The 138,447-nt window shown below is 48.1% G+C and overlaps 10 protein-coding genes across 13 annotated transcripts; all 10 read right to left on the bottom strand.

Annotated features, from left to right (window-relative positions):
• Nucleotides 1-15,894: 15,894 nt before the first annotated feature.
• LOC125158518 (keratin, type I cuticular Ha3-I) lies at nt 15,895-20,519 on the bottom strand. Its single transcript, XM_047845727.1, has 7 exons — nt 20,172-20,519; nt 18,894-18,976; nt 18,190-18,346; nt 16,789-16,950; nt 16,569-16,694; nt 16,224-16,444; nt 15,895-16,012 (listed from the first exon to the last, which is right to left on the bottom strand). The coding sequence occupies exons 1-7, from the start codon at nt 20,517-20,519 to the stop codon at nt 15,895-15,897; spliced, it is 1,215 nt and encodes a 404-aa protein (XP_047701683.1).
• An 11,132-nt stretch (nt 20,520-31,651) lies between these two features.
• Nucleotides 31,652-37,767, bottom strand: LOC125158514 (keratin, type I cuticular Ha3-II). Its single transcript, XM_047845719.1, has 7 exons — nt 37,417-37,767; nt 35,364-35,446; nt 34,241-34,397; nt 33,102-33,263; nt 32,882-33,007; nt 32,539-32,759; nt 31,652-31,778 (listed from the first exon to the last, which is right to left on the bottom strand). The coding sequence occupies exons 1-7, from the start codon at nt 37,762-37,764 to the stop codon at nt 31,652-31,654; spliced, it is 1,224 nt and encodes a 407-aa protein (XP_047701675.1). The 5' UTR covers nt 37,765-37,767.
• Nucleotides 37,768-44,954: 7,187 nt separating this feature from the next.
• On the bottom strand, nt 44,955-48,416 carry LOC125158513 (keratin, type I cuticular Ha4). The gene is made up of 7 exons (XM_047845718.1): nt 47,965-48,416; nt 47,780-47,862; nt 47,107-47,263; nt 46,069-46,230; nt 45,849-45,974; nt 45,504-45,724; nt 44,955-45,039 (listed from the first exon to the last, which is right to left on the bottom strand). The coding sequence occupies exons 1-7, from the start codon at nt 48,388-48,390 to the stop codon at nt 44,955-44,957; spliced, it is 1,260 nt and encodes a 419-aa protein (XP_047701674.1). The 5' UTR covers nt 48,391-48,416.
• Nucleotides 48,417-57,782: 9,366 nt separating this feature from the next.
• LOC125158616 (keratin, type I cuticular Ha1) lies at nt 57,783-61,198 on the bottom strand. The gene is made up of 7 exons (XM_047845914.1): nt 60,848-61,198; nt 60,558-60,640; nt 60,052-60,208; nt 59,125-59,286; nt 58,905-59,030; nt 58,560-58,780; nt 57,783-57,915 (listed from the first exon to the last, which is right to left on the bottom strand). Exons 1-7 carry the CDS (start codon nt 61,193-61,195, stop codon nt 57,783-57,785), a joined length of 1,230 nt encoding a protein of 409 aa, XP_047701870.1. The 5' UTR covers nt 61,196-61,198.
• A 7,504-nt stretch (nt 61,199-68,702) lies between these two features.
• On the bottom strand, nt 68,703-74,032 carry LOC125158615 (keratin, type I cuticular Ha8-like). The gene is made up of 7 exons (XM_047845913.1): nt 73,604-74,032; nt 72,028-72,110; nt 70,895-71,051; nt 70,385-70,546; nt 70,170-70,295; nt 69,591-69,811; nt 68,703-68,844 (listed from the first exon to the last, which is right to left on the bottom strand). Exons 1-7 carry the CDS (start codon nt 74,030-74,032, stop codon nt 68,703-68,705), a joined length of 1,320 nt encoding a protein of 439 aa, XP_047701869.1.
• An 8,272-nt stretch (nt 74,033-82,304) lies between these two features.
• LOC125158614 (keratin, type I cuticular Ha8-like) lies at nt 82,305-85,946 on the bottom strand. The gene is made up of 7 exons (XM_047845912.1): nt 85,455-85,946; nt 85,180-85,262; nt 84,232-84,388; nt 83,681-83,842; nt 83,466-83,591; nt 82,804-83,024; nt 82,305-82,383 (listed from the first exon to the last, which is right to left on the bottom strand). The coding sequence occupies exons 1-7, from the start codon at nt 85,944-85,946 to the stop codon at nt 82,305-82,307; spliced, it is 1,320 nt and encodes a 439-aa protein (XP_047701868.1).
• A 10,127-nt stretch (nt 85,947-96,073) lies between these two features.
• Nucleotides 96,074-99,920, bottom strand: KRT38 (keratin 38). Its single transcript, XM_047845749.1, has 7 exons — nt 99,429-99,920; nt 99,154-99,236; nt 98,215-98,371; nt 97,660-97,821; nt 97,445-97,570; nt 96,776-96,996; nt 96,074-96,206 (listed from the first exon to the last, which is right to left on the bottom strand). Exons 1-7 carry the CDS (start codon nt 99,918-99,920, stop codon nt 96,074-96,076), a joined length of 1,374 nt encoding a protein of 457 aa, XP_047701705.1.
• Nucleotides 99,921-112,242: 12,322 nt separating this feature from the next.
• KRT32 (keratin 32) lies at nt 112,243-118,721 on the bottom strand. Its single transcript, XM_047845748.1, has 7 exons — nt 118,254-118,721; nt 117,494-117,576; nt 117,159-117,315; nt 115,711-115,872; nt 115,504-115,629; nt 114,569-114,789; nt 112,243-112,372 (listed from the first exon to the last, which is right to left on the bottom strand). The coding sequence occupies exons 1-7, from the start codon at nt 118,719-118,721 to the stop codon at nt 112,243-112,245; spliced, it is 1,347 nt and encodes a 448-aa protein (XP_047701704.1).
• A 5,466-nt stretch (nt 118,722-124,187) lies between these two features.
• KRT35 (keratin 35) lies at nt 124,188-130,121 on the bottom strand. Of its 4 annotated transcripts, none has more exons than XM_047845747.1 (9): nt 130,038-130,121; nt 128,911-128,984; nt 127,658-128,438; nt 126,715-126,797; nt 126,363-126,519; nt 126,067-126,228; nt 125,629-125,754; nt 124,981-125,201; nt 124,188-124,691 (listed from the first exon to the last, which is right to left on the bottom strand). In XM_047845747.1, the coding sequence occupies exons 3-9, from the start codon at nt 128,126-128,128 to the stop codon at nt 124,544-124,546; spliced, it is 1,368 nt and encodes a 455-aa protein (XP_047701703.1). In that variant the 5' UTR covers nt 128,129-128,438; nt 128,911-128,984; nt 130,038-130,121; the 3' UTR covers nt 124,188-124,543. The 4 variants fall into 4 exon arrangements, with proteins under 4 accessions (XP_047701703.1, XP_047701701.1, XP_047701700.1 ...); XM_047845745.1 differs by having other exon boundaries at nt 127,658-128,571; nt 130,038-130,056; XM_047845744.1 differs by lacking the exon at nt 130,038-130,121 and adding an exon at nt 129,661-129,747 and having other exon boundaries at nt 127,658-128,571.
• Nucleotides 130,122-134,342: 4,221 nt separating this feature from the next.
• Nucleotides 134,343-138,210, bottom strand: KRT36 (keratin 36). The gene is made up of 7 exons (XM_047845742.1): nt 137,637-138,210; nt 136,852-136,934; nt 136,429-136,585; nt 135,734-135,895; nt 135,496-135,621; nt 135,097-135,317; nt 134,343-134,710 (listed from the first exon to the last, which is right to left on the bottom strand). Exons 1-7 carry the CDS (start codon nt 138,093-138,095, stop codon nt 134,515-134,517), a joined length of 1,404 nt encoding a protein of 467 aa, XP_047701698.1. The 5' UTR covers nt 138,096-138,210; the 3' UTR covers nt 134,343-134,514.
• Between the last annotated feature and the right edge of the window lie 237 nt (nt 138,211-138,447).

Raw genomic sequence — 138,447 nt, 5'->3', positions numbered from 1 at the left:
CCAGGAGCAGGCAGCAAGGCCTGAGAAGTCCGTGGGCCACACGGGGAGAAGCAGTTCCCCTAGTAGGAGGGCATTTGGTAGAGGCCATAAGGCCTCCCCACAGGCAAAGATCCCAGTGTACCCCAGAGAATAGCCATGTTTGCTGGCATTGGAGCAAAGATGCCAGGGTGCAGTGAAACCTGTTGACAGTTGTGTGTTGTGATTTACCATAATCCCTGAACCTCTGTTGCCATGTGATTGCATGAACTTTTTCTGGGGCAAGCTAGCACCTAGCCATTGCTCCTAGACCCTCCTCCAGAGGGTCAGAGCAGGTCCAAGCTGCAGGGCCCTCAAAAGTGAGGAGTTTGGAAACACAGCCCCATGATAAAATTCAGGAGGTAGGTGCCACCCAGCAGGCTGACGGCTTGAACGTGGACAGTGTAGAAGTGGGGAATGGACAGAAGCTGGAGACAAAGGAAGAGTACTTGATTGCTGGTTGGTGAGAGTGCAGTGTTCCTGTGCCAGAGACTAGGAAACTAGGTGAAGCCATTTTCACCTTGCCCACACATGTACATAGATGCACATGCACATATAGATGCACACACATGTATGGAGCCAAGGAGGTTGGAGCCATTAGGCCAAGCCTCTTTCAACTGCAACAACCAAGCCCTAGATGACTACCACAAGTATCTCCACCTGCTTAGTGTACCAACTATAAAGTCCTTCACAGTTTGACTTCTAGGGGAAATGGGATATAATTTCATTTGGATTTCATTCTGTTCACTGGTCCATCTATCCAGCTTTTTTTTCTTTTCTTTTTTTATTCTTGGATACAGAAAGAGAAAAAAATTATTTTTATATTCCATTTTTATAAAAAAATTATTTTTTATCATATTTTTTACTGTTTTTGTAAATTTTTTATTCTATTTTACTTTCTTCACTTCATTTTATTCTATTTTATTGTATTCATTTGTTTAAAGTTTTGAACAGTTTCTTACTTCTTTTCTTTTCTTTTCTTTTCTTTCCCTTTTTTCTCTGCTCTATCAACCTTCTTTCAACAACCAGACCAAAACACACTTAGGACCTAGCTTCCTTTATTTGATTTTTTGTGTTGTTTTTAATTTTTTATTTTAATTTTTTATTTTATTAATTCTTTTTCTTCCTCCAAAATGACAAAATGAAGAAACTCACTCCAAAAGAAAGAACAGGAATAAATGACAGACAGGAAATTAATCAACACAGATATAAGCAAGATGTCTGAACTAGAATTTAGAATCATGATAATAAGAATACTAGCTGGGGTTGAAAAAAGCATAGAATCCCTTTCTACGGAGATAAAAGAAGTAAAATGTAGTCAGGACAAAATTAAAAATGTTATAACTGAGATGCCACTGTAGCAAGGATGGATGAAACAGAGCAGTGAATCCGTGATATAGAAGACAAAATTATAAAGAATAATGAGGCAAAAAAAAGAGGGAAACTAAGGCACAATAACATGATATAAGAATTAGAGGGGCGCCTATGTGGCTCAGTTGGTTAAGTGTCCAACTTTGGGTCAGGTCATGATCTCACCATTTGTGATTTTGAGCCCCACATCGGGCTCTGTGTTGATGGCTCAGAGCCTGGAGCCTGCTTTGGATTCTGTGTCTCCCTCTCTCTCTACCCCTACCCCTCTCAAGTTCTGGTCTCTCTCAGAAATAAATAAACATTAAAAAAAAAGAATTAGAGAACTCAATGACTCATTATAAAGAACTAACATCTTAATCATAGGAGTCCAGGAGATGAATAGAGAGATACAGGGGCAGAAGGTTTATGAGAGCAAATCATAGCAGAAAACTTTCCTAACCTGGGGAAAGACACAGACATAAAAATCCAAGAAGCACAGAGAACTCCCATTAGATTCAACAAAAACCAACTATCAACAAGGCATATAATAGCCAAATTCACAAAATACACAGACAAGGAAAGAATTATGAGAGCAGCAAGAGAAAAAAAAGTCCTTAATTTATAAGGGAAGACAGATCAGGTTTGCCACAGACCTGTCCACAGAAACATAGCAGGCCAGAAAGAGTGCTAGGATATATTCAGTGTGCTGAATCAAAAAAATATGCAGCCAAGAAATCTTTATCCAGCAGGGCTGTCATTCAAAATAGAAGAAGAGGTAAAAAATTTCCCAAACTAAAACTAAAGGAGTTCATGACCACTAAACCAGCCCTATAAGAAATTTTAAGGGGGACTTTCTGAGGGGAGAAAAGATGAAACAAAACAAAAAAGACCAAAAGCAACAAAGACTAGAAAGGACCAAAGAACACCACCAGAAACTCCAACTCTACAGGCAACATAATGGCAATAAATTCATATCTTTAAGTATTCACTCTAAATGTCAATGGACTAAATGCTCCAATCAAAAGACATAGGGTAACAGAATGGATAAGAAAACAAGATCCAACTATATGCTGTTTACAAGAGACCCATTTTAGACCTAAAGACACCTTCAGATTGAAAGTAAGGGGATGGAGAACCATCTATTATGCTAATGGCTGCCAAAAGAAAGCTTATATAAGACAATCTATATTTTAAAATAAAGAATGTAACAAGAGATGAAGAAGGGCATTATATCATAATTAAGGGGTCTATCCACCAAGTAGATCAACAATTGTAAACATTTATGCCCCCAACGTGGAAAACCCAAATATACAAATTAATTAATAACAAACATAAAGAAACTCATTGATAATAATACCGTAATAGTAGGGGACTTCAACACCCTAAACAGCACTAGTGTTTCAACACTAAACAGCAATGGACAGATCATCTAAGTAGAAAATCAACAAGGAAACAATGGCTTTGAATGACACACTGGACCAGATGGACTTAACAGATATATTCAGAACATTTCATCCTAAAGCAGCAGAATACACATTCTTCTCAAGTGCACATGGAACATTCTCCAAAATATATCACATACTATGACACAAATAAGCCCTCAACAAGTACAAAAAGATTGAGATCATACGATGGTATGATGGTCTGTGGTATTTTCAGACCACAACACTATGAAACTTGAAACCAACCACAAGAAAAAATTTGGAAAGAAAATGTATACTTGGAAATTAAAGAACATCCTACTAAAGAATGAATGGGTTAACCAAGAAATTAAAGAGTAAATTAAAAAGTACATGGAAGTAATGAAAATGATAACACCACAGCCCCAAACCTCTGGGATGCAGCAAGGTGGTCATAAGAAGGAAGTATATAGCAATCCAGGCCTTCCTAAAGAAGGAAGAAAGGTCTCAGATACACAACCTAACCTTACACCTTAAAGAACTGGAAAAATAACAGCAAATAAAACCCCAAACCAGCAGAAGTTGGGGAATAATAAAGATTAGAGCAGAAATCAATGCTATTGAAACGAAACAAAACAAAACAAAACAGTAAGAGTTCAATGAAACCAGGAGCTGATTCTTTGAAAGAATTAACAAAATTGATAAACCCCTAGCCAGTTTGATCAAAATAAAAAAGGTAAAGACCCAAATAAATAAAATCAAGAATGAAAGAGGAGATATCACAACCAACACTGCAGAAATACAAACAACAATAAGAGAATATTATGAGCAATTATATGCCAATAAATTGGGCAATCTGGAAGAAATGTACAAATTCCTTGAAACATATAAACTACCAAAACTGAAACAGGAAATAGAAAATTTACACAAACCCATAACCAGTAAAGATATTGAATTAGTAATCAAAAATCTCCCAAAAAACAAGAGTCCAGGGCCAGATGGCTTTCCAGGGAAATTCCCAAACATTTAGACAAAAGTTAACACCTATTCTTTTGAAGCTGTTCCAAAAAATAGAAATGGAAGGAAAACTTCCAGACTCATTCTATGAGGCTAGAATCACCTTGATTCCAAAACCAGACAAAGACCCCACTAAAAAGGAGAATTACAGACCAATTTCCCTGATGAACATGGATGCAAAAATTCTCAACAAGACACTAGCAAACTGGATCCAACAATACATTAAAAGAATTATTCACCACAAGCAAGTGGGATTTATACCTGGGATGCAGTCCTGGTTCAATGTCAACAAATCAATCAACATGATACATCACATCAATAAAAGGACAAGACCCACATGATCCTCTCAATACATGCAAAGAAAAGATTTGACAAAATACAGCATCCTTTCTTGATAAAAACACTCAAGAAATCAGGGATAAAAGAATCATACCTCAAGATCATAAAAGCCATATACAAAAGATCCACCACTAATATCATCCTCAATGGAGAAAAACAGAGCTTTCCCCCTAAGGCCAAGAACACGACAGGGAAGTCCACTCTCACCACTACTGTTCAACATAGTATTGGAAGCCCTAGCCTCAGCAATGGGACAATACAAAGAAATAAAAGTCTTCCAAATCGGCAAGGAGGAAGTCAATTTTCACTCTTCACAGACGACATGATACCCTATATGGAAAACCCAAAAGATTCCACCAAAAAAATCGCTAGAACTGATCCATGAATTCAGTAAAGTTGCAGGATATAAAATCAATGCACAGAAATCGGTTGCATTTCTATACACCAATAATGAAGCAGCAGAAAGAGAAATCAAGGAACTGATCCCATTTACAATTGCACCCAAAACCATAAAATACCTAAGAATAAACCCAACCAAAGAGGTGGAAAATCTATACACTGAAAACTATAGAAAGCTTATGAAATAAATTTAAGAAGACAGAAAAAAATGGAAAAATATTCCATGCTCCTGGATAGGAAGAACAAATATTGTTAAAATGTCAATACTACCCAAAGCAACCTACATATTCAATGCAATCCCTATCAAAATAACCAGCGTTCTTCACAGAGGTAGAACAAATGATCCTAAAATTTGTATGGAACCAGAAAATATCCCAAATAGCCAAATCAATCCTGAAAAAGAAAACCAAAGCTGGAGGCATCACAATTCTAGGCATCAAGCTGTATTACAAAGCTGTAACCATCAAGACAATATGGTACTGGCACAAAAACAGACACTCAGATCAATGGAACAGAATAGAGAACCCAGAAATGGACCCACAAACATATGGCCAACTAATCTTTGACAAACCAGAAAGAATACCCAAAGGAATAAAGACAGTCTCTTCAACAAATGGTGTTGGGAAAACTGGACAGTGACCTGCTGTCCAAGAATTAACCTGGGTCACTTTCTTACACCATACACAAAAATAAACTCAAAATGGATGAAAGACCTAAGTGTAAGACAGAAAGCCATCAAAATCCTTGAGGAGAAAGCAGGCAAAAGCCTCTTTGATGTCAGCCGCAGCAACTTCTTACTCAACATGTCTTCAGAGGCAAGGGAAACAAAAGCAAAAATGAACTACTGGGACCTCATCAAGATAAAAAGCTTCTGCACAGCAAAGGAAACAATCAGCAAAACTAAAACGCAACTGACAGAATGGGAGAAGATATTTGCAAATGACATATCAGATAAAGGGTTAGTATCCAAAATCTATAAAAAACTTACCAAACTCAACACCCCAAAAACAAATATTCCAGCGAAGAAACGGCAAAAGACATGAATAGACACTTCTCCAAAGAAGATATCCAGATGGCTAACAGACACATGAAAAAATGCTCAAAATCACTCATCATCAGAGAAATACAAATCAAAACCACCATAAGATACCACCTCACACCTGTCAGAATGACTAAAATTAACAACTCAGGCAATGACAGATGTTGGCGAGGATGCGGAGAAAGAGGAACTCTTTTGCACTGCTGGTGGGAATGCAAAGTGGTATAGCCACTCTGGAAAACAGTATGGAGGTTCCTCAAAAAATTAAAAATAGAACCACCCTATGGCCCAGCAATTGCACTACTAGGTATTTACCCAAAGGACACAGGTGTGCTGTTTCAAAGGGGCACATGCACCCCAATGTTTATAGCAATGCTATAGACAATAGCCAAAGTAAGGAAAGAGCCCAAATGTCCATTGACGGATGAATGGATAAAGAAGATGTGGTATATATATAAACAATGGAGTATTACTCAGCAATCAAAAAGAATAAAATCTTGCCATTTGCAACAACATAGATGGAACTAGAGGGTATTATGCTAAGTGAAATTGGCCAGAGAAAGACAAATATATGATTTCAGTCATATGTGGAATTTAAGATAGAAAACAGATGAACATAAGGGAAGGGAAGCAAAAATAACATAAAAACAGGGAGGGGGGCAGAACATAAGAGACTCTTAAATATAGAGAACAAACTGAGGGTTGATGGAGGGGTTGTGGGTGGGGGCATGGGCTAAATGGGCAAGGGACATTAAGGAGGACACTTATTGGAATAAACACTGGGTGTTATATGTAGGGGATGAATCCTGGATTCTACTCCTGAAATCATTGTTGCACTATATGCTAACTAACTTGGATAAATTAAAAAAAAAAAAAGAATAGAGAAACTATATTGTAAAAGCCTATGCTTCTCTACTGAGGGTGAAAAGAAGTTCTTTTTTTTTTCCTATTTGCTGTGTTAAAAAATCAAGTAAACATAACATGAAAGATGACATAAAGAATTTGGGCTTTCGGGGCGCCTGGGTGGCGCAGTCGGTTGAGCGTCCGACTTCAGCCAGGTCACGATCTCGTGGTCCGTGAGTTCGAGCCCCCCGTCAGGCTCTGGGCTGATGGCTCGGAGCCTGGAGCCTGTTTCCGATTCTGTGTCTCCCTCTCTCTCTGCCCCTTCCCCGTTCATGCTCTGTCTCTCTCTGTCCCAAAAATAAATAAACGTTGAAAAAAAAAATTTTTAAAAAAAAGAAAGAATTTGGGCTTTCAAGCCAGTCACATTCAGTCCCCTCTTCCTAGACACAAACACAATCATGAATTTAATAAATACACTCTACTAGCATTTTGTGCATATATAAATGTCTATACAAGTCCAAGATTTTTTTAAATATAAGCATAAACATTGACTAGTATTTTTATTCATTCATTCATTCATTCATTCATTCATTTTTACACAGAGTGTGTGTGTGTGTGTGTGTATGAGACCTGGGAAGGGACAGAGGGAGAGAGAGAGAATCTTAAGCAGGCTCCATGCTCAGCACAGAGCCCAACACGGGTTTGATCCCATGACCCTGGAATCATGACCCGAGCCAAATCAAGAGTTGGGTGCTCAAACGACTGAGCCACCTAGGCGCCCCTTGACTAGTGTTTTTAAATCAACTAATTTAATTGGATATGAGATTAGTATGAGTTTGAAAGAACCCGTTGATTCAACCAAGAGATCCACTTTTTCACCAGCTCTTCATTTATTGTCAGTCACAGCTTAATGAGAGAAAGAAAAAAAAAGATTCTTTAAACACACCCTGATTCTCTCAATTAAAATCTAAAACTTCTAGGATGTCTACCTTACTTTGTCACCTTTGAGCAGCTTTATGTCTAAACAAGAGATGCCCACACCCTCTGTAGAGAGAAGAGGCACAGGGTCAAGACCAAAGCATTCAAGTCTTGGCTTGGCCACTGATTAGCCCTGTGACATGGGCTTGATGGTCACCTTTGGGGTCTCCGCTTAAGCACCTCCCAAAAGAACTGGTCAAATTCTTGGCACGAAGTCCACCATTGTGTGGTTGAAACACTTTATCTCTTTACTTAATTTCTGTTTCGTGCTCAACTTAATTCAAAAGTCACACTCCATACCCCTGTTTTGTCACCATGAATTCCATGTCTAATCCTGTGAGTGTCATGGTTGTTTATATAGGGATGACACCCTGCCTTCAAAGCACATAGTGCCAGGGTTAGGAGAAAGGGAATTACTCCCTTCTCAGAAAATGGCAATCATGTGTCTCCATGCTTCCTGCTCTTCTCATAGTTACCCAAGGGCTTCTCCTCTCAATGAGCAAAAAGCACTTTTTGCTGTGTGGCATTGCTCAAGCAACCTCTCTGTGCTTCATTCTTTCATCTGCCCTAAATGAGTTATTAATTTCAGGCAGGCCAGGTATTATCTGTTGCATGTTGTCTCTTCCAGCACCTACACAAGCTCCTTCTACGGGGTAGCTGTCTGTGGGTAGCTCTGAGGGGACAAAGGAGTACTGAATGGCTCACTGGAGGAATTATCAAGAGGCCCAAGAAGCATCCTGGAAACACCCGGGAGGACATAACTGATTACGTGCTTCCTACATGTCTGCCATAAAAGGCACACAAGGATCACTTAAGAAATGTGAAAATTCTTTGACATTATTTAAACTGACTTGAGAGCCAATCTAGTAGGGACAGTGACCCGGATGGAGTCTGAGGACCAGGCTCCAGGCAGGCTGTGTGGTTGCCCCCAAGGCTGCCATGTGTAGTTGTAAGAGTGGTGTCAGGTGAAAGAGCACCCAGTGGTGGGATCATATAGAAGTGAAAGAGCAACGTCTATGCCATTTGCCAAACCAGCCCCCTGTGGGGTGTGTCCAGCCAGGAAGGAAACTTTCTCTAATTCACCAACAGCCCTTTTATCTTCCTGTTTGAAAACTCTGATTGCTATAATCCATGGAAATGTGAGTAGTTCACATGTCTTAACTACTTGCCTTCCTCCAAAAGCGCCATGTGCCACACACACACACACACAAACACATACACAGATGCACACACAGAGATGCACACACATGCACACACATGCAAATAAACACAGGCATATATGCACACATGCACAGATGCATATGCACATGCAAATACATGCACAGATGCACACATGCACACATACTCACACGTGTGCACGCACACACGTATGCATACAATATGCGTGCGCACACATACACGCATGCATATATGCACATACACATACACAAACACACACATCTGAATTCATTTAACTCTGATTCTCAGCCCTCAAGCTCAGATTCCTTGGCGTCTTGCTCACATCCAGCCAGTTTGCAACAGCCTTTGCCTTAAGGGAACTTGAAACCAGCTACCTAATCTGGGTGCCAACACACATGCACGCACACACACACACATACACACACACTTCAGTGTATCACTCTCCAAGCGTTAGCTCATCAGGGCCACCACTAACTTCATTTGTGCCACCATATGAAGCCACGCCATGTAGACACCAACATTTCCCTGCCACACTGAGCACATGTCTTAATTTCTTATAAATCTGTCTTTGCCCCAGAAGTTGTACATTTTCCCTGGTCTTCCTTAAATTTCTGATGCACGCTTGTCCCTATATGTGACAAAGTGAGAAACAAAGAGAATACTACCTGGAATGCCTGCATGGACTCCAATAAGAACCTGGCCAGGCCCGGGCCCACCTGCCTGGCACTGCTCTCTTAAAGGTGTCAGCACAAGTTTTGCGATAACAAGGGACAGGCCACATCACGATCCTATCTTCTTACCATTCTAGCAATTCTTGAAACTTTTGGCACTTCTCGCCTGATTTTCCTGTTTCGATGAGGAATGTGAGCAGTTGTTAGATATCAGTGATTCTTCTTTGAAGCAAAACAAAATGGAACAAAGCATTTGACTGTCACTGTCACCCACCACCCCCAGCTTTGAATGCTGTCTCACACTCAGCTGCCAAAGTGCTCACGGGTGTTTTCAGAATGCTTCTTGGGCCTCTTGATAATTCCTCCTGTGAGTGACTCAGCACTCCCTTGTCTCTGCAGAGCCACCCACGGAAAGCTACCTTTTAAAAGGAGCGTGTGCAGGTGCTGGAAGAGGTGGGGGTTACAATGTACATCCAGGAGGAGAAAGGGGACAGAGAAGCCTTGCAGGCCCACATCCCTTCTCCCACACCCCTCTCATCATTCCCCCCAAGGCCTCCTATCACATTCCATTCCCTGTGGGTCCTCCTGTCATGTCAGTCCCTGGGACCTGGCATTCCATGGGTCAACGAGGAAGATGAATACCTCGAATAACATAAGAGATTAATGCCCTTTCCAGAATGGAAAGTGGGTCCCGCTCTACCCCAGGGCCTTTTGGTGGAGCTCCCCAAGCTGGGAAAACAGGAGCCCAGGTTACATCTGTCAACAGCAGTAACAAAAGGACTATGTAGGACGCTGAGTGGGATGGTTCACTGGGAGCAGACAATCTCAAAATTAGACTCTGAGAACTTAAGAGTCAGTCTTCAAGGTTCAAGGTCAAGGGGTCAATGGCAATAATACTAAGGCTTATGTGTGAACGGTGCTGTGCCATTTACAAAGTGCTTCCACACACAGAGACCATCACAACCCGCATGAGGCTGGCGGCCCAGACGTTCTCTCAAAGGAAGAGTCTAGAAGTTGGAGGAGTTGAAAATTTGTCCAAAACCAGGACCCAAATATTCTGCCTCCAAAGCAACCCATAATTCTTCTACTGTAACTGTCATTCAGCAGGTCACACTGTCATTAGCAGGTGAGACCCATCGCCCAGCCCTGCAGAGGGTGGAGCTGGGCTAGGTGGCGGTCCCCAGGTTTTGATGCTCTTACTTCCTTGCCTTGGGAGTGCTGCTTTCTGGGAAAGCCTGGCTCTGAAACTGTTGACCTCAGCAAAGTTGGACTGGGAACCCATGGGAGGAGAAACTGATCTTAAACCTGGGAGAGTCCACCCAGAATTGACTAGAAGGTAACTCTTAGTAAGAGCTCTACTCTTTTTCTTTCTCTGCCTCTGTTGCTGCTGAAAGACAATTTAAAAAGAGAGAGTTCCAGACCCATTTATTTCTTTTGTATCCTAAGCAAGCAGCAGACACCCATTTTTAATAATGCGACTTTCTACATTACTTTAATTGAGACCCCTATTGTACCATGTTAATCATTTTTAAAGTTGATAAGACCATTATCTACTGATTCTTCTCTGCTGAAGTCAAGTAAAGAATGGGGTCTTCTACTAGAAAGGGGCAGAGGCTCTCAGAGGAGTCTGCTCCCCGGGGACAAGCACAGTAGCATGTGACCAGAGTCTTTCAGAGGCACTTCTGGCATTTCTCTGCACAGCAGCACTAACGCAGGGGAGAGGCTGGCCCAGAGACACCCAGGTGGGAAGGCTGAGCAAGTGTTGAGGGCCTGTCTCCTCAGCTGTCCTCAGGTATGCACACCCTGAATCAAGGTTTTTGGTATTTTCCCCTGGAACTCACTGCCACACCTAAGTACGTGGTCTCTGAGTTTGGGATAAAAGCTCTAGTCCCACTCTGGCTCTTGCCTTGCCCCATGATTTTCATAGACTGATGTTCTGATCTCTATAACAGTTCTCGTTCCTGATATCTCTTCATTCCAACCACTGATTTACAAAAGTGGGAGGGGCACCTGGGTGGCTCAGTCAGTTAAGCATCTGACTTCAGTTCAAGTCATGGTCTCACGGCTCATGAGTTTGAGGCCTGCATTCCTCTGCCATCAGCACAGAGCCCACTTTGGGTCCTCTGTCCCCTACTCTCTCTCTCTCTGCCCGTCCCCTGCTGGCTTTTCCACACTCTCTCAAAAAAAAAGACATTAAAAAAAATAGAAAAGTGGAAATCAGGGGTGCCTGGGTGTCCCGGTCAGTTGGATGTCCAACTCTTGATTTCAGCTCAGGTCATGATCTCACAATTTATGAGTTCAAGCCCCGAGTTGGGCTCTGTGCTGACTGACAGTGTGGAGCCTGCTTGGAATTCTCTGCCCCCCTCTGTCTCTGCCCCTGTTCCACTTGTGCTCTCTCTCTCTCTCTCTCAAAAACAAATAAATAAACATTAAAAAAATTTTTAAGTAGGAATCTTGTTGGAAAACAAGAGAATACTCTTGACCTGAGCTGGGCCTTGGTTCCCTCACTTGATTGTTGTTTGTGTTCTTTGCTAACATTGGTAAGTGGAGACACCACTGAATGTGGGATGGAAAGTGCACATCAGTGCACTGAATGTGGGATGGATGCAGTGCCAACTGCATACAAATAAAAATGGATGGAATTGGAGCTCCAGGGCTCACTGAAATACAGCATAAACCAGCCACAATCCTCCACCATCTGAAGCACACTGCCATTTCGGGCAACTGAGCAGGGAAGGCACACTCCAGGGTAGACAGAGCTCCTGCCCACCTCACAGGACAATAGAGTAGTCCCAGGATTCCGGAGTGTGGAGGAGGGGACAGAAAGTGGAAGGTGAATCCCAGGCACTCCCCGCCCATCCAGCCTAGCAGATCTGGCCACTTCTCATGGCCACTGGATCCTCTACCCTCTGCTGTGCTCTCGTATTTTCTACCTACATATTGTGTGTGTGTCTAAATATATAATAGGTTAGGGGCGCCTGGGTAGCTCAGTTGGTTAAGCATCCAACTCTTGGTTTCAGCTCAGGTCATGATCTCATGACTTGTAAGTTGGAGCCTTCCATCGGGCTCCACACTGACAGTGTGGAGCCTGCTTGGGATTCTCTCTCTCTCCCTCTCTCTCTGCCCCTCAGACTCATGCACACGTGCTATCTCTCTCTCTCTCTCTCTCAAAATAAATAAACTTTTTTAAAGCAATTCTAAATAAATATATGTAGAATAGATTAATATATTATTAGTTACGTATTTATATTAACTACATTATATGTAATGTATATTAATATGTAATGATATAATATATAATATGTATATATACATATATGCACACAGTTTATATATGTGGGTACATATACAGTGTGTATGCATGTATCTGGTATGTGCACATATGTATATAAGATAGATTTATAATACCTTAGTGCAATTTTCTCTTCAATTTTACCCCAGCTATTAGCTGGACTTCCCTTTTCTTCTCAGAGATATAGGCTTGGACCACCCCCAACACTTCCATGGCTTTTGAAAGTCTGAAGACCTCCCAAGAGTTTTTCTAATACTTAGGCACACTTTAAAAAAAAAATCTCCTTTGGAATCATAACATACAAACAAAAACCACAAGTCTCTTCAGCATCCAGCATGATGAATCTTCACCTGCTACTTTCTATGCACTGTGCAGTTTCTGCCTGGGACCCAAAAGCCTTCCTCGAGCACTACCTGAGATCACCTCTTCCTGTCTGCACTGCAAGGGCAGCCACTCTGTGACTCACAATAGCCCAGATTACTTCTACTAGGCACAGGCCCGTGTGCTTCTGTGTACTCACTCCACCCATCCTCAAGATCATCCTGTGAAAACACACTATTATTACTGCCCCCTTAAAGATGAGGAAACTGGGGAGCTTCGTGTTGATGTTATTTGCAAGGTCAAACTGCTATTAAAGAGCAGAGCAGGGATCCAGCCCACAAACTCTAGTTTCAGAGTCACTTTCTTCAACTTAATATTGTGGCCATTGGATCAACAGTTCAAACCAATGGAGTCAGTTGTACCAGAGAATAACCACTTGCCTCCACATAGCACTTTGCAGATGGTTTTGCACTTACTTTGAGTTCACATTTTCTAAATTGCATCTGGGAGTGCTGGGAGGAGGCATGAAGCTTGGAGAAGGGGAGGGACTTGCCCAAGGGCCAGAGCTGGTAAAGAGCAGAGTCAGATTTGAGTACAGTATGGACTAGGAACCATTACTGATTTCTCCTTGTCACAAAGGACAGGAAGAACCTGGGGCCAGAAGAGTCATGGGAGCTACAGTGAGTGGTGCCAAGCTCAAGTGAAGTCTCAGCTTTTCCATGCCTTTCAGGCCCTTTGGGGAAGACTGGGGTCTTGACTGCAGTCTTACTGAGGGGCAGAACAACTGCCTGGGACCCGCAGCCCCCGTAGGGAAAGGAGACAATTAGGGGGAAGAATGAAGCCCAGAGGCTCTCTGTGAATCTGGGACTCCAGTGGGGTGACTTATAGGCACTTGCTGTGTCCTGACAGCCCAGAACAACCTTGGGAGAGGGGGCCATGGTGCTTCAGACCCACGATTTCACACAAGGTGGATATCTTAGGTGAACTGATATGTCAAGAAAGGTATACGTGTGTAAATGTCAGGCTGTTCTCTCACTTCAAAAAGGAAGAGTCTTTTTGATGGAAACAAAATGGTCTTAGTTTCAACTCCTTAGTCACACATGAGGCATCCCAAAGAGTTTCCACCTACAACTTTAGGTGGGGTTGAAGTGACATCTCTGTCTATACAGAGCACAGGGGGTCTGGGAGGTTCAGGGCTCACTACTTGGTGGGTTTCACAATATTTCATCTTACACTCCTACCAGAAAAATGCTGAGCACACACCTATAATGTGTTTACTTATCCTTATATATTATTTTTATGGATTTTATCATATGTAAATATGCCACAAAATATTATGTGTGTTACAAAACTTACACTGTATGCTACTAATGAAAATTTTTTTCAAGTTTATTTATTTTGGGGGGGGATGAGGGACAGAGAGAGGAAGAGAGACAATCCCAAGCAGGCTCCGCACTGTCAGCACAGAGCCCAATGTGGGGCTCAATCTCATGAACCGTGAAATTATGACCTGAGCTGAAATCAAGAGTTGGATTGAGCCACCCAGGCCCCCCTTAACAAAAACTTTTAAAGGAATATGTAATCTGTGATAAAACTTTTGCAATTATATTTGTTGTGATTATTAAATGGGTATAACATTTGCCCTCCCCAAAATACCATGATTTAATAATATGAAAAATAATATTAACATTAATAATACTTTGGTGGGGCACCTGGGTGGCTCAGTCGGTTGGGTATCTGACTTTGGCTCACGTCATGATCTCACTGTTTGTGAGTTCGAGCCCCATGTCGGGCTCTGTGCTGATAGTTCAGAGCCTGGAGCCTGCTTTGGACTCTGGGTCTCCCTCTCTATCTGCCCTTCCCCACTTATGCTCTCTCTCTCAAAAATAAATAAACATTAAATAATAATAATAATAACAATACTTTGGTGAAAGGAATGTAATTAAATAAGTCTTTTTTTTTTTCAAGTAGGCTTCATGCCCTGTCATGGAGCCCAAAATGGGCTTAACCAACTGAGCCACCAAGTGCCTCTGAAAATAAGTCTTTTTATAACATTGTGGTTTGATAATCTATAATAAACTGACTTGATATTCTGAACCTAAGTACAATGTATTTCTGCATTTTTTATAGTTATTATAAATCCATAGGTACAAAAATCACCATAACTTGATTTGGATGGCTATAAAGAAAACCTCTCTAATACACAAAGATAGAAATCGAGAAGATAATTGTTGGCTGATTATATTTTCTCCAGTCTTTTTCTAGGTTCAGTATTTTCATGTTGCCAAGAGGTATGGGCTTCCTCTCGAGATTCACTTCCTCCTGATGATGTACCATTTCTGTGGAATTCCCTCTGAAGAGCTAGACAGAAAATGTTTGTAGATACCATCATGTGGATTCACCAGTTTTTCCCCATCACCTTCTGCCCATACCCGAAATTCACATCAATAGGTGGGTGATGTCTGGAGACTTTTCCTTTGAAGGAAGTCACATGACCCCTTCATCTGATGAGAGAAAACCAGTCACTTTTTATTGATACAAGACACCCAACTGGTAAATGAATGAACAAAAAAGGACAATTATTAGGTTTGTGCCAGAATAAGAGTTTATTAGGAAGTTAATAAGGGACCCGTACTGTAGCATCTCCAAAGAGCAAAAGAGTGACAAGGAAGATTTTTTTCCAATTATGTTCATTTTGTAGCCTGCCCATCAGCTCCATCATTCTTTCATGTAATTATTTTGAAATCACATTTAGGTAAGTATTTGTTCAAGCATAACTTGTTACACGAGTGCGTCGTCGTGATAATAGATATTGCACGATTCTGTTGTAGATTTCTCTATGTGCTCAGAAGACGGAACGAACTGGTACAGATTTTGCCATCTAAAGGATCAAGCCAGGCAATTCAGTAGAAGGTAGAGTTGACACTTAGAAGCTGGTGCTGGTAGAAATTTTTCCTTTGTCCAAATTGTGGTCACCATAGGAGATGCTTGCATGAAGTAGAGTTGACATGTGACTTTGAAACCCTTCTCCTCCTGCTGGCACCGGGGCTTCTAACGCACAAAGGTGTTGCAAGGCCCACACCGAGCACGTTGGACACAAGGATTGGTGACGCAAGGCCCAATGGGTTTGTCACATGCATTGGTTGTGGCACATGGGTTGCAGGGGAGCCTAGAGAGAGAAGATCATGGGGGCAAATTAGAGGGAAATGAGCTGAAGACATAGGAAGATACTAAATGCACTCTGTGTAAGAATATAGCACTTCCTCACACTGCCTCCAACCAAAAGCTTGAAATTATAAATTTGTCTCCATCAGGATGATTTCTCATCCCCACACAACCTCATGCACCCCCAAGGGAAATAGTACTAGCTTCCCACTCACTTGCAATCCTCGCTCTCCAGCAGGCCCCGGTACGTGTTGATCTCACACTCCAGCCGGGCCTTGACGTCCAGCAGCACCTGGTACTCCTGGTTCTGCCGCTCCAGGTCACAGCGGATCTCAGCCAGCTGGGACTCCACGTTGGTGATCATGCACTGCACCTGGCCCAGCTGGGAGCTGTAGCGTGCCTCGGTCTCCGTCAGCGTGTTCTCCAGGGAGTCCCTCTGTGTGGGGAACATACGGAATGTCACAGAGCCACTTCTCAGGGAGCGACTCCGTGGGATTCCAGAGAAGTCACGGGCTTCACCAGGTGAGGAGAGGGTGGGCAGCACCCCGAGCGACACCCACCAGGTTGTGCTGGGCCTGCAGCTCGATCTCCAGGGCATTGACGGTGCGTCTCAGCTCGATGATCTCCGCCTGGCAGGACTGCAGCTGCTCCGCACTGGACACCACTTGCTTGTTCAGCTCCTCAGTCTGAAACAGCACAGGGGACGAGACAGGGTGAGACCCTGCCTCAAGGGCCGCGAGGGGCCAAGGGGCCCGGGCGGCCGCGTGCTGAGATGCCCACCTGGGTGGTGAACCATTCCTCCACGTCCCTGCGGTTGGTCTCCACCAGGGCCTCATATTGGCTCCTGGTCTCGTTGAGCACGCGGTTCAGGTCCACGGTGGGGGCCGCGTCCACCTCCACGTTGAGGCGGTCTCCGATCTGGCAGCGCAGGGTGTTGACTTCCTAAAAGAGGAAGGGGAAGATGGAAAGAATCACAAAGGGTTCTGGTGCTCTCTTCTAAGAGAGCAGGTCAGCTTGTGATCATTCTTCAGCTTTCAGCAGCTCTGTGCCACCAGATCCTCTCATAACTGGGTTCTGTAATCAGTACCTAATCCGTGTATTCCACTTGGCAAAGTATTTCACCCCTAGGACCACTTTCCACCCCCATATTCGGGCTACACCTCCTCATTTAGAGCAGCGATTCAGCCTCCAAGCTGAGATATGAGAGACCACCATGTACACTGTGGACCCCAAGCACCCAGTTCAGTGTTTTTGCTCATACACCACACAGCCTCTTAGGTTTGATTCTTAACCATGGCTAATAAAAAGGATAGAGTCCTACTAAAGAGGAAATAAAGAGTGCTTACTTCAAAATCTCCCATCTGGGATGGAATAGACCTAACTGGTGGTTTGGTGATTCTATCAAGCTAGATTCTGCTGAAGGAAATAAGTATCCATTCATTTCCCTGCTATCTCTTCATAAAGCCAACATAACTTGGTACTTGGGCTTAGGTGGTTATCAAGCTTGAGTTGAGGGCCATCTCTACCACTTACTATATGGCTTCTAGAAGCTTCTAGGAGTCTCAAGCTTTCCATCTACAAAATGAGAACTACCTCTGGAGTTCTAAAACACTTAGCACAATGTTTGGCACACAATAAGCTCTTGATTACTATTAACCATCGCTATTTACATTGTTCTGGTATTTAAAGTTTGCACGAAATGTCTGTCTCCTTTATCACACAACTGACCAAGAAGTGACAGCATTTTGCTCAGCATTTTCTCCAGACAGCACTGACTAGCAGAGAAAGCTCTGGAGGAGAAGGAGGAGAGGTGGTTTTGTTTCCAGCTGAGTCCTCTCTGCTGGGTAGCCATCCTGGCCTCTGCAGGTGCTTAATGGGGAACTGGGATACAAGATCTCTGCATCCCCGCAGAGCGGAGGAGGCTGGGAGCGGAGGAAGCTGTGGGCACTGCCTGGTTGTTGGTCTTTCCTCATTACTGGGCTTGCCAACTTCCTTCACTCTCACCCCCGCCTCTGGCAGAAACATCCTACTCTCATATCACAGGTTTTCAATTGCTCATTCTCTACAAATCCTTTTGTTTGGAAGACAGATTCCTCAGCACGTAGAGCCTCTCCCACACCCCACAGCAGTTGGAAACAGGCTTTGGCGAGTTTCAGCCTGTTGCTCTTTGGGGAACCTCACCTGCTCGTGGTTCTGCTTGAGGGTCAGCAGCTCCTCCTTCAGGGACTCCACCTGGGCCTCCAGGTCAGACTTGCACAGGGTCAGCTCGTCCAGGATCCTGCGCAGGCCGTTGATGTCCGACTCCACCAGCTGCCGCAAGCCCAGCTCCGTCTCGTACCTGTGGTAAAGGGGCATCAGGGACCCGCCAGACGGGAATAGGCCTGGCGCTGACTCTGGTTTCGTTCAGTCTGTCAGACAACTGGAAGTTTGGGGCTTATGGTTTCTACAGGCTTGTCTCTCATTCAGGTTTTTAACACTGAGCAGTAGCTCCTAGAGGAAAATGCTCTGGGAATCGGTTTTTGGTTTTGTTTTTTGTTTTTTGGGTTTTTTTGGATAAATAAAGAGCCAGTAGACTTAGGCAATAAAAGTTGATACACTGTGAAATTTCCGAAATTAATTCACCTCTCACATTCTCCTGATTGCATTCTGTGCAGAGCAGAGCAATGGTGGGAGACGGAGGGATGCCTGACTTCTCTCCTAGATTGGAGGGATGTCACCTTACAGAGAAGCTGGAGGAGGGGTCTGCATCTAGAGATGAGAGCTCTGAGCTCTGCTGAGCAGTGGCTCTGTGGATCCTGGGGAAACGTCTAGGGAAAAGCTTTGTCAGTGTTGAGGACCGGCTAAGGGGCAAGAGGAGAGAGGGGACACCCCACTCGTCCACTCACTTGGTCCTGAAGTCATCTGAGGCCAGCTTGGCATTGTCAATCTGCACCACCAGCCTGGCGTTCTCTGCCTTGCTGCACAAGATCTAGAAGACCCAAAATAATCTAGGATAAGCTTGGTTATTTCTAACCAACACCAATTCCTGCTGATGCACTCACATGGAAGGGACAGAATGAGAAATCACACTGGATCATATATAAGATTATTAAATGCTGTCCATGCACAATAGGTGCTCGGTAAATATTTGACAAATCAAATTTGAAAAAAGTATACTGAAATATGCGAGAAAAGTATCAGTAGCTAAGTAATCTTTTTCTTTCCTAGTAAGCAATACTGAGAGTCTGATAATAATAATAACTAACATTTTTTTGAGATACATATATAGAGAGAGATAGCACGAGTCGGGGAGGGACAGAGAGAGGGGGACAGAGGATCTGAAGCAGGCTCAGTGCTGACAGCAGAGAGCCCTGTGTGAGGCTTGAACTCACAAGCCATGAGATCATGACCTGAGCCAAAGTCGGACACTTGACTGACTGAGCCACCTAGGTGCCCTTAACATTTACTTTTAAAAACCCATCATAAATCTGGCATTGTTCTAGGAACCGAAGATACAAAAATGAGTCAACACTGGATCCACCCTCAAGAAACGTCCAGTCGGCTGGGGAAAATGAATGCGTAACTGGCCACTGGAGGCACTGGGTCAGGGAAGCAGCCATGCCCTCCCAGCCATCCTGGCTGGCTTTGCACGATTTCCTCCTAGGAGGTTTCTACCCTTTCTGATTTTAGCTAACCATTTTATGCCCTCACTGAACACGGAACACCAGGAGAAGTCCAGAAGCATCCAGGTCAGGATAATAATTCGGGTAATTAAGTACCCAGAAGAGGACAGCAGCAAGAAGTCAGAGTAGTCAAAAGTCCAGATGAGGGAGAGAGAAAATGGTCCAATTCTTACAAAAGGTTCTGCTTCCTCAGCTTCCTTCTTGGGTTCGGTGCTTTTCTTTTACCTCAGGGTAATAAATCTGGAGCTTGGCAAATGCACAGAAGCATTTGGAGGCGGCTTTAATTACAGCTTATTTATGCAAAGTGCTGCTACCTTCACATAGACTTGCACTATGCAAATATTGAGGCCTAACAGTCCTGAGCCTCGTATAAAATGGGCCCTCAAGAAAACAAAATGGAAAAGCCGGACATCAACTGAGAACCTGTATTGTTTCTTAATCAGACCGCAGATTCCCTCCCTACCATTCCGGCTGGAGGCCATGTGGTGCCCACCCCCTCACCTTCTGCTGGAGCTCCTCGATGGTCCGGAAGTAGGACTGGTAGCTGGGGCACACGAAGGGCACCTGCTGCTGGCACCACTCCCGGATCCTGGTCTCCAGCTCCGCGTTCTCCCGCTCCAGCTGGCGCACCTTCTCCAGGTAGCTGGCCAGGCGGTCGTTCAGGAACTGCATGGTCTCCTTCTCGCTGCCATTGAAGGAGCCCTCGCAGAACCAGCCGCAGTTGCCCACGTTGGCGGGGATGTTGCAGGCCCCGGGCAGGGTACAGGTGTGGCAGCTGGGGGGCACGCAGGGCCGGGAGCAGCAGGTGGAGCGGCAGCTCAGGTTGGGAAGGCAGCAGTTGTAAGGCATGGTGCAGGAAGGAGGGAGCGAGACGCCCGGCTGAACACGGAGTTCAAGTTCTCCAAGCCACAGAGCTATGGGTCTCCTGCCCCTGGGGAGCATTTATACCCCTTCCACAGAGGGTGTGGACATGGAAGGCCTCCCTTTTTTTCTTACTCATTTGGTGATTGTCAAAAGCCCTTCCCCCCGGTTTGTTATGTTTCCTCAGAAGAGTCCCTCACCTCGTAAAAGACTTTACTTGGGCTTCTCGCTAAGTCAGGACTCCTCTGCCATGCTGTGCATCAATGAAGTATGAGCTTCATAGAGTGGCTTCAAAGAGCTGGGCTCATGAATGCCCTGGGCTTCATTAGTGGGGTGGGGCAGGTCCGGGGACACTATTGCGCTTTGCCTCCTGGCTTGATGGCCCGGACTCCTTGGCGAGCCCCCAGCTCTTCTTGCTAAGATGCGAAAGCACAGTTCTTGCCCGTGTATCTTTTGCCAGGTCAAATTTCCAAATGCCAAATGCCAAATGCCAAATTCATGGTTCTCAGAGAGGGGAGTAGATCCCTTCTGGAATACTTAAAATAGCCTGGCTCCCAGTGGCTCTGTTTCTTGATATGGCAGAAATTTCCATGATAATATAAATCAACCAAATAACAGTCACCAGGATAACAGTATGTCCGGGGCACTGTAAGGAAGGGAAGGTTGGCCCAGAGCTGCCAGAAGGAGCTCACACTTGTTGAGCACCTGTACAGGCTCACCTTGGTGCTAAGCCCTTTTCACAAACATGATCTCATTCATGCCTCACCATGACCCTACAAGGTACATGATATTATTCCCATTTTACAGGTGGGTAAATGGAGGCATAGAGGGTAGGAGGTAATGTGTTGTCAAGCCAGGATTCCAACACAGAGAACAGTGATCTCTGTTCATCACCCCATGCTGCTTAAATACAAATGAACTATCTCCTTCCCTAACTTTTTCAGACAGATAATTTCTTCCTCCTCTGTGAGGTCTCATCTCACTTTAAGCATGGCAGTGCACAACTTCTGTGCTCATCTATCTCTGTATCTGAGTTCCCTGAAGGCAGCAGCAGAGTCTAATTCTCTGAATCCTCATCTTTAAGTGCATGGTACTCAGTAGACACTCAATGGATGTGCGTTGAGTGGATGAGGAATGAATGTGGAATCATAATCTAAGGCAGGAGATGGTAAGTGATAAGTGAGAGATTGAGGAAATGGGCAAGAGGGCCCTGCCAGGATGGGAAGTTCCCAGGAGCATATATGTGCTGGGGCGCAAGGCTTCTGAGACGCAGAGGAGAAATATGGGCCCTGCAGGTGGAAGAATGGCGTGCACACACAGCGGGCAGGTGTGACACACACAGTCAATGAGACTAGTGGCTGGGAGGGAAGAGGTGTGTAGGGAGGTTGTAGAAAATAAAGCTGTATGGGGAGGTCGAGGCCATATGGTAGAAGTTCTCTATGGCAAAGCTAAAGAGCTTAGACTGTCCTGGAGGGAGATGTTTTAGGAAATATTTAGCAAACATTTATCTTTTTTAGCAAAATGAAGGTAAGGCTGGAGGCAGAGGGGCCAGCAAGGAGGCGACTGCAGTAATCCAGGCCAGCGGTGAGGTGGGGCTTCATTTAGGTGTCTGCAGAGGAAGCATAAAAGAAGAAATGGTGTTAAGAATCATTCTCAAAGAAGACATTTTTTTTTAACCAGCAATCATTTAGAAAGGTGAGATGTGGGAGAGGATAAAGAATGAACCCAAAATTTGGCAAGCGAAATATTTGAGAAGAACACAGACTGTTTTGCTCATCAAGGATGAGCTAGCCCACTTCCTTTAGCAGACATTTAACTGAGCCCTTCAGGTGCCAGGAACTGAGCAGGCACGGTGAGCGAGAGAGGCAAGCCTACAATCTGGTGGAGGATGCACACCAGCTGGGTGCGGGATACATCTGTGACAGGGCAAGCCCCAGGGGCTCTAGGAACGAGCAAGAGGACCTTACCAGACTGAGTGGGGGGTCTAGTAAGGCTTTTTGGTGCAAGTGCACATTGTATTCAGGCATGCTTCCCATTTTTCACACAAAAGCTTATATAGGAAATGATCACACTTTGTGGCTCACTGGAGCAGTGACTGGGCTGCCTTGGCCAGCCACTCTAAGGATTCAGAGCATGAGTACCATGGACCCTCCAATCCATTCACCTCAGTAAGGTTAGGAGGTTCTGCAACAGAGGAACCGAGAGAAGCTCAGGAAGCACCATGTAAGTCAGGGAGTGATAGATGAGGGTAGAGGAGAAGTAAACTCTGTCCATCATCTCATGTTGTTTAGATATAAATGACCTAGCTCTTTCCCTAACTTCTGACAGATTATTTCTTCCTCCTCTGTGAGTTCTCGTCTCACCTTGAGCACATGGCATTGTCATGACCTACATTCTTCTCTCTCTCTCTCTCTCTACTTGAGTTCCCTGAAGGCATGGAAAGACTTTCATATGAAGGACCTTGTATACCTCCTTGAGGAGCTTAGGCTTCCTCAGGAGGTCAATAGGAAGCCATTGAAGGTTCTAAGGAGAGCAGTGATATAGTTTCATTCTTGATCAGCTATACTGGAAGGACTGGTGGAATCTATACAGGAAAATGTTCATCAGGTCCTTGGAGTAACAAAGCTAGAATTCATGGCGAGTATGAGCCTAGTGAAGATGTGAAAGCTGGAGAAATGAACCAAGAGAGAATGTACGAAGAGAAGAGCAACAAGGGCTTGAGGACCAAACTTTGGGGATTCCCCAACCTAAGAGCAGGAGAAGGAAAAAGAGTCATAAAGAAATGGGGAAATGGTTGGAGAAAATGAAGAGAGCCAGTTCATGGCATCAGAGAAGGTTAGGGAGGAGAGCTTCAAAGTGGAGGTGAAGGTCAAAAGTGTCAAGTGTGGCAAAGGGACCCTATAAGATCAGAATCATGGAAAGGGTCTTGGATACATTGGCCAACAAGTTGCCAGGACCTTTCCATGGTCACATGAATGTGTTTACTGTAAACAGTACCTGTGTTCTTCAAGTACCTCCACACTGAACTTTAGGCAATCAAGATTTTAAATAACCCAGAGGTGAGATGTCCATTGTTTAAAGAAGTCCTGCCACAGTCCGTTTGTACACCTGATTATAAAGATTGTGAGCTTTGGTCTTACCAATACAAACTTTCTACAATAATTAGAGTGTGCTTTAAGTAGTTTAAAGGTGTCAAGCTTGTTTGGATTTGATGATTCATAATAGTTGATGATTTAGGAACATCTACCCAAGAAGCACAAGCAATCAGAAATGCTCATGAATATAACACAATTTCTGGGGTTTTTTTTCAGGGCATAAGATGAGACTTATTTGGTATCTTAAAGAGAAGCTATGAGGAAAGAATTCAGTTGTGTGCCTAGGTGAAGAGAAAGGCTCCTTACTGCTGTTCTAGCGGAAGACAGCAGAACTCAGGGACATGCTCACAGCAAGAGTCCACGATTCAGCTATAGCTGCAGATCCAAAACCAGGCTGCTTTGCATTTGGCTTTTCTGATCCTCCCTTCCACGTCCTAATGTAAATCCCAAAAGCCAAAATTGTCAGAGAGGGAGAAAATCTTGGAAAAAGAGTGAGATCAGAGATCATCATGATCATCTTATCCAAGCCTCTCATTCTATAAATGAGGGAACTGAGGCTCAGAATGGAGAAATGGCTTACTTAGGATCATATAATTAGAAGCCAAATCTGCTAATCCCCATGGATTCCCAGCCCCCATCAGCAGACTGCAGAAATGTTGAATAATTTCACAACCAATATGATCTGTCAACTACTTAGGGGCAGATATCAAAGACAATAAAAAAAAAAACAGAAAAAAACACACTTGTTACCCATAGATATGCCATGTTGAAGAAGAATAAAGGGTGAATATGGAAATGATACAACTCAGTGATATTAAGGTTCCTTATTGCCATCCTGATTTCAATCATTATTTCTAAATTGATGATACAATTCTGTTTCAATAGTTTGGAACAACTTAGATATAATTATATCCCATTGGTTGAAACAACTTAGAACCACAAATAGTGACCCTACTCAAGAGCAGTATAGTTACCCAAAATAACACACAGTCATAACAAAATTAATGTACATGATTTTAACAATGGGGACAACTGAGAGATAAAAAGAACCACACTATAATGATGACACTGGATGCTTTTAAATGGTAGGGTTATGAATGCTTCCCCCGCCCTTCTCTGTGCTTTTTTGTTCTCTCCAAATTTTTTGAAAACATACCTATTCCTCCTACACAAGCAAAAGGAATAAAATTTACACGAAAAAATCCAAAAGGAAATTCTTGTAAGTGTTCTAAAGAAGTAAAGAGTCGTAAAAAGACCCAAGTAAGTCTCCTATTCCAATATAATCACTAAATTACACTTGAGCTTGTTGTTCCGGAAATAAAAGTTTTGTCACGATTTTCACTGTCACCCTTGTGATAACTGCTGACTTTGCCAATTCTGAAGGGGAGCTATTAGGAAGTGAGGAAAGGACACCAAGCTTCCTATGGAATCAAACAATCTGTAGTTCAAAAGTGACTGAGGTGTGGGCATGAGCTCCAGGCAAAGAGAATGCCAAAAGGAACAACCCCTGGAAAAATGTTCTGCCAATTTACTGCCAGTCCATAGTCCAAGATCATGTATTAGAATCACCTCACATTGAGCCACACTCTAAGAATGGACTTCCCACACAAATAAAGGATTGTGAAATTTCTCTTCTGGAAATCATGTCTGAGTCAGATAAAGCCTAGAATCTTAGAATGTTGGAGCCACCAAGGGCTCAAGTGGTCATCTCACCCAACTATGTTACAAATGGGAAAACGTTAACCCCAAAGAGGAAGTGATTTGCTTAAGGTCACACAGAGAGTTTGTGAAGAGGCTAGGTTGAAAAACAGTGAATTAGAAATGAGGGACAAGGGACAAGACCTTCAGTCTATATGAGAGAGTTGGAGCTCAGACAACAGGAAAAACCCATATCTCTCAAGGGACTGTACCCTTAGTGAAAACGTGATCTAGAAAAAGAAAAAGAAAAAGAAAAAGAAAAAGAAAAAGAAAAAGAAAAAGAAAAAGAGAAAGAAAAAAGTATGCTCATTGTCACAGAAAGATTTTTTTAAAAAGCTGAACTTTTATTTGGTCTCTAAATTTAAAACATTATGTAAAAGAAGCCAGTCCAAAAACACCACAGATTTTACGATTCTATCCACATGCAATGCCTAAGCTAGGCGACCCTATAGACACCATTGTGGTTGCCTAATTTGAGGTGGGGTGTCCTAAGGAATGACTTCTGGGTAGTGGGTACACGGTATCTATTTGAGGTGATGAAATGTTCTAAAATTGTAATAATGGCTATACAACTCTATGACTACAATGAAAAGCACTGAATTGTAAACTTCATACAGGGGAATTTTGTGGCATATGAATTATATTTTACATAATATGAATTACACTTCAATAAAGCTATCTTTTAAAAAGGAACTCAGAGGGGCGCCTGGGTGGCGCAGTCGGTTAAGCGTCCGACTTCAGCCAGGTCACGATCTCGCGGTCCGTGAGTTCGAGCCCCGCGTCGGGCTCTGGGCGGATGGCTCAGAGCCTGGAGCCTGTTTCGATTCTGTGTCTCCCTCTCTCTCTGCCCCTCCCCCGTTCATGCTCTGTCTCTCTCTGTCCCAAAAATAAATAAACGTTGAAAAAAAAAAAAAATTTAAAAAAATAAAATAAATAAAAAAAATAAAAAGGAACTCAGACGTGGAAAATCGAATAAGACAGAAGTAATACACAAACAACACAATGGCTGAGAATGTTCCACTGGTTCTGAAAAGCATGAATCAATTCAAGAAGCACATCAATCCTAATTAGGAAAACAAAACCAGACCCACCCCTAGACAAACTATAGTGAAGCCACACAACACTTCAAGACCAAGAAGCAATCTTAGAAACAAAGAGAGGGGGAAGTAAATAAAAGGATTACCAACATGGAACCACACTTATATGGGTAATATGCTTTTTAGCATCAGCAACAAAATGCGAAAGACAATGGTATGATAATCTTGAAAAGACCAGAGGAAAATAGCCACCCTTCTGGAACTCTACACTGAACTACACCATCGTTCAGGAGGGACCACTAAGAAGAGACATTTTCAGACAGCAACTGGGAGAACTTATCACAGGTACTGTAGGAACTACCAAAGAATGCATTTCAGAAAACAAGAAATTAAAACCAGAAAGGAGGAAGAAAGTGAAAAAAGGATTGGAAGCAAACAACCCAGTAAACATACAGGAAAATCTAAAAATAATAGTAACAATGACCAAATTTTTGAGTGCAAAAACAAGGCAGAACTAGGGGCATCCGGCTGGCTCAGTCGGTTAAGCGTCCGACTTCAGCTCAGGTCGTGATCTCACAGTTCGTGAGTCCAAGCCCCTCATTGGGCTCTGGGCTGACAGCTCGGAGCCTGGAGCCTGCTTCATATTCTGTGTCTCCCTCTCTCTCTGTCCCTCCCCCGCTCACGCTCTGTCTCTCTCTCTGTCTCAAAAATAAACAAACATTAAAAAAAAATTTTTTTAAAGGCAGAACTTAAAAAATAAAGAACATAAATCAAAACTTCTTTGCACCTTGTTTTATATGCAAGAAGAGAGAGATTAGTTAAAATTAGCACTATGTCTGCACATTTAAAAATTAATAAGCATCAACAAAGAAAACAAGATCAAGCTGATAGATCTCAGGAAAGGGGAAAACAATAAGCTAAGAAAGAAATCACAATTGATAGCAAGCACAAAATAAGATTTTAAAAATAAATCCAAGTGTGTCAGTAGTAAAATTCAATGCAATAGACTAAACCCTATTTTTCTGTCAGACGTTCAGTGCCCTGACCACCCTACCTGAAAGGCTTCTTCCCCCATCCTTCTCTGTCCCCTTGACACTGTCCCCAGTGTCTTAGTCCATCCAGGCTGCTATTGCAGGTTACCAAAGACTGGGCAGCTTATAAACAATAGAAATCTATCTGTCACAGTCGAGAGGCTGGGAAGCCCAAGATCAAGGCTCCTGCACACTCAGTGTTCAGTGAGGGCCCGCTTCCTGGTTCATAGACAGCAGTATTCTCATAGCAGGAGAGGTGAGGGAGCCCTCTGGGGTCTCTGTTTATAAGGACTCCAACCCCATTCATGAGGCTCTATCCTCAGGACTAATCAGCTCCTAAAGGCCCCCACTTCCCAATACTGTCACAATGGGAGCTAGGATTTCAACATGAGGATTTGGGGGGCACAGTCTACAGCACCCAGCTTTGTTTTGCTTCTTAGCACTTACCACTTGACATAGTCATGTTTGTCTGACTCTTTTACTGTCTGTCTCCCCACCTGAACGTAAGTTCCTTGAGAGCAGGTCTTAGTTTCTTTCACTCCCCTGTCCTGACACCCAGGAGAGTTTTAGGTCATCGTGGGCATTCCATGATTATTGAGTTGAATTTATTGAGTTGATAAGAAACCCAAACGGCCAATCAAAAGATTCTTTAAAGGTTTTATTTCACTAAGAATAAGAAAACTACAAGCTATAAAACACGATGCCATCATACCCACATTTATTGGCAGTATTTGTATCTGTTGGCACTGCACAAATTTGCGAGTGAAAACAGATTGCTGGGTGTACAATTTGATGCTTTTATATACATACACATACATTGTGGAAGGATCACCACAATCCAGCTAAATGACGTATTCATCACCTCTACTGGGTCACCTTCGGGTGTGTGTGTGTTTGGGGGGTTGCAGGTGCACGCATGCATGCTGGGAAGATTTAATTTAGGATTTTTCTTCTTAGAAAATTCCCCAAAATACAATAGAGTATTATTAACTATCATCACCACACTGTACATTAGAGCTCTAAGACGTACTCATCCCGTATAACTGAAACTTTGTACAGTTTGACCAACAGCTCTCCATTTCCATCACACCCCTGGTCCCTGGCAACCACCTTTCTACTCTCTGTTTTTATGAGTTCAGCTTCTTTAGATTTCACATGTAAGAGAGAGAATGCATAAATGAATGCAACATTGTGTGTCAGCTATACTCAAATAGACAAAGGGTTTTTTTTTATTTTTTTTTTAAAATGTTAACAAAAAATAGGCCATGCAGGGGCGCCTGGGTGGCGCAGTCGGTTAAGCGTCCAACTTCAGCCAGGTCACGATCTTGCAGTCTGTGAGTTCTAGCCCCGCGTCGGGCTCTGGGCTGATGGCTCAGAGCCTGGAGCCTGCTTCCGATTCTGTGTCTCCTTCTCTCTCTGCCCCTCCCCTGTTCATGCTCTGTCTCTCTCTGTCCCAAAAATAAATAAAAAACGTTGAAAAAAAAATAAAAAAAAAAAAAATAGGCCATGCAGTATTTGACTTTCTATGTCTGGCTTATTTCACTTAGCATAATGTCCTCCAAGTTTATCCACTTTGAACACAAATGACAAGATTGCCTTCTTTTTTCCCCTTCTATTGTGTGTGTGTGTGTGTGTGTGTGTGTGTGTGTGTGTGTATAATCTGTATATATATTACAGTTATCTGTGTCTACAGACATTTGTTTCCACTTATGGCTTTTGTGAGCAATGCTGTGTTGAACATGGGGCTGCGGTTATCGCTTTGAGACAGTGATTTCATTTCCTTTGGATGTATACCCAAACGTTTTTACCAAGTTGTAAAACAAAACAAAGAAAAAATAAACAAAACAAAACAGATTGCTGGGCCCTACCCCCGGAGTTTTGGAGTTAGTAAGTCTGGGGTAGGACTGAAGAATTTGCATTTCTGACAGCTTCCCAGGTTGCCAGGACCACACTTTGAGAACCACGGCTCTGGAGAACGACTCACACAGGTACATAAAGAGAGATGTTGACAAGGATGTTCTTGCAACACTGTTTCTAATGATTAAAGAAAGGAAGAAACACCCTAACTGTCCTTTAGCAGTGGAATAAGTAAATAAAAACATGATCTGTTTCATTATGAAATACTACAAAGAAGTTAAAATAAATTATAAGAATAATGTGTATTAACACAGATAAATCTCAGACACGTAATGTTGAATGGAGAAAATTGATGGCAAGCTTTATACCACTTGTATTTTCTAATTTAAACTGCTAATTCACACACACACACACACACACACACACACACACACACTGTACATGGATACCCTATGTATAATTTTTAGAAGTGTTTAAATTGGAGAATAATATATCACCAAATTTAGAATGGAATTTACCTCCAGGGGGACAGAGGGAGAGAAGAATGGGTAACGGATCAGTTCGAGGTCGACTTGTAACCTTTTTTTCCCAAAAACTAAACCAAACAAACAAAACACACACATAGCAATGGTGTAAATACAGCACAAGGTTACATCTATCAAATCTTGGTTGTGGATTTATAGGTGTCTTATTGTTTTTTTTGTATTTTCAGATGTTTGAAATACTTCATAATTAGCAATTTAAAATAAGAAATAGCAGCAGTGCCTTGTTTCACCAGGTGGCAAGTCACAGCTCACCGGCAGGGGACTTCAGCGCATGTGTCTTGCCCCACATATGAGGTGAGTAGCACTGAAACCCACCCAGACAGCTCAGAAATCAATCTGGCTTTGTCCTGGGACAGAGTGATTTCCTTGAACTCCTTTCTCTTCTTCACCAAAGAAATCACTGTGGCAGAGACCAAGATTCAGGACAGCCTCCCCCAGACCTAGTCCTCCCATTGACAGCCTTGACTAACATAGAGACAACGTTTTGTTTGATGCTTTACACACTGAGCGGTAAGAGAAAGTGTATTTACTGCGCTGAAACATTGGAGCTCTCACTCGCAAGGCAGAGGACTGGGTGTCTGGGAGGCACCTGTCCCTGATAAAGGCAGCTGCTGGTACCCATGGGTGAGTGGTGGTCCCAGCACATACGGAGAACTGATTGCATAGAGTGCAGAAGTGTATTCATAGCACACATGCAGGTGGCTTCTGGGAAGGAAGGATGAGAGGCTGAAGTACACCAGCTGGATCTGGGACATTCTGAGCACAGCGTGGAGGGTCACTCTGTCATTGTCCAGGGCCACGCCTGAGGTCTGGATAAGGGAGCCCCAGCAGCACCAGTGAAATCAACGACACCGGAGCAGACACTAAGGAAGCTAAGTGTGTTAAGACAAGAGTTTATGACCAACACTGGAGCAGCCATCATCCTAGCAGCAGGACATAGTGTCAGCTGCATCTCAAGGAGAGATTACATAACTAGCACTTTAGCCCAAGATGGGACAGTTGGCTTGCATGGACTCAGCACGCACAACTGTGGGAACCATCAACCGTGGCCGGACATCAGGAGGCACCAGCAGGAGCAGGGCACCAGCATAACTGTCATTTCTGGGCTCCTTACTGGGTGCAGAAGAAAGAAAATGAGTTGTGTAGTTCCTGGTACTTGCTCAGTGTCCAATAAATGTTAGCTCCTGTCCTTCTTCTTGCAGGCACTTAGAAAAGAAAAAGGGGAACTTTCTAGAAATGTTAACCACTGTGCATTATTGAGTCAGCTCCCATAGTGAATATACACCATATTCAGATGAATCCTGTTGACTTAGTGGTCCTACTGGTTTCCAGCTGGCCCAAGCGGACGCTGGGCTCACTGCACCTAATGAATGTTAATTAATGGTGATGAAGCCCTTTGGGGAGAGGATTAATGACACAGTCCTCCTGTGCTTTCAAGTGGTTTTATAAGAAGCACGTACACATAGAGTGAACACTTTGGAAAGAATGAATACAAATGAGAACCATCACTGCTTTGCAAGAGGAAAGTTTATTAGATTTACAAAGGGATTCGGGGAACTGCAAGGAAGGTCAAAGCAACAGAGAGAACCACAACACACGTCGTATGACACCTTCACAGCCCAGACCTGGCAGACCATCAGGTCACAGCATAACTACAAGAGAGCAGCCTTGAATGATGAGGGTCAGGTGGGCTGGGCTCAGTGCCGGGCCACACCTGGGCACTTGCTCTCCTTCCAGATCGTGATTTATAGGGATGCCTGGGGCTGGCTCCTGTGGCTGATGCTCGTCAGAGAAGCAGGGCTGGGCAATCGATGGCCCCTCTGTCTTCATGCAATCCTCTTGCTGGCCCCTGGATATCTAGCACCCAAAGGTGTTGCAGGGCCCACAGCGGGAGCGTGGGCCACACGGGGCGCAGGGATTGGTGACGCAGGGTCCGATGGGCTTGTCACACGCATTGGTCGTGGCGCAGGGGTTGCAGGGAAGCCTGGGAGACAGAATTAATAGCTCATCAGCATGAGAGGGATCATTTTTAAAAAGGAGGGAGGTCAACCCAAGGAGACAGAAAAAGCAGAAGCCATTCTCCGACATCTTAGGAAGCCAAGCCTTGTTCAGACTGTTCTACAAAGCTCTGAGACAGTGTCAGAGAAGAGCAAAGAAGACTGAGGGTGGGATTCCAGCCCTCATTCTATAACCCTGGAGCTATGGGGAAGTCCCTTCACCCCTCTGAGCCTCAGTCTCCCTGCCTGTAAGATGGGATTGGTAATACCTACCACACAGAATGTGTTCATGAAAACACTGTGTCATGCTCATATGTGAGTTGGCTATACTGTCCCCACTCCGCCTGCCTCGGATGATTCCAACAAGGATCAATGAAATAGTGGATTTGAAAGTATGGTTTAAATCTGAAAGGGCTGCTCAAATACATGTGATGGTTGTTGAGTTTTGTTTTCCCTTTTGCTGTGACAGGCCAGCCGTGAAGGTAGAAGGCTTTATTTACCCATCAGCCTCCAAAAGCTCACCAGCTGGAGAAACAGTCAAGTCTCCTGAGTATCTTTTGGAAAAGAAAATACCTTTCGGCCAGGCAATGACAACAAAAAATTCCCTCTACGGTACACTATTGTAACAGAAACCTCTGATCTCTACAGACATGCTGGCCTCTGAAACTTAACCCAAAAATTCTCTGTTTTGTCCTTGAGTGGAACCATACATGTGCCTTGCAGGGATGATGTCTGCTGGCCACTCACTTGCAATCCTCGCTCTCCAGCAGGCCCCGGTACGTGTTGATCTCACACTCCAGCCGGGCCTTGACGTCCAGCAGCACCTGGTACTCCTGGTTCTGCCGCTCCAGGTCACAGCGGATCTCGGCCAGCTGGGACTCCACGTTGGTGATCATGCACTGCACCTGGCCCAGCTGGGAGCTGTAGCGTGCCTCGGTCTCCGTCAGCGTGTTCTCCAGGGAGTCCCTCTGTGAGGGGAACATACGGAATGTCACAGAGCCGCTTCTCGGGGCATCGCCATGGGACTCCAGAGAAGTCACAGGCTTCACCAGGTGAGGAGAGGGTGGGCAGCACCCCGAGCGACACCCACCAGGTTGTGCTGGGCCTGCAGCTCAATCTCCAGGGCGTTGACCGTGCGTCTCAGCTCAATGATCTCCGCCTGGCAGGACTGCAGCTGCTCCGCACTGGACACCACTTGCTTGTTCAGCTCCTCAGTCTGAAACAGCACAGGGGACGAGACAGGGTGAGACCCTGCCTCAAGGGCCGCGAGGGGCCGAGGGGCCCGGGCGGCCGCGCGCTGAGATGCCCACCTGGGTGGTGAACCATTCCTCCACGTCCCTGCGGTTGGTCTCCACCAGGGCCTCATATTGGCTCCTGGTCTCATTGAGCACGCGGTTCAGGTCCACGGTGGGGGCCGCGTCCACCTCCACGTTGAGGCGGTCTCCGATCTGGCAGCGCAGGGTGTTGACTTCCTGAAGGAGAAGGGAGAGGAATGAACTCAGGAAAAAAAGCCTGTCAATAAACTCTCTTTGAGCAAGTTCAATATGATGGGAAGAAGATTGCAATGAATTTAGGAAATATGAGTTGAGGCCCAGTTGATGTAGAACCAGCTGAGTTACTTCTGTGTGATACAGGCCTCTTACCTGAGTGTCTTCTCATCTGCATGATGAGGCTGCTTGAAAAAGTGATTGCTAATATTTCTTCCCAATCCAGGATTCAATCATTTCTGATTTTCCCTTTGCTCAGTGATAAGCCTGGTATGGTAACTGGTTTATAATTATTGCTACATCAATACAGAGAAACCAGGCATAACTCCTCCCATTTATTTCCTGGTCTTCTGCCATTATATAGTGTATACATAGTTTCCTCTTCCACGTTAGCCAACTTGACAATACATTATATTTTTAAAACTCTAATGTTTGATACATGCATCTGACATCCTCTATTACATTCAACCATGAGGTCTCAATCAACCATTATTTCATCTCTCTCATTTTTCCCATTCATCCACCCACCCACCCACCCATCCATCCATCCACCCCCCCATCCATCCACCCATCCATCCATCCATCCATCCACCCACTGGGTTCTAGTATCTAGGTGACCTATAACGTGAGGGAGTTTGCTGTCTTCTTCCAGTCTTAGTCCTTCATTTGTCACCTTCAAAAGCTAATAGAACTTGTCAAACAGTAGAAAGTACTTTAAATATCTTTGTGTGGACTTTTGGCCATATATCTGGCTCCAAGGGAAAATAAGTCAGCTGACCACATTCTTTTAGGTAAAAGAGGTAAGCTTATGAGCCAGTCCCTGAAAATTCCCCCAAGAGGGTTTTGAGCAAGCAGCAAACTGTTGTGTTAGTTCTGAGGCGCTTAGTAAAGACCGACCTTATCCTGCTCGGGGGAGGTATGGAGGGCTCCATTTGGGATGACGGGGGCTGGGACTCCCTCACCTGCTCATGGTTCTGCTTGAGGCTCAGCAGCTCCTCCTTCAGGGACTCCACCTGGGCCTCCAGATCGGACTTGCACAGAGTCAGCTCATCCAGGATCCTGCGCAGGCCGTTGATGTCTGACTCCACCAGCTGCCGCAAGCCCATCTCCGTCTCATACCTGCACACATGCAAAAAGGTCAAAGGGAGTAAAAAAAAAAAAAAAAAAAGACTTTTTTTCCAGGGCTTTACTTGGCTGGCCCAGTCGAATTAATTACATTTTGCAAGTTTTTGAATTTCTAGAAAGTTTTTTGGAAGGGAAAAACATGCTACCATGCTGAATGAAAAAAAGACTTATTTCTTCCCTGAGACCCACAGGGAAGGGATTGGTTGGGGGCCTATGTACAGTCTTAATCTGATATTAACTGCATTTGTTCTAAGAACCCCCATGTACAGGCTGCTATGGATTAGGCCTTGTCTTCTTGCCTCTTTCAGTGAGTTGGTGAACTTCATAAGCCTGTTATATAGATTGTCTTACCATCCTTTCCAACCACCTTGAAAGCAAACTGATGTAATGAAAGCACTGAATTAGAAATCAGAACCATGGATAGATTCCTTAATGTCTCTGAGCCTGGACTTCTTCATCTATACAATGGAAACCAAACTAACACTTCACAGGTTGGTCCAAAGATGTAGAAATGGCATAATAATTACAATTACATTGTAAGCTATAAAGTCCCTTAAACATGCAAAGGATTCTTATGATTGTAAAGATCACACCTAGAAAAGTCATTCGCTGAAATGGATTTTGCTTCCTATTTTTGTGATTTAGTAACTTTTTTCTGACGGGCTGATAGTGGTGAACCTACACTAAGAAACAGGTGTGAAATTCACTTTTAACCTGGGCCCACATATTAAGTTGAAAAAGAGAATGAGTGGGTGGTTTCTTGCACTCCTTAAAAGGAGGCTTAAAATGCAACATTCTTTCATTCAGTGAGGAAACTGACATTTAACCTTGCGAACTCAATGCAAGAATCCTCCCAGTGTCACCCCAGACATCTGCTTGCTCGCACCCAGGACAGAGTTCATCAGGTCATAAGTCAGCCTGTGTGTTACTAGAGTGCTCTGATCCTCAGAAAAACCTTACTTGGTTCTGAAGTCATCCGCAGCCAGTTTGGCATTATCGATCTGCACCACCAGCCTGGCGTTCTCAGACTTGCTGCACAGGATCTGGGGACAGGATTCATTATGAAATGAGTTATACTGAGAAGGAACGCCTGTGCCTTAAAGTGAAAAGCTTTTTTTTTTTTTTTTTTTTTTTTTCCAAGCACACATTCTTTCCAAATAGCTTTCAGTCTTTTCAGATTTTCAGTTTGGGAATAAAAGGAAGATGAACCAATTAATAGCACTGTTCATTTCAAAACTAAAACAGTCAAGGGGAAATGTGCCCTTAGTCATTAATTCTTCCTCTCCTTGGTCTGCCTCTGGCTTCTTGCAGGAATTGACCAGACTGGGTAATGAGCCTCACTTAGGGTGACCTGTGTCCCAGTTTGCTTAGAAATAGGGGGTTCTTGGGGCGCCTGGGTGGCTCAGTGGGTTAGGTGTCTGTCTTCGGGTCAGGTCATGATCTCGCAGTTCATGAGTTCGAGCCCCATGTCAGGCTCTGCGCTGATGCCTTGGAGCCTGGAGCCTGCTTAGGATTCTGTGTCTCCCTTTCTCTCTGCCCCTCCCCTGCTCATGCTCTGTCTCTGTCTCTGAAAAATAAATAAATGTGAAAAAAAGAAAGAAATAAACAAAGAAATAGGGGGCTCTTGGAAGGCTAAGCCCAGAAGAATCCCAGCCAAACCAGGACAGGGTGGTTTTCCTACCCTTACACCCCTTTACTCCAGCCCTGCTGACCTCTTTCCACTCCCCTTCACATTACCCTTTTCCATGCTTTTGTACAAAGCTCTCTCTATCTGGAATGCCCTGGGATGTCCTTGCCCACCCAGCAAGACCCCTTGAATGACCCACATTCCCCCTCCACCCCGCCCCCAGCTCCCACAGGGGGTCACATCCCCCGTGCATGCCCACAGTACTTTGCACGTAGCCAGTTACACTTCTCACCATGTGTTTCCATGTCTGTCTCCCCTAGTAGACTGCGAGCTCCTGAAGGAAAGAGACTAGACTATCTTACTCTGAACTTTATCCCCCACTCAAGCACTGTGCCTTGTGTTCAGTAAATATGGGCAAATGAATACATGATCTTCAAATTGCATGGCCCCTTTTCTGGCATTCACTTTTGCCAGCACTACTGAGCAGTGACCAGTCAATCTCCTTGGAGAATCAAAGGCTTGTCCCACTGGATATAAACTATTCATCCATCAAAGCCTACTCAGATATTCCTCTTGTAGGAAGCCCTCCCTGACCTACAGCATGTATTGTCTCTCTCTCTCTATGCTGACTCTATACTTATCCCCACTTCTGCTCCTGCATTTCTGACCCTGAATTCTCACATGCATGCTTGCTCTAGTGGATGGTACAGGGCCTGTGTATATTAGTGAGGCTAATGGGGTCAACAGCTCTTTTGCTTTGCTATGGACGTAGTCTCTTGCTACAGCTTTGAAAGGCTTTAAATATTTGAGGATCTACTCAGGAAATTCCTAGCTGAACTAATTCAGGTGCATGCTTTTTTAAGCCTACAGGCTTATAGGCCTAAAAACAAGACCAGGATATCATAATAGAACTAAAAAATCAGATGCTCTGGTTTTAGGTAAGAAACATCTTACCTGTCTGATGCCTTATCCTACCCCAGTCTGCATCCTTCCTATAGAGCTTCCCAAACAGATTTCCTAAGATGTCCTACCTAAGCCAATGAAGTCAATGTCTTTATTGGTGTAGCTTTGAACAGCCTTAGATCCAGTAAGAAGTTGGTGCGTTAAATTTAAATAAATAGTTAACCTGGGGCGCCTGGGTGGCTCAGCTGGTTGAGCTTCCGACTTGGGCTCAGGTCATGATCTCATGGCTTGTGAGTTCGAGCCCCGCGTCGGGCTCTGTGCTGACAGCTCAGAGCCTGGAGCCTGCTTCAGATTCTGTGTCTCCCTCTCTCTCTGCCCCTCCCTGCTCACACTCTGTATCTCTGTCTCTCTCACACAAATAAAAACACATTCAAAAAAATTAAACAGTTAACTAAGTCGGCAGTGTGGTGCCCACCCCCTCACCTTCTGCTGGAGCTCCTCGATGGTCCGGAAGTAGGACTGGTAGCTGGGGCACACGAAGGGCACCTGCTGCTGGCACCACTCCCGGATCCTGGTCTCCAGCTCCGCATTCTCCCGCTCCAGCTGGCGCACCTTCTCCAGGTAGCTGGCCAGGCGGTCATTCAGGAACTGCATGGTCTCCTTCTCGCTGCCATTGAAGGAGCCCTCGCAGAACCAGCCGCAGTTGCCCACGTTGGCAGGGATGTTGCAGGCCCCGGGCAGGGTACAGGTGTGGCAGCTGGGGGGCACGCAGGGCCGGGAGCAGCAGGTGGAGCGGCAGCTCAGGTTGGGAAGGCAGAAGTTGTAAGGCATGGTGCTGGAGGGCTTTTCAGCAGAGCTCTGAAGGTCAGTTCCAAAGGCTGATTCCTCTCTCTGGTGTAAGCCCTGGTCCTGTCCAGAGCTTTATATTCTGTCAGCAGTGGGTGTGGTGACCACATGCAGCATTACCCACCTTTTACCCTATTTACCCATTTTTCCACTTGTTATTTAGCCACCTCACACGAGTCCTTCACCTCATAAAACGTTTTACTCTGGCTTCCTGCTAAGTCAGGACTCCTCGCCAATTATGCTGGTTGGTTAAGTAAGACCTTCAAAGTGACCAACCCATGACCTTGTCAACAGGAGCGCTTATTCATAGGGTTTTGAGTTAGAGTGACAGCTGTCCCCTGTCCCCCAGAGATGGAGGCACTTCTGTGCCTCTTTCTCCTAAAGGAGGAAACATTTGTGCCTCATCCAGCCCCCATTCAGTGAGGGCTCTGTGAGGAAAGCCACTTAAGGAAGCCTGCCTGGAAACTGGACTGTTCAGTAGGGAATCCTGGAAGCTGAGATCAGAGCAGACCTGTGAGGCCATCCTGTTCAACAGCCCTTTGCCCTTGCATGCGGACCAGTTGGAGGCAACTCTCTGCTCTCCTTAGAGGAGCTGCAGGAAGCCCCTCCACCCACCACCAGACTCCATTTCTACTGTTACTCAGTGGTCAGCAACGTTAAGGAAACAAACAACTTGGGAGTACCCACCCTGCATGAAGAATGTATTGTGTGCTTACACACAACAGGAGTGTTATCAGAATGGCACCGGATTCCTGAGGACCACTGTTCGATGCACCTCATATGCATTATTTCCTTCCGGCCTCACAAAACCCTGCAGGGTTTGTAGAGGAGGACCCCAAGCCTCTGAGAGGTTGCCTATGGTCCCAGGGCTCCCACACTGTGAGCCAGCATTCAACCCCAAACCTCTCTGACTCCAACAGGCACGCTCTCTCCATCACACCAATTGTCTCTTCCAGTCTCCTCACTACTGACTTGCAATAATGCGCAAGTGGATTGAGTTCAGTGAAGCTCAATCACTACCCGGCACTATCCCCTCCTAGATTAGAGCGGGCCAAGAAACAAAAGCCTGTTCTCCATCAAAGAACTAAAGGTCCTTTCCATTCTAATGGAAGGAAGTCTGGTAAATGAGAAAGTGTAATACCTGCTAAAAGCTTGAAAAAAAAAAAAAAGAAACCTTTGGTTGATTTGACAGAGAAACATCTGAGCCCAGTTCTCCCAAGGATGTGATCCTGAAAAACCACCACGCCATGACATGCTTAGTAGCATCTTTGACCATCAATATATTTCTGCCCCGGTGCTATTCCAGATGGAGATATGAACTCTGAGGATTTTACGTTTCATCTATCAGCACTCAAAATAGGACAGAGACACCTTAAAGCAATTCCTTCTGGAAGCTATGTGCTCATTCCTCCTGTATAGCCACCGCTCACATCACCTCTTCTACAAAGCTGACCTCACACTCTGGGACACTTTCTTTTGGTTAGCCTCATTGAAGACAAATCTTCATCTCCTGAGAGTGTGTCTCTTTTTGAAACTCGCCGGATATCATTTGGAACCAAGCCTAGTAAGTGGGATAAGCAACAGAATTTGGTAGCATCTTTAATGCGTCAGAAACACATCGGGACTGTAAAATAATAATGTACTCTTTCTTGGGTGATTCTGAAAGTCATTGCCAACATGAAGCTTCAGATCTGCTCCCATAAAGGGCAGCGAATTTGGAGTAAGTGTGCAGTCTCCCAGAAGGTAATGCTTTGAAGACACTGACATCCTTACCCACGTTCACAATCCACAACTCTCTGCCTCTCCTGCCTGAATCTCTACATTTAGAGAGAGATCGGACGGGCGTGCTAGTTTAAAATCAGTACCAATAACATAAAGCAAATAGCTTTCATCAGATTCATCAGCTTTTCTGTTTCACTCCTTCTTCTATTTCCCAACATTCCAAAGAGGAAAACCGAGACAATGGCACTTTTTTAAAGAATAGGAGAGATGCTGTATTCTGGATTGATAAATATGTCCGCAGGGATTCCTAAACCATGATGGCAGCTTCTGCCTCAGAACAAAATGACCCAGAGATAAGTACCCTGTATCTTCAAAAGTGGAGGGCAGAGTTTAGAAAACATGACTACTCCCACCTCTTGAGCAAAAATAACCATGATTTCTGCATAGCTACATGGTAATTAGATTATAATAGTTGAGAGGACTTGGGTTTATTTAGAAAAGAGCCAAGTTTTATCTCCCAAGATTTCTGGAAGGCAGTTGTTTTTTATTTATTCCACTTACTGTGTGCTTGAATCCTTCCCTTTACATAAGCAATGTCATTGTCTCTAGTTAATGACCCTTCAATAAACATGATGAGCAGATCAAATCCTAACAAACAAAAAAGTTTTAGACCTGCCTGTGTAATTGTGGCAGACGCCACAGTAAGGCTTCTGGTCTCCAGATGTGAGAAAATTGCACTTGAGGTTAAAAGATACTATTTATTATAGAAGCCAAGACTATATCCGTGGGAGAGATCACATGCCAACCCACCGGAGGCACTCAACCAGAGTAGTTTCAGGGCAGATCTACTGAGACCATCTTCCCATGGCAGAACTTTAAAGGTATTAGGAAGCCTCCCTCCTCCTTCCCAAAACCATCTTCTCTGATGGCCAGGTACTGGCACTTGAAATTCTTACCACGAGAAATATAAATTGCATTACTTGGGAAATGCAAAGTAACATACTGAGCCACTTACAGATTAATTCTATTTTAATGTAGACAAATGGCAAGAAGAGACCAGGAGTGCCATCGCTGGGCACACATAAACCAAGATACTGATGTTTGCCTAAGGGATGAAGAGTTATTCACTGGAAAATCCGAAAAGCAGAAACACTGTTCATTACCAACCCTAGCCCACCCTGCTGGGCCAGCCCCAGTTAGAGCTGCTTATAAGAACAAGATATAGGGCTTCCATAGACTATTCCATAAAAGTATCTATTGCCAGTTTATCAACCACTCGGCCTTACCACATTGAAGGGAGCAATTGTCATGGTGATCCAGGAATTAAACCAACAGGTTTGGCTTTGGGAAGATGTTCAAACTAGATTTTCAATGAGGAACAAACAGAGGAGGATATGCAGAATGAGCTAGGTCAATGCTAATATGGGCTGATCAAAATGCACCCCGAAATAGGATTCAGAGCCCATCACTCAAATCCTCTCCAGAACTGCTGTTCTGTCCCTTACACTCAGTCTTCGACTCCCAGTGGGAATGGAGTTTGGAGGTCTTTAAGGGACCAAGCCAAATCATAAAAATGCAAAGCTCATCAGTATGTTTTTAACTCTATCCAGTCTAGAATAGAGAAGTCAAGAAGAATGTGAAAAAAAATCCAAGACAACATAACTTAATGGTGCTAATCTGCGAAAGCTGGATTCAGGAACCATTCAGAGAAGGAATGAACACCTGTTTATGTGACTGCTCTGCATACCAAAGGGAAGAGCAGGTGCTAAAACATTTTGAGAGTTCCACAGAGGGGGCACCTGGATGGCTCATTCAGTTACACCTCTAACTTCGGCTCAGGTCATGATCATGGGTTTGAGCCCATGTTGTGTCAGGCTCAGCACTGACTGCTCAGAGCCTGGAGCCTGTACAGATTTTGTGTCTCCCTCTCTCTCTCTCTCTCTCTCTCTCTGCTCCTCCCCCACTTGTTCTCTCTCCCCCCCCCATCTCTTTCTCTCTCTCTCAAAAATAAATAAACACTTAAAAGTGTACACAGAAGATAAAGCAAAGTAAGCTTCATGTTTAGTATGAATACATTGTGTTGAACTTTTGTGTTAAGTTCACTATTAAGTTGGTAACTTGAAAAAGATGTGAAAGTCACTGAACTATGACTTCTTTCCTCAGCAACCTATAGACCCTACTCTCTCTATGGTCACCAGTGATCTCCCTATTACTATGTCCACTGACTTGTCTGAATTCTCCTCTTTCTCTCCCTTCAAGAGAGACAATATCTTCACCTAATTGAAGCCTAGTGTAAACCATAGAATACTGTAAGTGGAATAAATAAGGAACCATAACACTAATGAGGATTCATGAGAAGGATGCCATTGACCATTCCCTCATCAAAACCCCAATTTCTTCTGACTTCTTTTTTTTTTTAATTTTTAATGTGTATTTATTTTTTGAAAGAGAGAGATAGAATGTGAGCAGGGGGTGGTGGGGGGCAGAGAGAGAGGGAGACACAGAATCTGAAGCAGGGTCCAGGCTCTGAGCTGTCAGTACAGAGCCCGATGAAGGGCTCAACTCATGAACCGTGAGACCATGACCTGAGCCAAAGTCAGACGCTTAACCAACTGAGCCATCCAGGCACCCCTTTCTTGACTTCTGTGTTGCTTCAGCTTCCCACTCCCAACTGCTTTTAACCAGATATCACCTCTCTCCTTGGGGACTGGGCCAAATCAAGAAGGAACCTCACGTCAGGGATTTTGGAGAGCCTGAGGCCACTCTGTCATTTCTACCAGTGGTTCCCAAGGTTGTCCATAGTGTAACATCATCCCCTTGACAGTCTTAACAACTCCTATGGTTCTAACTGATCATCTCTGTTTAGGTAACTCTCTGACGTCTCTCCCAAATCCAGTCATTCTCTTCCAGCCTTCTCCACTGGAGCCCCACTGGTGTTTCATTTTCTCAGGCTCAAAAAATGTCTCTCATGTTGACCCAAAGCAGGTATTCAATCAGTACTAGTTTCCTTCCTTCCCTTTCCATTGTTCCTCTACCCCCAATTTGCTTCCACATCCCAGGCTGTGCCTCTGAAATCCACCCCACCCTTGGCTCCCCAACCACCACCCCCATCTCAGTCCTGTTGTCTCTCACCAGCCTCCCAATGATTCTTCCTTCTTTTCCACCCAATCTCACCAACTTCTAGGACTCATCACAACCCACCTTATACATAGCTCTCTATAGATCATATCCCAAACTTCCTTACAAATAAATCTCACAGATAACCATGAAAAGCACTGCCAGATATAGTGCTCCATGACTACTTTGCAGTTTCATCATCAGCCACTATATTTATGCTTTGCTCCAGTTAGAAATTGGTCTGCCAAGCTCTAGACACATTTCCTGCTTCCTCTTCTCCTTTCCAGGCAAAGGTCATGTTTGGGAAAACTTTCCCTCTTGTCAGACCTGCATATACTCATCTGTCCAAACATACCCCATCAAACTTCGTTTCAGAATTATGCTAATATCATACAGTAATCGTTGACTGAAGTTGGAACAAGGGAAGTATATTAAGTTTTAATAACCTTCTCATGAATCCTCATTAGTGTTACTGTTCCTTTATTCCACATACAGTATTCCGTGGTTTACACTGGGCTATAACTGGGTGATGATACTGTCTCTCTTGAAGGATAGGCAGACAGTATTCATATGAACAGAATATTTGGGTTTTCAAAGCTCTGACTGAGCGCTACCTCCTCTCTCTTTTTACCACTCTCTCACACTTAAACTATAGAAATAATTCCTGAAATCATATAGTTTTTCTCTCACAGGTCAGAAATGTATCATTCTTTACTTACACCTTTCTTGGGCCACATGGATGTTTGTCTGCATAAGGGTTGTCTCTTTGTCTTGTCCATTCTAGACTGTGAACATGCCGTGGGCCAGGACCAGGGCTCATTTATTTGTGTATTCTCAGTGCTCCACATGGAGCATACACAACAGATGGTTGGTTGCAGTTGTGTAGGTTAGATAGGGTCAAATCGAATGAAGACTTGACACAGTGACCAAGAGAATTGAGAGCTCTAATAATTCAGATATGAATCACGTGGGAGGTAGTGTTCATGTCTGTTGGGGGAGACAATGAGCACTGGTCTTTCTTGAAATTATAAGAAATAAAATGATACAGAAGTTACATAAGAACATTGTAGATAGGAGAGAAGACCTAGAGGAAAGAGGGAACTTGAAAAGAGGGGAAGGTGGGGAGATGCGCTTACCTGCATTTAAAGGGTCTTTAGATTAAGAAGTGTTGGGTGTAACAAGTGGGTAACAAGAGGAACCAGTTTGATGAAGATAAGTTTCAGTCCAATTAAATGTGATGTGGCAGCCTAGTATCAAGTGAAACTGTCCTATGGGCAACTAAAGACCTGGGACTTGAACTAAAATGAGAGCAAGATTCGGAGTTGTCAGCATAGAGGTGCTAGTTCTTCCTGAACAGGGATGGAGGAGAAAAAAACACAGCTGAGGATCTAGGCATTTCCTCCAATTGGGACAGAAAGGAGAAGGCAGGCTAATCAGGAGCTGGAAAATAGGTAGCAGGAGATATAACGAGAGAACCCAGAGTGTGCTGGTTTATGGAAATCATTGAAGGCACGTCTTCAGGGAAAGGCAGGTAATCTACAGTGGGGATGCAGGTACAGTTGACAGGTTGAAAGGAGAGGGTAGCTGCTCTTTGAGCAGTTTCTACAAAAGCTGGTCTTTAGGCAGTTTACGAGAAAGGGGAACAGAAAATCAACCCCTGAATGATGAGGATGACCGTGAGAAATAGCAGTCAGATCTGGGGAGGACTCAGTATTGCCAAGGACCCTGCAGCCAAGGAAAGAGGGGCATGAGTGTTGGAGGCCAGATTTCCTTCATGGTCGCCCCTTGGCAGGAGCTTCCCAGGAGAACAGTCCCTCCCCCCTCCAGCAGTATTTACCAGTGGAGCATAATGGCTGGGGTTAGTCATTTAACCCATTTCATCCTAACAAAGGGACGTTTTTATGAAATAGCCACAACAGGTACTTTACAGTGCATAAATATGAATGAGAAACACATTTACTATGCCAGAGAAATGAAGTTTATTGGGAAGTAAATGAAGTAGCTTCCTTGCATTCCAGAGAATACCAAAGAAGCAAGAAAAACAGGAAACACAATACATACAGGAAATGCCCTAAAAGTAATACCTGGAGCTCAGATACCATGGAGCTGGACATCTTCAGAAACAAAGACACTCGAACTTCAACAGAAAGGGATTTCCCAGACATTGGAAGTTAACCATGTGTGCCTTTGCTTGTTGAATCTGGAAGGCATTTTCATGTCTAGAGATATCATATTTGGCATGGCTAGGCTCCAAAGAAGGCAAGACCCGAGGACCTTTCCTTTGCTTGATCAGAGTGGCTTCATTGTTGTCTTCAAAGAGGGTGAAAGTTCTTAAATTAAGAGCAACGCGTTTGAGAGGCACCACAGGACCCGCAGGAATTGCCACAAGCGTTGGTGGTAGCACATGGGTTGCAGGGAAGCCTGGGAGGACACAGAGGTTTAGAGCGGATTGGGGATGGTTGTGGAGAGAGCCCTAAGGTGCCTAATGAGACAACCCATGAATTCTCAGTGGTTGGAAATAGTTGGAATCAAATTTGATTGCCATCGAATCCTTCTCCCCATCCCAGAATGCCATGTGCTGAGGTGGAAATTGGCCTTTTGAAAAATATGTTATGCTCTTGAGCTCTCCTGAAAACAATACACGCTGTCTTACCCAACAGTTATTGTTGCAACAATCTGTCCACCACCACTTCTCTATCATTAGCTCCCTGATGCAGGGGATGTATGCCCTTCACCTCTGACCTTCCTTTTCTGCTTAACTGTCACATCGTGGACTCTGTACATGCATGTTGTTCTGTGAGTTGAAAACGTGGCCACCATGTGTACGCTCACAATATCTTGTAGTCCCACCACATGTCCTCCAGAGTTCTTTGCCTCGCACTCACTTGCAATCCTCGCTCTCCAGCAGGCCCCGGTACGTGTTGATCTCACACTCCAGCCGGGCCTTGACGTCCAGTAGCACCTGGTACTCCTGGTTCTGCCGCTCCAGGTCACAGCGGATCTCGGCCAGCTGGGACTCCACGTTGGTGATCATGCACTGCACCTGGCCCAGCTGGGAGCTGTAGCGTGCCTCGGTCTCCGTCAGCGTGTTCTCCAGGGAGTCCCTCTGTGAGGGGAACATACAGAATGTCACAGAGCCGCTTCTCAGGGGGCGACTCCGTGGGATTCCAGAGAAGTCACGGGCTTCACCAGGTGAGGAGAGGGTGGGCAGCACCCCGAGCAACACCCACCAGGTTGTGCTGGGCCTGCAGCTCGATCTCCAGGGCGTTGACCGTGCGTCTCAGCTCGATGATCTCCGCCTGGCAGGACTGCAGCTGCTCCGCACTGGACACCACTTGCTTGTTCAGCTCCTCGGTCTGAAACAGCACAGGGGACGAGACAGGGTGAGACCCTGCCTCAAGGGCCGCGAGGGGCCGAGGGGCCCGGGTGGCCGCGTGCTGAGATGCCCACCTGGGTGGTGAACCATTCCTCCACGTCCCTGCGGTTGGTCTCCACCAGGGCCTCATATTGGCTCCTGGTCTCGTTGAGCACGCGGTTCAGGTCCACGGTGGGGGCCGCGTCCACCTCCACGTTGAGGCGGTCTCCGATCTGGCAGCGCAGGGTGTTGACTTCCTGAGGGAAGAAGAGGAAGAAATGAACCACAGAAATGGATCTGCTGTATATCTTCCTACTGTAGGACAGTGAGAACAACCCTGCCAAAAATGTATATCCTGATCATTCCCAAAGACTGACACAGATACGATGTAGGATTAGACCCAAATAGGGATCACATCAATATATTTCCCCAAAAAACTGAAAGAAGCTCACATTTCCAATAAGACTCAAGTCCAAACTCCCTGGCCTGTGCAAATCCTACCTCATTTCCCAACTCACCCCTATAGTAATGCATGCCCAGCCATATCAATCCATGTGCCAAACTCTAATATACCTGCTCTTCCACTCTGTGTCTTTGCTCAGTCTCTTCCCCCAGATTGAAACATCCAAGTGTGAAAGCTTCGTCCTTCCCATGACATGTCTCTGAGAACATTCCCTGTCTCCTTCCAGGTAGACTGGACTATTCCCTGCATATGTTGCTCATACTTCTCATATGGAATTACTTTCCTCTGCCTGTATTCTACCATCGTTTGTACATAGCCATCTGCCTAGACCACTGGGAGCCCGTTGAAGAGAGGGAACATGTCTTAGTTATTTTTTTCCCTCCATCTCTACCACCAAATTTAAAAACTAACAGTGAGCAGCAGCGAGCAGGGCTCAATAAATGGATGCCTTTTCTCAGCATCTCCAACACCTGCCCAACCTCACCCAGTTGCTGGAGAATAAGCAACCCACCTCCCTACATGCTATGGGTATAGTATCATCATTCTCTGAAGACTCTTGAGTTCTTCAGAGAAGAGTCCCAGCTCAAGAAGCCTGATGGCACTTGCCTCCTGGTTGCTGATGCTAAAGGCTTGGATCTGAAACCTACTTTTTTTTTCCTTTTCCTCTCACCTCCTCGTGGTTCTTCTTGAGGCTCAGCAGCTCCTCCCTCAGGGACTCCACCTGGGCCTCCAGGTCAGACTTGCACAGAGTCAGCTCGTCCAGGATCCTGCGCAGGCCATTGATGTCCGACTCCACTAGCTGCCTCAAGCCCAGCTCCGTCTCGTACCTGCACACACAGATCAGAAAGGATGAGGCAGGAAAGAAGCCGGTCCCCTGTTCTGTGTCTTGTGTGCATGGACTGGCCTCCATCTCTTTGAGCTGGTACAGTTTTCTCCCCCTTTTCTTCCATGTTTCCCTCAAGCTCTGCACAAATAGATTGGAGAGGCCCCTGACTCACCCTAACACCAGAAGGTCCCCACAAGAACTCATGAGATGGAGTCTCTCATTTTCCTCTCAATTTTGTTGGTTAATATACCACCACTCCCCATAGAACAGTCTCTTTCAATCTCTGAATTTGGGGATTTAAGAAGGCCTTCCAGAGATAGCAATATAGGCTGAAGTGCACACAGCATATGAGTCTGGATCTCTGTTTGAAACCAGTTTTAGATAAAGCCAGGCTTGAGAAGAGAAATCAAAAGGGAAAAATGGCTGCCTCTCCCCTTCCAGGAAATGTTAGTCCCACAGGGCCATGAGAGAGCCATAAGGACCTTAGGGGTCACCTAGCCTAAAAGTCTCAACCTACTTGGTTCTGAAGTCATCAGAGGCCAACTTGGCGTTGTCGATCTGCACCACCAGCCTGGCATTCTCAGACTTGGCACACAGAATCTGAAAACAAGATTCTACTATGAGGGCCACTTGAACTTGAGAATGTCTTATTGTTCAAAGACAGTCAGCTGCTGCTGTGCCCCCACATGGCACCCCCCTCACCTTCTGCTGGAGCTCCTCGATGGTCTGGAAGTAGGACTGGTAGCTGGGGCACACGAAGGGCACCTGCTGCTGGCACCACTCCCGGATCCTGGTCTCCAGCTCCGCGTTCTCCCGCTCCAGCTGGCGCACCTTCTCCAGGTAGCTGGCCAGGCGGTCGTTCAGGAACTGCATGGTCTCCTTCTCGCTGCCATTGAAGGAGCCCTCACAGAACCAGCCACAGTTGCCCACGTTGGCGGGGATGTTGCAGGCCCCGGGCAGGGTACAGGTGTGGCAGCTGGGGGGCACGCAGGGCCGGGAGCAGCAGGTGGAGCGGCAGCTCAGGTTGGGAAGGCAGCAGTTGTAAGGCATGGTGCAGGGAGAGGTGATGGAGAGCAAGTAAGCTAATCTAGGTGGATGTGGTGAGGTTTGAGTTTCTCCTTCCTCCATGGTCCTTTTATACTCTTAATGGTGGGTGGGGGGTGGCATACAGCATAATTTCCCTTCCTAATGCTTCAGCTAATTTTTCCTCCAAAATATGCTAGTTAGATGCCTGCAAAGAGTCTCCTCAACCCATAAAATTATTCCATTTAGCTTGTGTCACACCAGGTTCCTCATGGGTGCTAGTGGTTGGTGAAATCAGAATTTCATCAGATGGCTTCAAAGGAGACAGAATCACCACAACCCCAAATGGCTCTCTCCATTACTCAGAGGGTAGGACAGCCAGGGACATGGGGTGGAGTTGTTTGGAACTCCTCACCCATGAGGTTATGCCACTAGATTCCCTGGAAAGAGAGTCTGGAGTGAACAGTCTTCCAAGGGGCTCTCTTTTCCCAGTCCTACCCATGGTTCAGTGTTTGGTTCAACTTGACTTCATAGCAGGAATTTGTCCTGTATTAGTTGCAAGAAACCTGGGCCCTACTTATGAGAATATTAATTGGGGCTGTGGAAATTTATCAATACATGGAGATTGAAAACAATGGAGTGTTCATGGCTAGGAAGTAAAACTGGCTGGATGGGTGGGAATAGCCCTGAAGCAGATATCAGCAAACTAGGGCCCACAGACCAAGTTCTGCCTCCTGCCTTTCTTTCTAAATATAGTTTTATTGGCACAGCCATGTTCATTTATTTAGGTATTGTCTATGGCTGATTTTGTTCTACAATGGCAGAATTGAATAGTTGTAATAGGGACCATATGGTTTGCAAAGCCTAAAATATTTAGTCTCTGGCCCTTTATACAAAAAGTTTACAAAACTGTACTGAAGCAACAATCTTCCTAAAGATGAGAAGAAGAAATATCTAGAAGGAAAATTATGCCTGGACTAGTCCATAGAGAGAGTTCAAGTGGCAATGTTGAAGCATAAATTTGAAGCATAATACTTCAGACTCAAGAAGAATGGAAAAACCAGAATGAGGAGCTCAGAGTTATCTTTGTGTGCATGGTGACCTTATCTCAAAGTCTCTGGATATTTCTTTCTCCTCGTTCCTAGGCTTAATCCTCTTTGTGAGAGCATCATACGTCCCTAGAGTTGTGACTCTGCCAACCTGAGATGCTCCCAAAACCAGTCACAACGCCCATGAGAACGCACTTTCACTCTGTCGTCCCTAAGAAGTGGACACCATCCCTGATGAGTGGGTGCCTCTCTATCACCTGTGGGGTCAGATACCCTTGGACCCTTCCAAATTCCTGGGAGTCTCCCTATTGCCCAATAAAGAATCTTAACGAAGTAGCCCTCCTCATCTCACCTTCTGTTCCTTGTCACTCTGTCCTTTATTCCACACAGAAACAAAATCACGGTTCAGACAGAAGTCCCAAAAAGTTATTTGTGGAACACAATATGAGTCATTTATGAAGGATGTGTCCAGATTTCAAAGGCAGTATCAAGGTAACAGAAAAGCACACACTTGGAGCTAAACCACCTGAGTTCACATTCTTACTGATGAGATGAGCTCCAAGAAGTGAGTTCCCCTTTTTCACTCTTGTTTTCTTCATCACTTAAATTTAAGTAGGAATAATGCTGCCCACCTCATAGTTCTGTTATAAAATTTAAGTAATGTATTGTGTGTGAATATGGTTGGGGGTGAGACCAGTGATTCTTTCTTTAACTTTTATCCTTCCTAGTGTTGGCCAGATGGCCCAGACGTAGAATTTTTTGAAAATTCAAATCTGTTGAGCAGACACATGGGTACATTGCCCAGGCCAATCCAATGATGATAATACCTCATTCACCTACCTTGCAAACACTAGGGACATAGAACTAAATTCATGAATTAATCAACAAAAACACAAATTTTAACATTGACTTGGTAGCCAGAATAGGAAGTTGGCAGAGGGCACACTGTGCCTACATTCTCTGCTAGGTTACTGATCTTGTGGGTTTGGTTATCTTGTCTGGGGTGGTTTTTGAGAAGACAAGTTCTCTACATGGAGATTGTATTGCCACCAAAGCCTCCTTTCTTGTATTGGCATTGAAATGGGCTCTACTCATTTTCTGAGATTTCCCCAGCCTTGCATTTCTGTGCTATCATCCATAATAATGATGACAGTGGTTTTGGTGATACTGATGATGTTACTTACCACTTCATGAGTACTTATTCTGTGCCAAACAAGCTAGGTGCTAAGTGTTATGGCACATTTCTTATTTGACCCTCTCAACAACCCTATAATATCGGTCTATAAAATTATTCCCATTTTACGGATAAATTAACAGCTTAGGGAAGGCTCGGAATTTTCCCAAGACACAAATAGTAAGTGGCAGAGTTGGGATTTAAACAATTCATTGTCTAACTCTTGAGCCCAAATACCTAAACACAATGCAAACATTTGGCACAGAAATTTCTCTGATTTTTTAAGGGGAAGAAAATCTTAGATTCCTTTCTTCCCATTGCCCCTCTCTTTATCATTTTTGCTTCTGATTCCCTCTGGGACCCTATTCCCAACCCTTTCCCAACCCCATCAGTCCTCCAAAGCCTTGTCTGCCCAAGCAGCCCTTTCCCTCAGCTACTTTTTATGGTACCCTCTTGAACCAAAACCAAGTTACACTTATTACTTTTATCCACAGGGAAATGGTTGTCCTTTTACATTACTGATTGATACATCCAGATTGGAGATTACACTGCCTCTTCTTAGCATCTAAACAAATCAAAATGCACAATGGCAGGACCTAAGGTTATTTAGAATCTGAGAGACAGGCTTTTTGCCTCACCCTGAACTTTTAGCCCTGTAAAAGTTCACCTCTCAGAAGTAAGATCTATTTTCTAAGAATCAAAGAATTCTAAAGCTAGAAAGACCTGAATTTATGGAGAAGAAAACTGAGGTGCAAATGGTGAGGCAGGAAAGTAATGAGTATCAATATGTCATTTCCTCATCGGGTAGTCTACTAGAACCCTTCACGTATGGTATTCTACCCTCACCCCAAGCTATGAATGTTTCAATGCCATTATTGTCACCATATATCAGCGATAAATAATCTGAAAAGAAGTGAACTTGTTCAAAATGATACAAGTAAGTAGACTTGAGTCTGCTGGGCCCTTACTGTGAGGTAGAGAGATGAGACACTGGCCAGGGTGTGACAAAACATGAGAACTAGAAGAAAACAAAGAGGTGAGATCATGAATTCCAATGCCAGCTCTGAGCATGGATGGCAAGACACACCTAGGCTTCCTGCATATTGCTTTGCTTCTTAGTAAACTGGAGGTTAAAAAGTGACAAATCCCACAAGCTTGTGATGAGGCATGCCTCCTGGAAGTAATGAAATGGGCTTTTACAGAGAAAAATGCTATGCGTTCCTGGACCATCCTGCTCTTCCTGCAGACACTGACAGTAGCCTCAGGCCTCAAAGAACTCAGTGAATGACTTTGACCCCAGATATAAGGATGCAAAAAAGTGCCTTAGCTTATCCATAGCAAATACAAAATTTTCCAGGAAACAGGAAAAGAACCAGCAAAAATATTCAGGACACAAGCTTGGAGTTGGGTCAAGTCTCTGAGGATGATATTCCCAGTGGGCTAAGAGTTCAGACCAGGACAGCCAAGAGCCAATAAAACAGGTCACCAAAGAGCACTGGGCATGCCAAATGAGAACGGCCTTGGGGCCCATCAGAAGATGGGTCTGGAGACAAAGAGCATCAGATAATGCTGAATAAAGCACGTACACCAGGTGCAGAGCTAGGTGGGGGACTTAAAGAAAGAAACAATGGTGTGAAAGACAATAGGATGGTATACAAATTCTACCGTTGGGCAGGAAACAACAACAACAAAAATGACTAGGTTCTCTATTCTTAAGAAGCTTGTCTATGTGTTAAGTCATCAATAATCAAAATAATAACCCTGATAAAAATGCCTGGCTTGCAAAGTGTTTCCATGAACACAATCTTCCATGATCTTCTTGGCAAGTGTGTAAAGCAGGTAGAGAAGAGATTGCTACCTCCACTTTAAGGAAACTGAGGCTCAGAGAAGCTATGTGTCTCGTCCAAGGACACAGAGTAGATGAGAGGATAAGGGAGAACAAAACCCTGGTTTTGGCAAGTGGGTCACGACCTTGCTCATTAGAACCCCCAGTAGAGATTCTAAAACTCCTAGTGGCCAGGCTGTGTCCCAGACCAATTAAATCAAGCTTTCTAAGGACAAACTCAGTCTTCAGCACTTGTTTAGTACCCCAGGTGATTTCAAAGCACCACCAAGGTTTAGAACCACTGTCCTCATGTGTGATGATGATGACAGAGTACTTGCCAACAATTTAAAAGCCACATGGGAGGTAGAGCACATTTATTTACAAAATTAAGGTTTATCTCTAAGGATTGAGATTTGTTTTGAAAGAACATGACAGAATTTGCAGATCCAAAAAGCTTTGCCTCTGGCCAGAATCTTCCTTTGTTCTAATGATGGCCTCTCTGTTCAAATCATGTTTGGAGCTTTATGTTTTGGCAATGTATGTATCTTTTTAACATCCAGTTTGTTGATAGCAAACCTTTGTCTTTTAAGGATGGATTTGATTTTTTGGAAGCCATTCAACAAGAAACCTTGTGAAAAAGATAAACAATCAACTTAGATAATTAAAACAACAATAACAACACCAGGGCACCTAGGTGACCCAGTCCATTAAGTGTCCGACTCTTAATTTCAGTTCAGGTCATGATCTTATGATTCGTGGGATAGAGCCCCATGTAGGGCTCTGCACTGACAGTGCAGAACCTACTTGGGATTCTCTCTCTCTCCCTCTCTTTCTGCCCCTCCCCTGCTTATGCTCTCTATCTCTCTATCTCTCTCAAAAATAAATGAATAAAGCTTTAAAAAGGAAAAAACCTCCATATGTGGCTTATAATTGATTCAAAAGCAAACTTTTTGGTTTTTTTTAGAGAATGCACAAGGTGAGGGAAGGGCAGAGAGAGAGAGAGAGAGAGAGAGCATCCCAAGCAGGCTCCAAGCTCAGTGCAGACCCCAACATGGGGCTTGATCCGTGACCCTGGGATCATGAATTAAGCCAAAAGCAAGAGTCGGAAGCTCAACTGACTGAGCCACCCAGCTGTCCTCAAAAGTTAATTCTTAAAGAGACTTGCCAAAATTAAGTTGGAATCTTTATGTAGGGAACAATTTTGAAGAATATCATTGACCTGGGTGTATTCATTCTGCTGATTTTTAAATCATTCTTCATACTCTATAGTGGTGTCATGTGCACCTATAAATAGAACCTGGTTCAAATATCATAAATGCTAATAACCAACTGTGATTTGAGCAAGTTTGCAAAGTTCAATTTCCTCATCTGTTAAAATGGGTTTAATTTGAAGCATTTTATAAAGATTAAGATTAGTTTGTAGTGTTTTGCCTAACCCATAGCTGATATTCAAAAGATGTTCACCATATTAGTTCCTTATTGCTACCATCACAAATCACCACAAATTTACTGGCTTAAACCAATACAAATATATTATCTTAAACTTCTATAGGTCAAAAGCCTAACATAGGTCTAAAATCAAAGTCTTACTCTCACTGGGAGTAAAAAAAATTTTTTTAATTACAGTAACATCAACAAGAATAAAATACTTAGGAATAAATGTAACCAAGGAGGCAAAAGATTTGTATGTGAAAACTGCAAAACATTACCAAAAGAAAATCAAGAAGATACAAATAAATGGGAAAACCGACAGCCTTTTCAACAAATGGTGCTGAAAAAACTGGATACTCACAGGCAAAGAATGGAGCTAGACCCTTACCTCACACCATATGCAAAAATGAACCCCAAATGGATCATAGACCTGAATGTAAGAGCTAACATTATAAAACTCTTAGAAGAAACCATAGAGGAAAATTGCATGACTTTGGGTTTGGCAATGATTTCCTGGCCATGGCACCAAAAGCACAGATAACCAAAGAAAAAATAGGTAAAATAAACTCCAGAAAATTTAAAAGCTTTTAAATTTCACTATCAAGAGAATGAAAAGGCAATCCACAGAATGGAAGAAAATATCTGCAAATTATATTCCTAATAAGGAATTAATATCCAGAATGCATAAAAAGCTCCTACAACTCAACAACAACAAAACTAAATGACCCAATTAAAAAAAAAAAATGGTCAGAAGACTTGAATAGACATTTCGCCAAAAACATGCAAATGGTCAACAAACACATGAAAAGATGCTTCAGCATCACTAATAATTAGGAAAATGCACATCAAAACCACAGTGAGGTACCACTTCACACCCACTAGGATGGCCATTGGCAAAACCAAAAACAAACAAAAAACCCAGAATTTAAAAAGTGTTGGCAAGGATGTGGAGTAATTGGAACCCTTGCGCATTGCTGGCAGGAATGCTAAATGGCATGGCCTCAAACAATTGAACATAGAATTGCCATGTGATCCAGGAATTCCACTTCTAGGTACATACATAAAAGAAACAAAAGCATGGACTTGAATATATATATATATATACATATATATATGTATATATATTATATATGTATATATATTATATATATAATATATATTATATATATTCAATATATATATTATATATATGACACATTTTAATATATATAACATATATAAAATATATAATATATATAATATATGTGTATAATATATATACATGTATATGTATATGTGTACATATATATATACACACCAGTGTTCACAGCAGCATTAGTTACAATAGCCAAAATACGCATCCATGGATGAATGGGCAAGCAAAATATGATACATACAATTGGATATTATCTAACCTTTAAAAAGAACAAAATTCTGATACATGCTACATCATGGATCAGCCTTGAAAACATTATACCAAGTGAAATAAGTCAGACACACACACAAAAGAATGAATGCTGTATGATTCCACTTATATGAGGTACCTAGAATAGTCAGATTCATACAGACAGAAAGGGGAATAGAGGTTACTAGGGGCTTGAGGTGGAGGGGTTAGAGAGTTTGATGGGGACAGAGTTTCAGTCGGGAAGATGAAAAAGTTCTGGAGATGGATAGGGCTGATTGATGGACAATAATGTGGATGTACTTAATGTCCCTGAATTAAATGCTAAAACAGATAGGTAAAATGGTCAATTTTATGTTATATATATGTATTTTATCCACAATGAAAAAAAAAAAATCAAGATGTTGGCAGGGCTATGTTCCTTTCCGGAGGCTCCAAGGAAGGATTCTTTTCCTTTTCTTTTCCAGCATCTAGGAGCTACCTAATTCCCTTGGCCCATGGTCCCCTTTCTCCATCTTCAGAGCCTGCAGTGAAGGGTCCAGTCCTTGTATCACATGGCTCTGACATGTGTCCTCAGTCATATCTCCCTCTCCCTCTCACTGTCTTCTGCCTCCCGCTTCTACTTTGAAGGAATTCTGTGGGATTCATTGGGCCCACTGGATAATCCAGCGTAATCTCTCCATTTTAAGGTCAGCTGATTAACAGCTTTAGTTCTATCTGCACCTTTAATCTCCCTCTGGAGGCTACCTAACATACTCCCAGGTTCCAGGAAGCAACATGGGCATCTTTGCAGAGAAAGGGGGCAGTCATTCCTCCCGCAGCAGCTAGTAGCATTACTTTTCCATTATTGTAAAATAATATATGTACACAGGATGCGGAATAAAGGAACAAGCAAAATCAGGGAGGGTCTCTGAACTGAGGTTGACCTTGGATTTGGAGGAAATCCAAGGTAGGGGACCACATCAGGGACGGGATTCCAGGTCAGAGGCTTCTCACAAACCAGAAGCAAGGGGTGCAAGTCTGAATCCACCCTGGAATTTGCGCTTTAAAAATAAGAGTCAAGGGGACAATTGTGGTAGAAACAATAAATAGTTCCTTTGTCAAATATATATGTAATTTCAATCCACTTAGTTATTCCAGTACACAAGATTGTGTTTCACCAAAGTGGGGCCCAATATCTGCCTCAGAAAGCCTGGTGTGATGGGAAGGTTCGTGGGAAAAGATAGAAACCTGAGTGGTCTCTGATCCTTTCATGTCAAAATGGTCCTCTGGGGTTTTAGCAAGTCAGTGTTTAGCATTTCCATGGCTCTTCTTTCAAGTTAAAGATTCGAGTTCAAGCCTTTCTTGATGAACACTGATGTCACTTCCAGTACTCGGAGTTTTGTTTGCAGCACAAGCTTGCGTGCTCGGTGTTTGGGGATAATGCCTTATAATAGCACTACTTAGGGACTAGTTTTATCCCTTTAAACAAGTTGTTGGGGCACCTGGGTGGCTCAGTTGGTTAAGCGTCTGACTTCAGCTCAGGTCATGATCTCGTGGTTCGTGAGTTTGAGCCCAAGTCTGGCTCTGTGTTGACAGCTCAGAGCCTGGAGTCTGCTTCAGATTCTGTGTCTCCCTCTCTCTCTCTCTGTACCTCTCCTGCTCATGCTCTCTCTCTCTCTCTAAAAATGAATGTTTTTTTAAAAATGTCTTTCTCCGTATGTCTCTCCCTTCCCCACCATCCAGGGTGTGTACAGGGTAAGTATTCAACAGGTGCTGGATTGAGAAAGGCAGAAGTCTCAGATGAAGAGTGAGGAGGTCTCTAAGCCCCAGAGCTGGGAGGGGAAGTGAGCTGCTGGAGCCCAGGCTGATAATGACCCACCTATGCAGGAGGGGGATGTCCTGAACACGGCAGGCAGGCAGGCCAGAGCATTCCTTTGCTGGGTGTCCCTGAGGCTGCTTGGAACGCTCCAGCCACCAGCCCCCAGATCATACAGCACTGGACCTGAAGCCTCCTGCTGAGAAAAGATGAACTTTCCAGAGCCTCTTTCTAGCCCCCACTCCTGCCTCTGCACTTCAGATTTAGATGCAATCAGCTCTGGAAGACATCCAAGTCTCGACAGGAGAGTGGGGAACATCCAAGAATGGTAAAGGGGAGGTGGGGGCCACCTCATGGCAGCTGCCCTGCCCTCCCTCTTGCCAGTCTGCCTCACCCAGGCGTCCAGGGCGCCGGGCCAGCCGTCTGCCCGCCAGGCAGAGAACGGCTCTGGTATCCAAGAGTCAGGCCATTATGTAGCCTGACTTTCAAGTGGCTTTTTATAGAGTGCTCAAGTGATGGGCGCGGTGAAACAAATGAATACCAATGAGAAAGGTGTCTGCTTTGCCAGGGAAATCAAGTTTATTAGCAGGTTACAAGGGAAGGCCCTGGCACTTGCGAGGATTCTCTGGGCAAGTGACGAAAGAACACACCTCCATGAAGGAAAGGGTGGGCAAGGAATGGTCTGCAGTAGGTGGGGTGAATTTCGTGGCTGCCTTACTGGGGCAGCTCCAGCCACGCAAACTGTGTTTTCTGCCCTTTTTTCTCGAATGAACCAGTGCCGGGTCAAAGCTCTGGAACCGTGGGCCCGGCCTCCTTGCTCCTCTGGTAGCCCCTGGGCTCTAGCGCATGAAGGAGTTGCAGGGCCCACAGCGTGGGCGGGGGACACAGGGCGTGCAGGGGGCGCAGGAATTAGAGACGCAGGACCCGGCGGATCCGCACGCATTTGTTGTGGCACAAGGGTTGCAGGGCAGCCTGGAGAAGAAGAACCATGTGGAAAGGTGAATTGAGGGGGGCTCGTGGTACACACAAGAGAGACCCCAAGAGTGGAATTGCCTGTGGGATTTGGCCTGACCTATAACAGAGAAGGCCACAAGCTTCCCTGCCGCAAAGCTTCCTATCAGACCCCTCCTGGTCTTCCCACCATACAGTGCCTAAAGCGCTAGACAGAAACTCCAGAACCTTTGACTCCCCACACTGTCCATTCCTACCTAGCGATCTTGGGAAAGTCACTTTAGCTTCTCTTCACCTACAGAATGGGGAGAATCCTGATCCAACCTGCTTGGTGGCAACTGCAAGGTCAGATAAGGTAGTGTATGCAAATGCTCCCTCTGCGCAATATGGTCTTGTAACGTGTGAGCAATCGCATACATCTCGTATCTGTGTGATCACAGAAGAATGCAAAGAATTGGCTGTACAATTTCAGTGTGTGCCTCAAACAGCTAGTGCTTCCCTGTGTTTTGAATGATGGCCATATTGTGTTTGCTGAGTTCTGTTTGATCATGCCTGGGGTGGAGGCATGATTTCCTTTTGAAAGTGTGTGTTCTTTGCCCGGGGTCAAATGAGAACCATGCTCCTGTAAGCATGGCTTCATCGGATCCCTCCAGCTGGCCACTCACTTGCAGTCCTCGCTCTCCAGCAGGCCCCGGTACGTGTTGATCTCGCACTCCAGCCGGGCCCGCACGTCCAGCAGCACCTGGTACTCCTGGTTCTGCCGCTCCAGGTCACTCCGGATCTCGGCCAGCTGGGACTCCACGTTGGTGATCATGTACTGCACCTGGCTCAGCTGGGAGCTGTAGCGCGCCTCGGTCTCCGTCAACGTGTTCTCCAGGGAGTCCCTCTGTGTGGGGAACATACGGAATGTCACAGAGCCGCTTCTCAAGGGGCGACTCCGTGGGATTCCAGAGAAGTCACGGGCTTCACCAGGTGAGGAGAGGGTGGGCAACACCCCGAGCGACACCCACCAGGTTGTGCTGGGCCTGCAGCTCGATCTCCAGGGCATTGACGGTGCGTCTCAGCTCGATGATCTCCGCCTGATAGGACTGCAGCTGCTCCGAGCTGGACACCACCTGCTTGTTCAGTTCCTCGGTCTGAAACAGCACAGGGAACGAGACAGGGTGAGACCCTGCCTCAAGGGCCGCGAGGGGCCGAGGGGCCCGGGCGGCCGCGTGCTGAGATGCCCACCTGGGTGGTGAACCATTCCTCCACGTCCCTGCGGTTGGTCTCCACCAGGGCCTCATATTGGCTCCTGGTCTCGTTGAGCACGCGGTTCAGGTCCACGGTGGGGGCCGCGTCCACCTCCACGTTGAGGCGGTCTCCGATCTGGCAGCGCAGGGTGTTGACTTCCTGTGGATGCAGAAAAGGCAAGAGTGACTCTCCTCAATGAAGAATGGACTTTGCTTGTTGAAGCCCCATTAGTCTATTTCCTTGGGAAAGAGACCTTGAGTGGAGCAGTCTGTGACAGCTCAAGGCAAGGTGCTCTGTGCTCCATGTGGAACAGCTCCCTCCTCACAGGACTGTGCCCTGTACTTGGATTCAAAAAGAATTCCCAAGGATTTTCTCAGATGCCACCAAAAGATGGACTAATGCCTAACTTTCCCAGTTTCCAGATTGTTTGCATAAGACTTCATAATGCAAAGAATTGGCCATACAATTTCAGATTGTATAGCAAACAATTCTGCAAATAAGATGATGGCGTGACCCCTCCAGGAGAGAAAAGGAGGAGCCTTGGCTCATTTTTCACCAAGACTTTGGAAGAGTGGAGCCTCAGATTCACCGGCTTGATTTGGTGACCTTTGGGGAGAGAAATGACTGCACAGCATGAATAAAGCAATGCTGAGACTCTTTCTGCAACTCAGTAACCAATCACAAGCCAATGGGGGAGCACTGGGAAATTCCCATGATGCACCAGTTTTGAGTGAAAGTACATCTTCTCTGGGAACATGGAGAGGTTTCATCTCTCCATTTTTTCACACATCATGAAGTTTTGGTGTCTTTAAAGGAAAATTATAAAGTCAACCTCAACCTCGTGTTCTGCATTCTGCCACCCCAAATCACTCAAGTCAACCTGAGGCTGAACCAGGTTTCTTCATTTCTCATTTCCAGTCTCACCTCCTCGTGGTTCTTCTTGAGGCTCAGCAGCTCCTCCTTCAGGGACTCCACCTGGGCCTCCAGGTCAGCCTTGCACAGAGTCAGCTCATCCAGGATCCTGCGCAGGCCGTTGATGTCCGACTCCACCAGCTGCCGCAAGCCGAGCTCCGTCTCGTACCTGCACAAGGACAAGGTCAGAGCAGTGACCAGCAAACATTCAAGACTCACAGGAATGATCTTTGATAACCCCATTCGCTTAGTCTTCCCACTTTCTGCAATGAGTAGACCCAGGAGACAGAGGGTTCTGGAGGCTCAGTCCAGAACAAATATAGATCCAAAAATAAGCAGATTGATCTGAGTCCTCATCTATTTTTGTGATTCCTTTGCTTGATTCCCCTCAATCTCTGTAGAATGTCTCACCACCAATGGATGGGAACTGCTGCTCAGTAAAGCTATGGAAATCCCTTTCCTTTAACCAGAGGTTAAACAAAAGGGGTGGACACCAGTGTGAATTCTGAACAACTTACTTGGTTCTGAAATCATCTGCGGCCAGCTTGGCATTGTCAATCTGCACCACCAACCTTGCGTTCTCAGACTTGGTGCACAGGACCTGGAGAATGAGAGGCTGCTTAGTGAGGACTGAAAATAAGGATGAAACCAGAAACTTCTTTAAAATGGCTTCGAAAGCTATTTCAAAGATAAAGGGGGAAGCAAGAATCACGGTCACATAGAAGCAAGAGACAGACACACTGCTCTACTACAGACTGAGAATCACAGCAAACTCCTCTTGCTCAGAGATAACAGCAAAGACCTTCACCTTCTGCTGGAGCTCCTCGATGGTCTGGAAGTAGGACTGGTAGCTGGGGCACACGAAGGGCTCCTGCTGCTGGCACCGTTCCCGGATCCTGGTCTCCAGCTCCGCATTCTCCCGCTCCAGCTGGCGCACCTTCTCCAGGTAGCTGGCCAGGCGGTCGTTCAGGAACTGCATGGTCTCCTTCTCGTTGCCATTGAAGGAGCCCTCGCAGAACCAGCCGCAGTTGCCCACGTTGGCAGGGATGTTGCAGGCCCCGGGCAGGGTACAGGTGTGGCAGCTGGGGGGCACGCAAGGCCGGGAGGAGCAGGTGGAGCGAAAGCTCAGGTTGGGAAGGCAGCAGTTGTAAGGCATGGTGCTGGAGGGAGCAAGACACCTGGCTGAACACAGAGTCCAAGTTCTCCAGGGAGCTTGTGGATTTCCTTCCTCTGGGAAGCACTTATATTCCCTCCGCAGAGGGTGTGGACGTGGTATGTAATGTCTTTTTTCTTTCTATGTCTTCACTGGTTTTCAAATGCCCTTCCCTCAGTCAGTCTGTTATTTGCCTTCCTCAGAAGAGTCCCTTATCCCATAAAATTCTTTACTTGGGCTTCTTGCTAAGTCAGGACTCCTCTTCAGGAGGTATACCCATAAAGTCAGAGTTTTGTGGTAGATCTTGAAAGAGGACACACAGTCTGGTGCAGGTATCTGCCCTTGTTAATAGGGAGTTGGTCCATCCAATGACATTCCTCTGTCTTGTGTGATCCTGTAAACCCATATTCAGACTCATTTCCTGGCCCACCTGGCATTTCTAGGGAGGGACTGGGATTGAGTCAAAGCAGAAGTTGCAGTGAACTCCCTTTCTATCTGCTTTCAGAGAAGAATTCTTCTATGCTGCAGCATCCCAAGCCTTGGAAGCCTTGGGGTGGATAAGGACTGAGTCCAGTCATGGCTGAAAAGAATGGGCAGCTTTTTGGGGAATGCCTCCTATATATCATGTGCAGGGACTGTAGAGGAATTTTTAAAGGAAGAGGCTCTGACAATTAGCTTAAGAACAGGGAAGGCTCTGGAGGAAGAGATCATTTGGAAGGAGGGCTGAGAGACCCATATACGTGTATTTAAACTACCCAGAAAAAGCATCTCAGGCAGACGTGGACAGGAAAAAGACATTTCTTATGACACCTTACCATCGAAATGTCCATTGTATTAGACTAAGGTGAGCAGATAATCGAGAAAGTCAAGAGAGCATCCGAAGGAGCCTCCTCAAGCATGAAAACTTTGAAGTTCATCTTAAAACCTCATGTGAATAGGCCTTATATTCCATCGTATACCTATGTGGGCTTTAACATTAAAAACAAACAAACAAACAGTTTTACAATTTCCAGTTAAACTTTCTAAGGTTTGGCCCCATCCTCTGAGCAAAATCAACATACACCCATCCTGTCCTGGGCTCCCATCTCTGGCCTTACTGGGTTACACACAATCTGGTTTGAGAACCAAGCATTAAAAGGTACCAAGGAGGGCTCCGTGGTGGTGTCATTCAGTCCAAAGACTTGGGCACCAAGACAGAAACTGCTCAGGCATAGAAGAAGGAGAAGATTTGGCAAAGCAAGTTTGGAGTCATGCAGGGTTGATTTGGGAGCTGAGGGAAGGCACCAGAAGGTCTGAGGAAGGGGGTGGCCAAAGTTCTGACTATATAAAGGTTGCGTAATTATAGGCACCATGGGGGTACCACCCGCATCTTGGGTAGCAGCATCTCAACTTCCACTGTGGCTTTGGCTGCCAGCCAGAGTGGCAGTTTTATTGACAGGTTATTGGAGTCCTTCCCCCCAGCAAGCTTTCATGATGAGATTCATGTGGCATGGCGCTTGGGTCTCAGATAAAAGGTCCTTCATCTACCCCCTCCAAGGTCATTATTTTGCCGCTTATTATAATGCTATTCTGACGGAAAGTCCCACCACACTACAAAGAAGCCCCGGACTTATAATAAAACCAAAATTTCTTTGTTTTCCTCCAAGGCAATTAAAGGGGCAGAAATAGGTGGGTCCTGAGGCAGGCTTTACAGAGACTTTGCAGAGGCAGGATGCAAGTCTAGGTGTAAGGAGCTCCTTTCTCGCTTCGGCTGGGCTTGGGACAGATGGAAACGCCTATCAATCAGACTGATGAACATTTACCCATAGGGCACAGCACAGGCCTCCTGCTTCCTGACTCTTGTCAGCCTGCTCCAGAGCCCTGGCTTTCCAGCCTGAAGCTGTTCCCCAATCCTGCCTCCCTCCCTATCCACGGAGACTTGCGCCTGAGCACAGACCAATGGCAGCACCTCTTCAAGCTTTTTGGTCGCATCCATTGATTGACCAGTGCAGCCTCATGGGGGCTTTAGTCCAAGAAGAGGGTTTAGCTTGTAAGTACGAGAAGATTCAAGAATTGGGTCGACAACAACAACAACAACAAAAACAAAAACACCAAAACTAGAATTTGCATAGAGTGCCAAGAGATCAGAGGAATGGAAACTGTGAGCACGATGTTGAATAAGAGATAAGAACACACAGAAGAGGCAAGGAGAAAATCAGAAGAATCCTCGGAACCACACAGGCTCATGCTGCTCAGACAAAGCTAGCCCACCTTCCAGTGAGTGATCCCGGAGAGTACAAAGCTGAGAAGTAGCCAATGCAACCCAAATCTACGGTCAGAAGACTGGCCCACCCTGCCGAGAGTCCTGCATGATATAAATCGAGATGATTCAGGAAAGATCTACAGACATGGGACCACAGCCTCTGAGGCCTCCAAAAGCAGTGACATTTTCCAAGGTGCCCAGACCAGAGCATCACCTCCATGATGCAGTCTGAGATTTGTTTTTGGCTAAGAAATACAGCGTTGCCTATACCAGGCAGCATAAAGTCAAAAGGGGACAACGTTACCTGTTCCTGAATGAGTACGGAGTGTGGACAGGAGAAACGGAGAAAGGAGCAGAGGAGATTATACCTGTACTGGCTTCGGGTCACAGCCAATTGGCAGCCACACAGAGACGCAGGAAAGTACAGGTTACAAGCGGAGATTCCTTTTTTCCCCTGCTGGTTGTCCCACAGGTGAAATGGCCGGGGCCACAGATGGAGTGACAGGTGAGTGGACATAATGTTGCCGTCCCTTGTAAATCTAGCCTCTGTCTTGCAGTGTTTTCAAAATATCAGTAGGCTTGGGTGAATTTGCTTTTTGAACTAGTGGGGAAAGGGGACGTGGGCGTTGTAAGGTCTTCAAGACTTCACACAGGTTGGGAGCAGACTTCGTGTACTGTCTTGATTTCCTAATTGAAATATCTGCACATTGTATTCGTTCAAAGAGAAATTGAGTGGTCAAGGGACTATCAACCCCACTTTCTTTATTTAGATAAATTTTATTCAAAACATTTATTGCGCGGCTTCTCCGTGCTGGGCACGGGGCTACCTTGAAACAGAAGAATCATAGCTCTGGTAAAGGATTGTGTTTTTGTGAGCAATTCAGGCTAATATGGGTCCCCCCAAAATATATCAAAAGCAACAAGAAAGTAAGGAGGTGAGATATTTAAGAGGTGTGAGATGGATGTATCTGGAAATATGTGTGTATTTAACGTAACTAAGAGACTGCATATACGACATCAAGGGCGGCTGTCATTTACTGAACATCTGCCAAGTGCCTGGCACAGCCCCAGAACTGAGGATGGGGACGCGGGGACAGTGGGGAGATGACACGGTACCGTCCTCTGTGAGCCCTCGGTCCTGCGGAGCAGACAGGCAGGCCCACAACGAACTTTAATGTAGGAGATATAATTGGGCCCTTCCCTCCAAGAGTTTCTTCCTTCTCCCTCCAGTTCTTCCCATACCTGTTCCTGCCCCAACCTCCGGTTGGGCCATTTGGACCATTTTCTGATTCTCTGCCCCAAGAGGAGGAATGAGGCCATTTCAGGTTATTTATCTGTATCCCGAAAGAGACTTGGTAGTGAGGCGACTCAGAAGTAGAATTCAAACAAGTGGCCTCAATCGAACCCTAATCCCTTTAAGACCCTTTCTTCCACTAGGCCTGGTCATTAGGGTTTTTTTGATATGTGGTTCTTGTTGCTTGGGAGACCACAGTTGAGTGGTGTGCCTGCCCCCACAGAGGCTCCATGACTTTGGGGTGAGTTTCCAAGCAAGTGGAAGTGGTTTCTAAGGACACAGAAAGAAGAGAGGCAATGCTAAAGCAAGCAAGTGAAAGAGGAAGTGTCAAAGGGCCTGAGATTCGTGGAGGGAAATGGAGGTGATGTGTGAACCTACCGGTGAGCACAACACAAGTCTGCCACCCAGGGGACGAGAGGCATCTACTGCAGGGCACAGGCATCTCGGCGGAGGACCTTTGGGGGCCCGTGTGGATGACCGAGGCATGTGTTTGGGATCCGGCAACCAGGCAGGGATAAGGGAGAGGCAAGCAAGAGACTTTCGGTACAAAATCCAGCATAAATGGGGAGCCTGGGCTGGAGAAGGCCAGGGGACAGCCGAAGCCCAGAAGCACTCTGTCTGAAATGGGGTTGGGTGAGGACGCTGTAGGATGGGAGTAAACACCAAGAAAATTCTCCCTGGGGAAACTCCCAGGTCTTGTAAGATCCCTGTGACCCACCTCACCCCAACATCAGACAGTGGGTCCGAACGGGCAGTTTTATGCAGATGTACCACTAGCAAAGCCCTTCGCAGTTGGGTGCAGGGCCAGGTGGTGGGCTTGAGTGAGAGACCACCTGTGAGACTCCTTGGCTCATTTCCCTCCCTAACCCCGAACTTCTCTCCCTGCAAAATGCGGACTGTGGAGCCTGCTCTGCATCTCCCAGGAGTTTGGGGGATTTCAAATTGGACAGCCTGGGTGAAAGTGACCTTTAATGGTGGTAAAGCAACAGACGTACAAGCAAGTTTGCCTGTTTCTCTTCTCTTCTTCCCCAGTAGACAGAAGTGTTCTCTTCTTTTCTTCCCCAGTAGACAGTAGCAATGGCAGGGGGTGAGTTGACCTTCTTTAGTGATTCCCAGTCATTACAATTGCCAGGGTTCTCAGGCTATTTTGAAATGCGCTGCCCCTTTTATCTCTTGCACAGCCCTTTGTGGCAGAAATTCTCAACAGTGGCTCCTCTAGCGTAAACACTCTCTCGTTTCCCTCAAGGAAAAGGAATCGAGACAATGGGGTGATTATGGTTCTGTCATCCTGCAGACACAACCCAACCAGAAACTTGGCTTCCGTGAAGCACAGGGGTTAGCAGCACAATTGCTGGAGGTAGACTGCTTGGATATGAATCCTGGCTTCACCGCCTACCAGCTGTGTGACCCTGGGCATGTTACTTACCCTCTCTGAGCCATGGTTTGTCACTCCAAAATGGGGATTATATGAGTCTATATGCTTAAATGTATCTATAACTTAGATCGGTGTGCGGCTCATGGAAAGAACTGGATGAATGTGAGCTTCAGTGCTGGTGGTGGTGGTGATGGTGGTAACGAAGGACTGTTTGGTCTCCAGGGAAGCTCTTCACACTTCCCCAAGCATAGTGATCCCTCCACCCAGTATTTGTTCCCAGGAACCCAAACCACTTCACACACACATACACACCACATACACACACACACCAACAATGTCTCATCAAAGCTCATCTTTTAATTATAAATGACAGGGATGTGAACTTAACAAACACAGGTCAATTACCTGGGGCATCACTGACTCATTTCATGTCACCTGACGAATCCCTCAACCACTCAGTCCCTCAATGACTCACCTCCTCTCCCTCTCCTTAAAAGGGAAGAACAATGCTTACCTACCCTGTCTTGATGCAGGAATAAGTGGGTTTATTTTGTTAGACAGCTTTGAACTTATTGGATGAAAGGAGCTATTTAAGTACAAAGGAAGTGGTGAAGGCATTTGGGCCAGGTGCTAAATTAAGACTTATCAAGACTGGTTTTTTTTCTTATTGGGACCTACCCTCAAAGATGTGTCACCTGTATGCTGCACAACTTGGGAGAAAGAGCAGAGGCCCAGTAGAGGGGAGGGGAGGAAAGGGTGTGACCCCCTCTGACCCTTCCAGATTCCCTATGATGGAAGTCCTGATGCCTCCCAGGCAAATCAGTCCTGTCCACACAGACAGTGGCCAACAGGTAGGATTCTGGACTTGACAGCAGTTGGAGGCACACCAACCAGCCCCTGGCTTAAGATCTCTCCGTCCTTGGGGCTTGGGACTGTGGTCCCTTCTGCACTGAGATGGGCTGGACTTTGTAAATTTCTCAACAGGCTACTCTGATGCAAATTGCTCAGGCAGCAGAGGGAAGATAAGAACCAGCTCCACTTTAACATCTATAATCTCACTGATGAATAAGACCTAGACCGCAGGAAGTCATAGAATTTGGGGCTAGAAGACCCTCTGCAACCATCTCATCCAGCCCCATCAGATACCTGAGTAACCTCTCAACGTCCCCACAAGTCGGCTGTAAGGGCCCTGTTTGAATGCCTCCAGTGATGGGGAGCTCACTGCTTCCCAACTTTGGCCAGCTCTGACACTGCTTTCTGGAGACACGCTGTTCCCAGCCATGGCTGCCTAAACATGGAGCTTCTGGTTCATGTGTCTACTGCCCAGAAGACCCAAGCCAGGCAGCTGCCCAAGGGCTTTCTGGTGGAACCTGTGGGGGAGCTTGGATGGGCCAGTTTGGCCTTTTCTCAACTGATAGCCTAATAGGCTCAGAAATTGCCATCATTTAACACATTCAGCATTTCACAGCATGGGGGGGAAAGTCACGATCTTGATCGGATGAAGCCTTCCTCACACATGGGCTCTATCAGGAGCCTGTAGCCAACTCCTCCTGGGATATATCTGGCCTGTAAGGGGCTCAGTCCCAAAATAAACCCCCTAACCCAGTGGTTCTCAAATTTGAGTATACATAGAATCATCTGGAAGGCTCAACAAACTGGACTGCTTATTCAGAAAGTCTGAGGTGGGGTCCAAAACTTTGCCTTTCCTAAAAGTCCCCAAGTAAACTGGGGGACTCCACTCTTAGATCCGCCACCCTAAATGCCCTTGTGTTTAATCTTTTTCCTTTCAAAGCTTTCAGAGTGCAGGGTTTGGGCCTAATTCAAAGAAACCAGAGTTCAAGTCTTGATTCAGCCACCCACCACTCCCCTCTTTGCAGGGTTTGTGTGGGACGCGGCATCCCAAGATCCATAAGGCCTCACCAAGGGCATGCTCCCCGTGGGCATGTGAGCACAAAAGCTAACTTTAAGTGGAGTCTTCTAGGGGGTCTGGGCAGAACCTCGAACCTGAGCTTTTCCTTTGCACAAGGACCAGAGGCTTCATCCTGACAAGAGGTGGAAGGCGAGGGGCGAGATCTGTTGTGTGTACTTTAAAGCTCTGTGAATCAGGCTTTAGATACCCAGATACAGCTGGGTGTCTCTCAACTGTGCCATTCTGCCGCAGTCCTGTTTTCAACTGCGGTCCTTGCTGGCTTTGCCATCTCCCAGAAGCCCTCCGGTGAGGGAGCCCCAGCCCCTGCTTCCATCAGCGGGCTCCGGGACACCTCTTGGCACGGCATGGAGACCTTGGCCACAGGCCCTGGGCTCTTCATGCTGCGGAACTCAAGTTTATTAGCAAAAAGTTTCCCTACCACATCTCAGACTGTGAGGCCACAGAAGAGAGGAGAGAGGAAGCACAAATCCAGGGGCGAGGGCTGAGCCGCCGGACCGGACAGCCCATCAGCAGAGAAGCGCTGCCTGGCGTCGTCAGTCTGCAGCCGGGCCAGGCTGAGGGGGCAAGACCTGGGAGGGTAGGGGCTGGGGGAGGGGGCAGGCCCGCAGAAGGGGGCCGGTGGGGCTGCAGACATTCCCCATCCCCCGATCCCTCAAGCTGAGGGGAACGTCAGCATCGAGACGATGAGCGGGAGGCACAGGAGGCCCGAGGAGGAGGAGGCCCGGAAAGGCAGGGAGAGCAGGGCCCAGAGGCCACAGGGGCCGGGCAGGGCGTCCTGGAGGCCGGGGTTGCACAAGGGTTGCAAGGCAGCCTGCGGAGAAAGAAAAGGTGTTTCAAACATTGGCGTGAGTCGGGGCATGAAAGACAAAAAGTATGCGCTTTAGCATCAGAAACGCCAAAGGGGATTTTAGAACTCAGAGGTCTTGCCAGGCCTAAAGACAGGGTAGTGATGTGGTTGGAGCCCGCTGTGGAGCTGGGACGGGAGCTCAGGGGGCCACGTGCAAAACCTGAGCTTCCTGCCACAGGCGAAGGAACACGGCGGAGAAAGGCAGAAAGGCTGGCCGGGCGAGAGCAGGCTGGGCGTCAGCTGCCCTCCAGATTTACACACAGCCCGTAGCCTTGTCCTTTATTGCTTAAAGGGGAGTGTGTAGCCCCCTTACCTTTCTCACAGTGCAATGGAAGGACAAAATGAGACAATGGCTGCAAGTGCCCTTAGCAATATATTTTAACGTTGAGTATGAAGATTCCCTGTGACCGGAATACTTCCTCCAGGGAGTTTAGCAAAACCTAAATGCACTGAGCTCTCCAGTATGTCAGCACCTCTCCCCCTCCCCCGTGGCAGTGACTGGCATCTGGGAACGTGGTCAGCAAAATGGAAGGCGTGAGCCGAAAAGTTCCCACGGGCCCTCCTCCGCATCCAGGCAGCTCACCAGGTTTACCGGGTACCAAGTCTGTCCCCAGAGATGTGGTCGGCAATGCCGCTCCTCCTTTCAAATCACTCCCATGAGAGGTCTCTGCTTTCACACCCGACATTGACACGAACGTCAGGGCACGTACTTGCGATCCTCGCTCTCCAGAAGTTTCCGGTACGTGTTGATCTCGCCCTCCAGCCGGGCCTTGACGTCCAGCAGCACCTGGTACTCCTGGTTCTGCCGCTCCAGGTCAGCCCGGATCTCAGACAGCTGCTCCTCCACGTCGCGGATCAGGATCTGCATCTGGGCCAGCTCGGTGCCGAAGCGTGCATCCGACTCACACAGGGAGTTCTGCAGACAGTCCTTCTGTAACACGAAAGGGGGAGCAGGTGGGAAGTCACGGAACGCAGCCCTCAGCCTCTTCAATAAGACCTTGACACCCCAAGGCACTGCCCAGGCCCAGAGAAAATTCTGGGTCCCGTTAGCAGGCCGTCAGCTGGAAGAACGAACATCGTGCTATTGCTCGTCACTGGAGACCCTCAGGAGAAGCTTGCAGAGTCTCCCTCCCCTGGGTGAATGTTCATGCCCTCAGCCTCCATATCTATGAGAAAGTCAAGGTTTGAGCCGTGTCCTGGTCTGTATTCAAGGGAGGCACGTCCTGACCCGGAAGTGCCCTTGGGCGTGGGAGCCAAGCCGGGTCTGCCAGGCATACAGAGGGGCTCACCAGCGTGTGCTGGGCCTGAAGCTCCACCTCCAGGGCGTTCACCGTGCGCCTCAGCTCCAGGATCTCCGACTGGCAGCACTGCAGCTCCTCGGAGCAGGACATGTCCTGCTTGCTGATGCTCTCGGACTGAAGCACAAGGGCACAGAGACATCACATCACCCCCCTGCCCAGGTGGAAACCGGGGGGCCCTCCCTGCTCCTAGGCGGCGCCCTCACCTGATCTCGGAACCACTGCTCCACATCGTTGCGGCCGGTCTGCATCATGGCCTCGTAGTGGCACCGCATCTCGTCCAGCACCCTGCTCAGGTCCACGGTGGGCTCCGCGTCCAGCTTAATCTGGAGCTTGTCCCCCAGCTGGCCCCTCAGGATGTGGACTTCCTGTGGGCACAGGAGGAGGACATCCCATTCGTGGGACTCCCCCACTGCCCTCCACCCAAAGCCTCGTCCCCCACTTCCTGTCCCCCGCCCCCGACCCCCACCCAGTGATTTCCCTGTGCCCCTCCGAGGGAGAGTCACCTACGGCACCAGCCCCACAACTCGCAGAGGCTGCGGAGGAAGAGCGGGCCCCCACCAAAGCAGGAGCTCACCTCCATAGCTCGTGAGGTTTAACCATGAGGCAGAGCCTGCAGAACTTCCATCCTGAGCAGGACGAAGAGCTTCATTTCTTCCCCCAAATGAGCGTGAAACCCGCCCCCCCCAGAAAGTCTCATGCAAAAGGCCATGCACCTGCTCGTGGTTCTTCTTCAGGCAGAGCAGCTCCTCCTTCAGGGACTCCAGCTGCGCCTCCAGGTCACACTTGGCGAGTGTGAGGTCGTCCAGGGCCCTGCGCAGGCCGCAGACATCGGCCTCCCCCAGCTGGCAGAGGGAGTGCTCCGTCTGGTACCTTTAGCAGGGCACGTACAGAAATCGAGGTTAGAGAGCAGAGGGGCCCCAGGACACTGGCAGTCGACATTTCCTATGTGGCTACACGCCCAGCCCGGCCAGCAATGGGTGTTCCCCATGCATGTGACCCTGAGCACCTAGGACAAGCCTGGCAGAGTGGCCGGTCCTGAGAGTGCCAGGGTGGGCTGGTGGCCAGAAGGGAGGCAGCCGAATCACACCAGGCAGTTGTCACGCCAGGTGACCCCTGCAGACCCTCCTCGTCCCCGTCCCCTACTGAGACAGAACCTGGGTTCTCTCTCGGATTAGAAGCCAAATGCCAAAATAGGAGGATGGAAATGGCTTTCTTTAGCTCCAGAGGAGTGAGACTTCTACAGGGCCCTGAAAAAAAAAAAAAAAAAAAGACAGTAAAACACAATGCCCCTTCCTATTCCCAGGTTGGACCTTCTCAGGTGACATAAACCTTTTGATCTTCACATGCCTCCCATCGTAGACAGAAGCATGATTTCTGTCATGAGTTACTAGTGCTTACAAATTGGTCGGGCTGCAGTGTGGAAACATCCTCCTGGAGGCATCAGAATTTGGTAGGAAATGGCCTCGGGGTAGGGAATGCGGGGCCAAGCTCCAGTTCTAGCACTCAGGAGCCACGTGACTTCAGGCAGGTCGCTTCAGGGCCCTGAGCTTCTGTATCCTCACAAAGATGAGGCCACCGCTGCTCTGCCTGCCTCCCCAGGTTCTTGCAACAGTAGCAGCAAGTGGATGATGCCTTCTCAACAGTTGTGAACTGTAAAAGCGAAACAACTGAGGAGCAGGGTGGGTGTTCTTTCAAAGTCTCAGGCATAAGGCTCTGTGTTTTCTCCTGCTGTAACTGTCGGTCTGGGATCTTGGTCAATTACATCTCTGACGCCGGCTGCATCACAAGACCGAAGAAGTCAGGGAGGCCCCTGGCTCCTCCCTCTGCGTGCCCTACCCCAACTCACTTGGTCCTGAAGTCATCTGCAGCCAGTTTGGCGTTGTCTATTTGCACAACCAGCCTGTTGTTCTCAGATTTGATGCACAGGATCTGGGGAGAGAAAGCAGGCTCAGTAATTCACTGCCTCCAGAACCATCAATGGCCTCCGGTCAAAAGACGTTCCATTGGCTAAGATTCACAGCATCACCTTGGGACAGCGCAAACTCCCAACACGTAAGAGATCCTGGTGTGGTACAGGACGGGGGGTGGTGTGCAAGAAGATGCTTGGCAGAGGCTGAAGGCGTACGGCCAAAGGAACTGGGAGATAGAAAGGAGTAGCAAACCGAACATTTGACAGAGACTCAATTTTATTTCTCCAGCTGTGATGCTTCCCCTGATATAAACAAGATCTGAAATCTAGGCCACGGAACAATGGGCTGGATATGAAAGGTTTACATAAAGGGGGACCTGTTCTTTTTTCCTATACATAATTTTTAAATGTTTATTTATTTTTGAGAGACAGAGAGAGACAGAGCATGAGTGGGGAAGGGGCAGAGAGAGGGAGACACAGAATCCAAAGCAGGCTCCAGGCTCTGAGCTGTCAGCACAAAGCCCGACACGGGGCTCAAACCCACAAACTGCAAGATCGTGACCTGAGCCAACGCCAGACGCTTAACTGACTGAGCCACCCAGGCGCCCCAGGGAACCTGTTCTTAATAAGAAGTCCCTCATGTTGGTTGGCCAACCTCCCCAAAGGTCTTCTGTGAATCTAGCCAGGTTTTGTGGCCCCTGTTATGACATTCTTTGTCTTCCCATCTCCAAAACTAAGATGTAGGCTCTTAAGAAGCATTGCATTGACCTACAAAGGGGACAGCAGATATGCAGAAGAGACCAATGCTACTGAATGGCCATATACTGGTTCATGAAGGACATTACAACATTCTACCTTGTGCCATGCCAGAAATTACATTGCACTGATTTTGCAACTACAATGTTAGATTTGTAAGGACTGTGACTAAGTAAACATAAATCCTGGAGAGCCAAATCCTACATCTCATCTTTTACATGTTCCCATTCACCTCCACTCAAGAGATTCTCTTCCCACAATCAACAAGAAAGAAAGAAAAAGGAAGAAAGAAAGAAATAAAAAAGAAGAAAGAAAGAAAGAGAGAAAGAAAGAAAGAAAGAAAGAGAAAGAAAAAAGAAGAAAGAGAGAGAGAGAGAAAAAGAAAGAAAGAAAGAGAGAGAAAGAAAGAAAGAACGAAAGAAAGAAAGAAAGAAAGAAAGAAAGAAAGAAAGAAAGAAAGAAAAAGAAATTTCAGCTATGGCTGTTTCCACTATCAATCCAGGCCCTCAAAATTCTGTGCAAGTATCAGTAATCTTTTTCTGTAAAGGGCAAAACAGTAAATATTTAAGGCTTTGAAGGCCATGAATCTCTGTCACAACTACTCAACTCTGCCATTATAGCACAAAAGCAGCCATATACAATGCATTAATGAATGAGCATGGCTGTGTACCAATAAAACTTTATTTACAAAATCAGTCAGTAGGCCAAATGGGGCCATAGTTTACCAACCCCTGACCTGGAGCACCACAGACCTCACCTTCTGCTGGAGCTCCTCGATGGTCCGGAAGTACGACTGGTAGTCTGGACACACGCTGGACTCGTGGCATTTGCTCGACTCTCGGATCTTGGTCTCCAGCTCTGCGTTCTCCCGCTCCAGCTGACGCACCTTCTCCAGGTAGTTGGCCAGGCGGTCGTTCAGGAACTGCATGGTCACCTTCTCGTGGCCAATCGGGGCGCCTTCCCCATAGTTCTCACACACTCCGATGTTGCCGGGAATGTCGCGGGTCCCTGGCAAGGGGCAAGCGGTTTGGCAGCTGTAGGGCACACAGAGGCTGGGTCGGCCCAGAGGCGTTGCCCCCACACGCACCCGGTTGGCATGTGCCAGGGTGGCGGAGAGGCACAGGGAGGCAGCCGTGGGCTCTGAAACCTGTCCACTGAGGAGAGAATCACAATGAGTAGAAGTCATGGTGTACAGGCCAGGCTCGTGCTTTGCCCGCTGTTGAATTTGCTTGAAGATGAAGCCTTCCTTCTCCTCCAGAACTTATATAGGCTTGTAGTGGGTGTTGGTGCAAGAAAATAGGCATTTTCCTCATTAATATTTATATTGATTCTCATACAATCACTCTATTAGTCAGTGATTTTGTCTCTCATAAAGAGTTAATGAGCTCATGAAAGAGGCCTTCACCCACACAGGAAGCTTCCCCCTCACTGCAGGGTCCTAGAATACAGAGAAAACGAGGTCTTCTCCAAGTGGCCCGCATTCTGTGGTTTATGTCCCTTTCCCCTCAGTCAGCTTATCTCTGTGAGATCATCAAGACCCAGAGACTCCCAGTATCCCCCCAAAGTCTCTCCCATTCTATATTCTTTTCCTGCCTCCAAATGTTCCCATCATGGCAAAGTCTGAGATAGTAATCAGGCACATTGAGGAAAGAAAATCAAATCACAATTAGTTTGTTTCAGCGGATGTGTATGGAGTGTCCAAGGTGGGACATGGCTTAGCTTGCTTGGAGGGAAGGGGTTAGATTTTTAGTAAGGGGAATAGGAAAGTAAATGACCTTAATATTATAAAGGCAATAAGAGAGGGTGTTAAAAAAAAAAGTTGCATAGATTTTAGGAAGAGAAAACACTGAGTGACCAGAAAGACTTCATGGAACAGGGAACATTTAAACTGTGTTTCTGATAATGGTTTCCAGGAGGGGTTGAGGGAGACAGCATCTCTCATAGACACCAAAATGAACAGAATCAAACAAGTCTGGGAAATGGAAAATAGTCTAGCTATGCTGATGCTTATCATGAACACACATTTGCCGGCACTGGAAAGTTGCATTTAGTCCAGGTTGTGGGAAGCCTTGAATGCCAGGACCATCCCATATATAGTCTTCAGGTAAAGGTAAATCAAAGGTAGGAATCTGCCCCTGGAAGCTGACTCTCCTCAAATATGAGGGAAAATAAATATCCACGCTCTTTTCGAAGCAAAGTAACAGAAGAGAGATGAAAGTTTCCTGTATAAACATTACAGAACAACACCAGGCCAGAACAATGAAAAAGAAACCTAACTTCCAAATTGATTTTGGTGTTTGGAAACTGAATAGACACTTTTTAATTACCCATGGGTCAAGGGAGACATCAAATGAGAAATTAAAGTATTTTAAACTGAATTAAGACGAAAATACAACCTATCAAACTGATGTGGGAATTAAAACTTTCCCTGTGCAGGCGTGAAACAGATAAGTAGTTTTGGAAGTGGAAAAAAAAATCATGAATGAAATGGGGTAATCTGTGATCCCAAGAAATAAAATTATGTTTTTGTGTATTAGAGTCTATAGACTAATTAAGGCGGGCAGTGATTAGCACTTTATGGTGTCTGTTCTCAGGCACCTCCCCCTCTTTTCTGGCATCTTCCCTTGTAAGACACTGGTCATCCCACCGACTGACTCCCTCTTCACCTTGTTTAAGAAGATACACACTCAAGAACTTTGATCTTTCATCTTTTGAAACTTCGTACATTTCAAAGAAATGCACGTACCTTGATTGTCCATTACTTAGCAGACTCTAGAATAAATTTAAATTTCCTTAATCTTCAGACACACTCAGAGCATCAGAAGGTTTATGGCCTCCTCTATTCCTAAATAAGTCAGTGGCCGGTTGTTCAGTAAGCCCTGGAAAAGGGCAGCCTGCCAGCTTCCAGGCTATGCTAATGAAGACGCTTTGACCCCATTCTGAAGATGAATGCATTCACCAGGAGGGCCCTTGAAGCAGCAGTACGTGTTTTAGGTGGCTCTAAAACATGGAATCTGAGCCGAAAGGGATCTCAAAGTCCTCTAGTCTAGGGGCGTTTGGCATTGAATCCCTTCTGATAACCTCCCAACTCAGCATCCAGTCCACCACTCTCCAGAAGGTCTATCCCATCATTGGCCAACTGGGCCCCTGTGTCCCACAGTTTCCCAGGCTTTGTGCAAGATACTGGGGTCAAGAGATAAATAGCAGCCAGCTTTGTCTTCAGGGGCTTACAATATAGGGGACTATTAGAAAGTCCTTTATGCAGAAACCTATCTACCTCCGTGCTATTTATGTCCATTGCTTTCGTTTCTTCCTTCATTCATTCATTCAACAAATATTGAGTGAGTACCCATTCTCTGCCAGACAGGCTCTGATGCTGGATGCTGGAGGTATGTTAGCAAGTAAGTCAAAGAGTCTGTCCTTTAATTTACTTTCCAGCTCTATCCATGGTGTCCCATGCAGGATAAATCCAATCATTCTGCCACAATGGCTGACCTACAGCTCTTTATGACAAATGGTTCTGATCCCCCTCACCATCCGGAGTACATCCCTCTGAATACATTCCATGGAGTCTCTACCACTCTTAAGTGAAGGCTCTAGAATGGAATTTTGGATGAGCTGGAATTAAGAGGCTGCCAGCAGATGGCCCAGCAAATTTTCTTGCCCAGGAATCTTGTGTGGAGTGTGCTGGTGCCACCAACTCTTCAACCATGATACCCACCCAGCCACCAGCCGGTCCCATATACGATCAGCGAGACCCATGAGGACACTCCCTCTTAACTACTCCTTGTAGAGATATGGGCAGTATTCACCAAGGCAGGGTGAATCCGTGAACTTGTCCCAGTGAGCTACTCCGAGGGATCCAGTATTCATATACGCTCCAATATTCAAAGCCCTCTCAAGGCACCATGAGGACCTCAGGGCTGAATCAGACAAATTCCCGTCGCAAAAATCGCAGAGCAGAAGGAGAAATAGGTCATGTCACTCAGAAGAAAGAGAAGTCACAGGGAGAGCTGGGGTGAGGGGCGGACATCAAAGAGACTTTATCTGGAGCTTCAAAGATAGGTTAAGATTTGGACAGGCAGAGGAAGGAGAGAGAGGATTTTCTAGAAAAAAGAGGTAAGCACAGGTACACACTCAAGCAGAGACACGTGTGGTGGGCTCTGGAGAAGCAGGGGTGCAAGCTTGGGAATGTAAGTGTGCAGCCAACAGAGGCCCTCCTGGAAAGAAACCACCTTGAATGACACAAAAACGTACACCTTGCAGAGTCAAACCGCATTTTTAAACCCTATGAAACTGAAATGTGTGCTCATTTACGCTAAAAATGTGGTCGCCTTATATCTTCGTAACTTCTACGCAGGTGATTCTCAAACTTTAGGCCACATCAGAATCATCCAGCGGGCTTGCAAAAATGCAGATTGCCAGGCTCCGCGCCAGAGTTTCTGATTCAGTAGGTTTGGAGTCAGGCACGAGAGTCTGCATTGCTAACAAGTTCCCGGGTGATACGGACTCTGGGGATCTGGGGAGCACACTTTGAAAACAGGACTTCTGCTCTCCGGGAAAGAGGAGCCTCATGGTGGTTGTCATCCTATGTAAACGAAGCACAATGTAGCAAAATGGTATTTTTGCGGAACATTTGTGCACCGATGTTGGGGCACATTTCAGATACGTGAGCATATGTTTTCCTCAATTGAATAAGCAAGTTCTGTTTGATTTCTTCCTGGTTTACTCTTCTTCATAGAGGTTTGTTTTGCAAGGACATCTAAGACTGGAGAAGGGAGGGACAAAAGGGGAAACCCATACAGTGTTTGTTAAACCAGTGGGTAAGCCCACATGAAACAATGTCTGTGGAGGACAGATGAAGGTCAAGTGAAGTGATACACTTTAACATTACTAGGTGCTGGGATTCTGGCTTGGCACTTACACAGGATTTCATCTCTCTCTCTCTCTCTCTCTCTCTCTCTCTCTCACACACACACACACACACACACACCCCTATATATCCAGAGTTGATACGAACTATCACATTTGACCACCTACTATGTGCTACACCGTATTGTACCTGGTGCTTTAATCCTTTCAACCACACTGAAAAGTAGTTACCAATGTACCACTGTAGAATAAGAAAAAGCTCAGAGTGGTTAGGTAACCTGTCTGAGCTCACAAAAGTAGAAGAGGAAGTCCGTGAAACATTAGCTCAGGTCGGCCAGACGCTCAAGCCCAAGCTGCGGCTCCCAGCCAGGAGCCCAGACACCCATTCCATCCACTCCATTCATGCAACAAACAGGTGCCGTTCTCCTCTGGGCTGCACCCTCGTCCAAAGAGCTAGAAATATATGGGGAGACAGAACAGAGTCCTCTGGAAAGTTTTGGGCAGACAAGAGAGATGACCAAAGTAGCAGTTTAGGAAAAGTAGTACCCAGTAAGCACCCATGTGATGGGAACGCTGAATCTCGATTTTGTGGGCTCTCTAGTAAGTACTGCAGCGCCTGATACAAAATGCACACTCCGGAACCATTAAGCAAGAGAGTGAAAGGCTGGTGGTGTGTGCGGCATAAAGGTGGCGCAGAAGAGACGGGGCAGACAGAAGAGGAGAAGGCTCTTACGAGACCCCAGGCAGCACATGATGGAATCCAAATCCCGCCCCCAGCAGTGCCGACAGGTAGGAAGAGATGGGAGGCAGAGGTGTTATAAGAAGATTCTGACGAAAGAGTCCACGAGGTTGAGTGATTTGCTGTATATGGGGGTCAAAGGAAGGAGGGACACCAAAAGTGCTCTTGCGGTCCCTGGGCTCCTGGAACAATAATGTGCTGGGAAAGGGAGCCAGGAAGTCAAGGCAAAGAGTAGGCTCAAGGGGGAGAGGCTGAATTGAAGTTTGGAGAATCTGAAATATAGCCAAGTGGGACTGTCCACCAGGAGATCCAAGACTTGAATTGCTTGAACTCACTGAGAAACTCTCCTGAGCCGCTAAGTTTTCTTCTTACACCTGGCAAGCAGGTAGGGCTGTTGAGTTAGCCCAGAGGCTCATACCTGAACAGGGCAGCAATTCTCAAAAGGAGGGTTCCCTCCTCCCCCCGCCCCCCACTAGAGGGGAGGTGGCAAGGAAGATCATTTGGCTAGAGGGAGTGTCACTTAAAAACAAATACAACCTGTATTCGAAATGAGCTTTTGGCCATGATTGAGTTCCGTATTTATATTTTTGAAAGCTAAAACAACATTAAGTGACAAGTGAGAGATTTCTTTTTTTAACGCTTATCTTTGGAAAAAATGTTTATTTTTGAGAGAGAGAGAGAACACAAGTGGAGGAGGGGCAGGGAGAGAGGGAGAAGAGGACCCAAAGAGGGCTCTGCACTGACAGCAGACAGCCCGATGTCAGGCTCAAATTTGAGAACCACAAGGTCATGACCTGAGCAGAAGTCAGACACTTAAGCACCTGAACCACCCAGGCACCCCAAAGTGAGGGATTTTTTTTTAAACATTTATTCATTTTTGAAAGACAGAGAGAGACAGAGCATGAGTGGGGGAGGGTCAGAGAGAGGGAGACACAGAATCCGAAACAGGCTCCAGGCTCCGAGCTGTCAGCACAGAGCTGGATGTGGGGCTCGAACTCATGAACTGCGAGATCATGACCTGAGCCAAAGTCGGACGCTCAACCGACTGAGCCACCCAGGAGCCCCAGAGGGATTTTTTCTAATATGTGTCAAATGAGAAGGCATGGATGAGAAAAAAGTTGAGAAACACTAAATTAGGTGGAGAAAGACAAAGACAACAAGATGAGCTCGTGAAGATTATTATAAGTGGTCCTCAGAAGGGGCGAATTTGATTTTGTTCTTTGTAAGGAGGATGATGCGGGTGTGACGAGGTGGAGCCTTAGGTATCATACATCGTGGACCACAACACACGAAAATTGGTGCCTAAATAAAAAATGCTCCTGTCCCGGAAGTCCAGAATTCCACCTCGATATCCTTGGCTTCCGGGTTAAACAGCGGGAGCAGAAGTGTGGGCCCTTCCCCCGAGCTCGCTCAGTGACGGCAGCATCTGCCCCTGAGGACGGCAGCGGGCCACCCTTACTCCTTCCACTTTCCTGGCATTTGGGAGAAATGGCATTTGAGTGAAAAACAAACAAACAAAACAAAACAGACAATGAGTACAGGGGCCTGCAGAGGCCTGCCTGGTGTCATAGGTGAAGCCTGGAAGGAAATATTACAAACCAGCACACTGGTAGTGCAGGGGTGGTAATCCGAAAACCAATGGGCTCAGTACTTTACCAGGTGGCTCAGAACCGGATCCGGTCCCAAGTCAGAGTCTCAGGGGAAGAAAAATAATCAGTCAACCTGGTTGAAATTATTGTGACCACAGCAAAGCCTAATAGTGCATCTAGGCTGTCCGTCCAATCTGGGAGGATAGGGAGATGTAGGGGCCAGAGCGCCGCCGAGGGGAAGGTGCAGAGATGGGAGTCACTCTGTGAGTGCCCGGGTTTGGGCACCAGAGGGCGCCCTGAGCCCTCAGGCCATAATTACGGATGAGGGTAAAACCTCCATGTCCAGGTGCCCTGGGCCAGGCTGGGTAGACACCTGCCAGCCTCCCTTGCCTGCAGTACCCATCCTGCCTCTGAATTGCCTTTCTTGCCACACCCAGGATCTTCGGGAGTCCCACACTTAGCCTGGTCAGGCTAGCAGGGGGACAAGGCCCGATTTTCATGGTGCTGTTGCATGAAAACCTATGGCTACTCCTTAAAACATACGATTCTTGTGAGGTATTTGTTAGAAGAAAGCCCACAGAGCCCACTGGACGTTTGGACATTTTTGTCCTCTGACAGCCCAAAGAATGCTTTTTTTTTAATGTTGGTTAGGACACTTGGAGTGAAAAACTAAGCTCCGATAACAACAGTGATTGATTTTATTATTTATTTATTATTGCTTATAAGTGGACAAGGAGGGTGGTCAAACTTCTAGGCCACCAACTCAGAAATACATGGCCCCTGATACTGCTAATGGGTTTTGCTACCACCTCCTTAGTCCCTCTTTCCTTCTAAGAGGGAAAGATTATCCCTGCTGGTTCCCAGGGAGCCCCATAAACCAATATCCACCTTCTCTGTGCCAGGAGCATTGTATGGATTATCCCTCAGCAACAGTGAAGGAAAATAGAATCTTTCTAACCTTACAACTGAAGAGTAAGTCTCAAGAGAGTGTCATGGCCCGGCGACTTCACTTAACTGGTGTCACAAAGGGTGGCATTTGAGCCCAGATCTGCCCAACTCCAGAGCAAGTGCCCTTCCCACCATACTGTGCTACTAGGCAGAAGATCCGAATTTGCATTGATCTTGGGACCAGGTTCCGCAGGTGAGCCGAAACCTGAGAGCTTCATTCTTCTGGGCATGCTCGGCACATTCCAGAAGCTAAATTGAGTAGCACAGCAAAGAAGGCACATCATCTCTTGGGTGGTCTTCCACCATGTCTGACTGTGACCCACCTGGGCCTGGGTCAGAGCCATGTCCAAGAGGCAGACTCATGCCTACTGTGCTCCTCACCTTCAGCACTCCAAAGGCAACAGCAAATAGACAAGGACACCTCTCTTGGGAGGGAAATATGCCCAGGACCCAGACAACTGTCCTGAGTACCCAAGCTAAGAGAGGAGGTAGTAATTCCGTGCCTCCACACAGGAGCCAGTTTGAATGAGAGAAAAATAAAAAATAAAAACTTGGCAACCTGGCCAGGGCAGTTCTCAGCATGACCTCCCTTTGGCTAGATGAGAACTCTAAGTTGTGTGATTTTGCTCTTGGACAAAATACCAAGACGCTAAAGATGCCAAAAGCACGGCAGGGACATGTTAGTTCTGAGCTGTTCTGAAGGAATTCAACCTTGGCAACCAACATGTCTTCCTTTCACCAGCCCATAGAGATCGATGGGCAAGGTAAATCGAATGTCAGCAAAGGGCCTTCATCCAGAGGCTAAGACCCCAGTGCCCCAGTGGAAGATCCTGGCAGTGACAAGACATGTCGGGGCCAAAGATCACCCAAGGTCTTGAGGGCCAGAGTTGTTTATCACACCATATACATTGCCAAGCACGAGAAACGTAGCACTTAATACAGGAAAGAGATTTATTGACCGTTTCATACAGGAACCCAATTACATCTTAGGAGACTCTGAAGCATGGGACTAGAAGGCAAATCCCAGAAGAGGTACTGGGATCAAATGATAGCTTAAGTGAAAGACAATGATAGCATTGGATGGCGGGGGGGGGCAGGGGCGGATGCAGTGTAGGGACACACAGGGAGCCATGGCTTAGAAGTTTCTGTTATGCTCTGATTCAGTGAACATGCCTCCAGTGAGTTCAGTCTTCCTGGAAGGAAGGCTAATGAGCAGGTGAAGGCAATCCTAGCCTGGGTACAACCAGCCTTGACCTCCTGCACCAGCACTCAGACCTTCAGAATCACTTCTCAGCGCCGAGGCCACTTGCTTAGAGAGGGCAGGTGGCTGGGACACAGCTTGGATGAAGGACACAGGCAGCAGCCGTAGAGCAGGGATTGATGGGGAGTCTGCAGTGAGAGAGAGAGAGAGAGAGAGAGAGAAAGAGTTAGACACAGGGAGTACAAAGATGTCTCAGTGATGCACGGAAGAGGCAAGACCAAAATGGACAAAAGACAAGTCTGCCACCAAGTCACAGAATGCAATGAAATCTGTGTGAGTAGTTCCTCTTCCAGTGCTATCTGTGTCTCTCCGTGTCCAAGAGTCTTCTAGGGGGACTTGGCTTAGGAACCAGCTATCATTTATGTAATAGTCAATCCACAATGCAATCCACATACACCAGGAGAGTTGAGCACATCACTAAGCCAGTGTGGACAGGGAGGCTTGCTCTCCATGCTGATATCTCCTTCCACAACCATGTCAGTTATCTGTGAGGAACTGCTTTATAGTCAGTATGTGTCTTGGTGAGAAATTGACTCTATCACACGTACTTGCAATCCTCGCTCTCCAGAAGTTTCCGGTACGTGTTGATCTCGCACTCCAGCCGGGCCTTGACGTCCAGCAGCACCTGGTACTCCTGGTTCTGCCGCTCCAGGTCAGCCCGGATCTCAGACAGCTGCTCCTCCACATCGCGGATCAGGATCTGCATCTGGGCCAGCTCGGTGCCGAAGCGTGCATCCGACTCACACAGGGAGTTCTGCAGACAGTCCTTCTGTAGTGGCAAATAACCGGGTAAGAGACCGAGGTGTCCCAAAATTCAGCAGTAGGAATCATGGCCAACCTCACCATGTCATAGGACATGCCCAGAACTCTGGAGAAATCGCTGCCCATATCACCACGACTTTTCACAAAATTCTACCTGGAGGAAGTGTTCATCCCTGTATTCCCAGTACCTGACCAAGGAGACACTCAGTGACGTCTTGTGGAACGAGGGCCTGAATCGCCACCCTTTATTGTAAAGGAAGTGGAGTTGGCTTTTTAAAGAACCAGTTTTGGGGGTCAAACCAACCTTGATGGCGAGGCATCTCCCCCGGGGAGAGAGGGACCCAGCCCCTGAGTTCTGATTGTTAGTGATGAGTGGGACTTCTAAGACACGCTGCTGCCAGGCCGTGGCCCATGGCACCAGCAGCACGGTGAGGGCAGAAGACCGTACCAGGCTGTGCTGGGCCTGAAGCTCCACCTCCAGGGCGTTCACCGTGCGCCTCAGCTCCAGGATCTCCGACTGACAGCATTGCAGCTCCTTGGAGCAGGACATGTCCTGCTTGCTGATGCTCTCGGACTGAAGCACAAGTGCACACAGACATCACATCACCTCCCTGCCCAGGTGGAAGCCGGGAGGCCCTCCCTGCTCCGAGGCGGCACCCTCACCTGATCTTGGAACCACTGCTCCACGTCATTGCGGCCGGTCTGCATCATGGCCTCGTAGTGGCACCGCATCTCATCCAGCACCCTGCTCAGGTCCACGGTGGGCTCTGCGTCCAGCTTAATCTGGAGCTTGTCTCCCAGCTGGCCCCTCAGGATGTGGACTTCCTGTGGGCACAGAAGGACCAACACTCTGAGTGAGAAAAGGGCTGTGAACAGAGCAGATGGCACCTGAACCCCTTCTCTGACGAGCAGCATGAGGGGTGAGCCCACTTGTGCACGATGTGAAAGATCTTGTCCAGGATCCACTGGGAAGAGCCCAGTGGGTCGCCTTCCTAAATTCACAAGGCAAACCTTTAGAGACAAGGAACCCCTCCACCGGCCCCACCACCTCTGCTACGTCCTACAGAGTCAGCCTGACTCCCACACCCAGATCAACCCCTCATCCTGATGCCAACTGAGCCTGGCGGATTAGAAATCCTACAGCCACAGGGTGGGCAGTGCTCTCTTCTCTGCTCAGTGCCCTCTCCCATGGGTCTGCAGCCCCAAGCCCAGACCTGCTCATGGTTGCTCTTGAGGCAGAGCATCTCCTCCTTCAGGGACTCCTGCTGGGCCTCCAGGTCGGCCTTGGCCAGGCTCAGGTCATCCAGGAGCTTGTGCATCCCACACATGTCCGCCTCCACCACCTGGCGTAGGGACAGCTCACTCTCGTGCCTTCCAGGACAGGAGATGAAAGGTTAGCAGGATGACAAGGACAGCCCCTTTCAGCTGCCCCCAGTTTCCATTTCCTTCACCAACTTGGATCCTCATTTCCTTGGTTAATCAACATTCACTGTGTTGGATCCTGTACCTACAGAACTCATTGTTGGAAGAAATATCATTATGCCCACTGGATGGAACTACATGGGAAACTGTGGCTCAGAGAGAATAAATGGAGTATCCAGGATTGTATATCTTGGTTAATAGTAGATACATGGATTCACCCTAAGTGGTCAAATTAACGCAGTATTCATTCTGCTATAAAGGAGTCATTTCGCTAGGAAAAAGAATAGCTTGAAAGTAAGCCTTCTAGACCTACAGTTTTCTAGTTTACCCCTTGGATTAATTATTTCAGATGATTTTTATGCCTTTCTCATTCATTCAATTGCAACTCTTGATACCAAAAAGCTATAGTGACAATTCTTCCCACTCATAAATTTAGCGAAGAGTCAGTGAATCTGTCAATGACCAATGAACTGAAAATTTATTCTTGCAATGATTTGATTTTGTTTCTGGCTATAACACAAAACCTTCTTATCTTCTAGATGGGGAGAAAATGACATAGGACCTGACCCATCTAGATGATTCTTCCTCATTTTGTTTCAATGCTTTTGTTCACTTTCAACCATTTCTAGGTTCTAGTCAGTAACCACTTTTTAACATCTACTTTGGGCCAGTACCATGATGGGCACCTAGAAATAAAACAGAAGAGGAGTCACTCTGAGCCTTCTTCCAGCCCTACTTACTTGATTCTAAAGTCATCGGCAGCCAGCTTAGCATTGTCAATTTGAGTTACCAGCCTGGTATTCTCAGCCTTGCTGCACAGGATCTGTGGAAAACCAGGAAGACACTTCATGCACAAAACATCATACTCTGGGCTCCAGCTCTATGGGTGACATCTACGCTCATGCTCAAGAGAACCCAAGAACACAAAGACCCTTGAGTCTTCAATGGCCCTTTGACTGCCATGCCCTTCCACCTTCTTTAGACCCAGCATACCCCAGGCTACTTCAGACCTCACCTTCTGCTGGAGCTCCTCGATGGTCCGGAAGTACGACTGGTAGTCCGGACACACGCTGGACTCGTGGCATTTGCTCGACTCTCGGATCTTGGTCTCCAGCTCCGCATTCTCCCGCTCCAGCTGACGCACCTTCTCCAGGTAGTTGGCCAGGCGGTCATTCAGGAACTGCATGGTCACCTTCTCGTGGCCGTTCGGGGCACCTTCCCCATAGTTCTCACACACTCCGATGTTGCCGGGAATGTCGCGGGTCCCTGGCAAGGGGCAAGCAGTTTGGCAGCTGTAGGGCACACAGAGGCTGGGTCGGCCCAGAGGAGTTGTCCCCACAGGCATCCTGTTGGCATGTGCCAGGGTGGCGGACAGGCACAGGGAGGCAGCCTTGGCCTCTGCCCCAGGCTGGCCCCCAACGTCAATGCAGGAACCGCAGACATTTGCAGCTTCAGGCATCTGAGTGCTGCCCAGACAACGAGATGAGCTGATGTAGCAGGAGGTCATGGTGTGGGCTGAGGTAGCACAGGAGCTTCAGAGCAGCTGTGAAGGCCGAGCCACTGAGTGTGACAACCCCTTTCCCTGCTAGGCCTTTTATACCCCATCCCAGGTGGGTGTTGGCTCAATGCTTTGACCTCAGCGCCTTGATTCTCTACCTACTGTTGTACTGTCATCCTGTTACTCAGCTGTTGGTTTACCATTAAGAGTTCCTCGCCGCATTAAAGGAATGTTGATGAATTTGACATGCCCCTTGCTGTTTGATATCAGGTTGTCGGTTGATGAAAGATCAAAGATGTATATTTCTACTCAACAATCACCAGCAGTTAATTCAACTTCCAGATGCCCTCTTGCTGGACTGAGCCAGTCTGTCTGTGGATATAGCCACACTCAAGGATTGAATCTTTCAGTCAGTGATCTGTATGGCAGGAGGGACAGTGAATCCATCACCAGCATTTAGACTCACCCAGCATTTCCTCTGAAGAGAAAACACCACTTTATAAAACTGGGAAGTCTACAGATATTGATTATTGTGAGGTCCCCTTTCTTCTCTCTTCTATCCTTTACACTACATACTCTTCTTGAGAAGCTTTAAAGCATCAATGCATCCCGAAACATTAGTGCTGGCTAAGTTTTGGTTGACTAGTCAGAATCAGCTTTCAGTCATTCACTTGTTGAGCATGTTTCCTGAACATTCCCTTGAACTCAGGCAGTGTGCCAATTCTTGAACATGCAGGGGTCCCTATTCCTCAGGAAAAAACAGTTCCCCAGAAATCTCAGGACATCTTTAACTTGAATGAGAACCATAGATCAATGGGGGTTAGTGAAAGACAGAGGATCCATGGTCCTGATCAAGGATGTATCTAGAGAGAAGCTACTGATAAAAATAAAACAAAATAAAAACCCTTATTTGATGCAGAAAAGGGAACTGGGCCCAGAGCTCAAGGGGTATCTCAAAAGTTTAAAAACCAAAATTTATGGGGACGTAGGTATATATTGCTATTATTAGTAGGTGTTCTTTCCTATTGAATCCTTACTACCTGTGATGTATCTCTTGGTGGCCTCAGTGTGCAGCTGAGGTAACTAAAGTCCATCTTCCGATTCACAGAGAAATAAATTGGCAAGGGCTCGATTTGGTCTGCAAAGCCCATTCATTCTCTTTCCAACCCACCATGACCCCCAGTTAGAACGACCTGTGTACTGCCTGTGTTGTTGCTCAGGGGGATGCAGAAGGTTTAGTAGTTGGACGAGAAGCTGACGTGAAAAGAAATAAAATATCTGAGGGTCTTTGTGTTCCAGCAAAGGAAGATATTTAGACATAGAGCAGGGAGAACAACAAAATGCACATAGAAAAATTATACTCAAAAATCAAGAGTCTAAAATAGACCTCAAATCCCAGAGATTTTCGTTAGAGCCAAGGGACCAAGGCAACCGGCTCAGGAGGTGCCCTTGCGGAGTGTTGGGACCGAAGGACTGAGGGAGATCTAATGGAGGAAGACCCCAGAAAAGTTTAAGTAGGTCTCTTCTCTAAGCAAAATTCAAGAACAAGCAGCCCCGAGAAAACCAAATGGGAGGATGTTGAGTATTGGTGAAACCTGGACTCTTAGAATTCTCTCAAAGAGAAATAAAGGGATCTGGAATTCTTCCCAAAAAGAAAACCCACTCTAGGGTCAGTGCCAGTTACCCTGAGGTCACCAATGAATAATCCCCTTACAAACACCATAAATTAGGAGACCTCACGAGGCCAAACCATCCCATCCTTCAGAGGCCTCTGGGTGCAATCTGCATATATTCCATCTTCAAACACCCCTTTAGTTCCCTCTTGCCTCATCACAGCGCATCACTATAATCCAGAGAATTGGACCATTAAAACTGTTTCCTTTGATTTGCTAAATAGGCTCCATGTTTTGACCCTACCCCCTGGGAGGATTTGTTCCATCAACTAAAATTATGGTTCCTCCCATCTCAGAACACCCGCGATTTGTTACTTCTTAGGCTCCGCAGCTGAAGTTTTGACGCCCTGACACCTCTCTGTAAAGCCCTGGCTTGGGTTCAGCAAGGTGTTTTGCATGACACTGATGCCCGCCTGTGACTCTGTAGAGAAGTGAGTTCACCCAATTTCTTCCCTATCAGAGAACTGGCAGTAAGTGGAAAGCATGAGGCAGATGTTTGAGATGCACTCCGCTGTGTCACTGAGGAGGAGCCCATTCTTGACACCCCAGACCGCCTCCTTCGCTCCCTGTAAAGAGTCACTGGCCCCAAAGAACAACGTGAGAGCCAGACTTCATGAAGGGAGGTCCCGGCGCTGAGGGGTGAAGAGGGAGGAAGTCCTGCAGCCCCTCCTTCATTCACAGGGGCCACCTCATCTCTCTTTAGGAGTAAAAGTTTTGGAGTTGAGTCCGTCTTCAAGGTGGGGGGTAGGACACTGGGTCTGGAACAGCACCATTCAATGCCATGGTGATGGGACCTACTGAGGCAACTCAGAGTGAAAGAGAAAGCAGTGAACTCGGAGCAGCCCATGGGGTTGGGGTCTGATCTACAGCTACCTTATCTGTTGCAAAAGGGTGACTCTGAAGTTGTCTAAGGAAGCAGGTGCTGTCCCCACGCAGTGTGCACTGTGTGCACCCAGAAGAAGTTGGCAAACCACAACAGGTGGTCCATCCTGGCACAGCTGTGCCTGCGACACCCTCAGACACTCTGGGCCAGGAGACGGGGCTTCCAGAAAGGACACCCTCAGGGAGCTTTGTGATCTCAAATGTCCAGCTTGAGAGACTTTGAAATAGAGGCAACACTGCTGATGTCTTCTCTATTAAGTGGCATTTAATAATATGATTACTTGGGAATCTTTAGTCTGATTTTAAATGTGTTTATTATTATCAGTCGGCTTTATTTCTGTCCCAGGTCTCCGGGTCATCAGAGACTAGCTGACAAAATAATTGTCTGTCATTCTCTTCTCCCTCCTGCGTTGATGGCAGGCTTCCCTTATTCACATTCTAGGGCAGCACATTTGCTCTTATTTATGTCCTACCTGGGCCCATGACAAAGCCCTTTAATGCAGCATAGTAGCATGGTCAAGGCCAAGAACCCTGGGGTCAGCCTGCCTGGATTCAGATTCTGGTTCCACGATTTACTAGTTGTGAAAACTTGGCCCGATGACTTGACCTCACTGTGCTGTGGTTTCTGCACATGCAAAACGGAGGCAGTAATAGCACCTAGCCCACAGATTTGTTTTAACCATTAAAGAATTTGATCTCTGTAAATCATTGAAAATAATGGCCAGCACGTGGCACAGTAAACACTAAATAAGTGTTGGCTGTTTTTTTTTCAAGTGGCTTTTAATCATGGGTCTAGATGCTCACACCATTTACAATTCAAAAATGCTTATTAAATTACCATTTTGTACCTATTTAAGTTAAATTAACAAAGATCAAAAAGGCTACTGGCACAATGTTGGCAAGGTGGAAGAAAACAGGCATCGTCAAACACTGTTGGGGTGGGGGGTGAAACATGCAGCCTCTTCAAGGCAGTTTAGCAATATCCATGCAAATGACAATTGCACCTACCCCGTGACCCGATAATTCCACTTCCGGGAATTTATCCCACAGACGCACTTACACGCGTACAAGGATAATAAGAATATTTATGGCAATATCTGGGGAGTCATAGCAGACCGAAGAGAAAATGAAACGCCTACCAAAAGAAGCCTGGTTAAACGAATTGTAGTGCATGAATATAGTGAAAAGCTTGTAGCCATCACAGATACTAAGGTAGATATAGACACAGATCTAGATCTAGACGTAGTCATAGATATAGACGTAGACATAGATATATACTAACATAGAAATGACAACTACAATGGAATTTTCAGTGAAGAAAAGGCAAAATGCACAACAAGATACCCAGTATGCTACTTTTTATATTTACCCAAAGAGGGACATATGTGAGATTACATTTATAGCGAAAATGAATCTCAGACCATAAAGTCAGGTGTGAAAAATATATACCTTTATTTTCTTATACTTAAACCAAATTGTACTTTTAATCTTCATCCCACACTACACCAGGTAGCAGAACCTTAATCTCAGTCATCTTGAGGACCCCTTTCCGAGGGGTCACCCCAAGTGCCAAAGGCCTTTCCTCCAGGATGTTGGGAGACAGGAGGTGGGCAGAGCTCAGCCCTTGGCATTTGCCTCCATCCACACGGCCACAGAGACCCACTGGGGAGCTCTGGCAGCCGAGAACTGGGCAGGAGGACCCACGTGGTCCTCCTGAGGATCCCGGGTCTCAGGATAGCCTATGATTTTTTTCTCAGGACCTTCTGTCCAGACTCCCCTGGGGTCTTGGTGCCTCTCCACATTCTACCTGGGAAAGGGAGGACATATGCCCTCTGCTCCTACATTCTGAACCTATTATCCTCCTGCCCTTGACTCTGTATCCCAGCCCAGGAGAAGGGGTAGGGCAAGCAGGACCCACCAGCATCTAAATTCTCTTCCCTTCCCCTCCTTTTCATTTCCTGATCCCAGCGTGCCTTCCTCTAACCAGAGGACAGGACATATCCCCTTACTCATCTCATCCAAGTCCATTCTCTGGTCAGCTCAGGGCTTGGACTCGTGAGACTCAAAACCCTCTTCCCTGCCTTCTACTCTGCCATCCCTCTCCCAAATCACTGAGTGCTGCTTGGGCTATAGCTACTAGAAGGGCCCCGGTGTACAGTGAGAAATACAGTGAGAATCGTCTGTTAGAACCTCACAATACCCGCCCCCCCTTCCCTTGTATACATATGGAAACTAATTTGTGGAGGAGGGCTATTGGCTTAGTGTAGCCTTCACTTCTGTTTCAAGTTTTTGCAGGATGTGTGTTCTATGTGTATAATTTCTGTAAGCTGGGCCTTTTTAAAGAAGACCTTCTACAAACAAAAATAAAAATGCTTGGTATTTTGTGAGAGTTTGGACACACTGGGGCTCCATTTCCCCTTTCAGGGGTCTATGTCTTTTGTGCTGAACCAGTTGGGTTCAGATGTGCCCTGTCCCAGAGTTCAGCTCTCCACAGCCCCACAGCCTCATCTTTGATTCTGGCTGATGAGGTCCCTGAGGCACTGGATTAGGAGCCATCTCCTTTGTTCTGTGCCCCCCCAAATTTGTGGATTTCCCCTCAATGTAGGAGTCCATTCCTCTGAGCTTCTCAGGGGACCACATCTTGTGGATGTGATGCTAATAAATCTCTCCCTGATCTGGCTGGAGACAGTCCTGGGGCAAAGGTGTGCTGAATGAAAAGGAGGAAAATGCAATTGTAGAAACTTGTAGAGTAGATGATTTAGGAAGTCGGGAAAATATGAAATTCTGAGTAAGTCATTATAGAATTACTTACTTGGCCCACTTCACAGATTTTATGCAATAAAAATAGGGAAATATTGACAACTCTGCTTTATTTTGCACATTGACAATCCATTATTAAATACCCTAATTCTGAAACATTCTGAAGGTCAAGTCCATCCCTGGGAGTTCATATTTTTCAGCTCAAGAGCTGTCTTTAAGTGAAAGCTTCCACTCATACTGAATCCTCAGTTTACGTCCTGGTAATGTGCTTTGTTGTTGGCTTATGCAGAAGACCCTTGCAAGCAAGGATTTTGACTTACTTTTGTCTTGTTCATCTCTGGGGGCACCTGGGTGGCTCAGTTGCTTGACTATCTTGTTCATCTCTGTAATTTCCAACACGGCATCTGACTCACACAAAATACCCAGTCAATGTAAACATGAAAGAAAGAACCAAATGAGCTCAGCTATGGAGCAAATCATACCCAGTTTTACCCTCCACAGTGCCTAGTGCATGGTGATGCTCAGCAAATGTGTGTTGAATGAATGAATGAATGAATGAACGAACAAACGTGATATGAAACCAAACAATAGCTTGTTGTTCCAATGATAGAAAATCCTTGACTTCTAAACCCTGTAGTCTTAAATCAAATCAAAATCAGGTTGACATGTTTTCATCTAGGAATGTATTTCTATGAAAAGTCCTACAGAGCATTCAAAAGTAGATCACACTGAATTATGTGTTTAACTCATGTCCTTTTGGGAAAAGAATAGAATTATTTAATGACAGCATCAGTCGCTTTGGTTGTACTGGTATTAGTCCTTCTCTGCTAATGATGTACTCTCCCCTCGAAAGTCATCGTCTGTCCCTTCTCAGATACTGACATTGACCCATGAAATGTTCAACACAGACAAGGCATTCAGGAGGAGTTAGCAGTGAGCTGGGGGCAGACTAGCTGGTTCAGGAACTGGCAATGCACTGTCCAGTAAAGTTTGTACTAAATTGATCAAGCAAATGACATGATTTCAGCGACCCTTTCCAAATTACACTGTCAGTGACCCTGAGTGTGAAAAATAGGGACATCCAAGTCTCACATTGCAGGGTCTTCCTATTTTGTATTTTTATTCAAGTATAGTTAACATACGGTGTAATATTAGTTTCAGGTGTACAATATAGTGATCCAACAATTCTTAGAGTACTCAGTGCTCATCATGATAAGTGTACTCTTAATCGCCTCTATTTCACCGCCCCCCCCCATCTATCTCCCTTCTGGCAACCACTGGTTTATTCTCTGTATTTAAGGGTCTGATTTTTTGTCTTTTTTTTCCTTTGTTCATCTGTTTTGTTTCTTAAATTCCACATATGAATGAAGTCATACAGTATTTGTCTTTCTCTGACTGATTTAGTTCACTTAGCATTATACCCTTTAGGTCCATCCATGTTGTTGCAAATGGCAATAAAAAGATTTCATTCTTTTTATGACTGAACAATATTCCATTGTATATGGAATATCTCCATCCATTCATCTATCGATGGACATTTAGGCTGCTTCCATGTCTTGGCTATGGTAAATAATGTTGTGATAAACTTAGGGGTGCATATATCTTTTCAAATCAGTGTTTTCATTTTCTTTGGGTGAATACCCAGTAGTGGAATTACTGAATCACATGATAATTCTATTTTTAGTTTTTTGAGGAGGAAGGGTCTCTCTTTAAAAGGCAGCTCAATCACTCAAAGGAACAGAGGATAAATACGTAAGTGATATAATGAGAGTTGCTTTGTAGCCAGGCAATCTAGGTCTGAGTCCTGGCTCAGCCACTTGCCAACTCATATCTTTAGACAAGCTATTTAACCTCTGTGAGCTTTACTACTTCATGTTTTAAAAGCAGTTACAATGCCTACCATGTAAGAATGCTAGAGAGTGGTATTAGCTTCTCAGGAAGAAGCGGCAGCACTTAACATCAGGCAGGAGGAAGCTACCACTATATAAAATTCCATTTGGGGGCACCTGGGTGGATCAGTCGGTTAAGCATCCAACCTTGGCTCAGGTCATAATCTCACGGTTCATGAGTTTGAGCCCTAAGTCGGGGTCTGTGCTGACAGCTCAGAGCCTGGAATCTGCTTTGGATTCGGTGTCTCCCTCTCTCTCTGCCCTTCTGCTCGTGCTCTCTCTCTCTCTCTCTCTCTCAAAAATAAACATTAAAAAAAATTTTTTTAAACCTCAATTTAAAAATTGTGCAGTTCTATTCAAATGTTTAACCATCAAAGAGGAAGAGAGCAAAGCAGGTTCCGTGTTTGACGTAGATGTTGCTGTTCACGAGAAGCAAAGAAATGCACCAGACACAGAGTCAGGGGACTTAAAGTTGGCCAGAAGCAGGAGCCTCGGTCTTTCTAAAAGGCAGTGCTCCAAAGGTGGGCCCCAACACAACAGGCCCCATCTCATTCATTTTGCTTCTCAGAAAAAGCCAAGGTTGCAGAGGAAGCTTTCTAGCTCAAATCATGGACAGAAACCAAGCCAGTTTCTGGAAACACTCCTGTTCCTGCCCCCAACCCAAGCCAGTCAATCAACATCAGGCAAGATGGTGCCTTGTTATCATGAGAAGTTCTTCCTGCAAGTCACCCCTCACCACCAAGACCACATTCAACACTGGAAGTTGTAGCTCCTAAATGCCAAGAAGCATTTTGTCCCCATGAGGATGAAGCTGCCTTGAGCCATCCCAGTCTTACTCTGACATGGGTGGGTGAAGTGATTTCATTTCCCCATATTGCCCTTTCTCGTATGATGGCACAAGATCTGAGAAGGGAGGCTAACAGGAGCTATTTTTTTTTAAGCAGCTATCAACCACATTCAGAAATCAGGACTGCAAATAGGCATAATCTGCACTCCTCCCAAAACGTAGCCTCCAAAATGAAGTTCTACAAGAATCACAGTGGCTCTTAGAATTACTGAGTGCCCAGGGCAGTAAGGTACATTTGCACATCACGTCACCACTGGTGGACCCAAAGGGGGAAAAAGGAAACGAGAGCACCCATACAACTGGGCCCTGTCTTCTTGGATGGATTCAATATAAGGGAGTTGCTAAGAAGGCTCTGCCTCCTACCCCCGAAGCAAAATTTTCTCATTCTTTGAACTAATGCAGATACTCAAATCAAATTTGCTCTGGAAAACAAGTTATTAAGTACACAATTTCATTTCTGATCGCCTGTAGCTGCTAAAGGAAACTAATTCTAGCTGCCCAGAGGAAACAGCCTGAGGCCACAGGTAAATTGTGGGCAGTCTGGCTCAGCACCCACACTCCTAATTATATGACACTGGCTCTGCATGAGGTCAATATGGTGCTTTCTCCTTTTCAGACTTTTTAAATTTCTATCATCTCACTTAATCCTAGAATCCATAACAGATCTAGGATGTGAGTGGGAAAGATGACATAACCCTCACTGTATGGCAGGGGAAAACGCTGAGTTAAGTGATGATTCTCAAGCCCCGTAACAAGTCAGAGATAAAGTCAGGAAGACACATTCATTCTTTCAACAGATGTTTATTAAGCATCTACTCTGTACCAAGCAGTGAGCTAGGCTCCAGGGAAGCAGCAGTGCACGAATGCTAAACTCCAGTAAGCATTTCAGTGAGGAAACAATGGAAGAGCTGGCAATTTTAGCTGTTGATGATGACAATAAGCAAGACAGAGAGTGACAAGGCTGTTGAGTATGTGGACTGATGGCCAAGCAAGAGCTCTCAGAAGCAGTAACATTTCTGCTGAGGCCTGAATAACAAGAAAGAGAGGGGAAGCATTCCAGGAAGGAGGAAGAACAGGATCCGGTCTCAGGGATGTCCAATGGAACATACTGGCCAATGTGGTGGCATTGTGGTCAGGAAGGGAGAGGGTGGGAAGACACGAGGTGGGAGCAGAGAAGGTAAATAAGAATAAAAACTTTGAAAATATTGTAATAATACATTTTCCATCACCCTAAATCATCAGGCTTAGCAATGGTTTAATATTTCAGGAGAAACTACTAGAAAAAAATAAAGTCATTGTCCAAATTTTACTGTAAAGTTAGATGAAGAGAGAAGTATAGCCAGACAATAGTTATGAGAGTCCAGATTTCTAGAGAAGAGAGATTTCTGAATCTAAAAGTTCTCTTTACATAGCAAGAGGCCAGCCTGGTCCTTTGTCAAAGAAAGGAACTCTGAGTGAAGAGAGCTCAGATCTGATACAGGGAACTCCCACCTTACTAGAGAGGAAATGAAGCCACTTTCAAGGTGGGGCGGCAGAAGGACAGGAGGAAGGAAGTGGATGAGGAATTGTTCACATATGTCATATCTAGTTTCATTGCCCCCCTCACTGGGGCCATTATCTGGGGCTGCAGATGTTAGAAACAGAATCAGTACATCGGGGAGTGGGGGCGGGGGGGGGGGAGCCCAAACAGTGAAGTTTGTGTCTCACTTTCCTGGCCACAAACTGGAAATTTTTCAAGCTAAAGTTGGTGCTTGAAATGCAAATGCAGTTTCAGGTCCTGCCCCATCCTCACCCCATGATACTTCTTCAATCTGATCCAATGCCTGAGTCTCTCCAATGTAGATAGTCCCACCAGTGGTGGCTGGGATCCGGCCACTGAGAGCATGGAGCTAATCTGCGAAAATCTGGAGCTGGGAAAGAAGCCTCCTGACCAAGATTCCACTTCTCCTGATATCTTGTGCCCTTTGGACAGGCTCTGCATGCAGAAAGTCAGCAATAGTTAGAAGCCATATTTTCTGGATGTATAACAAGCATTTCTCTTTAGGCATCCCCTTGCTCTAACCACCCTTGCTGGTACACGGGCACTCAGAATCGGCTCCCGGTGCTGACTCCACAGGTCGACCCAGGCCCGCAAGTGGTGCGGGGGGCACAGCTTGGACGAGGCGCACAGTGGGGAGTCACACAGGCAGCAGAGGTGGAGCATGGATTGCAAGGGAGTCTGTGGAGAGAGAGAAAAGGTGAATGAAGTGAGGGATGGGAAATGAATGATGTGTGATAGAGCACAAGGAAGGAGTCCCCCTCTTTAAAACTACAGGACGGGGACCCAACAGACGCCCTAGCCATCGACCTCCTATTGTGCACCCCTAGTGCTAGACTGAGGGATCTCTATCTACAACGTCATCCAGAATTAAGGTTTTCTAGACGAGAATCGGGTTCTAGCCTACAAGATAAAAAATACAAACAAAGATTAAAAAGAGAGCAAAAGTGAGTTCAACAAACCTGCTGGGATCTATACTCAAATTGCCTGTTCAAGATACAGCCATGTTTCTACTCTCAGCAGTGAATGGCTAGCCAAGCAGCCCCACTGGAGACCAGGCAATGGATCCTAATGGATGGTCACTCCCTTCATATTCCGTCAATGAAGCAGAGTGTGAGAAGAGGAAGGGCAATGGGTCACTCAACAGGAGCATAGACTGCCTTCTGGTTTGTAGACAACACTACTGTTACCGTAAGGAACTCATAAGAATTGGGCAAATGATTGGCCAAGAGCGCCTAGATCACACATACTTGCAATCCTCACTCTCCAGAAGTTTCCGGTACGTGGCAATCTCGCTCTCCAGCCGGGCCTTGACATCCAGCAGCACCTGGTACTCCTGGTTCTGCCGCTCCAGGTCAGCCCGGATCTCAGACAGCTGCTCCTCCACGTCACGGATCAGGATCTGCATCTGGGCCAGCTCGGTGCCGAAGCGTGCATCCGACTCACATAGGGAGTTCTGCAGACAGTCTTTCTGTAGTGGCAAATAACCGGGTAAGAGACCGAGGTGTCCCAAAATTCAGCAGTAGGAATCATGGCCAACCTCACCATGTCATAGGACATGCCCAGAACTCTGGAGAAATCGCTGCCCATATCACCACGACTTTTCACAAAATTCTACCTGGAGGAAGTGTTCATCCCTGTATTCCCAGTACCTGACCCAGTAGACACCCAGTGACGTCTTGTGGAACGAGGGCCTGAACCGCCACCCTTTATTGTAAAGGAAGTGGAGTTGACTTTTTAAAGGAACCGGTTTTCGGGGTCAAACCAACCTTGATGGTGAGGCATCTCCCCCAGGGAGAGAGGGACCCAGCCTCTGAGTTCTGATTGTTAGTGGGACTGATGAGTGGGACTTCTAAGACACGCTGCTGCCAGGCCGGGGCCCGTGGCACCAGCAGCACGGTGAGGACAGAGGATCGTACCAGGCTGTGCTGGGCCTGAAGCTCCACCTCCAGGGCGTTCACCGTGCGCCTCAGCTCCAGGATCTCCGACTGACAGCACTGCAGCTCCTCGGAGCAGGACATGTCTTGCTTGCTGATGCTCTCGGACTGAAGCACAAGTGCACAGAGATATCACATCACCCCCCTGCCCAGGTGGAAGCTGGGGGGCCCTCCCTGCTCCGAGGCGGCACTCTCACCTGATCTTGGAACCACTGCTCCACGTCGTTGTGGCCAGTCTGCATCATGGCCTCGTAGTGGCACCGCATCTCATCCAGCACCCTGCTCAGGTCCACGGTGGGCTCCGCGTCCAGCTTAATCTGGAGCTTGTCTCCCAGCTGACCCCTCAGGATGTGGACTTCCTGTGGGCACAGAAGGACCAATACTCTGAGTGAGGAAAGGGCTTTGGACAGAGCAGATGGCACCTGAACCCCTTCTCTGACGAGCAGCATGAGGAGTGAGCCCACTTGTGCACGATGTGAAAGATCTTGTCCAGGATCCACTGGGAAGAGCCCAGTGGGTCGCCTTCCTAAATTCACAAGGCAAACCTTTAGAGACAAGGAACCACCCCCCACCCCCACCCCCACCACTACGTCTGCTACATCCTACAGAGTCAGCCTGACTCCCACACCCAGATCAACCCCTCATCCTGATGCCAACTGAGCCTGGCTTCTAATCCTACAGCCACAGGGTGGGCGGTGCTCCCTTCTCTGCTCAGTGCCCTCTCCCATGGGTCTGCAGCCCCAAGCCCAGACCTGCTCATGGTTGCTCTTGAGGCAGAGCATCTCCTCCTTCAGGGACTCCTGCTGGGCCTCCAGGTCGGCCTTGGCCAGGCTCAGGTCATCCAGGAGCTTGTGCATCCCACACATGTCTGCCTCCACCACCTGGCGTAGGGACAGCTCACTCTCGTGCCTTCCAGGACAGGAGATGAAAGGTCAGCAGGATGACAAGGACAGCCCCTTTCAGCTGCCCCCAGTTTCCATTTCCTTCACCAATTAGGACCTCATTTGCTCACTGTGCTCAGCACTGGCTTCAGATATTAATTAGACTCAACCCCTCTACTCAATCAGCTCATGGTCTAGCAAGGTATTCATAGTAGGTATCATTTTTACCATTGGGCATTGAAGAAACTTTGGTTCCAAAAGATGAATTAGCTTGCATGAGATCATGTATTTCAAGATCCAGTACAGGACTCACACCACTAAGTTAAGCAACATCCAGGTACCTGGTCAATGATTTGCTCCCTTATTCCTTGTGTTGGGCTACTTGTCTATCTCTGACCTTTGTCTGGTAGAAATGCCTGGTATTTGAGGTCCCCATAGATAAATTTGGACCCTGACCTATCTGTAAATGGTTCCTCTAACTTACATGTGAAATTCAGTGACTGTCCTTGCTCAGTTTATTCTTGAAATCACCTTATTCTGCTCCTGATGAGTGAGCTCAAGCAGCCTTACCTTCCATTTTAGAGAAGTAAATGAAGGAGGCATAACTCTAGGCTACACCTTACTTACTGAATTTGATGTGTTTTGTTTTTCCTCAGCCACTTTCTATTAGTGTTGTTTGTAATAAAAATTTTTATTTGGAGAATTTAGGAAAGAAGAAACAGGACAGTAATTCAGTCAATTAAGTAGTTGGCCTTTGTGACTTAGGGTAGAGGAAGGAGTCACTCTGAGACCTCTTCCAGCCCTACTTACTTGATTCTAAAGTCATCGGCAGCCAGCTTGGCATTGTCAACTTGAATAATGAGCCTGGTATTCTCAGCCTTGCTGCACAGGATCTGTGGAAAACCAGGAAGACAGTTCATGCACAAAACATCATACGGTGGGCTCCAGCTCTATGGGTGACATCTATACTTATGCTCAAGAGAACCCAAGAACACAAAGACCCTTGAGTCTTCAATGGCCCTTTGACTGCCATGCCCTTCCACCTTCCTCAGACCCAGCATACCCCAGGCTACTTCAGACCTCACCTTCTGCTGGAGCTCCTCGATGGTCCGGAAGTACGACTGGTAGTCTGGACACACGCTGGACTCGTGGCATTTGCTCGACTCTCGGATCTTGGTCTCCAGCTCCGCATTCTCCCGCTCCAGCTGGCGCACCTTCTCCAGGTAGTTGGCCAGGCGGTCGTTCAGGAACTGCATGGTCACCTTCTCGTGGCCGTTCGGGGCGCCTTCTCCATAGTTCCCACACACTCCGATGTTGCCGGGAATGTCGCGGGTCCCTGGCAAGGGGCAAGCGGTTTGGCAGCTGTAGGGTACACAGAGGCTGGGTCGGCCCAGAGGAGTTGTCCCCACACGCACCCGGTTGGCATGTGCCAGGGTGGCAGACAGGCACAGGGAGGCAGCCTTGGCCTCTGCCCCAGGCTGGCCCCCAACGTCAATGTAGGAACCGCAGACATTTGCAGCTTCGGGCATCTGAGTGCTGCCCAGACAGCGAGATGAGCTGATGTAGCAGGAGGTCATGGTGTGGGCTGAGGTAGCACAGGAGCTTCAGAGCAGCTGTGAAGGCCGAGCCACTGAGTGTGACAACCCCTTTCCCTGCTAGGCCTTTTATACCCCATCCCAGGTGGGTGTTGGCTCAATGCTTTGACCTCAGCGCCTTGATTCTCTACCTACTGTTGTACTGTCATCCTGTTACTCAGCTGTTGGTTTACCATTAAGAGTTCCTCGCCTCATTAAAGGAATGTTGATGAATTTGAGGTGCCTCCTGGCTCTTTGATATCAGGTTGTCTGCTGATGGGAAGTAAGAAACTTTTATTATTTTTCAAAGAACAAAATCCTTTTAGCCATCAGATGTTCATACCTTGACTAGAGCTGATGTGCCCACACTGAAGGCATGACTGTCCTGTTGGTCATAGGATAAACCCTATGAGAACAATGGTGCCCACCTGGGTTAAGACTAAACCAGCCTTCTCTATCCAGGGAAGAGCCTGGTTTGGGGCTGATAGATGTTATGGGTTTTGGTTATCAAAAACTTCACATTTCTTCTTTCTTCTCTTTGCCTTTCAAACTCACTTTGAGGGGCAATAAGACTTTGGTAAGTCCATTCATTCAACATGCATCTGGTGGCACATCCCATGTGCCAGGCACTATGCCATGCCCCTGTCATACAACTAGTTAAGCCTGACATAGTTCCTGTCCATCAGGAAGCAACCCAAACTTAGGTAGCCATGGATGTTTTAAATTGGTTGTCTGCAAAGATCATCAGTACAAGGGTGACCTTTAACCTTGCCTGATCTGGACCAGGAAAGATAAGCTCAATAAGCCAGAAACAAGCAAAAATGAACAATAATCTTTTTACGTTCCAAGGCTGTGAAACTCAATGGACATTGAGTTATCAGAGTCAGTATGGTGGTTTTTCCTGCCCTTCTTCCTTGATTCTAAAATTCTTTACTGAGCACTTAACATATGTGTTAGGGGGCTTATCAACAATATTGTTTAATCCTTCCTACCATCCTGTAAGGTGGATATTCTTACCATAACTTTACAAAAGAAAGAAAAGACATTGAGGACCAGAGACGTGAAGTTGTTTTTCTAAGATCAACCCCCTTATAAAGTGGCAAAGCCTATTGTTAATATCAGTTTCTTTCAACACCAGAGCCCATTCTTGTTCTCTTCACCTTGCACACCCCCCAATAGGGGAATAAGTGTGTCATTGCCAGAATTAAGAAGGATTATAAGGTCTAGAAATTGTACAAGAAGTTGAAATTAAGAGATAAAATAAGAATTTAACATTCTATATTATTCTTTGTGTCTCAGAAAATGCAAACGTTGAGATACCAGAACAATAGGGCAAGGCTTCTCCATGGACCATGCAGAAGGATGCCCAGGAGAAATCTCCATCTCCAAAATTATTATGCTACATCTCATACCCCACTAGCTCTTGGCATCAGAGAGCCAAGACTGCTGACTACTAAGGTCCCAAAAGTTCTCTCTTAAAATTTGTGGCAGGAGATAGATTGCCCCCTAGGACTGAGAAGGACCTAATATGGAGTAAAACTAAGTTATCAGAGTCAGTATGGGGGTTATAACTAAATCTTTGTGAAAATGAATATTTTCCAGTGCTCTAAGCATTGAGCAAAAGCGGAATAGACATCTCTATAGGGACCAGATCTGTATATATGAAACAAACTATTGGAGTTCTATCAAGAAGAAATACAGAAGTCTGAGACTTCTGTTCAGAATGGGTTTCCCAGGAAGGGTAACTAGTGGTCAGCTCTGTCCTAAGGGTTACTCAGAGCTCATCAATGAATAACTCTTTATAGACATCATAATTAGAAGACCTCACCAGGCCAGCCCATCTCATCCTTCAGAGGCCTTTGGGTGCGATCTGCATAGGTTACATCTTCAAACACTGCTTTGTTACTCTCCTCTGTCTCATCACATAGCAACAAGCTTCTCTATAAACCAGGGAACTAGACTTATAAAGTCATTTCTTTTGACCCGCTAAATCGAATCTATCTTTTGACTTTATTCTCTGGCAGGATTCATTCCATTAGCTAAAACTCATGATTTCCTCCATCTCAAAATACACAACACTTGTTACTGCATAACATCACCACTGAGGCTTTCTATGTCGGGGTGACGCTCCTCTGTACTGAAGCTTCATCATGGTCCTGGCTTGGGCTTCAGCCGAGTGTGCTGTTTTGCATAATGACACTGATGTTGCGTGTCTCTTTGTAAAGTTGCTTGGTTCCACTGAGTTGCATTTTTCTCAAAGGAGGTGAGTGTGGGGTGAAGATCCTTGCCCTCATATCTAAGACTGCCTTTCTTCCCAACCCTTTAAAAAGAGTCGCTGTGGCCCTTGGTAACCAAACATGAGCCAGAGTCAGTGACAAGAAGTGGTGAAGACGGAGTGTGAGAGACAGAAGCCTGTAGCCCTCCTTCTCTCCCCTGTGTGCACACAGTTCTCTCACTGAGTCTGACTTCAAAAATACCAGTCTCTAGAAGCAGGAAGCCTACTGCAGATGGAAAGGCAGAGCTGTGGTCTTGGGATGCTGTTTTCAAACATGGTGGTGTTACAGACGGATGCATCTCAACCAGCGGGAGGGAAAGGTGTGGACCTGTAGACTAGCCCCCAGGAATCGTGCCTAGCCCACAGCCTACTTTTCCTATGCTGTGGCTCCTGCTGCAGGAAGATGCGTGAGGCATCCAAGGGTTTGTGCCCTGTAAGGGAACCTCGCCCATCACATAATATAGGGGGTGCAAACGTCGAAGACAGCTCCTGTGTGTGGAGCCTCATACTGCCATGTCCTCTGGGTGTTAGGAAGTGGTGCCAGAGAAAACTATAGGTCAAGAAAATCATGAAGACTCTTAAAAGAAGAGTAATAAATAATAATAATAAGTAATAAATGATCTACTATTCTAGGTATGCAACTCTTGAGGCTTTGATGAATGGAAAAAGCACACTTTTATTCAAATTAGATAGGATTTTACCATCAGGTTTCTTAGATCCAGCTCCATAATCCACAAAGTTTATACACTTAATCAATGTTGTTTTCCTCCTACCATGACATCATCTAGACACTAGGAACGTGTCTATAAAAGACACAGTCCCTGCCTTAGAGTAGGGGAGACATTTGTGACAAGGCACCACAGTGGCCTGTGGAGGTGGTGCCACACTCACTCTGAGGCCTTCAGACATGTTATCATCTTTCTCCCCATTACCCATTACCCTGCGGATGGCCCCAGAGCAGAATCCACTTTTCCCTTGCAGCTGTCTATTCCGGATACCAAGTAATTCTCTGTGGCACCAGCTGGGTGTCCTAGAGTTCAATTTAATCCCTATGTTACCCACCTGGATTTAGCATCAGATCTCACAAGGTAAAGGCTCAGTCCCACAAGGCTGCCCTTCTTCAGACACCAATCGTAAGTTCCAGGTTGTCACCTGTCCTTCTGAATGACTGGCTATAACTCAGTGTTCCCGTGACCCCTTCCTTAGGTTTGACAATTTGCTGGAATGACTCCCAGAACTCAGGGAAACATTCATGTTTACCAGTTTAGCATCAAGGATATGATAAAGGACACGAAGAATAGCCTGATAAAGAGACACATAGGGCAAGATATGTGGGGAGGGGTGCAGAACTTTCATGCCCTCTCTGAACGAGCCACGCTCCCTGCACCCCCGTGCGTTTGTCTTTGTACAGTGTTTATGTATCCTACTCAGCAGAACTTTCCATACACTTCATGGCAGAATCAATAAGGAGTTTGTTCACAAGAGCTTCCCCACGGCCATCAGAGGTCTGGGAGAAAGAGCACCGAGCCACCAGGGGGCTGGGGGGAGGTAGGGAGGGGGAATCTGTGAGGAATCCACCTTCTCATATTCTTTAGGTACCTATAAAGGTACTCTTTATACCTTGAGTATATGAGTATAGTATAGTATAGTATATGAGTATGAGTATAGTCTCATACTCTTCGGGTACCTATAAAGGGATGGCCAGGGTCATAATGTTGAATCTGGTGTGTGGTTGAAGCCTGTGAGAGTAGAGCCACTCCCCTGGGCAACATGGACACCCATCCAATATGTCCCTCACCTGCAGAGGAGGGGCATTCACAGAAAGGAAAGAAGCATTCAAGGGCTTAGGTCCTCCTTGGCCTAGCATCTGGAGAGGAGCTCCTGGGAGCCCAGGGGCTGGGTATGGTATCCAGCAGACAGAGGGAAATGGGAGCTAGAAGGAGAGGGTGTCAGACAAGATCCCTTTCCTCCCAGAACCATGAGATTGGACAGGTCTGTGTGCCCCACAAGCAGGCTGTGAGTTGGGTCTTCTAGACTCATGTCCCATAGATCCCTTTTGCTATTATCAAGGTAGAGCTGAATCCCCTCTCAACCACCCATCCTCCACCCAGCCACAGGGAATCTGGAGTCCTTTATGCACTCTTGACCAGTATCAGAGTGACAGAATGCTCCAAGTCCTGGCCATGGAACTTAGTGCCTGAGGACAGGTGACCCAAAAGGCAGGACCTAATTATTTGGCCCCTTCTGCACCCCAGGAGAGCGTCCTTCTAGGACTGACAAGGCAGGATTAGGGCTGTGTTTTCATTTAAGGAGGGGGTATTTCTGGACAGCCTCTGCTTCCAGCGCTGCCCCTCACTAGCCAGGTGGCCCAGAGCAAGTCAGCCAGCTCTTCTGGTCCCTGGTTCCCCACTGAAAATACAAGCTCTGGAACAGACCATGGGCTTGAACTCTTGAGCACAACCCAAGTAAGAATTACACTGCACATTTTGCAACTATACATGTGCAAAACACACATACATATTATTTTCTATTCTGTTCTCTCTTTCTCTCACTCTCTTGCTCTCTCTCTCTCGCCCTCTCTCTAGCTGATCAAAATCCACTAAAGTGACTTCACAGACCATCAATGGATCACAGCCATAGTTTAAAATACACCACACAGGTGCCCACTGTAACTCGGTGAAATAACCTGACAACAGTAGACACACACAACAGGCAACTTCATTTATTAATTTATTCTTTTAACTTATTGGCCAGGAACCAGAAGAGAGATGTAGCTCCCCAAGTGCTGCAGAAGGAAAATGGCCCCGCTGAGAGAACTTGAACGTCAAAACACAGGCGGAAGTCGTGAGAAGCCGCAGAGCCTCAGGGACGCCGCACCCCAGAGATGAGCCGTCTGTAAGGTGGGTGTCAGCCACGGGGGAGTCTCTGGCTTCCCATGTCTGTCATGTGCGGCGACGGGAAGGTCCCCACTGCCCTGTGCACGGGATCTGCTGCTACCATGGCAGCCTTGGGCTCACAGGGTGGGCTCAAGGAGGAGGTGCCGTGTGGGGCTTGTGGGGTGCAGGTCACGGGACACGCTTGTGGGTCGCCCGAGGGAGCGGCATGTGGATTGAAGGCATTCTGCAACCGAGATGCACAGAGACGTCCATCCTCGAGCCCAGCAGCTAAGAAAAGACAGACTTGGCCTGAGTCCCTGCCCTCCTGCCTTACTAGTTCAGGCCCCGGGGCCAATTACGTTCTTTGAGCCCCGTATCTTCATCTACAATAACAAGGACGGTAATGTTAACTGCATGGCCTGCTATTAAGTCTTAGGGAAAATAATGCTGAAATCCATAGGAAGAGAGACAACAGGGCTCATCAGAGAGGACTGGGTCTTCTGTTCACACATAGGTGCTCTTCCCACATGCAACACTCCAAATACTTTCCTGCCACATGAGTTCTTTGCTGCCATCATTCTCTGAGCCTCAGTTTCCTCGATTACAAACTGGGGCCCCTAGAACCCTCACATACTCCTTCAGCTATGGCACAAGCAAAATTGACTAGGCCTGATAGAGATTGAGGGGAGTCCCGTCAGACTTTTTTTTTTTAAAGAAAAGTGGCATATCTTTATTTTAATTTTTTTAAATGTTTTTATTTATTTTTGAGACAGAGACAGAGCATAAGCAGGGGAGGGGCAGAGAGCGGGGGAGACACAGAATCCGGAGCAGGCTCCAGGCTCTGAGCTGTCAGCACAGAGCCGGATGCGGGGCTCGAACCCACAAACCGTGAGATCATGACCTGAGGCAAAGTCGGGCGCTTAACCGAATGAGCCACCCAGGCGCCCCCTTTTTTTTGAAATGTTTTTATTTATTTATTTTTAATTTTTTTTAGATGTTTATTTATTATTGAGAGACAGAGAGAGACAGAGCATGAGCAGGGGAGGAGCAGAGAGAGGGGGAGACACAGAATCCGAAGTCAGGCTCCAAGCTCTGAGCTGTCAGCACAGAGCCCGATGCAGGGCTCAAACTCAAACTGCGAGATCATGACCTGAGCCGAAGTCGGGCGCTTAACCGACTGAGCCACCCAGGTGCCCCTGTTTTTATTTATTTTTGAGGCAGAGAGAGACAGAGCATGAGCAGGGGAGGGACAGAGAGAGGGGGAGACACGGAATCAAAGTGGCATATCTGAAAGAAAGAAAGAAAGAAAGAAAGAAAGAAAGAAAGAAAGAAAAGAAAAGAAAGAAAAATTTAAGGCAGGCCTTATCATGTTGCATGGATTCAGTGAAGGAAGACAAAATGCCCAGCACATCAGAAATGTTCCGGCCACAGATATTCCTCCTTCTCCCTCACCCTGCTCATGGCCCAAGGCCACCGGCTAAAAGGAAAGAACCAAAATTAAGGGCCAGGCATGAGAGCAGTTGGGCACCCTGAGGAAGCAGAACCCCAAGTGTCCGCTGGGACAGGGGGGCACCCGTGGCTGAGAAGGAAGGAACTCAAGAGCTCTGGGCAGGTGTGTGGTGTAGGATGGTCACAATACACACATCAGCGTCCTGGAGATGCTACAAACACTGGCCCTCCTCAGCCTCACACGTACCCGCAGTCCTTGCTCTCCAGAAGGTTCCAGCACGTGGTGATCTCGCCCTCCAGCCTGGCCTTGACGTCCAGCAGCACCCGATACTGCCAGTTCGGCTGCTCCTCGGCCAGCTGGGCCTCCGCGCTGCCCATCAGTAGCTGGATCACCGCCGGTTCCAGTGGTAACCGGACCCAGGCCTGTCCTGCGAAACCGCCCTTAGGCAGTGGCCGGCCCCATGAGTAGCTCCCCCCTCCCCCAAATCAGAGAGGGCTAACTGCGCTCCTTGCCAGTGCCCTCTGTTGCTAAAAGGGAGGTTTCATGTCATCTCTTTGGAGAAGCTGAGTTCTGTTCCCCGAACGACCATCTGGCGTCTCCCTGGAGGGGCACGGCCTTGAACATGCAACAGTCACCTGGAAGAGGTAGAGCTCGGCGAGCGCGGGGGCCTCTGGTCTCAGCGCCGGCGCCCAGAGAGACGGGGCAGTAGAACGGAGGGGTGCCGACGTGTTGGAACTAAAGGAAAATTAGAGTGGCTTCGGCCCCTTCCTGCCCCAACCAGAGACCAGAGGGGCTGTGCGCTCCCTGGGGACCCAGAGCAAGTCAGCCACAGGGTCCGGACTGCAGCCCGGTGCTCCTGACTCCAGCACGTTCTCTCCCTCTACGCCAAACCTGTCCTGTTAAAAGGCCAAGCGGTAAACATTTTGTGCTTCGCAGGCCATACAGGCTGTTTGCGCTAAACTTCTCGTCTCCGCCGTTGCAGCGCGGGGCAGACGCAGACAGTGTGGCTGTGTCCCGGTGAAAGTATATTCACCAACAGACAGCAGCTGGGTGTGACCTGTGAGCTGCAGCTCGCTAACCCCACTCTACACGACACAACGAATGAGGCCTGAGAATCGGACCCCTCACGGCACGTGGGGAGACCCTTAGCCTGCCCTGGAGCCAGAGCGCTGGGGCAGGGGAAGGGCATTGCCCAGGTGGACTCCAGAAGTGGACACTGCACCGTCCCCTGCCCCAAGACATTTAGACCGAGACCGGCAGTCCGTCCAGATGCTCTTTAACCTTAGAGCAAAACAAAAACTGCCCGGGTAGGGGCGGGTGGGGGGGGTGGTTGGTGTGGTGGCCTCGTTACTGCTGCTACTTCTGTTCTTTCTGAAACTTGGGTGTCCAAAGTCTCCAGAAAGTAACTCAGCTGCCGAAGTCACTGGGGGGAAAGTCAGAACGGGGAAGTGGGGGGACTTGTATGCCAGCCAAAGCAGATTTTCTTTAATTGGCATTAATTGAGCACTTATACTATGCCAGATATCATGATAGTTCAGATGCATTCTGTGCCAGTAACGCGGTGAAGGAGGTAGAATTACCCCCCTTTCCAAAGGGGGAGGAGCTTGCAGTTTACAGAGGTTAGGGGACCCGCAGAAATCACTCCGCGTGTGGTGGCGCAACTAGGATTCCAGGAGATGTTTTTTGAAGCCGGAGTCCCTGATGGCTTGTTTCCATTATGGCAAGAGGCTCATCCGGGTATTTGGTTACTTATTTAGGGCTAAGGGGCAGGGACTATTTGGAAATAAATTTGCCTCGACCAGTTGCTCAAAAGGATAGAATGCAAACGATCGTAAGACATTTCTATTTAGCAAAATTGAGATCATCACACTCATGTGCTACAATTTATGAAACACCAGACGAGAATTGTTTTATTGTTAATGATCTTCCCAGTTACTGCTCAGCATATCCTTTTTTTGATCATACCGGAGAAGTCTTCCCAATATTATAGGGAGGGTGCCGATCAGTGTCATTCAGTCCACGAGCTGTCCTGGTGACTCTGCCAGTCACTGTGTCCGACTGCTGGGCCTTTCTCTCTGGAAGCCGTCACCCTCTGGCCAAGCTTCCCCGAACCCAGCTCTGCCCCGTGGGCCCTCACTCCCACGCCCAGGAGGAGGCCTTGCCCTTGGACAGTGAGAGACAGACCCAAGGCTGTGCACCAGTCTCCTTAATGGCCTCAGGGAAAGTCTCATCTTTGAAACACATGTCCTCTCTCTTTTCCAGTCCCCACTCAGGGAGGATCCTGCTACCTGTGGGAGTTTCTCCCAAACATCAAATACGACAGAGGTTTTATTACTTTACGTGGTCCTAAGTTTTCCTGTAAAGTGGAGTTAATGAAATCCAAATGCTTTGATATGAGGGCAGACTTCCTCTGAGGATCCCCATATGTGTAACACGAGGTCCACTTTCCAGGCGGTCCCGGTGCTGGTGGGCAGAAATATTCCCCAGCGTCTACATCCGTGGCTTCTGCATCCCTCACAAAGTGGAGATGGACCAGGAGGGAGGATAGCTGTCAACCTCTCTAGCTTGGAAGCATCATCCCAACACAGCAGATGGCGACCATCCATGGCCAGCAGAGGGGGCAGCACTAACTGCGCCTGAGCCTTGGGGCTTGGTATCCTATAAAAAGCTTTAATAGGCATTTGGGTTGTCAGACAGGTCCTGGCAAGTCAGATGACACACAAGGTGGAAAGAGGAACCAGGTTGGATTGGACAGTATGCTCTGAGGGAAAAGGAGCCTGCACAAGTCCCCAAAGGGCCCAGGGGACCTGGACTCCTGGCCTACAACCCCTGTGTCATTGCTCCTGGCCACAGCCTGAGTCTGTCCTCTTATTGAGCCAAAGCCTCCAAGGATAAGGAGATTCTGAATTTGGTGGTTTCCAGATATTTTTTTAATTGGGAACTACAGTCCTGGGAAGGAGTTTCAGCATCTCAGAGAAAATATCTCTGTTCTTAGGGACAGGAAAGAAGGCAAAAGGAAAAGTATTTATTAGCCTGAAATAATAATAAACCTTCCTGCTTGGAGAAAACATCAAGGAGACCCGCTAGGCTTGGCGTGAGAGCACTTACTTTGATTCCCACCTGTTGGTTGGTGAGTGCATCTTTCCAACTCTCTGGGCCTTAGACTCACCATCCATAAATGGGAGAGGCTGGGCCACATCATCTGGAAGGCTCCTTATGATTCTGATAGCTTAGGATAGTGTTGTTGAATAGAACTTTCTGGAATAATGGAAATATTCTACATCTGCACTCTGGTATGGTACCCCTAGCCACATGTAGGTACTGAGCACTTGAAATGTGGCTCGTGTATTGAGGAACTGAATTTTTCAATTTTATTTCATTAAAAATTCAATAGCCACATGTAGTCTGTGGCTACCATATTGGACAAGACAGAACAGGTCTAGGATTTTAGAACCATAGATCTGGTTCTGTTCAGTCTATTGTGTTTATCAAGCTAAGCACATTCTAGACAAATTTGCACGGGGACTGAAATTAAGAGGGATTGCCAGTTTGTACTCAGTTATGAGAATATCCACATGGCCAGAAGCTCCTCTCTCTTGGCATTCCAGATCACCGAAATGCTACCCTCACCTCCCCACTCAGGAACCACAGCTGGCTAAGCAGTGTGTTTGTGTCTCCCATCAGGCTCACAGCCTCGCCTGCCAAGCCTGCATGCCGGATCCTGTCCCGAGAGCCCCAGGCGGCTCCAGGAGCCAATTCACTTCTCATCATTTCTTGGCAAGTCCAGAGGGCAGATCTTTAATAGAAACATCACCTCAGCTCATTAAAGAAGAACAGTGTGTTTAGAAGTTGAGGTTCAGAAAGGTGTATAAGATTCCTGTTTCTGGCCCTTTCCTTTTAATCCGCCATGGCCAGTCTTGCCAAGTCAGGTCCTCTGCTGAGCCTCTCAGATTGAGCCCTGATTTTTTCCTTCCCACTGTCACAGCCTGAGCTGAGGCCCCATTAGCTTCTTCCACATACTGGTTATCAGCTCTGTCCCTGCCCCTCAGCCATCTTTTTTATACTCCTCGGTGAAACTTTCTAAAAGGCCACTCCAGCCATGCCATCCTTGGGCTCAGAACCTACAGCAGCCCTCCCACAGCTTTCTGGATGGAGTCCAGGCTCCATCAGAGATACCTGGGGCCTCCCCGTGGTCTGACACCTTCCTACCACATGAGATTTATTCCCACCAACCTTCCACAGGGACCCGCTGCTCTAGCCAGCAAGGCCACTCAAGGCGTCTGGAGCCAGACCTTGGCTTCCACGCAGGCCCCACGTGCCTCTACCTCTTTTTTGCTCAGTAGACATTCAGGCCCATCTCAAATGCCACCAGCTGCAGGAAGCCTTCCCTGCTCTCCCCAGGCCAGTACTTTGTCCCAGCCTCTGTTAGCATGTGCTCTTTCTAGGTAGCAATTTGCCATGAGTGGAGTGCTTCGAATAAGTGCTTCAGGGCACACAGCTGGACCTGGGTTCGAATTTTGGTCCTTGCATGTAACTTTGGGCAACTGACTAACCCATTCTGCACTCCTCGGTTTTCCATTTCTAAAATGGACATGAGGCCTCCCTTACACGGTGGTTGTGCAAGCCGCATAGGCCGGTCTATACAATGTGCTCAGCACGGTACCACGTGCACCATATGTGCTCAGGAAGTGGTAGTCATGGTTATTATTATTTACACTGGCCCCAGCTCCGTCGCCAATCATAGGCTTCCGGACAGTGGGGATCACTGGCATTTTTTTTTTTTTTTTGGTAGCCCCTCCCTGCACAGAGCTGTAGTTTGCAAATATGAGGACTCAGAATACGAATTGCTTGATTTATCCCTGGGGCCTAACAGCCTATACTGAGTCCTGGGTCCACTATATACTAGTTGGATGACCTTTGGGCAAGTTTCTTAACCTCTCTGGCTCTCAGCTTCCTCATTTACAAAGGGGAGAAATAATGGTACCTTTTTTCACAAGTTGTTGCAATGTTTAAATGCGGCACTAAGGAAGTATCTGGGGGATGACCCTGGGGGTATCTACATGTAAGTAGGCCATTAGTGAAGACTTTTTGAATGAATGAATGAATGATCCCATTGTAACAGCTGTAATGAGGTGGGGAGGTGGGGTCATAACAGTATTCTTCTCAATTACAGTAGTTTGGCCTAGGTTTCAGGCATAATTATCTCCCTCTTCTCTTTATTCCTTTATGACTTGGCTCTGGACAGATTGCCTGGCTCTAACTGGCTTATGGCATGCGGGCCTTTCTAGCGAATGCCTCCCAAGCCTCCGTGGAAACAGACGAGGCCCAAAAATAAGTATAGAATTTGGCCACTTTCCTCTTGAGCCCAACTGAGTAGAACTGGCTGGTGGATACAGCAGCAAAGGCGACAAATAGAGAAAGATGCGTTTGCAGGGCCACTGGATGAGGCTTTATTCGCCAGTTTACTAACAGCACGTGCCCTTGAGGCAGCACAGACAACCAGAAACATCAGCCAAGAGAACAGTCTGGCTGTGGAAGTGAGAGGCAGTTTTCCAAGACGTGGGGGCCCGGGGCGCCCCCTGCAGATCCGAGCATGTAGCACACAGCCCACCTCCCAGCTGGAGGGCTTCCTTGCTGACCACTGAATGGGGGTCAGACTCCGCCTGAGGAGGCTCCAGCCTCCCAGCTCCAGTCTGTCCAGGATCCACCGACCCTGAGGGACTTTCAGTAGCGCACCTGAGGACAGGGCACACAAGGCACGCAGACGGTGCGCGGCACACAGATGGTGCGGGGCACGCTGGGGGAAGGTGCACAAGGGGGACAGGAGGGAGTGGAGCACGGGTTACAGGGCAACCTGCGGAAGACAGGCACAGGGGGCAGGATTAGAGAAAAGCCCAAGGCAGCAACTAGTGCATGGCTCTGCCCCCAGATGCCTCACAAACTCACCCGCTGCTCACCTTCTCCACTCGGCTTCCCTAATCCCACCTCCGTCATCTTTGCCTGTGTAACCCTTAACTGGCCTCCCCAGCCCCACCCCGGCCCCTCCTAACCACTGTCAGCTTCGTGGCCAGAGTGATCTTCCACAGACACAAATATAAGTATGCCACTCCCTGCCTAAAACGTTCGGTGGCTCCCATTTGGGCCAGGATGGAGAGCAGCTTCCTTCAACTCAACTGTCACATCCTCCTTGAAGCCCTCCATGATCTCTCTGTGTCAAATCCCCCAACGGTACCGTGTGCCCCCTCCCAGAGTGATGTGTGATTGTCCTGTTATGGTCTGTCTCCCCATTAAACAGTGAGGTCAGCAGCCGTGTATGCATGCACATCCTGCATACCTGGCCTGGAGCAGGCACTTAATAAGAATGTGTTGGATAAGGTGAACTCAGTAATTAAAACAGAAGGAAGACATGGCAAAAGGAGAAAGGATGATCTCAGAGACCGACAGGTGTGGGCTCAAGACCAGAAACCACAGCCTGGACAGTAGATGGGAACCAAACAGCCCAGAAACTGGACAGGGAGCCCAGGGACCACATCCAGCCTGAAATATGTTTTGTGTGGCCAGCACCATATTCTTTTCTCATTTGTTGAAAATGTTTAAAAATCAGAAGAATTTAACATTTAAAAGACATCTAGATTCCCAGTTTCTCGTGAGCAATCAGAAGATCCAACCATACTGGATGTGCCTCTCACACGGTAGAAATGGTCCTCATCAGGGGTGGCGCCCTCGCCGGAGTAGACATCGCTCTTTGGTTCCCCAGAGTCCCACCGTGACCCACGTCACACATGTGCATCAGCACCCTGTTCCTTGAAAAGCATTTGATTTTGCAACCCTTGCCCCAGAGGGTGAAACTGAATGACAGACAAGTAAAGCTGAACGTGGACCAAGAAACCGCCTACAGGGAGCACCTGGGTAGCTCAGTCGAGCATCCGACTTCAGCTCAGGTCATGATCTCACAGTTCATGGGTTCAAGCCCCACGTCGGGCTCTGTGCTGACAGGTCAGAACCTGGAGCCTGTTTCCAATCCTGTGTCTCCCTCTCTCTCTGCCTCTCCCCTGCTCATGCTCTCTCTCTGTTTCTCAAAACATAAGATAAAATGTTTAAACAAATCTTTTTAAACAAAAAAAAGAAACTGTCTACAACAGTAATCAGCCCAGCAGGTGTCCACGGGCCCGAGGTATCCTGTGCCCAGGTGACTGCCAGGCCTTGCTGAGTGCCTGCCCCACCCGGATTCCGACTCTCCCCACTGCTCACATGACCAGGATCTCCTGGACAGTTTCCCTGCCTGGACCCTCTTCCCTCTACTTCCTGCAACCACCTGTGCCATCTTCCTGAAGAACAGCTTTGAGCTTTCACTGACTCACTCAGGAAACATTTACTAAGCATCTACTACATGCCAGGCGCAGGAGATAAAAATAGTTTCTACGATCTCTGAGTTCTAGATGATTGCCATCTCACTGGGGAGATAGGCCGTTAAGCAAACTCTATCATTTCCTCCTCAAAACAAAACAAAACAAAACAAAACAAAAAATGAGGGCATCCCACTGCCTATTAAATAAGGTCCTCCCTCCCCAGCATGGCCTTTATGGTTCCCCATGAACGGGCCCCACTGCCCTCTTGTGTCTTCCTTCCTTCCCGCCATAGCCCAATCACGTTAAGCCACCTATTGGTCCTCTCGAGTGCAGAAAAATCTTTCCCCCAAGTATGATCTCCAGTTGCCCGTCTCCCTAACCAGGCGGAAACAACCTGAGAGCAGATGCCTCGTCATCATCTGTCTCCACATCCCTAATGGCACCGGGTACATGGGAAGCCCTTGGAAGGAGTTTGCTGACTTGGGAAGGAACACAGTGGCCTCCAGTGGGCCAGGTTTGGGATGGCAGCATGAACACCTGCCTGACTTTCTTTGGACCATACCAGCTTCCTAACTGCTTCTTAATCACGACAGGGCTCTATCTCCTGGGTAAGCCCTTGTAGCCTTCTCCTAGAGCCTCCTATAGCCTTCTCCAAACCCATGTTTGCACCCATGTGTACAGCCTCAGCTGGGCCCACTCACTTGCAGTCCTCGCTCTCCAGCAGGCCCCGGTACGTGTTGATCTCGCCCTCCAGCCGGGCCCGCACGTCCAGCAGCACCTGGTACTCCTGGTTCTGCCGCTCCAGGTCACAGCGGATCTCGGCCAGCTGGGCCTCCACGTTGCTGATCAGGCACTGCATCTGGGCCAGCTGGGAGCTGTAGCGCGCCTCGGTCTCCGCCAGGGTGTTTTCGAGAGAGTCCCTCTACGGCAAAAGGAAAGACACAGTAGCTGAGGAGCAGACCTATTCTCCTGGTTCAGAAAGAACCAAGAAAAGCCAGGTCTCTCTTTGGGGTTGGGAATGACCCCCTCCCTACCTAAGTCACTGTGGAAACTGAGGCCCAGGACGGTTGAATGACTTGTTTAAGCTTAAGCAGCTGTCAGGTAACAGACTGGGATGTGAACCCAGGTCCCCGTGACCCTAAACCCCTTATTCCTTCTTCAGCCTCGGTCTGGCTTCAGACTTTGGATCTGAGGTTCCCCAGGCTCCTCCCCGACAGCATCGTCAAGATCTGTGGCCTTCAGCCCTGGCTGTGCTTTGAAGTCACATGAGCGCCTTTAAAAGATCCTTGTGCCCGGCCCCCACCTCCAGAGACTCTGATTTCACTCATCCAGAGAGGAACTAAGCATGGGGAGTTTTTAAAACTCCAGTAGGAAGCCTGCGTTTAGAAGGTTCAGACCAAGCAGAGAACACGCCTTCCTGGGGAGTTGTGTTTGACAGTTGTCCACCTAACCCATGTCAGGGTTGAGACAAGCCCCTTTGATCTCTGGGATGGGTCTTGGGAGCAACCTCAGCCTAGGAGAGGTCAGCTGGGCAAACGTCCGTGGTGGCTGAATCGGGGCCCCCTCCCCCCGCCTGGATGCCGGCACCTAAGCGCATTTGCCGCCTGGGATCCAGAGACCACCCGGCGGCACCCACCAGGCTGTGCTGGGCCTGCAGCTCGATCTCCAGCGTGTTGACCGTTCGTCTCAGATCGATGATGTCCGACTGGTAGCTCTGAAGCTGCTCGGAGCTCGTGGCCACCTGCTGATTGAGCTCCTCCATCTGCAAAGGGGGAGACAGGAGAAGGGCAGGAGAGCCTTCTCAGGGACCTTAGGGAGGCCGGCCCACCTGCGAGAGGCCCACCTGCATGTTGAACCATTCCTCCACGTCCCTGAGGTTGGTCTCCACCACAGTCTCATACTGACACCGCATCTCCTCCAGCATCCTGTTCAGGTCCACGGGCGGTGCAGCGTCGACCTCGATATTAAGGCGGTCCCCCAGCTGGCACCGGAGGGCACTGACTTCCTGAAAAGGCACGAGTGTGAGGTCACGTGATCCCACTCACCACCCCAGGGAGACACAAAATGGTGGGACGAAAGATGCTAGGATGTCTATGTTAGAGGGGCCCCTTGAGGCTTGCCGTCCACTCTGCGGAAGCTTGTGGTCTTCCAGCTCCGACCGGATGTTCCCGTGATGGCGGCAGGGCTCCATCACACTTCCTGTCACTTTGGCAGAAGCCAAGAGCAATGCCAGGGTTTGTCTGATCTCCTCGGGCCAGAATGGGAAACCCATGCCCCCGTATTCCCAGCCACCCTCCCGGCCTGTGTTCGTCTGGGAGGGAGGACAGCAGGAGCCTGGCTTCACTTGGTTCAAGGCCTGAGTGAGAGCAGACGCCTCCCCAGGCTTGGCTGCCAAAGAGAGAAAGTTGTCTCAGAGGCTGCCCGAGTGTGCGATAATGCCTCATTAGTGGCCTCTTGGTGCCGTTCCCAGTTCTCTGATTTAAGTAGGATGAGTCAGGCACCTTAGGGCACCCAGTGAGTACATGGTGACTGATTGTTACTTTGCATTTAAGCCTAAGGAAACCCAGCCAGGATTCAGAGGCACTTGCTCTTTCAAATCCCAACTCAAGAGGTTGAGAGTCAACGCAGAGAAGGTGGAGGGTGGGGGGCGTGGCACCAGAGGTCCGGTGGTCTATGCAGCACACAGGTGCCCAGGCGGGAGCGATCTCCCTCCGCGGACGTGCCGGAGATGAGGAGGAAAGTCAGAAAATAAAGTGTCGACCGATGGATTTTGGATTAAGTATATTATATGCAAACAGGAGCAAAGAAGAAGGATAGGATGGGGTCAGAAGAAAGAAAACCACTGCAGTTGACTCTCCCTTGGAAGAGCCCCAGCGGCCGAGCCTTCCGGAGAGGGACAGGCCATTCCATGTGAGCTCTGGAACACAACCCCCTCTGGGCCTGAGGCACCACTCTGCCCCCAGAAAGTGATTCTCATGAGAAAAACACAAGCATCTGGCAGTCACACAAGACCAGGAAATGCAGAAGAGAAGGTTGCTTGCATTTCTGAGCAGGGAGCAAGTGACGGGTGTTTCACACCCATGACCTCATGGAATGCTTGCAGTAGCCCCGTGTCATCGCGCTGCTCCGTTTTACAGGTGAGGAGGCTCAGAAAGGTTCAGTGAGTTGGGCAAGTCACAGAAACAGCACACAGCAAGCCTGGGAATTTCAACCCAAGTCTGTCCAACCCAAAACCTCACGTGCTTCCCATTCCGCTTCCCGGGGCCACGTCAGCTTGATTTTAGGGCTCACCTCCTCGTGGTTCTTCTTGAGGCACAGCAGCTCCTCCTTCAGGGACTCCACCTGGGCCTCCAGGTCGGCCTTGCACAGGGTCAGCTCGTCCAGGATCCTGCGCAGGCCGTTGGTGTCGGCCTCCACCAGCTGCCGCATGGCCAGTTCCGTCTCGTACCTGCACAGGGACAGGGTCAGCAACCGAGGGCTGAAACTGAATACAGCACTCAGGGAAGACCCGCAGCTACTGGCACTTTTCCAACCCTCCCTGAAACTCACGGAGAGCTGCCCCCAAAGATGTGCGGGGAGGTGGGGGGGGGAGAGGGGGTACCCCACCATCCCCGGGCCAGACTCACTTGGTCCTAAAGTCATCGGCGGCCAGCTTGGCGTTATCGATGTGCACGACCATCCTGGCGTTCTCTGCTTTGGTGCACAAAACCTGGGGGCCAAGGCACAAGAGGGGGTGCGTTCAGAATAAGAAGGAAAAAGAGCCCAGAGGAAAAGCTGGTGGCTGAAGGGACTCAGCAGCCTGGTGACCATCCCTGCAGGAGCCCCTCTTCTCTGGGACTCTGGGGAATATTTGGTGAACTGCTAGTCCTTGGAGAACTACTAGGATTTATATTTGAAGCCCCTAGGTTCTTCATAAATCCAAACGCCCCACTTTGGTCGCAGTGAACAACGTGGAAGGAAATAACGTCGTTAAGTCCGAAGTCCTTCGTGAAACAGGCAGATCCTTAACAAGCGCTAACATTGACTAAAAACTCACCGTGTGCCAGAGGCTGTGTTAAACACTTCACGTGCATCAACTCATGGAATCCTCTGGACAGACCCCTTAGGTGCGAACCATTACTGCAACCGGTTTACCGATGAGGACACTGGGGCCTAGGGAAGGGAAGGCCCCCCTCCCAAAGCCACAAAGTGGTAGAACTGAGTCTAGATCCCAGACCTCTTTCCATGTTAAGGACTCTAGCTGAGCCCTCAAACTGTGAGACAATCCTATGCCCTGGGGAAGTCTCTTTCCCCTGAATGAGGCTTAATAAGCTAATGAGATTCAACTCTGGAGCTCCAGGCCTTCCGGTTGCCTTCCCGGTGAGTCCTTTCACCGTTTGCCCTCACCTTCTGCTGGAGCTCCTCGATGGTCCTGAAATAAGACTGGTAGTCAGGACACAGGGTGGGCACTTGAGACTGGCAGGCCTCTTGGATCTTGCTCTCCAGCTCCGCGTTCTCCCGCTCCAGCTGGCGCACCTTCTCCAGGTAGTTGGCCAGGCGGTCGTTCAGGAACTGCATGGTCTCCTTCTCGTTGCCATTGAACGTCCCTTCACAGTACCAGCTGCAGGTGCCCATGGAACTGGCGATACCACTGGCTGGCCGGCAGCTGCTGGGCCAGCAGGAGCTGGATAGGTAGGTCTTGGAGAGGCAGCTGGCTGGCCGGTAGGTGGTGGGCGTGCAGACAGGAGGCACGTATGTCATGGGCTGGCAGACGTAACCGAGGCACAGCTCGGGCCGGCAGCTCATGCTGCTGGAGCAGACAGAGGGGGGCCGCGGGCAGCTCTTGATGGAAGCTGGTGAGCAGTTGGATACCATGTCAGGGAGGCCCCTTCGCAGCGACAGCTACCTGGATTGTCAGTGTCCACAGACCCCATCCTGCTCGGGCCTTTTTATACCCCTGGAATGAGGGGGCTCACGCTAGAAAGTCACCATGGGGTGGTGTGGATGTTTATACACAGCCCCAGAGGAAGCTGCTAATTAATTTATAATTTGGTTTCCAATAAGGAACTCCTTTCCTTGTAAAAGAGGCTAAGCTAGTCATTTGGCTAAAGCAGGACTCTGGGCTCCTGTCATTGATCACCAGGGGAGAGCTTCAGGACACATCTTCAAAGGATCGGCTGTGGGCTTGGGCCCTCATTACCCGGGCGGGGCCACCCGGACACCACAGCACCTGGCCCTGTGCCACCAATGCCCACTGTGCCCCCGCCCGCTCGGGCCCTGAGAAAGGGCCGCAGTTCCGTGGGGTAGCTCTTCCTTTTAATGAGAGCATTCCCTGTGGGAAGAGGCCTGCCCCTTAAGGAGGAAATGTGTGGGTGCCAGAAGTTTCACCGATACTGGCAGTGCTATAAATCGAAGGAGCTGGGAAACAGAACCTCAGAGCCTTCTAAAGCTGCATCACCGCCCTACCTAGGGGGAGAAGTGATCTCAGGGAGGAGAGATCCAGACAGAACCTGAGACCCAGACAGAAAGCCTAAGAATCAGGGGCATCTTTTCAGCTGGATGCTACTAAGAAAGAGAGACGTGGGGATCCCACTCTCGGGAAAGTGTCGTGATCATCCCGGTGGGGCAGACACTCTATCTTGAGCATCTCTGGATCTTCCCTTCGTGAATCACCGCCCCCATAGACAGAGATGTCGAGAGTTCATGACTGTTAAAAGGACAGGGGTGGACAGGCTGGAACAGGCTCTACTTTCGCTTTCTACAGCGCAGGGCTCCCCGCGGGACCTCAGAGATGGGAGGCAGTGTGAATCAGCTCCCTGGAGAAGTGGCACCCTGCAGCCCTGGTGTGAGCTAAGCCAGGGGACTGGAGCAGGCGTCTCCAATTATAGAAGCCTCGGGTATTCCTTAAGAAAGCGACAGGCAAGACCAGTGGTTTCCTGTCCTGCCTGCGATACCCGTGGGCTCAGACACTTCACGTTTAACCTATGGGTGTTACATGGCCACTTTTTATTCATTAATCCTCAATATAACACTGGGGTGTGAGTGCTTGTCTTTTTCTTTCATATATTTCTAGAAGTATCGGCGAAAGGGTAGGGAAGGGAAAATGCCACTCAGCCCTGTTCCCTGAAATCTGTTGCTTGAGAGAAGTCAAGATCGAGAATGCTACATAGAGCCAGTGATCTGGCTGCAATACGCACCAATAAATAGGCAAGAACGGCTTCGGTCTATGGGAGGAAGGCAAGAAACAAGGCTGACAATTCGGTTTTAAAAGGTCTTCAAATAAAAAGAAGAATTCTTGAGTTTTTAAATTTTTTTTTTCAACGTTTATTTATTTTTGGGACAGGAGAGACAGAGCATGAACGGGGGAGGGGCAGAGAGAGAGGGAGACACAGAATCAGAAACAGGCTCCAGGCTCCGAGCCATCAGCCCAGAGCCTGACGCGGGGCTCGAACTCACGGACCGCGAGATCGTGACCTGGCTGAAGTCGGACGCTTAACCAACTGCGCCACCCAGGCGCCCCTAGAATTCTTGAGTTTTTAAAAAAAAGATAGAGATGTTACCTTCTAATTTACTGTGTGACCTCGGGAAAATTGCTTTACCTCTCTGGGTTTCCATTTCCTCATGCATATCGAAAGGGTTAGACTAAATCATCTCTCAGCTAGAATTCCTGCACCAACCATCAATTCCAGGTCCTTTGTCTGGATGAGCTATTTAGAGAAGACAGTAGCATCAGATGGGAGGAGGTATGATGGCGATACCAACCAAATGGAATGAGGCGCATTGGACCAGTCTTCAAAATCATAACTAGCATTTATTGAATCTATGCAAATACCAGGCGCTGTGCTGGGTGCTTGGCATTAATTTGCCCACTTAATCCTCATCCAAAAAAACTGTAAAAAATCATTATTGTAATAAAGTATAGCAGTGGCTCTCAAAATGTGGCTTCCAGACCAGCAGCATCAGCATCGCTCAGGAACATGTTAGAAATGCAATTCCTGGGGGCACCTGGGTGGTTTAGTCAGTTAAGCGTCTGACTCTTGATTTCAGCTCGGGTCACGATCTCACTGTTTGTAAGATCGAGCCCCGCGTCGGGCTCTGTGCTGACAGAGCTCTCCCTCTGTCTCTGCCCCTCCACTGCTCACACTCTTGCTCACTCTCTCTCAAAAATAAATAAACATTAAAAAAATAAATAAATAAAGGTAGGTGGGATGCATGCAGGGGTCTGGCCCAAGACTGTCTCCATTCTTTGAAAAACCAGAATGATTCCAGACAAAAGATTATAAAAGCTGAATTTAGGTAGTTCTACCAACCAGCCAGTTTGGGGGCACCTGGGTGGCTCAGTTGGTTGGACATCTGACTCAGTTTTGGTCATGATCTCACGGTTCATGGGTTCAAGCCCCACATTGGGCTCTCCGCTGACTGTGCGGAGCCTGCTTGGGATTCTCTCCCTCCGTCTCCCTCTGCCTCTCTCTCTCTCTCTCTTTCTCTGCCTCTCTCTCTCAAAATAAATATATAAACTTAAAAAAAAAAAGCCAGTTTGCCAACCCGCCCATACACACAGCACTTTCCATCAGCTTTTTAGTGTCATGTCTTCAAATATAAGCGGAAGGATCACCAGACGTTTGAGAGAAGTTTCCAGCATCGCAAAGAGAGACAAAACAAAACAAGCCAACAAACAAATTGCTGAAGAGGAAACTGGGGGAGACTGAAGCAAGGCAGAATTTAAGACAATCTATTAATACATACGTACGTGTGTGTATGTTTTTTAATAACCTCAGGGATAAAAATGGCAGTCTTGAGACAGTGTTATGGAAGAGGAACAGAGAACAGCAAAAACATAACTCTTTGAAATTAAAACTATGGGAACTGAAATTTAAACTTCAGTGCAGGTGTTTGAAATTAAAGGAGAGAGTAAAGTCGGAGCTGAGGAATAGTCAAAAAAGTACAGTTCAGGAATCCGCTAGCCCTCAGGGTGATGTCAGAGCTGCCCTGAGCTCCCAACTGCTTTGCCAAAAGGCCCTCCCGTTAATGGAGGAGCCCTCAATCCTGGCTGCACCCCAGAATCACTCGGGGAGCTTTCTAATATCCCAACACCAGGCCATATCCCAGACCAACTAAGTCAGGATAGCTGGGGGTCAGACCACACATCCCTTATGCCCCCCCCAGGTCATTGCAATGTGCGGCCAACGTTGAGAATCTCTGACCTAATGGAATCAGCATTATATTCAAAGTTGAAGTAACTAATAATAAGGAATAAATAAATAATAGTAAGTGGCAAGGCTATGCAGGATCTGGTTCTCTCCATCTGGGGAGGGGAATTCAGATGGGTTTGGAAGGGGTTTGTACCATAAGGAATGTCCTAAAGAGGACGTGTGGCTGATGGTAAACGGAGTTACCTGGAGCCTGTGCGCTCGAGACAGCGCCCACGCATTGCTTGCTAACTGTGGCTCCCCTATGCCCGACTTTCTTCCGAGTCAGAAAAAATAATAAGTCATGGACCTGCCTCTCCACCTCGGCTGCTAGGCATTGCTGCTTGGAACAAAAGCTCAGAAATGAAACTCCGGGCAGTGAGAATGTAGACGCCCACCCTCACAGCGATCCAGGCCTCCAGCTAGCATAGACAGTCAACAACACGAGCCGTTTTCCAAGGCCCGGCAAAGGCTCGGCAAAGCAGGACGGACCTTATAGTACAGTAAGTGTCGTGGCCTCTGTTTTACTGATGAGGAAACTGAGGCTCGGCAAGGGGCTGCCCTGTGCCAAAGCTCCCACTGGCGGTAAGTGGCGGGGTCGGGATATGAACCCCAGGTCAGTCTGACTCCACGTTCAGAGCCCAATTTCATCACACTAACGCCAAGGCCCCTTCGCCGGGCCTCATCCTGCCACTGAGGCAGGGAGTGGGTGCCCTTGCTTTCCCATCCCAAGGCCTCCCTCTGACGAGGGTCAGTCCTGCTCCTGGCACCTGACACACTGTCCAGCCCAGGGAGGCACCCAGTAAAGACGTGTTGAATAAACTGAATGATCACGAGACCATCAGCCTCTTCGGGGGGCTGAGCCTCAACAAAAGCAGCCAAGGTGTTCCAAGAAGGCCAACATGGGGGTGGTCAGGATTCCAGGAGTCAGGGAGCTGGGAGACACCAAAGCCCCGGGCCCTCCTTTACAGGGGGTTAGAAAGGGGTGACTCTAGGGGCACCTGGGTGGCTCAGTCAGTTGAGCATCTGACTTCAGCTCAGGCCATGATTTCACAGTTTGTGAGTTCAGGCCCCACATCGGGCTCTGTGCAGACAGCTCAGAGCCTGGAGCCTGCTTCAGATTCTGTGTCTCCCTCTCTCTCTGCCCCTCCCCTGCTCTCTCTCTCTCTCTCTCTGAAACAAATATTTTTTAAAAAATTAAAAAAAAGAGGGGATAACTCTGAAGTAGAATCAGGGTGAATTATACCAGGCCCTCTTAAGAGGTGGGGGTCTCAGGCCCACCTTCGTCAGCATCTTTCCCCAATCAGTTCTCCACCTCCCATGCTATTACAACTCTCTAAACGTCACTAACATTTCATAGTGGTGCTGTTGGCATCTTATGAATAGCACAGGGCTATCTGGAGAAACCGGCCTTCCTTTCTGCCTGAGAAAGTTTTACCTTCGTCTCCATTTCCCATTGGGATCCACGGAGCTTGGAATTTACCTGGTCTGGACATAAATGAGAGCCTTTGGGCCAAGATGCTGGGAGGGCCCACTGCCATGCGGAAATGCTCTGAGGCCCAAAGGTGCTGCGTGTGGTAACAGGTTCCAAAGGCACACAGCACATGATGAGCCTCTTATGGACAAGAATCTCTAAATCGTGGGTGGAAGTCACAAAGGCGGGCTCACTCTCCCATCTCCTGCTTTTAATGGGGTGTGGGTTTTTAGGGTGCTTGCTGGGCCGGGGGGGCTGTGGGAAAGTTCTGCAGCGGAAGAAAGAAACGAAAGTCCCCTGGGTGCGGCATTTACATGTTGCTGCTCTTATGAGAACGCCAGACATGAAATGAAAAGCAGCCTAAGATGCTTCACACCGCACTGGCCTTGGCTTTATCCTCCCTCCTCTGGGATGTAGTCTCCTGAATAGACTAAGAAGGGTAGTGGGAAGGGGCTGGTAACACGGGTCACCACATCAGAACCTTGGAGAAGCGTCTTCTTCATCAGGAAAGTGGAGCAGCTGAGCAAGAAACCCCACTGTACACCCTTATCCACCCCAAACAGGGTCACAGGGGCCCTGTCATCCCCAGGGTCATACATGGTCAAACAGCCCTATTTGTCAGCCCAGGGGTCAGCCCTCTTCACCCAGCAGAGACACAAAACAACGATACCAACGTGGTGCCAGTCAGGCATCGAGAGCCAAAGCAAATGCACTTTATTATTCTGCCCACACAAGCCCTCTATTGTATTTCAGAACCCACTAAAAGAGCGCCCAGAAGGAAAACCTGACCCAGGAGGCAGCCTGAGAACACAGAGCCTGGCTGGCACCCATTGAAATGATGAGGAGTTGAGGCTTTCGGGGGTGACCAGCCTTAATGACAGGCTTTGAGAGACTTTGAGGCATGTATTTGCAGTGAGACCGCTCAGGGCCAGGCCCCAGGGCCCTGGGCTCCGCACAGAGAGAGGGGATTGGGTTTTAGGGTTAGGGTTGAAAAGAGGCCAAGCCTAAGCCCTGGAGACAATGGCCAGTCACTCTCAGAACCGGCCCCCCGGGCAGGGCACACAGATGGGGCGGGGGCTGCAGGTTGTGCGGACAGCGCCCGGACCACAGGGGGCCGCAGGAAGACAGGGGAGGCAGGCCTTGGAAGGCGAGTGGTCAGGAGCACACGGGTTACAGGGCAGCCTAAGAGGAAGAAAAAGTTCCGATTACTATGATTTCCCAGTTCCTGTTTTCAGTAACTCAGAGCACCTTAAAAATCACCTAGTCCTACCCCCCGGTTTTATCAATGGGGAGACAGAGTCCCAGAGAGAAAAAGGACTTGCCAGGGTCACGTGATGAGTTTGTAATAAGACCAGAACTAAAGCCCCAGGGCTCCTGCCTCCAAATACCGGGCCCTTCCCAGGCACCGTGCCGTCTCCCCAGATTTTGCAGACCGCATTCGGAAGACGGGGGAGCCTGTGGCGCCACTCACTTGCAGTCCTCGCTCTCCAGCAGGCCCCGGTATGTGTTGATCTCGCCCTCCAGCCGGGCCCGCACGTCCAGCAGCACCTGGTACTCCTGGTTCTGCCGCTCCAGGTCAGCCCGGATCTCAGCCAACTGGGCCTCCACGTTGCTGATCAGGCACTGCATCTGGGCCAGCTGGGAGCTGTAGCGTGCCTCGGTCTCCGCCAGGGTGGATTCCAAAGCATCTCTCTGTGAGGACAAGGATTGGGGAGGGAAGACAAAGGTGGGAGGTCCAAGAAGGAGCAGGGAATCACTTTGAGCCAGGATGCACCACCACTGGGCATCTCATTTGAGGTAGCCAATGAGCCCCCGTAGCCCCCCTGATCTGGAGAGTAGCTCCCCTATTAACAACACCTCCGAGTAACTGACAATTGCTCAGAATGAATCTACAAGAGCTGCTGCCAGGACATGTCGGTTGCTATAGGTCTCCTGTGTTTTACCTCTGGGACATTTGTGAATGGGGGCTAGGACCTCATTCCCTCTACACAGAAAGTCCCTGATGCTTAAGACCTTGAACCCCTGGAGCCTGCCTGTGTGTTCAGAGCATGGAAGCCCAGGGGGCTCATGTGCTGCTGGGTTTGGTCCCCCAGCAGCCTTGCTCAAGGCCCGGGCTCACCATGCTCTGCTGGGCCTGCAGCTCGATCTCCAGGGCGTTGACCGTGCGTCTCAGCTCGATGATCTCCGCCTGGCAGGACTGCAGCTGCTCCGAGCTGGACACCACCTGCTGGTTCAGCTCCTCCGTCTGAAACATACACACACAGGACCTGGTCAGGAACGTCGGGACTCAGCTTCATGAAGAGGTCTACAGAGGCCACACAGAATCATGAGCCAAGAAGGACCTTCCAGAACACCAGTCCATCCCCTTCATTTCATCCCCATTTCAGTAACGTCCCTGAGGACATTATTGCTTAGAGGACAGCAACCTGCCCAACATGCATAGTGAGGTCGAAACAGAGCTGGGGCTCAGACTCAGCTTCTTCGTTCAGAGCCCCAAGGTCAATTCTGTTTGACCCACCTTGTGTCTCCGTTGCACTGACTGTTTCCAGGCACGTACCTGGGTGTTGAACCATTCTTCAGCATCACGGCGGTTATTCTCCACCAGGGTCTCATACTGGCATCTCATCTCATCCAGAACACGGTTCAGGTCAACAGGCGGGGCAGCGTCCACCTCGACATTGAGCCGGTCACCAAGCTGGCACCGAAGTGAGTTCACTTCCTGTGGCACAGATCAGGGTCAGCACTAACTTTCCCAGCTGGCTGCCTCGCTCACCCTCCTCCCCTGTGCCTACCTGCTCCCGATGTGCACCTTCTTCCCCATGCCCACCTGCCCACCTCCTCCCCTGTGCTCACCTCCTCGTGGTTCTTCTTGAGGCATAGCAGCTCCTCCTTCAGGGACTCCACCTGGGCCTCCAGGTCGGCCTTGCACAGGGTCAGATCGTCCAGGATCCTGCGCAGGCCGTTCATGTCTGACTCCACCAGCTGCCGCATGGACAGCTCCGTCTCGTACCTGGCAGGCGCATAACAGGGTGCCTGAAGCTACGTCTCCTTTTATGTCCAAGTCAGATCCCACCCCAGGCTGGCCTGGTTCTGTGTGTCCCATCTTAATGCCTCAGCGACTTTAGTGCGGCCAAAACCCTGAGTCCTGGCCTCACCCATGTCCATTTCTACCAGCCCCCAGCTGAGGAGCCAGCAGAACACTCACTTGGTTCTGAAGTCGTCTGCGGCCAGCTTGGCGTTGTCGATCTGCACCACGAGCCTGGCGTTCTCTGCCTTGGTGCACAGGGTCTGGGGCAATAGAGAAGTGACATCAGGGCAAGGAAGGACATTCTGTCAGCTGGAGCTCCCCAAAGCTGCCAAGGGCCACCTCTGGAGGGAGTCAGCCATCCCGGGACTCCGGGCAGCTGAGGCTCCTTGAAGGCTTATTACGGGCACGCAGAGGGGGTCAGAGAAGGAAGCCTCGGCAGCCTCTGAGACCCGTAACCTGGCTTGGACAGGGGCAGATGGGGAAAGGCTCCAGCAAAGACTGGCGTGGTGGCTGCCTCTTGTCTTCCTGTCTCCAGACCACTGGGAGCTCAGGGCGGGTCATGAACAACAGCGTACTCTGTGATTCCTTGGTCACAAATGGTCCCTCCCAGGAGGCAGCTGGGACTTTCAGGGGATGTGGGCTGGGCAAGAAGGAAACATCTGACGGGCCCTTTCTTCCCTGAGTTCTTTATAGAAAACCTGATGTGCACCAAACAAATCAAGTCCAAGCCCCTCACCTAAAAAAAAAAAAAAAAAAAAAAAAAAAAAGAAGAAGAAATTAAAACTCAAAGAGGTAGGCTGTGCTAGCAAAGGTTACACAGTCCGTCAGTTCACGGAGCCTGCGTTCAAACTCTGGCTCCACCAACTGCCCGCTGGACCACCCAGAATAAGTCACTTAACCAGCCTCGGCTTCAGTTGTTCTCTTCTGTAAAATGGGCTAACGATACCTCTCTCATCAGATGACGGGGAGGAGCAAATGAGGCCACAGATGTGAACATGCCCTGCGACCTCTCTCAAGTACCCCGTGGGAGCAGGGCTACCGCCACAGCTGCGCTGGCTTCCCCGTCCAGTGCTGGTGACAGCAGACTCCCGGGCAGCCAAAGCCACTCTGGACGTCTCACCTTCTTCTGGAGCTCCTCGATGGTCCGGAAGTAGGACTGGTAGTCAGGGCACAGGTAGGGCACCTGCTGCTCACACCACTCCCGGATGCGGCTCTCCAGGCTGGCGTTGTCCCGCTCCAGCTGGCGCACCTTCTCCAGGTAGCTGGCCAGGCGGTCGTTCAGGGACTGCATGGTCTCCTTCTCGCTGCCGGCGAGGACGCCTTCCCCAAACCAGCCCCCGCCCACGCTGGAGCTGGTGGCAAAGCCTCCATACGGGAGGCAGAGAGCGGGCAGGCAGCTGGCCGCCCTGCAGCCGCTCCGGCCCAGCCCCACGGAGCACGCAGAGAAGCTCCGGGCCCCGGAGGAGAGGCTGGGGAGCTTGCAGGAGCCACTGGAGTACATTGCGGACACGCGAGCGGAGCCCCCGCCGGCCCCTCCCGGGCCCTTGAGAGACCCCGAAGAGAAGCTGGCCTTCAGGCACTTGGAAGCCATTGACCTCAGCCGCCCAGACACGAGCGATCGGTCTTCGAGGCCAGGCGCCCCCCCAGTGTGGACAAGCAGCCCTTCACCCCGCGTTTATATCTCTGCCCCAGTGGGCGTTGGCCTTTACAAAGGGTTTTCTCCTCATTAAAGTTAATACCACTTTCTAGAAGAACCCCTCATTACCCTGTTATTTAGCTTCCCGTGAACGTTTTCCGGCCTCGTAAATCGGGAGCCCCGTTGAACTGGTGGCCACGACGAGACGTCTCCTCCGCCCCGTGTTGCCGGGAAGACCAAGTATCCGTCAGTTCTTCAAAGGGGCCTGTCATCCGAGCCCAGACCTCATCAGCCTCCGCCTTAGGAGGTGTGGGAACCCACAGCCACGATCTTGACTTTCTCCAGCATTATCTCCTTTTATGGGCCCAAGGAAGTAGAGGAGGCCTCTGGGTTGGCCCCTGGATGTTGGAAAAGCAAGCCCGGCTGTTGCAGGAACAAAGACCTCGTGCCCAAGGAGACACAGAAGGCTCTAGAATGGCCCAGAAATGTGGCAATGGTGACCAACTATCCCAGTTTCCTCAGGACTGTTCTCGATTTAGTGCTAAAAGCCCCATATCTCTGAGAACCCGTCAGTCCCCTGCAAAATGGGAGAGTTGGTCACCCCAGACAGAGCAGAGCCTTGGGGTGAGACCCCCACTCCCTCCCTCACCAGGAAATATGGCCAGTTGTATAGCCCTACCATCAGCCAAAACAACTAGAGGTCAGCCTACTGAGCGCCTGTCCATGGTCACACTTACCATGTGTAGGAAGGTATGTCTTCCCACACCCCGGCCAAAAAGTGGAGAAGCCTTTCTTGCTGGCTGCCTCGGGACTGAGGGGGAGAATGGAGACATGATTCACAGACCTCGTCAGAAGACACAGTCGGATCTTCAGAGTTTTATCTCTGCTGCGGGAGCTTTCTGAACTGATGTCCAGAAAGCTTGACTAGGGGTGGAGTGTATTTTTCCAGAACGTCCCATCTGCCAAGCGAGTGAGGCCTGGGAGAGGAGAGGGTCTGGGAGCCGAGCCAGAGGGCAGGCGGAGCCCTGTGGGATTTGCCTTCCAGTCTGCCCTGTAGTTCGGGGCCCTGCCGACTCTTCTGGAGACACGTTTCACCTTCCCATCGGGAGAACGGCCGTGAGCTGAGCGCCAGCAGCCTTCCCGGTACATGGTCTCGCTTCACCCCCATGTTGCCCTGTGAGCCCAGGCTTGTCATCCCCACCTCAGAGCTGAGGAACCCAAGACCCAGGGATGATAAGAGCTTGCCAAAGTGCCACCACCTAGTGACCGTCAGAGCCAAGATGCCCTCTCCACCACACCACCCGCCTCTGCCTCTGCTGGGAACCCTTCCCGGGCTGCCAGGTACGGCTGGGCTCTGCAAAGGACAGAAAGAACGAATAGTGTGGGCTCCACAAGGGGATGACCAATAGCCTCTGGTGTCCCAGGAGAAGCAGCTCAGAAGCATGTGAACTCTGCGGGTTCCAATCCCAGTCCCAACATGTACCAACCGTGTGCTTGAATTTCTCCCCATCTCTCTCTGTTTCCTCCTCTGTGAAGTGGCAAGAAGATAACAACACCTACTTCCTAGGGCTGCTCTGAGGATTAAAAAGCAGAAACAGCACCTGCTCACGGGAAGTGCTCGGGAACGCCAACCGCTGTGATGGGCGGAGTCTTGCTGTGCTCAGACTGACAACGCTAAGAAGCTGTCACTAGGGAGTGTAGATGGGCTCTGAGCACCTAGGCCACCATCCCATAGGCCAGGTGCGTGCGTTTGGGGGCCCTCAGATATAGAACTCTCGTGAGTCACCATGCCCTTCCCACACCCAGGAGCCTGGTGTGACCAGCACCCGCCCAGCACAGTTCCAGGGCCAGTTGGCTGCCTCACCTTCTCCTCCCTGGAAATCCATGCCTCAGTGCAAAGGACGCGGCTGAGCTAAGAGCCTGGATGAGCCTCCTCTGGTGTTCGGATCTCCCATCCATGTGAGCACAGGGCTCCACCCCAGCCTTGCTAAGCCTCCTGTGCTCTGGGCTCAAGGGCCACCCTGGATCCACAGGGCCCAGAGAAGCCACAGCAGCAAAGGCCTGGGAAGCCCCACGCTGTTTATACCTGTGACCCTTGCGGGGGGGGGTGGGGGGGGGGTGGGGGTGGTGGTGGGGCGGTCACATGGGTTCCTAGAAAGGGCTCCACACCTGTGCTGCCCGGAACGGGTTTGCCTCCCCGACACAGCCCTGTTAAAGGCAAGGCTGATGGCACTTAGTTCCTGCCAGGCCCCATGCTGAGCTCTCTCCAAGCATTCTCTCGTTCATTGCTCACAACAGTCTCAAGAGATTGGCATCGCCAGTATCCCCCATTTAGGAGATGAGTAAACTGAGACTTGGAATGTTTCAGAAGCCTACCCCGCTCCAGCCCAGCTTTGCCCTCCTGGCTCTGAACGCCCGTGGCAGTGACTCGTGGTTGATCTGCTGGCCCTCCCTTCACTGATACCCTCCAATTGTCTTGTGTTTGAGCCGTGTCTTCCCAGGGAGACTGTTTTGGGGGCAAGGACAGACCTCCTCCTTCTTTTGAAATCTCTATAGTTCAAGCATGGAGCTAGGATCCCAGATGTCTCAGAATGAAAGAATAAATGAAAGGAAGAATGAATGAATGAATGAATGAGTGAGTGAATGAATGCTTGGCCCATGGTAAGTTGTGCTAAGTGAGAAAGAAAGGAAAGGATTTTGAGAGAAAAGGAACATTAAAAAGGGGGGCAGGGGGGATAAGGAAGGGAGGGGGGAAAAAGTGGGTAGGGAGCTGGGAGGGAAAAAAACACTTCCAAAGTCAGACTTACTATCCCTACTGTTATAGACGGGAAAACTGAGGCTCAGAGATTGGGCAGCTCTGTGTAGGGAGCTAACACTAACACTAACACTAACAAAGTGTTCTCTGGGCCAAAAGCCATTCTGCCAAAGGGAGACAGGCCCATAAGCCTATTCTGTGGCTAAAAATTCTTGATACGTTTTTTTAGATAATTTTATAAGACATATAAGTAATATTTTTAAAGCTATGAAGTAGCCTCTAAGTCATTCTGCTCTATTTCCATTCTTCCTCAGCATTCTTTTTACTAAAACGAAATCATGACCTAGAACGCCTTATCAGCAAGAACCAATCTTGTTAGTAAGTATCCTAATTACTTTTCGGACAGGACCTGTGCACCCCGCCAAGGTAGGGTCTGTGCTGTCCCCAGAACGTGCCGTGGGTGCACTTGGCCATACTTTAAAATACCTTTGCCCTCCTCCTTCCTGCTCTGCCCATCCTTCAAAGCTTCCATTAATTCCAAATCTCCCCTAAGCCCCCAGCTCTCAATGACCTCTCCCCATCCTGAGAACCCGAGAGCCTGCCCCACACCCACACCCGCCATGCCTGGTGCTGCATGGAGCGCAGGCGGCTGTCTCCCCAGCTGGACCATCAGCTTCTTGAGGACTGGAGGGCCCGTGACCCACCGTTTGATCCAGCTGCTTCCCCCGCACCCCCTCTTCTCCCTGGATGTTCCCCTGCATTAGCACTTGTTTCATGCATGAGGTGTTGGTTGATTAATTGATTGGAGCATGAGAAAGATAGCCAGATAGCAGCTCTGCAAGTATAAACAAGATGAGAACCACCTTGAAATAAAGGATTATGTTCACTCTGGAGGAATTTGATAAACTGTAATGTGTGATATCATCTCTCCCTTGGTGTCAAAAAAGAGCAATGACACAGGAGTCAAAAGGCCTGCAAGGGTGTCCTGTCTGCCCTTTACTGTGCCGGTGCCGGTCCCCAGCAGTGCTGAGCAAAAGTGCTGAGTTCTGGTTTCCACAGCAGTTAGTGATTTAAACTGGAACCCAGTTAAGTGTGGGTGTGAGGTCGAGGATAGGAGGGGTTCCTTAACCAGTGCAGATACTCTGCAATTTCTTTCTTTTTTTAAATTTTTTTAATGTTTATTTATTTTGGAGAGAGAGAGAAAAAGACAGAGCCCAAGCGGGGGAGGAGCAGAGAGAGAGGGAGACACAGAATACGAAGTAGGCTCCAGGCTCTGAGCTGTCAGCACCGAGCCCAACGCAGGGCTTGAACCCACCAACTCGAGATAATGACCTGAGTCGAAGTCCAACGCTTAACGGGTGTTATCAGTCAGGTTTCTCCAGAGAAACAGAACCAATAGGATGGAAAGAAAAAAAAAATGTATATATATATATATATATATATGGACTCACGTAGTTGTGGAGAGGCTTGCAAATCTGAGATCCATAGGACAGGCTGGCAGCTGGAAACTCAGCAGGATCTCTGTGTTACACTCTTGGACTGAACCACCCAGGCGCCCTGATGCTCTGAAATGTCATAAACAGCTAGACAACGCTACATAAAGAAAGTGCCTACAGTGGCTCAGTCAGTTAAGCGACTGACTCTTTTTTTTTTTTAATGTTTAATTTTGAGAGAGAGAGAGAGAGAGAGAGAGAGACAGAGTGTGAGCAGGGGAGGGGCAGAGAGAGACAGAGACACAGAATCCAAAGCAGGCCCCAGGCTCTGAGCTGTCAGCACAAAGCCCAACACGGGGCTCGAATTCACCAATCGTGAGATCATGACCTGAGCCAAAGTCGGACGCTTAACCGACTGAGCCCCCCAGGTGCCCCAGTGACTGACTCTTGATTTCTGCTCAGGTCATGATCATGTGGTTGGGGGATTGAGCCCGCATTAGGCCCCTCACTGAGGGTGGAGACTGCTTGGGATTCTGTCTCTCCCTCTCTCTCTCTCTCTCTCTCTCTGTCCCTCACCCACTCGTGTTCTCTCTCTCTCTCTCTCTCTCTCAAAATAAACAAATAAACTTTACAAAAAGAAGAAAAGAAAGCACCTACAGCCACACAGGGCAGTCTGAGTGCCTGAGACAAGGCTGTGAGTGCACCCCATAAGCTGTAGAGGGCGCACATAAAGGGGACACGCTGTACGACAGAGTGAGGCGCTGACAGTGTGATTATTTGCCAGGATACACCACCCGGTGTGGTCTGTCTGCCTGCAATAGCAGGGCAGCTCGAGCGGTGGCCAGAACAGAGGGCTCAGTCCACCTCCCGCTCCCTGGCCGTCTCCACACACCAGCAAGCAGGGCTGGGATGTGCTCTGTGCACACCCTGCGGCCCACCGTCTCCAGAGCCTCAGGCCAGAGCAGGGAGTGGCAGACATCAGCCCCCAGAGCAGGAGCATGGAGTACGGGGGGAAGCGGGGCCTGACCAGTAGGTAGCAATGATTCCGGTTGGGTGGAGGTGGGAAGAGACACTATGCGCTGGGAAGAGGACCAGAGTCAGAATCAGAATAGCTGGACGATGGCCTCTTCTCTGCCACTCACTGCTGTGTGGCCTAAGGAAAGTCACTGTCCACTCTGGGCCTGTCTTCTCAACTAAAGAATAAATCAGGGGGGCAAAGAAGACATGGGGCCCTCAGACTTCTCACAGGCCATGCGTCTCTGACCAGAGTGGCGTCCAGGGCCCGGCACCATTAGGCTGGATGCCCGGAAGGGCAGAGCTCAGCCAGTAGACTTTGGGGCACTCTGACCTCTGCCCCACAGAGAGGTTCCCTCCCACCTGCTCTGTGTTTCACCCCCCACACTTCACTGTTCCTGCTGCCCTTCATTCAGCCCTGTATCCAGGTCTGGGGACAGAGGCTCACCTGGCCCTCCTGCCTTCATCTTCCAGCTCCCCTCCCCGAAGTGGTCTGCCCAGGCTGGCTGCCTGCCGTTTGCCTCTCCCTGGTTGGTCCCTCTCCCAAACTGGCACCAGTATTAGGCCTGAGGGTGGGCCAACAGGTCGGTGGAAGCTGGACTAAGGAGGAGAAGCTAAAGGGAAGGACAGGGACCACCAGATCCAGGCAGGGTGACCAAGGAGGGCTGGCTTGGGAGCCTTTGCAGGGCCACCAGGTGGGTACCCATGGGCAGGGCTGAAGCTGTGGGTAATGGCTGTGCCTGTCTGGATTGGGTGGGTGTCTGTTTTCATGAGCCAGGGCATGAGGTGTCCCCGTTATTAAATATCTTTAATCACCCTGTCACTTCCTACCACTCAGACCCAGAGAAGACAGACGTGAAACCAAAGCCCACAACTTTACTGTGACCCTTGACCAAACATCCCCACTAACTAACCTCATAAGAATAGACAGAGTCACGTTTGCAATGCCAAGAGAACACACTTTATTGGGCAGAATTCCAGGGGAACCTAGTTTTGCATAAAAGCAGTTAAGTCCAGAAACACAATATAAGAAGTCATTTTGGTAGAAAAAAAATCTGCTGAGCGGGGAGCCCCTCTAGGGAATGGAGGGGGGGTCATTTAGAGCCAGGAGCCACAGGGGTGTCCCTCCGGGGGGCTGGCTACAGTGGGCAGGGCTGCAGGTGCTCCCTGGAGGAGACGACCTTCCCGTCTCTGATCTCCTCGGTGATGGTGCGGATCTGGGTGCTGACCTGGGGAGCCGGGCCGCAGGGCACAGCCGGAGCACAGGGCACAGTCGAGACGTAAGGTACCCTAACGGAAGGCTTGCATTCTGTGGCACAAGGGTGGGCAGGCAGCCTGAGGAAATGAAATCATATCAGAGTGCATTTGGCATCGGGGCCTGGGACTGAGATTCATGTTAAGCGGATTTAGGGGATAGAGTACAGGTTTAGGATGACAACAACCGATGGCTTCGGTGCCTCTGAAACCCCCCAAGGGCTGCAGGGGGGAAGACGAGGAACTCCCAGCTAAGCACCATGGTGGGAAGGCACTGTGGGGGGGGGGGGGGGGTGCGGTTTGTGCCCCTGTAATGACCAAGCTGGGACAAGAAGGGATCTCAAGGGAGAGGTTTTGGATCAATCGCAGTCACCCACTGCAGACTGACACCCTCTCTGAGGCACTGAGGGCTGGGCCCCGGGAGCCCTGTCCCCACGCCTGGCTCTCTGGGGCTCACAGCCACTCACTTGCAGTCCTCGCCCTCCAGCAGGCGGCGGTAGGTGGCGATCTCCGACTCCAGCCGGGCCTTGACGTCCAGCAGCACCTGGTACTCCTGGTTCTGCCGCTCCAGGTCACAGCGGATCTCGGCCAACTGGGCCTCCACGTTGCTGATCAGGCACTGCATCTGGGCCAGCTGGGAGCTGTAGCGCGCCTCGGTCTCCGCCAGGGTGGATTCCAGGGAGTTCCTCTGGAAGGGGAAAGAGGAAGAGCCGCCAGTGGAAGGGAGTCCCAACCAGAGACCCTGTAGCCCTGGGTATGTGCATATCCTGTGTGATCACGCCCCATCATGAGTCCGCACGCTGAGGCTGGGGGGGTCAGGGCTTTGCCAGGAGCTGTGGCCAGTGACTGGGGCAGAAGCCACCCACCATGCTGTGCTGGGCCTGCAGCTCGATCTCCAGGGCGTTGACCGTGCGTCTCAGCTCGATGATCTCCGTCTGGCAACACTGCAGCTGCTCCGAGCTGGACATCACCTGCTGGTTCAGCTCCTCGGTCTGAGGGCCCAGAGCATGGTCAGACCAAATGAAGCTACTTTAAAGGGGAACCCCCTGCCCCGGGAGCTGGTGCCCGCCCCCTGCCACCCCAGCCCAGCGGCCCCAGCCCCACCTGGGTGTTGAACCAGGCCTCCACGTCTCGACGGTTATTCTCCACCAGGGCCTCATACTGGCATCTCATATCATCCAGAATCTTGTTGAGATCCACCGGGGGGGCGGCATCCACCTCCACGTTCAGTCGGTCCCCGAGTTGGCAACGGAGTGTGTTGACTTCCTGCAGAGGGGAGGCAGGATGGCACACGGTTGGGAAAAGGGTGCCGGATTGAGGGTTCCAGTGGCTGGGTTCACACCCTCCTCCCGCAGCTGCCGGCTGGGTAACGTTAGCATATCAACTTCTCTGAGCCTCGGTCGCCTCACGGGCATACACCTGCCTCCTCTGGGGATTTGGGAGGGTAGGGTGACATGAGGCAAACGTCAGGCAAATAGAATAAATGTTATCAGGCGCTAGCATCCAGAGGGAGATCTAGTGTCATGGGCAGGAGTGTGGGATCTGTGTGACCTTAGGCACGTGACTGAACCCCTCCGTGCCTCGCTTTTCTCATCCGTAAAATGGGATCATCGTGAGGACGAAATGAAGCGAGAACAAAATGCAAAGTGTTTCAAACGGCTCCGGGCACACCGTGTGATGTCAACAAATGTCAGCCGGAGCTCCTGGGGGGGTAGCTGTCACAGTTGTTAGCCCCAAGGGTCACCGGGGGCTCCCTGCCGGGTGGGAAACTCCGGAAAGTCGCACGACACGAGCCTCACCTCCTCGTGGTTCTTCTTGAGACACAGCAGCTCCTCCTTCAGGGACTCCACCTGGGCCTCCAGGTCGGCCTTGCACAGGGTCAGCTCGTCCAGGATCCTGCGCAGGCCGTTGGTGTCGGCCTCCACCAGCTGCCGCATGGACAGCTCCGTCTCGTACCTGCACACACACACACAACCCTGCTGGGTCTGCAGCGAAGGAGCCACGCACAGGCAGGGTCCCCCGCCCTCCGTCAGCTGCGGTGGCTGATTTGGGGGTCAGCAGCACGCTGGGCCTTTCCTTTGACCCGGAAGGGATCCAGGGCCTGTGCCGTATTCCCACTTACGGTTCGGTCTGGCCTCACTCCCACCTCCCCAGCTCCCATGGCCCGGGGGGGCAGAGGCGAAGGAAGGCACAACGGACCTTCCCCGATGAGGCCCACTCACTTGGTCCGGAAGTCGTCGGCAGCCAGCTTGGCGTTGTCAATCTGCAGGACTAGCCTGGCGTTCTCAGCCTTGGTCAGCAGGATCTGGGGAACAAGGGGCGTCCCGGGAGCTAGGAAAGGCCCAGCTCACAGAGGGCATGCTTCTAAGTACCACCGGCACCTTCAGCACGCCCAGCCCCGAGCCCTGAGCCTGAGCCCAGACATGGAAAGAGAGCATCAGTCCCAGGAAGGGCATCACTAGAAGTAGGCCCCAGAACGGCACGGCGGGAGGCCTCAGGCTGAGGTGCAAAGATCCAAGCCAACCCGGATTCGGATTCTGCATCTCCCACTCACAGGCTGTGCGATCTCGGGCAAGTTCGCTGAACCTCCCGGATACTTAACTTCTGCCTCTGTTAAATGGGCCCAGTAACACCCATCTCTCCAAGGTGAGGAACAAGTAATCTAACAGATGGGAAAGCATCAGGCGCTGTGCCTGCATTTGGTAGAGGCTGGGTACAAGTTATTGCCCTTCCTGTAGCTAAGACAGCCAGGGGAGGAGAGGGATGGCTGGCATAGATGCACTTAGCAAGAGACTCACAGAGAGGTCTGGGTCTCCTCCCCCCCCCCGCCCCAGAAAACCAGAACCCCCAGAGAAAATCTTGCCCTGAACAGAGAATTCCCTAAGAGGTCCTAAGACTTCTCATCCGTCTGTAGTCCCTTGGAATGAGACAGGACCTTCCCCACCCCACCACCACCCCACTCCCACCCAGGGCTGGGGATGCTGGGGAGGGGCCAGGTCCCCATTACCTTCTGCTGGAGGTCCTCGATGGTCTTGAAATACGACTGGTAGTCTGGGCAGATGTACGGGATCTGAGACTCATACCAGTCCCGGATCCTGGTCTCCAGCTCCGCGTTCTCCCGCTCCAGCTGGCGCACCTTCTCCAGGTAGCTGGCCAGGCGGTCGTTCAGGAACTGCATGGTCTCCTTCTCGTTGCCATTGAAGGCGCCTTCGCAGAACCAGCCCCCGCTCCCAACAAAGCCAGAGGGGTAGCAGCCAGCGGCCAGGTAGGAGCCGGGCAAGCAGCTCCCGAGGCTGGAGAGGCCCAGCCTGATGGAGGAGGCAGACCCCACAGCACCAGCAAGACTGGGGACCCTGCAGGAGCCCACAGAGCGGACGGAGGACACCCGAGAGATGCCGCCTGCCGTGCCACACAGGCCCTTGACAGACCCAGAGGAGAAGACCGGGGAGCAGACCTGGGTGGCCATGATCCTAGCAGAGGCAGGTCACAGTGAAGCAAGGAGCTCAGGTTCTAGACTCTCAAGGCCTCTCTGGGGTGTTTATATACAGTCTCCATGGGGTGTTGGCGTGTTTCTCTTGGGAAAGCCTATTCCTATTCCAGAAAGCTAATCTCATCAGAATGTGATTTTTTTTGCTACCCATCCAGAATTCCTTAGCTTGTAAAAAATTAAAAAAAAAAAAAAATTTGCATTTTGTTTGCTAAGTCAGGACTCTCGTGTGTTGTCATTTCCTGTCAGAATATGAACTTTATTGCGTCTTCAAAGTCTTTGCACCAGATCCCATAAATCGGGAGTGGCCTCACAAATGACATTTGGTTCC

The sequence above is a fragment of the Prionailurus viverrinus genome, unplaced genomic scaffold, assembly GCF_022837055.1.
Source record: "Prionailurus viverrinus isolate Anna unplaced genomic scaffold, UM_Priviv_1.0 scaffold_35, whole genome shotgun sequence".
Taxonomy (NCBI): Eukaryota; Metazoa; Chordata; class Mammalia; order Carnivora; family Felidae; genus Prionailurus; species Prionailurus viverrinus.
This window is presented reverse-complemented; position numbering and strand designations above follow the sequence as displayed.

What these genes read in the sequence shown, in the direction of transcription:
- KRT36 (XM_047845742.1), bottom strand. Translation starts at nt 138,095, where the DNA reads ATGGCCACCCAGGTCTGCTCCCCGGTCTTCTCCTCTGGGTCTGTCAAG. An exon ending in GCCGACGACTTCCGGACCAA is followed by an intron (nt 136,586 to 136,851) that starts GTGAGTGGGCCT and finishes GTGTGTGTGCAG; the next exon opens with GTACGAGACGGAGCTGTCCA. An exon ending in CTGGAGGGCGAGGACTGCAA is followed by an intron (nt 134,711 to 135,096) that starts GTGAGTGGCTGT and finishes TCATTTCCTCAG; the next exon opens with GCTGCCTGCCCACCCTTGTG.
- LOC125158616 (XM_047845914.1), bottom strand. Translation starts at nt 61,195, where the DNA reads ATGCCTTACAACTGCTGCCTTCCCAACCTGAGCTTTCGCTCCACCTGC. An exon ending in TCGAGGAGCTCCAGCAGAAG is followed by an intron (nt 60,641 to 60,847) that starts GTGAAGGTCTTT and finishes CTCATTCTCCAG; the next exon opens with GTCCTGTGCACCAAGTCTGA. An exon ending in GCAGATGATTTCAGAACCAA is followed by an intron (nt 60,209 to 60,557) that starts GTAAGTTGTTCA and finishes GTCCTTGTGCAG; the next exon opens with GTACGAGACGGAGCTCGGCT.
- LOC125158514 (XM_047845719.1), bottom strand. Translation starts at nt 37,764, where the DNA reads ATGCCTTACAACTTCTGCCTTCCCAACCTGAGCTGCCGCTCCACCTGC. An exon ending in GCGGATGACTTCAGAACCAA is followed by an intron (nt 34,398 to 35,363) that starts GTAAGGTTTTTC and finishes GCATGTGTGCAG; the next exon opens with GTATGAGACGGAGATGGGCT. An exon ending in CTGGAGAGCGAGGATTGCAA is followed by an intron (nt 31,779 to 32,538) that starts GTGAGTGGCCAG and finishes TCTGTCTCCCAG; the next exon opens with GCTTCCCTGCAACCCCTGCG.
- KRT38 (XM_047845749.1), bottom strand. Translation starts at nt 99,920, where the DNA reads ATGACCTCCTGCTACATCAGCTCATCTCGCTGTCTGGGCAGCACTCAG. An exon ending in TCGAGGAGCTCCAGCAGAAG is followed by an intron (nt 99,237 to 99,428) that starts GTGAGGTCTGAA and finishes GGTTTTCCACAG; the next exon opens with ATCCTGTGCAGCAAGGCTGA. An exon ending in TTCAGGCCCAGCACAGCCTG is followed by an intron (nt 96,997 to 97,444) that starts GTACGATCCTCT and finishes TTGCCACTACAG; the next exon opens with AAAGACTGTCTGCAGAACTC.
- LOC125158615 (XM_047845913.1), bottom strand. Translation starts at nt 74,032, where the DNA reads ATGACTTCTACTCATTGTGATTCTCTCCTCAGTGGACAGGTTTCAGAG. An exon ending in TCGAGGAGCTCCAGCAGAAG is followed by an intron (nt 72,111 to 73,603) that starts GTGAGGTCTGTG and finishes TTCTCTCCCCAG; the next exon opens with ATCCTGTGCATCAAATCTGA. An exon ending in CTGGAGAGCGAGGATCGCAA is followed by an intron (nt 68,845 to 69,590) that starts GTACGTGCCCTG and finishes CTTTCTCCGCAG; the next exon opens with GCTGCCTTGCAACCCTTGTG.
- KRT35 (XM_047845747.1), bottom strand. Translation starts at nt 128,128, where the DNA reads ATGGCTTCCAAGTGCCTGAAGGCCAGCTTCTCTTCGGGGTCTCTCAAG. An exon ending in GCAGACGACTTCAGAACCAA is followed by an intron (nt 126,520 to 126,714) that starts GTGAGTGTTCTG and finishes TGCGCCTGCCAG; the next exon opens with GTACGAGACGGAGCTGTCCA. An exon ending in TCAAGAAGAACCACGAGGAG is followed by an intron (nt 126,229 to 126,362) that starts GTGAGCACAGGG and finishes TCTGTGCCACAG; the next exon opens with GAAGTGAACTCACTTCGGTG.
- LOC125158614 (XM_047845912.1), bottom strand. Translation starts at nt 85,946, where the DNA reads ATGACCTCCTGCTACATCAGCTCATCTCGTTGTCTGGGCAGCACTCAG. An exon ending in AGCAGTGGTTCCAAGATCAG is followed by an intron (nt 83,592 to 83,680) that starts GTGAGGGTGCCG and finishes CTTGTGCTTCAG; the next exon opens with TCCGAGAGCATCAGCAAGCA. An exon ending in TTCAGGCCCAGCACAGCCTG is followed by an intron (nt 83,025 to 83,465) that starts GTACGGTCTTCT and finishes TTGCCACTACAG; the next exon opens with AAGGACTGTCTGCAGAACTC.
- LOC125158518 (XM_047845727.1), bottom strand. Translation starts at nt 20,519, where the DNA reads ATGCCTTACAACTGCTGCCTTCCCAACCTGAGCTGCCGCTCCACCTGC. An exon ending in TCGAGGAGCTCCAGCAGAAG is followed by an intron (nt 18,977 to 20,171) that starts GTGAGGGGGTGG and finishes TGGGTCTTCTAG; the next exon opens with ATCTTGTGCAGCAAGGCAGA. An exon ending in CTGGAGAGCGAGGATTGCAA is followed by an intron (nt 16,013 to 16,223) that starts GTGAGTGGGAAG and finishes TTCTCTCTCTAG; the next exon opens with GCTCCCCTGCAACCCATGTG.
- KRT32 (XM_047845748.1), bottom strand. Translation starts at nt 118,721, where the DNA reads ATGGTATCCAACTGCTCACCAGCTTCCATCAAGAGCTGCCCGCGGCCC. An exon ending in TGCAGGCCCAGCACAGCCTG is followed by an intron (nt 114,790 to 115,503) that starts GTGGGTGCCGCC and finishes CTTTTGCCGTAG; the next exon opens with AGGGACTCTCTCGAAAACAC. An exon ending in CTGGAGAGCGAGGACTGCAA is followed by an intron (nt 112,373 to 114,568) that starts GTGAGTGGGCCC and finishes TGTCTTCCGCAG; the next exon opens with GTTGCCCTGTAACCCGTGCT.
- LOC125158513 (XM_047845718.1), bottom strand. Translation starts at nt 48,390, where the DNA reads ATGGAGGAAGGAGAAACTCAAACCTCACCACATCCACCTAGATTAGCT. An exon ending in TCGAGGAGCTCCAGCAGAAG is followed by an intron (nt 47,863 to 47,964) that starts GTGAGGGGGGTG and finishes TCTTGTTTTCAG; the next exon opens with ATTCTGTGTGCCAAGTCTGA. An exon ending in TCAAGAAGAACCACGAGGAG is followed by an intron (nt 46,231 to 47,106) that starts GTGAGAGGAAAA and finishes TTCTTCCCTCAG; the next exon opens with GAAGTCAACACCCTGCGCTG.